General features: G+C 43.3%; 1 pseudogene; it reads left to right on the top strand.

Annotated features, from left to right (window-relative positions):
* The first annotated feature begins 58478 nt into the window (after positions 1–58478).
* On the top strand, positions 58479–120543 carry LOC106561204 (semaphorin-3ab-like; annotated as a pseudogene).
* The last annotated feature ends 23636 nt before the right edge of the window (positions 120544–144179 follow it).

Below are 144179 nucleotides of genomic sequence, written 5' to 3'. Positions count from 1 at the left end.
ATCATGCGAAAAGCGACATTGTGGACAGGCCTAAAAAAAAACATTTTAAAACCATTTTCACAAAAAATTGCAGATTTCTATTTTGTCCCTAAAAACGATGATTCCGATCATGCCGAAAAAGCGACATTCTGGACAGGCCTAAAAAAAAATTAAAAACCATTTTCACAAAAAATTGCTGATTTTTTTTTTCATTTTCGTGACACAAAAACAGTGACCCCGGTCATGCCGAACTAGCGACATTCTGGACAGGCCAAATTTTTTTTTAAAACCATTTTCACAATTAATTGCAGATATTTTTTTTCATTTTCGTGACACAAAACAGTGACCCCGGTCATGCCGAACTAAGCGACATTCTGGACAGGCCTAAAAAACATTTTAAACCATTTTCACAAAAAATTGCAGATATTTTTTTTTCATTTTCGTGACACAAAAACAGTGACCCGGTCATGCCGAACTATCGACATTCTGGACAGGCCTAAAAAAACATTTTAAAACCATTTTCACAAAAAATTGCAGATTTCTATTTCGTCCCTAAAAACGATGACTCCGATCATGCCGAAAAAGCGACATTCTGGACAGGCCAAAAAAAAAAATGTAAAACCATTTTCACAAAAAATTGCAGATATTTTTTTTCATTTTCGTGACACAAAAACAGTGACCCCGGTCATGCCGAACTAGCGACATTCTGGACAGGCCTAAAAAAACATTTTAAACCATTTTCACAAAAAATTGCAGATATTTTTTTTTCATTTTCGTGACACAAAAACAGTGAACCGGTCATGCCGAACTATCGACATTCTGGACAGGCCTAAAAAAACATTTTAAAACCATTTTCACAAAAAATTGCAGATTTCTATTTTGTCCCTAAAAACGATGACTCCGATCATGCCGAAAAAGCGACATTGTGGACAGGCCTAAAAAAAAACATTTTAAAACCATTTTCACAAAAAATTGCAGATTTCTATTTTGTCCCTAAAAACGATGATTCCGATCATGCCGAAAAAGCGACATTCTGGACAGGCCTAAAAAAAAATTAAAAACCATTTTCACAAAAAATTGCTGATTTTTTTTTCATTTTCGTGACACAAAAACAGTGACCCCGGTCATGCCGAACTAGCGACATTCTGGACAGGCGAATTTTTTTTTTTAAAACCATTTTCACAATTAATTGCAGATATTTTCTTTTCATTTTCGTGACACAAAAACAGTGACCCCGGTCATGCCGAACTAGCGACATTCTGGACAGGCCTAAAAAACATTTTAAACCATTTTCACAAAAATTGCAGATATTTTTTTTTCATTTTCGTGACACAAAAACAGTGACCCGGTCATGCCCGAACTATCGACATTCTGGACAGGCCTAAAAAAAACATTTTAAAACCATTTTCACAAAAATTGCAGATTTCTATTTCGTCCCTAAAAACGATGACTCCGATCATGCCGAAAAAGCGACATTCTGGACAGGCCAAAAAAAAAATGTAAAACCATTTTCACAAAAAATTGCAGATATTTTTTTTCATTTTCGTGACACAAAAACAGTGACCCCGGTCATGCCGAACTAGCGACATTCTGGACAGGCCTAAAAAACATTTTAAACCATTTTCACAAAAAATTGCAGATATTTTTTTTCATTTTCGTGACACAAAACAGTGAACCGGTCATGCCGAACTATCGACATTCTGGACAGGCCTAAAAAAACATTTTAAAACCATTTTCACAAAAAATTGCAGATTTCTATTTTGTCCCTAAAAACGATGACTCCGATCATGCCGAAAAAGCGACATTGTGGACAGGCCTAAAAAACCCATTTTAAAACCATTTTCACAAAAATTGCAGATTTCTATTTTGTCCCTAAAAACGATGACCCCGGTCATGCCGAACTATCGACATTCTGGACAGGCCTAAAAAACATTTTAAAACCATTTTCACAAAAAATTGCAGATTTCTATTTTGTCCCTAAAAACGATGACTCCGATCATGCCGAAAAAGCGACATTCTGGACAGGCCTAAAAAAAATGTAAAACCATTTTCACAAAAAATTGCAGATATTTTTTTTCATTTTCGTGACACAAAAACAGTGACCCCGGTCATGCCAAACTAGCGACATTCTGGACAGGCCTAAAAAAACATTTTAAAACCATTTTCACAAAAAAAGCTCAGATTTTTTTTTTTTCATTTTTGACACAAAAACAGTGACCCCGGTCATGCCGAACTATCGACATTCTGGACAGGCCTAAAAAAAAACATTTTTAAACCATTTTCACAATTAATTGCAGATATTTTTTTTTCATTTTCGTGACACAAAAACAGTGACCCCGGTCATGCCGAACTAGCGACATTCTGGACAGGCCTAAAAAAACATTTTAAACCATTTTCACAAAAAATTGCAGATTTCTATTTTGTCCCTAAAAACGATGATTCCGATCATGCCGAAAAAGCGACATTCTGGACAGGCCTAAAAAAAAATTAAAAACCATTTTCACAAAAAATTGCAGATATTTTTTTTTCATTTTCGTGACACAAAAACAGTGACCCCGGTCATGCCGAACTAGCGACATTCTGGACAGGCCTAAAAAATACAATTAAAACCATTTCCACCAAAAATTGCAGATTTCTATTTTGTCACCAAAAACGATGACTCCGATCATGCCGACTAGCGACATTTTGGACAGGCCTAAAAAAAAACATTTTAGAACCATTTTCACAAAAAATTGCAGATTTTTTTTTCATTTTCGTGACACAAAAACAGTGACCCCGGTCATGCCGAACTAGCGACATTCTGGACAGGCCTAAAAAAAACAATTAAAACCATTTCCACAAAAAATTGCAGTTTCTATTTTTGTCACCAAAAACGATGACTCCGATCATGCCGAACTAGCGACATTTTGGACAGGCCTAAAAAAAAACATTTTAGAACCATTTTCACAAAAAAAGCTCAGATTTTTTTTTTTCATTTTATGACACAAAAACAGTGACCCAGGACATGCCGAACTATCGACATTCTGGACAGGCCTAAAAAAACATTTCAAAACCATTTTCACAAAAAATTGCAGATTTCTATATTGTCCCTAAAAACGATGACTCCGATCATGCCGAAAAAGTGACATTCTGGACAGGCCTAAAAAAAACATTTTAAAACCATTTTCACCAAAAATTGCAGATATTTTTTTTAATTTTCTTGACACAAAAACAGTGACCCCGGTCATGCCGAACTATCGACATTCTGGACAGGCCTAAAAAAACATTTCAAAACCATTTTCACAAAAAATTGCAGATTTCTATATTGTCCCTAAAAACGATGACTCCGATCATGCCGAAAAAGCGACATTCTGGACAGGCCTAAAAAAAAATGTAAAAACCATTTTCACAAAAAAATTGCAGATTTTTTTTTTCATTTTCGTGACACAAAAACAGTGACCCCGGTCATGCCGAACTAGCGACATTCTGGACAGGCCTAAAAAAAAAATTTAGAACCATTTTCACAAAAAATTGCAGATATTTTTTTTTCATTTTCGTGACACAAAAACAGTGACCCCGGTCATGCCGAACTATCGACATTCTGGACAAGCCTAAAAAAAATATTTTAAAACCATTTTCACAAAAAATTGCAGATTTCTATATTGTCCCTAAAAACGATGACTCCCATCATGCCGAAAAAGTGACATTTTGGACAGGCCTAAAAAAAACATTTTAAAACCATTTTCACAAAAAATTGCAGATATTTTTTTTCATTTTCGTGACACAAAAACAGTGACCCCGGTCATGCCGAACTAGCGACATTCTGGACAGGCCTAAAAAATAAAATTAAAACCATTTCCACAAAAATTGCAGATTTCTATTTTGTTACCAAAAACGATGACTCCGATCATGCCGGCTATCGACATTCTGGACAGGCCTAAAAAAAAGCATTTTAGAACCATTTTCAAAAAAAAGTTCAGAATTCTTTTTTTCATTTTTTGACACAAAAACAGTGACCCCGGTCATGCCGAACTATCGACATTCTGGACAGGCCTAAAAAAACATTTCAAAACCATTTTCACAAAAATTGCAGATTTCTATATTGTCCCTAAAAACGATGACTCCGATCATGCCGAAAAAGCGACATTCTGGACAGGCCTAAAAAAATGTAAAAACCATTTTCACAAAAAAATTGCAGATTTTTTTTTTCATTTTCGTGACACAAAAACAGTGACCCCGGTCATGCCGAACTAGCGACATTCTGGACAGGCCTAAAAAAAATTTAGAACCATTTTCACAAAAAATTGCAGATATTTTTTTTTCATTTTCGTGACACAAAAACAGTGACCCCGGTCATGCCGAACTATCGACATTCTGGACAAGCCTAAAAAAAATATTTTAAAACCATTTTCACAAAAAATTGCAGATTTCTATATTGTCCCTAAAAACGATGACTCCCATCATGCCGAAAAAGTGACATTTTGGACAGGCCTAAAAAAAACATTTTAAAACCATTTTCACAAAAAAATTGCAGATATTTTTTTTTCATTTTCGTGACACAAAAACAGTGACCCCGGTCATGCCGAACTAGCGACATTCTGGACAGGCCTAAAAAATAAAATTAAAACCATTTCCACAAAAAATTGCAGATTTCTATTTTTGTTACCAAAAACGATGACTCCGATCATGCCGGCTATCGACATTCTGGACAGGCCTAAAAAAAAAGCATTTTAGAACCATTTTCAAAAAAAAAGTTCAGAATTCTTTTTTTCATTTTTTGACACAAAAACAGTGACCCCGGTCATGCCGAACTATCGACATTCTGGACAGGCCTAAAAAAACATTTCAAAACCATTTTCACAAAAAATTGCAGATTTCTATATTGTCCCTAAAAACGATGACTCCGATCATGCCGAAAAAGCGACATTCTGGACAGGCCTAAAAAAAAATGTAAAAACCATTTTCACAAAAAAATTGCAGATTTTTTTTTTCATTTTCGTGACACAAAAACAGTGACCCCGGTCATGCCGAACTAAGCGACATTCTGGACAGGCCTAAAAAAAAATTTAGAACCATTTTCACAAAAAATTGCAGATATTTTTTTTCATTTTCGTGACACAAAAACAGTGACCCCGGTCATGCCGAACTAGCGACATTCTGGACAGGCCTAAAAAAACATTTTAAAACCATTTTCACAAAAAATTGCAGATTTCTATTTTGTCCCTAAAAACGATGACCCCGGTCATGCCGAACTATCGACATTCTGGACAGGCCTAAAAAAACAATGTAAAACCATTTTCACAAAAAATTGCAGATATTTTTTTCATTTTCGTGACACAAAAACAGTGACCCCGGGTCATGCCGAACTAGCGACATTCTGGACAGGCCTAAAAAATACAATTAAAACCATTTCCACCAAAAATTGCAGATTTCTATTTTTGTCACCAAAAACGATGACTCCGATCATGCCGACTAGCGACATTTTGGACAGGCCTAAAAAAAACCATTTTAGAACCATTTTCACAAAAAATTGCTGATTTTTTTTTTCATTTTCGTGACACAAAAACAGTGACCCCGGTCATGCCGAACTAGCGACATTCTGGACAGGCCTAAAAAAACAATTAAAACCATTTCCACAAAAAATTGCAGTTTCTATTTTTGTCACCAAAAACGATGACTCCGATCATGCAGAACTAGCGACATTTTGGACAGGCCTAAAAAAAAAACATTTTAGAACCATTTTCACAAAAAAGCTCAGATTTTTTTTTTTCATTTTATGACACAAAAACAGTGACCCCGGTCATGCCGAACTATCGACATTCTGGACAGGCCTAAAAAACATTTCAAAACCATTTTCACAAAAAATTGCAGATTTCTATATTGTCCCTAAAACGATGACTCCGATCATGCCGAAAAAGCGACATTCTGGACAGGCCTAAAAGAAATGTAAAACCATTTTCACAAAAAAATTGCAGATTTTTTTTTCATTTTCGTGACACAAAAACAGTGACCCCGGTCATGCCGAACTATCGACATTCTGGACAGGCCTAAAAAAAATATTTTAAAACCATTTTCACAAAAAATTGCAGATTTCTATATTGTCCCTAAAAACGATTACTCCCATCATGCCGAAAAAGTGACATTTTGGACAGGCCTAAAAAAAACATTTTAAAACCATTTTCACAAAAAATTGCAGATATTTTTTTTTCATTTTCGTGACACAAAAACAGTGACCCCGGTCATGCCGAACTAAGCGACATTCTGGACAGGCCTAAAAAATAAAATAAAAACCATTTCCACAAAAAATTGCAGATTTCTATTTTTGTCACCAAAAACGATGACTCCGATCATGCCGGCTATCGACATTCTGGACAGGCCTAAAAAAAAAGCATTTTAGAACCATTTTCAAAAAAAAAGTTCAGAATTCTTTTTTTCATTTTTTGACACAAAAACAGTGACCCCGGTCATGCCGAACTATCGACATTCTGGACAGGCCTAAAAAATAAAATTAAAACCATTTCCACCAAAAATTGCAGATTTCTATTTTTGTCACCAAAAACGATGACTCCGATCATGCCGGGTATCGACATTTTGGACAGGCCTAAAAAAAAACATTTTAGAACCATTTTCACAAAAAATTGCAGATTTTTTTTTTTCATTTTCGTGACACAAAAACAGTGACCCCGGTCATGCCGAACTAGCGACATTCTGGACAGGCCTAAAAAAAAACATTTTAAAACCATTTTCACAAAAAAAAATCTCCGATTTTTTTTTTTCTTCATTTTTTGACACAAAAACAGTGACCCCGGTCATGCCGAACTATCGACATTCTGGACAGGCCTAAAAAAACTTTTTAAAACCATTTTCACAAAAAATTGCAGATATTTTTTTTTCATTTTCGTGACACAAAAACAGTGACCCCGGTCATGCCGAACTATCGACATTCTGGACAGGCCTAAAAAAACATTTTAAAACCATTTTCACAAAAAATTGCAGATTTCTATTTTGTCCCTAAAAACGATGACCCCGGTCATGCCGAACTATCGACATTCTGGACAGGCCTAAAAAAACAATGTAAAACCATTTTCACAAAAAATTGCAGATATTTTTTTTTCATTTTCGTGACACAAAACAGTGACCCCGGTCATGCCGAACTAGCGACATTCTGGACAGGCCTAAAAAATAAAATTAAAACCATTTCCACAAAAAATTGCAGTTTCTATTTTTGTCACCAAAAACGATGACTCCGATCATGCCGAACTAGCGACATTTTGGACAGGCCTAAAAAAAAACATTTTAGAACCATTTTCACAAAAAAAGCTCAGATTTTTTTTTCTTCATTTTCTTGACACAAAAACAGTGACCCCGGTCATGCCGAACTATCGACATTCTGGACAGGCCTAAAAAAACATTTCAAAACCATTTTCACAAAAAATTGCAGATTTCTATATTGTCCCTAAAAACGATGACTCCGATCATGCCGAAAAAGTGACATTCTGGACAGGCCTAAAAAAAACATTTTAAAACCATTTTCACCAAAAATTGCAGATATTTTTTTTCATTTTCTTGACACAAAAACAGTGACCCCGGTCATGGCGAACTAGCGACATTCTGGACAGGCCTAAAAAATAAAATTAAAACCATTTCCACAAAAAATTGCAGTTTCTATTTTTGTCACCAAAAACGATGACTCCGATCATGCCGAACTAGCGACATTTTGGACAGGCCTAAAAAAAAACATTTTAGAACCATTTTCACAAAAAAAGCTCAGATTTTTTTTTTTCATTTTCTTGACACAAAAACAGTGACCCCGGTCATGGCGAACTAGCGACATTCTGGACAGGCCTAAAAAAAAATTTTTGAACCATTTTCACAAAAAATTGCAGATATTTTTTTTTCATTTTCGTGACACAAAAACAGTGACCCCGGTCATGCCGAACTATCGACATTCTGGACAGGCCTAAAAAAAATATTTTAAAACCATTTCCACAAAAAATTGCAGTTTCTATTTTTGTCACCAAAAACGATGACTCCGATCATGCCGAACTAGTGACATTTTGGACAGGCCTAAAAAAAAACATTTTAGAACCATTTTCACAAAAAAAGCTCAGATTTTTTTTTTTCATTTTATGACACAAAAACAGTGACCCAGGACATGCCGAACTATCGACATTCTGGACAGGCCTAAAAAAACATTTCAAAACCATTTTCACAAAAAATTGCAGATTTCTATATTGTCCCTAAAAACGATGACTCCGATCATGCCGAAAAAGTGACATTCTGGACAGGCCTAAAAAAAACATTTTAAAACCATTTTCACCAAAAATTGCAGATATTTTTTTTCATTTTCTTGACACAAAAACAGTGACCCCGGTCATGCCGAACTAGCGACATTCTGGACAGGCCAAAAAAATTTAGAACCATTTTCACAAAAAATTGCAGATATTTTTTTTTCATTTTCGTGACACAAAAACAGTGACCCCGGTCATGCCGAACTAGCGACATTCTGGACAGGCCTAAAAAAAACAATTAAAACCATTTCCACAAAAAATTGCAGTTTCTATTTTTGTCACCAAAAACGATGACTCCGATCATGCCGAACTAGCGACATTTTGGACAGGCCTAAAAAAACATTTTAGAACCATTTTCACAAAAAAGCTCAGATTTTTTTTTCATTTTATGACACAAAAACAGTGACCCAGGACATGCCGAACTATCGGACATTCTGGACAGGCCTAAAAAACATTTCAAAACCATTTTCACAAAAAATTGCAGATTTCTATATTGTCCCTAAAAACGATGACTCCGATCATGCCGAAAAAGTGACATTCTGGACAGGCCTAAAAAAAACATTTTAAAACCATTTTCACCAAAAATTGCAGATATTTTTTTTCATTTTCTTGACACAAAAACAGTGACCCCGGTCATGCCGAACTAGCGACATTCTGGACAGGCCTAAAAAAAAAATTTAGAACCATTTTCACAAAAAATTGCAGATATTTTTTTTTCATTTTCGTGACACAAAAACAGTGACCCCGGTCATGCCGAACTAGCGACATTCTGGACAGGCCTAAAAAATACAATTAAAACCATTTCCACCAAAAATTGCAGATTTCTATTTTTGTCACCAAAAACAATGACTCCGATCATGCCGAACTAGCGACATTTTGGACAGGCCTAAAAAAACCCATTTTAGAACCATTTTCACAAAAATAGCTCAGATTTTTTTTTCTTCATTTTTTGACACAAAAACAGTGCCGAACTATCGACATTCTGGACAGGCCTAAAAAACATTTTATAACCATTCTCACAAAAAAATGCAGATATTTTTTTTTCATTTTCACGACACAAAAACATTGACCCCGGCCGAACTAGCGACATTCTGGACAGGCCTAAAAAAACATTTAAAAACTATTTTCACAAAAAATTGCAGATTTCTATTTTTGTCACCAAAAACAATGACTCCAATCATGCCGAACTAGCGACATTTTGGACAGGCCTAAAAAAAACATTTTAGAACAATTTTCAACAATTTAGTGACCCCGGTCATGCCGAACTATCGACATTCTGGACAGGCCTAAAAAACATTTTATAACCATTCTCACAAAAAAATGCAGATATTTTTTTTTCATTTTCACGACACAAAAACAGTGACCCCGGGCGAACTAGAGACATTCTGGACAGGCCTAAAAAAACATTTTAAAACTATTTTCACAAAAAATAGCAGATTTCTATTTTTGTCACCAAAAACAATGACTCCGATCATGCCCGAACTAGCGACATTTTAGACAGGCCTAAAAAACATTTTAGAACAATTTTCACAAAATAGCTCAGATTTTTTTATTTTTATTTTTTTGACACAAAAACAGTGACCCCGGTCATGCCGAACTATCGACATTTTGGACAGGCCTAAAAAAACATTTTAGAACAATTTTCACAAAAATAGCTCAGATTTTTTTTTTCTTCATTTTTTGACACAAAAACAGTGACCCCGGTCATGCCGAACTATCGACATTCTGGACAGGCCTAAAAAACATTTTATAACCATTCTCACAAAAAATGCAGATATTTTTTTTCATTTTCACGACACAAAAACAGTGACCCCGGTCATGCCGAACTAGCGACATTTTGGACAGGCCTAAAAAAAACATTTTAGAACAATTTTCACTAAAATAGCTCAGATTTTTTTTCATTTTTTGACACAAAAACAGTGACCCCGGTCATGCCGAACTATCGACATTCTGGACAGGCCTAAAAAAACATTTTAAAACTATTTTCACAAAAAATAGCAGATTTCTATTTTGTCACCAAAAACAATGACTCCGATCATGCCGAACTAGCGACATTTTAGGAACGAGGTGGCAAAGGATATAGAGAAGAATGTAAGGGCATTTGGTTAAAAAAAGTGTTGTTAACTAGGCAAATCAATTAAGAACAAATTACAATGATGGCCTATAACAGTGGGTCAATTGCCTTGTTCAGGGGGTAGAACTGTTTTACCTTCTCAGCTCAGGTATTTGATCTAGCAGCCTTTCAGGTTACTGGCCCACACACTCCTAACCACTAGGCTACCTGCCGCCCTGGCGAGTAAGCACGAACCTTTGAATGCAGAATATTCACTACTAAATGAGACCACTTCCCTTGTCAGTCACTGGCAGTGATTTGTTCTGGGTTTTAGGGTTGGCAAATGGGACAGTTTGCAGTTGGACAGAGTGTACTGTAACTCTCAGTGTGCCTGGGGCTTGGCAAGAAAGCCCTGGCTAATGTAGCGTGAGTTACTGGAAGGCACAGAGGGGTAGGAGTTTCTGGGCATGAGCTTCTGCTTAAAAAGGACAGCTGGGCCCCTCTCCTGCATAAGGCCACAATACTGGTTCCCCTTAGCTCTTTCTCCTCTCCTCTCATCTCCTGTCATTTCTTCTCCTCTCCTCTCTTCCCAATCTGTTTTTCACAGTGCCTGAATTCTCTCCTCTCTTGTAGCTTCACCCGATCATGGGAGAAAGTGGCTGTGGTTTATCCTCTTTTTTATCCAGAAAGGGGAGTTGGTTCTGTGTTTATCTTCTCCCCTCAGGTAACAACTTTTCTCACTCGAAATCCAAGTCAAGCAGTTACTGATACTCCAGCTAAGGGGGCTACAGCATAAACATAACACCCCCTTCACTCTCTACAGTTACATTTGTTTTGTGACTTTTTTCTGTTTCGAGAGCTCTAACTCCTGCTGTACGGTAACATATCATATTCTTAGATGTGGGTCCCTCAACTAACCATAAACATAGAACACTACATAGTTTTAATAAATATTGAATTACAGTTAATACAATGTAATATGCTTATGAATATGTTTACCACTAATTAATAGACATACATATGCACTTAATTTGTTATCACATGACATGGCTCTTAGACAATGCTCTACAGAGCAAGCCTAACTAAAATAGTTACCTCAAACATAGCAACCCCACAATCAGTCTACTCTGTAATGCTGAAATCGCAATGGTCAAAAAAACGTTGTTATGTCTCCTTGGTTTTATAGCCTCACTTGGTAATTTTTTTATTTAACTAGGCAAGTCAGTTAGAACAAATTCTTATTTACATTGACAGCCTACCATGGAACAGTGGGTTAAGTGCCTTGTTCAGGGGCAGAACGACAGATTTTTTTTTTTACCTTGCATCACCTCAGGGATTCAATCCAGCAACTTCACGATTACTATTACGCTCTAACTACTAGGTTACCTACCATGTTACATAGATAGCAGTAAAAGTTTTCACCATTGAGGTTGTTAATACCTGTATATAACAACACACCTGTGTTAAGAGCAGGAAGAGAGAGTATCCTGTATTTATAGACGGTCTGTGTCCCACTGTTTTTAGGGTAAATTGACCAAAAACTTTGTAGTTTATGGTCTAGTAGTGCTGTGTACCCTCTGAACCTTGGGAAATGGACAGGGTATGGTGAGAAGAATGAAGAGAGTCTGAAACCTTGGGAATTGGATAGGGTATGGTGAGAAGAATGAAGAGAGTCTGAAACCTTCGGAAATGGATAGGGTATGGTGTGAAGAACGAAGAGAGTCTGGAAACCTTGGGAATTGGATAGGGTATGGTGAGAAGAATGAAGAGAGTCTGAAACCTTGGGAAATGGATAGGACTTAATTGTGAGAAGAACGAAGAGAGTCTGAAACCTTGGGAATTGGATAGGGTTATTGAGAAGAATGAAGAGAGTCTGAAACCTTGGGAAATGGACAGGGGCATGGTGAGAAGAACGAAAAGAGTCTGAAACCTTGTGAAATGGACAGGGGAATGGTGACAGAAAAAAGAATGAAGAGAGTCTGAAACCTTGAATATTTAAATAGTTAGTTTATCTGGTGCTTCTCTCTCTTCAATTCAGTTTTCAGTTGGCTTTCTCTCATTCAACTGACTTGGCTACCTCTTACACAATTCTAAATAGCCAACATACAACAACAAAAAGACATTTTGTAAAAAGGTATTAATTATCTTATCTCATAGATACATTTTCATCATGTAATTCTCAACATGTCCCTAGGAACAGAAAGTTACAATGTTCCCTTCGTTTACAGTGTGTGAACGCTCCTGTTGCCATGACAATGACAGGCTTGCTTGCTTGACTTCAGAGCTAACTTTATCCAAAATTATATGAAACTATAAAAACATCATCAAGAAATAAAAACAATTGTATAATTACTTCCGCTTTACTTAGTTTACATTCCTATGCGTTATAACTCGCTCGCCATTGGATGATAACAGTTAAAATATTTGTTTATCGGCTTATCTTCTCTTCGCAGTTTTCATTTGGCTTGGCTATTCTGTCCGTCCTGACCAGTAAAGGGGTTATTTGTTATTGTAGTTTGGTCAGGACGTGGCAGGGGGTGTTTGTTTTTGTGGTTCGGGGTTTGTTGCCGGGCACTTTAAAAGGTATGTTTGTTTTAGAGTGTTCCGGGGTGTTTGCAGTATATGTTCTAGGTTAGTGTTTTCTATGTTCAGTATGGTTTTCTACTATTATGTTTAAAGGGTTTGTTGATTGACCTTCAATTGGAGGCAGCTGTTCCTCGTTGCCTCTGATTGAAGGTCCTATGTATAGGGGGTGTTTGTGCTATGGGGTTTTGGGAAGTTGTCTCGTTTTGTGTCTGTGCACCTTGACAGGACTGTTTAGTGTCGATTCGTTTATTTTGTATCACGTGATTTGTTTGTTTTTCCTTCTTTTGATTTAATAAAGAAGATGAGTATACGTTCCGCTGCACCTTGGTCTAATCCTTTGCATACGCTGTTACAGAACTACCCACCACCAACGGACCAAGCAGCGGGGTAAGGAGCTGGAGGAGCTATCGGGAGTCGTGGACCTGGGAGGAGATCTTAGCCGAGAGGGACCATGGAGGAAGGCTGGGAGGATCGGGAGAGTTTTGCTGGGAACAGTTGGCATGGAAATCTGAGAGGCAGACCCCCATTTTTTGGGGCACACGAGTGTTGGCTGGGCCAGGAGTTGAGCCCTAAAGCTAACTCCCATGCTTACCAGACGGCGTGGTATCTGGTCAGGCCGTGCATATGGGGTGATGCGCACGCGTAATCGAGGCCAAGCATCCACGAGGCGGTTGCTCAGTGCCGCCAGTGTCCTGCATTTGCGGGGGTGGCGGGCACCCAGCCAGTAAGGGTGTGGTGCCAATCCTGTAGCTCAGTCCACCGCAGCCTTCACCATTGTGTATCCTGTTCCCGCTCTCCACACTAGCCCTGAGGTGCGTGTCTCCAGTCTGACATCTCCAAAGCCTGCCCACGCACCAGGCCTTTCAGTACGTCAGCCCAGTCAGGATGTCCTGTTCCCACTCCCTCGCGACTAGCCTTAAGTGCGTGTCTCCAGTCTGGTACCTCCACTACCAGCCCCACGCACAAGGCCTCCAGTCGTCCGCCCAGTCCAGCTCGTCCTACTCCCACTCTCCTCGCACCTTTAGCCCTGTGGTGCGTGTTGCGAGTCTGGCACGTCCTAAGCCAGCTCCCGCATCAGGTCTTCGTGCGCGACGTCCCGTCCGAGCTTCCGGCAACAGTGCCCCTCGTCCAGAGCGTCCTGGGCAACAGTAGGGGTGGTTGAACAGACTGTCCGATGACAGTGCCTCGTCTCCAGTGTCGGGCGACAGTGCCTCGTCCCAGAGTGGTCCGGCTGACAAAAAGTGCCTCATCCAGAGCTTCCGTGACAGTGCCCACGTGAGACGGCTCCCAGTCCGAGCCCAGAAGGTCAACCACAGTCCGAGCAGACGGCCCACAGTCTGGAATCGGCGCACGAGTCAGCCCACAATCCGGAATCGGCACAGCGAGAGTCACCCAGTCCGGAATCAGCGCAGCGAGAGTCGCCTACAGTCCGAGAATCGGGGCAGCGAGTCGCCCTGGGCATGTCGGAATCGGCGCAGCAAGAGTCGCGCCTACAGTCCGAATCGGCGCGTGCCAGAGTCGCCCTTCAGCCGAGAGGTCAGTGACGCTCAGACGCCCAAGGTCTCCAGCAACGCACATCAGCCCGAGGTCTTCACGCCATGCCCAGAGACCGCGGGAGGGGTAAAGTTTAATGAGTATTGATGGGGTGGATAGGAGTATTGGGGAGTCAGGCACGAGCCTGAGCCACCTCCATAGTTAGAGGTTGGGGAGGGGTGTGGCACAAGAACCGTCTAATGGTGGCCACCCTCCCTTCCTCCCCTTTAGTTGGGGATAATTGTTTGTTTGTGTTTAGAGTTATTGGTTAGGTTTTTGTTGTTTTGGGGTGCCTCTGGGGTCTGCACCTTTGGGGAAGTACTGTCACGTGTTGCCCTGACCAGTAAAGGGTTATTTGTTATTGTAGTTTGTCCAGGACGGCGTGGCAGGGGGTGTTTTTTTACTATGGTTCCGGGTTTTTGGGCTATGTACTTATGTAAGAGAGGGGTGTTTGTTTTGAGTGTTCCGGGTTTTTGGTCTGTGTTCTAGGTTAACGTATTTTCTATGTTCAGTCTAGTTTTCTAGTTCTATGTTTAGGGTTTGTTGATTGACCTTCAATTGGAGCGCAATTCCTCGTGCCTCTGATTGGAAGGTCCTATGTATGGGGTGTTTGTGCTATGGGGGTTTGTGGGAGTGTTCCTGTTTTTATGTCTGTGCAACCTGAGCAGGACTGTTTAGCTTGTTCGTTTTTTTGTATCCACGTGATTTGTTTGTTTTTCCTTCTTTTGATTTAATAAAGAAGATGAGTATACACTGTTCCGCTGCACCTTGGTCTAATCCTACGACACGTTACACATTCAACTGACTCAGGACTTTACAGGAAGGCTAGCGCAAGAGCCGCTTGTAGAGTGAGGGGCGCGTCAAAGCAACCACTAGAGTGAGCGGCTTCTCTGCGGCCAAAACGCTTAACACCCTTCTGACTATAAATACAAATTATTAGGCCACAGATTATCTACCACACTACCTATATGAACAGTTGAAGTCGGATTCACTTGCAAGAGGTTGGTTTGTTAAAACTCGTTTTCAAACCATCCCTCCACAAATTTCTGGTTAACAAACTAGAGTTTTGGCAAGTTGGTTAGACATTTACATTGTGCATGACACAAGTAATTTTCCAACAATTGTTTACAGACAGATTATTTTTCACTTATAATTCGCTGTAACACATTCCAGTGGGTGAAGTTTCACATACACTAAGTTGACTGTGCCTTTAAACATCTTGGAAAATTCCAAGAAATTAATGTCATCTTTAGAAGCTTCTGATAGGCTAATTGACATCAATTGTGTTGGAGGTTTATCTGTGGATGTATTTCAAGGCCTACCTTCAAACTCAGTGCCTCTTTGCTTGACAACATGGAAAATCAAAAGAAATCAGCCAAGACCTCAGAAAAAGAATTTAGACCTCCACAAGTCTGGTTCATCCTTGGGAGAGCAATTTCCAAATGCCTGAAGGTACCACGCTCATCTTTCCAAACAAGATACGCAAGTAAACACCATGGTCCACGCAGCCGTCATACCGCTCCAGGAAGGAGATGGGTTCTGTCTCCGAGAGACGAACGTACTAAGGTGCGATAAGTGCAAATCAATCCCAGAACAACAGCAAAGGACCTTGTGAAGATGTTGGAGGAAACAGGTACAAAAGTATCTATACCACAGTAAAACAAGTCCTATATGAACATAATGAAAGGCCAGTTAGATAGGGAAGAAACCACTGCTCCAAAACCGCCATAAAAAAAGCTAGACTACGGTTTTGCACTGCACATGGACAAAGATCCTACTTTTGTTGAAATGTCCTCGGTCTGATGAAACAAAAATAGAACTGTTTGGCCACAATACCATCGATTATATTTGGAGGAAAAAGGGAGGCTTGCAAGCGAAGAATACCATCCCAACCGTGAAGCACGGGGTGGCAGCATCATGTTGTGGGGGTGCTTTTGCTGCAGGAGGGCCTCGCGCACTTCACAAAATAGATGGCATCATGAGGGGAGGAAAATTATTTGGATATATTGAAGCAACACTCTCAAGACATCAGTCAGGAAGTTAAAGCTTGGTCGCAAGTTGGTCTTCCAAATGGACAATGACCCAAGCATAGTTCCAAAGTTGTGCCAAAATAGCTTAAGTACAACAGTCAAAAGGTATTGCAGTGGCCATCACAATGCCCTGACTTCAATCCCATAGACATTTTGTGGGCAGAACTGAAACGGCCTGTGGAGCAAGGAGGCCTACAAACCTGACTCCGTTATTCCAGCTCTGTCATGGGGAATGGGCCAAAATTCACCCAACTTACAGTGGGATGCTTGTGGAAGGCTACCTGAAAACGTTTACCAAGTTAAACAATTTAAAGGCAATGCTACAAAATACTAATTGAGTGTATGTAAACTTCTGACCACTCGAGAATGTGAGAAAGAAATAAAAGCTGAAATAAACCATTCTATCTACTATTATTCTGACATTTCACATTCTTAAAAGAAAGGGGTGATCTTAACTGACCTAAGACAGGAATTTTTATTAGGATTAAATGTCAGGAATGAGAAAACTGAGTTTAGATGTAATTAGCTAAGGTGTATGTAAACTTCCGGACTTCAACTTAATACAAAGTATGTGGACACCCCTTCAAATTAGTGGATTCTGCTATTTCAGCCACACCTGTTGCTGACAGGTCTATAAAAATCGAGCACACAGCCATGCAATTTCCATAGACAAACATTGGCAGTTTAATGGCCTTACTGAAGAGCTCCATGACTTTCAACGTGGCACTGTCATAGAGATGCCACCTTTTCAACAAGTCGGTGCATCAAATTTCTGGCCTGCTAGAGCTGCCACGCTCACTTGTAAGTACAGTTATTGTGAAGTGTAAATGCCTAGGAGCAACAATGGCTTAACCTCGGAGTGGTAGGCCACACAAGAAGTGTTAGGCCACACAAGCTCACAGAACGGGACAACCAAAAGTGCTGAAGCTCATAGTGCGTAAAAATCGCCTGTCCTCGGTTGCAACACTTACCACCGAGTTCCAAACTGCTCTCTGGAAGCAATGTCAGCACACAATAACTGTTCTTCGGGAGCTTGAAATGTGCTTCCATGGCCGATCAGCCGCAAACGATTCTGTGCTTCCAACTTTGAGGCAACAATATGGGGGAAGGCCCTTTCTGTTTCAGGAATCACCTGTGCACAAAGCAAGGTCCATACAGAAATCGTTTGTCGAGATCGGTGTGGAAGAACATGACTGGTCTACAGAGCCCTGACCTCAACCCCATCGAACACCTTTTGGGATGAATTGGAAAGCAGACTGTGGCCTAATCGCTCAACATCAGTGCCAGACCCCACATAACGCTCTTGTGGCTAAATGGAAGCAAGTCCCCGCAGCAATGTTCCAACATCTATTGGAAAGCCTTCCCAGAAGAGTGGATGCTGTTATAGCACAAAGGGGGGACAAACTCCATATTAATGCCCATGATTTTGGAATGAGATTTTTACAAGCCGGTGTCTACATACTTTTGTAGCCATGTAGTGTATTTAGGTACAATGGCAGTACCATGATAGTACTATCATAATTCAAAGCTAAAATCATGGTACATTTCCATGATTCAGACTATGCCATGGTATAGGTGAAAGTATGATAGGTAGTACCATGGTATAAACGAAGGTACCCCAGTAGTACCATTGTACATTTTTGTAACGGATATGAAACCAAGGTCATAATAAACTACTGGCTGGATAAATAAAGTTGAAACATTACTAGAATATGAGCATGTTTGTAAGCCAGCTAGTTGGCTAATTTAGCGCTGGCTAAATAGAAAAAGCTAGGCTACTTTAATACACCACTTTACAAGCTTGCCAGCCAACTCTTTCAAATAAACATTATTTTTGTATTATGGGATATGCCAAATATAGTTACAGACCCAGCCTGACATTGGCAATTAGATAATTGTTACTTTTATTTCAGTATTTCAGTGTGGAGTCAATTGAGGGGACAATTTTCATGAAGCCATTAGAAGACTGTTGCTGACTGAGAGGAGTTATGTATACATTATTTATAATAAATGATGTACAAAAAGTATTGGTGATTTAAAATCATAGTTAATCATTACATGATTTTGAACAAACTATTTATGTTCTGCTCAGTCTGGCAGAAACCCTGAACTATCAGAGGCAGAGGATCTCTCTTTCAGCTGCTGCTGACAATAACTACACAAGATGTTCTTCTACATCATCATAATGATGTGTCTGAATTGCAGTTTGTCTTAATTTTGCAGATTAACTCATGCTTATTTCTAAAGTCTTAACTCTGTTTTGTTCCTTTTTTCTTCCTACTCTGGAACCAGTCAGGCAACAACCCTTACTGTACTGGTGGTAGGTAGTCCATTGGCTATGGAGTTGTGACAGGAGTTGGACCTATGGCCGAAAAATTGCCGGTTTGAATCCTGGGCCGTGCGCTGGAAAGAAAATGGGTGTAATTGATTTGACAACTGGAGGGCTTCTGGCTTCACATCCTCAAAACATTCCCCTGCCGTTGGGCCCTTGAGCAAGGCCCTTAACCCCACAGCATGCTCTTCATTCAGGTGCACTGCACTGCAGCTGAACCTGTACCTCATCTCTCAACTGTCTTTGTAAGTCTGCTGTTTGGGGGTTGAGAATGGAGCAGAATACACATTTGTGTTGTTTGTAACTAATGGACAGAGTTGTATTGTATTAAAAATGTCAGCCAGAGTTGACATGGGCCTTCATTTAAACAAAGAGATGCCTCCCTGGCCTCCAGTGCACATTTCCAAACAATGTTTGCATATAATGACAAGAAATTATTAAAGCTATGCTGGTATTGCCTCTTGTCCATTATTTAATTGTTTATTCATTTATGTTCTTAGAAAAATAGTAGTAGCCATAATTCATAAATGGCACCATGCAGGATTCGTTATGCAACCATGTTGGTTCAGTGAAAATTCCGATCAAAGAACCCTATAAAAGGGTGCTATATAGAGCTTTTAGGGTTCAATATAGGAATCAAGTGATATATGAAGCAAGTGAACCCTTTTTGGTTCTATAAGGATGTTTCTTTTAAGAGTGTACAAAAAAAGTCCTTACAAAGGTAAATGTGGCTTGTAGTTAACCATGTTCCTCCCAGTGTAAGTGACCTGTTTCTCTGAGAGCCTGTTGGCCTGATGAAAGGCTATTCTCTGAGATCCAACATGTTGAGAGATGTTCAGCTGTAGACAGGGATAACTCAACACTCTCAGCACTAACACTAAGTAATGATCCTGTCCCCTGTCCTCTCTGTGAAATGGATGGGGTTGTGTCCTTCTCTCGCTCCACTCCTCCTCTATAGCTCTAGCTATAGGTGATTTAGGATGGGCAGCTATGACCAGGCTATAGGACCAAGCTCAGTGGAGATTGTCAGGTCTGTGTGTGTCAGTGTTTTGTTAGGAGGTGTATATCGGGAGTAAAACCCACTGATCCTTTATGTTTGACCTCAGTTTAGCATTACAGACAACTGGTAAAGTACAGAACCAATTGATTTTGTGTGTGTGTGTGTGTGTGTGTGTGTGTGTGTGTGTGTGTGTGTGTGTGTGTGTGTGTGTGTGTGTGTGTGTGTGTGTGTGTGTGTGTGTGTGTGTGTGTGTGTGTGTGTGTGTGTGTGTGTGTGTGTGTGTGTGCAGCTCAGGCACTGATAAAGGGTGTGTATTGTTTGGACTGGTCCTCTTATTCAGCTGCAGTGAAAGCCATAGAGATAACCATCAGGTTGATTGACCTACAATTCTAATTCTCTCCGTGGAGAGAGATTATTCATCTCTGACAGTAATTGTCCATGGCCCATGGCCCCTATTGCTTATGTTTGTAGAACATCATCCACACTTTCACCATTAGATCATTACTGCAGTGACATCAATACTGCCATCCAGTAATCATAGATCCAACACTACTGGATGTGTATAATGTTGTTGATCCCGCTCACAAGATGAGTAAACTTGCCAGATACCTCATAATTAATTTGTGTTAGCTTGCCAAGCTAATTTCTAGGCGTTAGATCAGCAGGCTACCAGAGTCTAATGGCACGAAGGAATAGGGGGAAGGAAGGACGCAATTGTTTTCAAACTGTTCAAATAAGACCTCACAAGTTTGCCTCCATGTTCCAAATGAATTCTAAAACAATTGGACATCAGGCTTAACTCTCTGTGACACATGGATCCCCCCTCTGCCCTGATCAAAGGGACGGCAGGGGTACTGTATTAACCCCCTATGGATGTTCAATGATTCACCCCCTGACCTCTGACCCCCTGCCTCTTGCCTGTCTCCTCTGGTCCTTCATGCTGATTGGATTGCAGATGATGTTGAATGTGTTGTTAATTTGTCTAATGGATGGTCGTCTCTCTCTCTCTCTCTCTCTCTCTCTCATAAACAGACATGTTCTTGTTCTGGAATAATTCAAGCCATGTAACACCACTCACTCTCTAAAATATGATGATTATTATTTCTACTGATTCTGTAGGAGTTGGCAGAACACTTCACTGAACATAGAACGATTTGACTGTTTTAAAAATAGTGTGTATCCTGAGGAATGTTGAAAGTGTTCTGTTTGAAGGAGGTGAAACAGTAGCGTCTGTGTTTCACTAACCACTCTGCTTTGGGCACTGCCCACAAAGAGGGAATGAGGAGTCCAGAGCCAGTGCCATTTTAGCTGTGGAGAAGTTATTGTTATGTCTACTGCAAGGAGGTGTACCATTACTAGCTAGGCTATGGGTTAGTCCCACTCTCCCTTTCTTTGTTCTTCTCCCCGACTCTCTCTTTCATCCTCAGACTTAGTGGAATCATTTAGGTGGTTTCAGCATGAAAGGAGAGAGAGATGGGGGGTACATGGTTTTGTTCAGTGAGTCTTGTTGAACCTTGAGCCAGTGCATGTGTGCATGTCTAGACCCTTGTCACTGTGGACTGACATAGGCCTGACGACTGAGTCAATAAACAAGACTAGTGATGGGTTTCAGACAGGGTTTTACTAATAACATCTACATGTATACATTTTTAAGAACACATTCTCTTTGGTATTTTTCTGGAAACTGAACTACAGGAACATACACACACAGACAAGCACAAGCATATACACACACACACACACACACACACACACACACACACACACACACACACACACACACACACACACACACACACACACACACACACACACACACACACACACACACACACACACACACACACACTGCTTTCATGGTAGTGAAAGTTGAGCAGTAACTGAAATCTCAGTTTGCTAACGTAGGTGTTTTATTCATAAGTGATTTAGGACTTCTAGTTCAGTAAATCTGTAAAACTGTTCCACTTTTACAAAGCTCATAAAAATATACATTACGTGTGACAGATGTCTGGGTTAATAATCACATACAGTTTCACATGCACAACGTCCAGGATGGAAATATGATCACCACTGATTGAGGGTGAGGTAGCAGAGGCAGTATTTCAGCTGTGAGTGACATCACGTTACTATTGTCTCGCTTGCAGAAGTATTTTGTCATTTAGCCAACTTCAGAAAAACAGCAAGGCAAAATGCTGTGAAAGTTTAGTGAAATACATATATATACAGCAATACATACAATATAAAAGATACACTATATATATGAAGTCTGTCTTTAGCGTCACAGGGGGGTGGGGGGGGTTGCAAGACTAGGTTTCTGTGTGTGTAGAACATAAAACAGTGGTGTGTGAATTCCCAGGCATGGCGAATACATTAGAGCACAGCTGCACTGCCCCTGGCTTCTCAGAATCAGAATCAGATTGTTCATGTACATATTAGACATTAGGGATAAACAATTAATCAAAGTACAGTAGATAAGCATCAAACATAGTTTTTACTGAACAAAAATGCTGACAGCTGTGCCATACAGGTTGCAAAATAGTTGGGAAGAGATTTTGAATGTATCGATTCCATGTTACATATGAACTGATACACAAAACAAGGCTTGATTCAACATTTTAAGTGTTTCAATTTAAATTGTTATATACAATTCTTGCCACCAACAGAATGTTACATATATATATATATATATATATATATATATATATATATATATATATGTAACATTCTTTACACAGTACCAGTCAAAAGTTATGACACACTTACTCATTCCAGGGTTTTTCTTTCTTTTTACTATTTTCTACATTGTAGAATAATAGCTGTCACGACTTCCTCCGAAGTCAGCCCCTCTCCTAGTTCGGGCGGCATTCGGCGGTCGACGTCACTGGCCTTCTAGCTAGTATGGGCTATGTGGGACGCTAGCGTCCCACCCGCAGTACAGCCAGTGAAATAGCGGGGCGGCAAATTCAAAACAACAAAAATCTCATAATTCAAATTTCTCAAACATACAAGTATTATACACCATTTTAAAGATAAGATTCTCCTTAATCTAACCCCAGTGTCCGATTTCAAAAAGGCTTTACGGCGAAAGCAAAACATTAGATTATGTCAGGACATCACATTGACAAGAAAAACCACATAGCCATTTTCCAAGCAAGGAGAGGCATCACAAAAACCAGAAATACAGCTAAAATTAAGCACTAAACTTTGATGATCTTCATCAGATGACACTCCCAGGACTTAACCTGTTGGGGCTAGGGGGCAGTATTTGCACGGCCGGATAAAAACGTACCCAATTTAATCTGGTTACTACTCCTGCCCAGTAACTAGAATATGCATATAATTATTGGCTTTGGATAGAAAACACCCTCAAGTTTCTAAAACTGTTTGAATGGTGTCTGTGAGTATAACAGAACTCATTTGGCAGGCCAAAACCTGAGAAGATTCCTTACAGGAAGTGGCCTGTCTGACAATTTCTTGCCCTCCTTGATCATCTCTAACAAATACAGGGGATCTCTGGCATGACGTGACACTTCCTACGGCTCCCATGGGCTCTCAGAAGGCGGGAAAAAGCTGAACGATGTAATTCCATCCCCAGGCTGAAACACATTAGCGCGTTTGGCAAGTGCTCTGTCAGAGGGCCATTAGACTGAGGCTCGTGCATGCTTTTACTTTCACTCTCTTTGTAATAAAAATGATTTCCCGGTCGGAATATTATCGCTTTTTTACGAGAAAAATGGCATAAAAATTGATTTTAAACAGCGGTTGACATGCCTCGAAGTACGGTAATGGAATATTTAGAATTTTTTTTGTCACGAAATGCGCCATGCTCGTGACCCTTATTTACCCTTTCGGATAGTGTCTTGAACGCACGAACAAAACGCCGCTATTTGGATATAACAATGGATTATTTGGGACCAAACCAACATTTGTTATTGAAGTAGAAGTCCTGGGAGTGCATTCTGACGAAGAACAGCAAAGGTAATAACATTTTTCTTATAGTAAATCTGATTTTGGTGAGAGCTAAACTTGCTGGGTGTCTAAATAGCTAGCCCTGTGATGCCGGGCTATCTACTTAGAATATTGCAAAATGTGCTTTCACCGAAAAGCTATTTTAAAATCGGACATATCGAGTGCATAGAGGAGTTCTGTATCTATAATTCTTAAAATAATTGTTATGTTTTTTGTGAACGTTTATCGTGAGTAATTTAGTAAATTCACCGGCAGTGTTCGGTCGGAATGCTAGTCACATGCTAGTCACATGCTAATGTAAAAAGCTGGTTTTTGATATAAATATGAACTTGATTGAACAAAACATGCATGTATTGTATAACATAATGTCCTAGGGTTGTCATCTGATGAAGATCATCAAAGGTTAGTGCTGCATTTAGCTGTGGTTTGGGTTTATGTGACATTATATGCTAGTTTGAAAAATGGGTGTCTGATTATTTCTGGCTTGGTACTCTGCTGACATAATCTAATGTTTTGCTTTCGTTGTAAAGCCTTTTTGAAATCGGACTGCTACTTCAATAACAAATGTTGGTTTGGTTCAAAATAATCCATAGTTATATCCAAATAGCGGCATTTTGTTTGTGCGTTCAAGACACTATCCGAAGTGTAAATAAGGGTCACGAGCACGACGCATTTCGTGACACAAAATTTCTAAATATTCCATTACCGTACTTCGAAGCATGTCAACCGCTGTTTAAAATACATTTTTATGCCATTTTTCTCGTAAAAAAGCGATAATATTCCGACCGGGAAAGCGTGTATACGTACAAAGAGAGAGAAAATAAAAGCATGGGATCCCCTCGTGCACGAGCCTGAGTCTCATAGTACTGTGACCGGCCACTATCCAAACGCGCTACTGTTTTTCAATCAGGGCCTGCAGAGCCACGATTCAGCTTTTTGTCGCCTTCTGAGAGCCCATGGGAGCCGTAGGAAGTGTCACGTAACAGCAGAGATCGCCTGTATTGGATAGAGATAATCAAGAAGGCCAAGAAATGGTCAGACAGGGTACTTCCTGTACAGAATCTTCTCAGGTTTTGGCCTGCCAAATGAGTTCTGTTATACTCACAGACACCATTCAAACAGTTTTAGAAACTTTGGAGTGTTTTCTATCCAAAGCTAATAATTATGCATATTCTAGTTTCTGGGCAGGAGTAATAATCAGATTAAATCGGGTACGTTTTTTATCCGGCCGTGAAAATACTGCCCCTAGCCATAACAGGTTAATGTTACAAAATACATGTATGTTTTGTTCAATAAAGTTCATATTTATATCCATAAACCCCTTTTTACATTGGCGTGTGATGTTCAGAAAATGTATTCCCACCAAACCTCCGGTGAATGAGCACATCAATTTACAAAAATACTCATCATAAACGTTGATAAACTTTACAACAGTTGTTGAAAGAATTATAGATATACTACTCCTTTATGCAACCGCTGTGTCAGATTTTAAAATAGCTTTTTGGTGAAAGCACATTTTTCAATATTCTGAGTACAGAGCACAGCCATCAAAGCAAGCTATACAGTTACCCGCCAAGTTCTGGAGTCAACTAAACTCAGAATTAATATTATAAATCTTCCCTTACCTTTGCTGATCTTCATCAGAATGCACTCCCAGGACTCCCACTTCCACAAGAAATGTTTGTTTTGTTCGAAATACTCCATATTTATGTCCAAATACCTCCTTTTGTTCGCGCATTCAGGTCACTAATCCAAAGGCATAACGCGAGAGCGCAGAACCAGAGACGAAAAGTCAAATAGTTCCATTACCGTTCATAGAAACATGTCAAACGATGTTTACAATCAATCCTTAGGGTCTTTTTTAACATAAAACGTTGCTTATATTCCAACCGGACAATAGCGTATTCATTACAGAAGAAAAAGAAGGAGCTGCGCGCCAAATGTGCCAGCACAATAAGCAACTCACTGCTCCCAGGCAGTCCACTGATTGACTGAGATCCTATTCTCTGCCCAGTAACAGTAGATGGATGAAACTAGTTTCTATAGGCTGTTGACAGCCAATGGAGGCCTTAGGAAATGCAAAATGACCCCACAGACACTGTAGTTTGAACAGGGATTAGATAGAAGAACTACAAGTCACTTCCTTGTTGGATTTATTTCTCCGGTTTTTGCCTGCCATATGAGTTCTGTTTTACTCACAGACATCATTCAAACAGTTTTAGAAACTTCAGAGTGTTTTCTATCCAAATCTACTAATAATATGCATATCCTACCTTCTGGGCCCGAGAAGCAGGCAGTTTAATTTGTGCATGTATTCATCTGAATTTCTGAATACTGCCCCCTGTCACCAAGAAGCTAGCCATTGCCGATCCACCTTTCATTTTCCATTGGTTTTGTCTTGTCTTCCCTCACACCTGGTTTCAATTCCATCAATTACGTGTTGTGTATTTAACCTCTTGGGGCTAGGTGGGATGCTAGCGTCACACCCGTGGTGCACTCCATCAACAGCAGGTGCATTTCAAGAGCGGCAAATTTGAATCCAAATAAATGTCAAAATTCAAATTTTTCAAAAATACAACTATTTTACACCATTTGAAAGATAAACATCTCCTTAATCTAACCACGTTTTACGATTTCAAAAAGGTTTTACGGCGAAAGCATAAATTTAGAGTATGTTAGGACAGTACATTTACAAGAGTTGTGTGTAATGTTTTGTCAAGTCAAAGACAGGGTCACCAAAACCATAAAACCAGCTAAAATGATGCACTAACCTTTTACAATCTCCATCAGATGACACTCCTAGGACATTATGTTAGACAATGCATGCATTTTTAGTTCTATCAAGTTCATATTTATATCCAAAAACAGCGTTTTACTATGGCATTGATGTTGAGGAAATCGTTTCCTCCAATAACCGGCAGTCAAGTCAGCGTCACAAATTAAATAATTAAAATTAGAAAACATTGGTAAAATATTATATTGTCATTTAAAGAATTATAGATTTACATCTCTTGAACTCAATCAACTTGCCAGATTTAAAAATAACCTTACTGGGAAATCACACTTTGCAATAATCTGAGCACTGCGCCCAGAAAAATACGCGTTGCGATACAGACTAGACGTCATGTTGGGGAGATCTAAAATCGAAAATACTATGTAAATAATCCATTACCTTTGATTCTCTTCATCAGATGTCACTTCCAGGTATCACAGGTCCATAACGAATGTAGTTTTGTTCAAAAAAGCTCATCATTTATGTCCAAAAATCTCCGTCTCGTTAGCACATGATGTAAGCCAGCCGGACTTCGTCATGAACGAGGGGAAAAAATATATTTCCGTTCGTTCAAACATGTCAAACGTTGTATAGCATAAATCATTAGGGCCTTTTTTAACCAGAACATGAATAATATTCAAGGTGGACGAATGCATACTCTTTTATAACGTATTGGAACGAGGGTACCCAACATGAACTCGCGCGCCAGGTGTCTAATGGGACATCATCGTTCCATGGCTCTTGTTCGGTCAGATCTCCCTCCAGAAGACTCAAAACACTTTGTAAAGGCTGGTGACATCTAGTGGAAGCAATAGGAAGTGCCAAAATATTCCTAAGCCCCTGTGTTTTTCAATGGGATAGGTTTAAAGTCAATACAACACATCAGGTATCCACTTCCTGTCAGAAAATGTCTCAGGGTTTTGCCTGCCAAATGAGTTCTGTTATACTCACAGACACCATTCAAACAGTTTTAGAAACTTTAGAGTGTTTTCTATCCATATATAATAAGTATATGCATATTCTAGTTACTGGGTAGGATTAGTAACCAGATTAAATCGGGTAAATTTTTTTTATCCAGACGTGCAAATGCTGCCCCCTAGACCCAACAGGTTAATCCTCTGTTACCCCATGTCCTTGTCCGGAATTGTTGATTGTAAGAGTTTGTGCACGTTATGTCTGGCGTGCGAAGGGTTTCGTCCCATTGTATTTATTTATTGTTTTTGTTCACAGTGATTTTTATTATTAAACTGCACCGTTGTAACACAGTCATTCCTCTCCTGCGCCTGACTTCTCTGCCACCAGTACGCATGCATTACAATACCGAAGACATCAAAACTATGAAATAACACATATGGAATCATGTAGTAACCAAAAAAGCGTTAAACAAATCAAAATATATTTTATACTTCAGATTCTTCACAGGAGCCACCCTTTGCCCTGATGACAGCTTTGTACACCTGGAATGCTTTTCCAAAATGAGTAGGTGTGTCCAAACTTTGACTGGTACTGTATATATGGGGCATACAACAATCTCAGCTCTGCAGATTTTGCTGCGAAATGTCAGAATCATTAGATAATTTATTCTGGTAGCTTTTTTCCTCGTCACAGGTTCAAGAATGGCTGAAAAATCACAACATTCATTTAAAATTAAATCTACAAATAGCAATGTTGGGCGATTTGGAAAGCCATAATCAATCAATCAACAATATCAATCATTAAAATGTATTTATAAAGCCCTTTTTACCTCAGTCGGTGGCACAAAGTGCTATACAGAAACCTAGCCTAAAACCCCAAACAGCAAGCAATGCAGACGTAGAAACTCTTAGGACATTTTTTTCCATCTTTAACTCACAATCTGTGGATACTATGCGATTAGAAAGGTTCAAATTCTTGTAAGACATCACAGTTGAAAAATATATGGCACAATCAATAGAGGGTGGTCTACAGATATAGGTGGGATGGGCTGAAAGTGGCTGAGGGGTGGGATTAAAAAGTTCATGATTGGTAATAGATTATTCATGAAAACACTACTGTATATACTGTAGGTGTGTTGACTGTGATAAAGGCACTGGATTATGAGCTGTCTTGTTTGCTAAATGAACACACAAAGTAGGCAGTAGCATGGTGCATATAGCCATAGAAGCACAGTGACATATGCCTCAATGCGGTCATATTTGTGGCTTATTGGGGCTGTGGCTTTCAGTTAGTTATTTTTGGGCACCCATCCCATGAGAGTGAATGTCATTCCAGTTAATCTGAATGTCATTCCAGTGTGCTGCTTGCTATGAATTCTATCTGATGGTGTTTGCATGCTTAGGTAAAAAGGCAATTAACCTTTTCACACATACCAACAAATGGGTGTGATCATTCGATACGATCAAACTGGTTTGATTAGAACGCTTATTTAGAATGTCCAGTTTTGATTGACGCAACAGTTAGCAATTGAGCTAGCCACATTGTTTTATTTTACAGAAACATTTTTCACGATCATATTCCTTACAAAGTTATGTCCTGAATGTGAAGAGTTTATTTTTGGACGCAATGTTCAGACATTCACAGAAGTAGCGACAGCATACACAATCATCCAAATCGGAAAAAGTAGGCTACATTAGTCCTAGCGGTCATATTTAGAGAACTCTCGGCTGACAGAAACCACAATATGAATTAGCTAATATAATTTACTATTTATAATTCAATGTTGAGCTCAACATTGATCGAAATAATTGAGTAAAACACTTTTCTAGAAATCAAAGTAATCCAAAGATGGGTAGTTTGTGCACGTCGCCATGTTTGATTTTTCGTGTCAACCAAAGATAATAAGAGGAGACAAGATGAGTTTGGTCTGTTTGCAGTATGTATGTTGAAGGGGGTGTGTCATCTACGGTCGTCAACGATAATTTACTTCCCTTCATTCACTTCCGGAAGTTTACTCGAAAGATAAGTGAACAATTCCTTCACCTCATTATAACATTTTTGGTCTGACAGACATTTACGTGACACACATAGCGTGCATTGTATAATGTCAACAAACATGGCGCCACACATAGCCGGCAAGAACACTACCGTTCAAAAGTTTGGGGTCACTTAGAAATGTCCTTATTTTGTTTTACTCAAATTAATCAGAAATACAGTGTAGACATTGTCAATGTAGTAAATTACTATTGTAGCTGGAAACGGCTGATTTTTCATGGAATATCTACATAGGCGTACAGAGGCCCATTATCAGCAACCATCACTCCTGTGTTCCAATAGCATGTTGTGTTAGCTAATCCAAGTTTATAATTTTAAAACGTTAATTGATCATTACAAACACATTTGAAATTATGTTAGCACAGCTGAAAACTCTTGTCCTGATTAAAGAAGCAATAAAACTAGCCTTCTTTAGACTAGTTGAGTATCTGGAGCATCAGCTTCATTAAATAGTACCCGCAAAACATCAGTCTCAACAGTGAAGAAGCGACTCCGGGATGCTGGCCTTCTAGGCAGAGTTCTTCTGTCCAGTGTCTGTGTTCTTTGCCCATCTTAATCTTTTCTTTTTATTGGCCAGTCTGAGATATGGCGTTTTCTTTGCAACTCTGCCAAGAAGGCCAGGATCCCGGAGTCGCCTCTTCACTGTTGACATCGAGACTGGTGTTTTGCGGGTACTATTTAATGAAGCTGCCAGTTGAGGACTTGTGAGGCGTCTCTTTCTCAAACTAGACACTCTAATGTACTTGCCCTCATGCTCAGTTGTGCACCGGGGCATCCCACTCCCTCTTTCTATTCTGGTTAGAGCCAGTTTGCGCTGTTCTGTGAAGGGAGTAGTACACAGCGTTTTAAGAGATCTTCAGTTTCTTGGCAATTTGTCACATGAAATAGCCTTCATTTCTCAGAACAAGAATAGACTGATGAGTTTCAGAAGAAAGTACTTGTTTCTAGCCCTTTTGAGGTTTAAAAAAATAAATAATAATCACCTTTCTTTAACTAGGTAGGCCAGTTGAGAACAAGTTCTCATTTACAACTGCGACCTGGCCAAGATAAAGCAAAGCAGTGCGACAAAAACAACAACACAGAGTTACACATGGGATAAACAAATGTACAGTCAATAACACAATAAAAACATCTATGTACAGTGTGTGCAGATGTAGTAAGATTAGGGAGGTAGGCAATAAATAGGCCATAGTGGCAAAATAATTACAATTTAGCATTAACACTGGAGTGATAGATGTGCAGATGATGATGTGCAAGTAGAGATACTGGGGTGCAAAAGAGCAACAAAAAAATAACAATATGGGGATGAGGTAGTTGGGTTGGCTATTTACAGATGACTGTGTACAGGTGCTGTGATCAGTAAGCTGCTCTGACAGCTGATGCTTAAAGTTAGTGAGGGAGATATAATTCTCCAGCTTCAGTGATTTTTGCAATTCGTTCCAGTCATTGGCAGCAGAGAACTGGAAGGAAAGGCTTTGGGGATGACCAGTGAAATATACCTGCTGGAGCGCGTGCTATGGGTGGGTGTTGCTATGGTGACCAGTGAGCTGAGATAAGGCAGGGCTTTACCTCGCAAAGAATTATAGATGACCTGGAGCCAGTGTCTTTGGCGATGAATATGTATCGAGGGCCAGCCAACGAGAGCATACAGGTCGCAGTGGTGGGAAGCATATGGGGCTTTGGTGACAAAATGGATGGCACTGTGATAAACTACATCCAATTTGCTGAGTAGAGTGTTGGAGGCTATTTTGTAAATGACATCGCCGAAGTCAAGGATTGGTAGAATAGTCAGTTTTACGAGGGTATGTTTGGCAGCATGAGTGAAGGAGGCTTTGTTGTGAAATAGGAAGCTGATTCCAGATTTCATTTTGAGTTGGAGATGCTTAATGTGAGTCTGGAAGGAGAGTTTACAGTCTTACCAGACACCTAGGTATTTGTAGTTGTCCACATATTCTAAGTCAGAACCGTCCAGAGTAGTGATGCTAGTTGGGCGGGCGGGTGCGGACAGCAATCGGTTGAAGAACATGCATTTAGTTTTACTAACATTTAAGAGCAGTTGGAGGCCAGGGAAGGTGTGTTGTATGGCATTGAAGCTAATTTGGAGGTTTGTTAACACAGTGTGCAAAGAAGGGCCAGATGTATACAGAATGGTGTCGTCTGCGTAGAGGTGGATCAGAGAATCACCAGCAGCAAGAGCGACATCATTGATATATACAAAGAAAAGAGTCGGCCCGAGAATTGAACCCTGTGGCAGCCCCATAGAGACTGGGGGATAACCGTGGCAGCTTTCAAATCTTTAGGGATCTCAGACGATACGAAAGAGAGTTAGAACAGGCTAGTAATAGGGGTTGCAACAATTGCAGCGGATAATTTTAGAAAGAGAGTGTCCAGATTGTCTAGCCCAGCTGATTTGATTTTCCAGCTCTTTCAAAACATCAGCTATCTGGATTTGGGTGAAGGAGAAGCGGGGGGGCTTTGGCAAGTTGCTGTGGGGGGTGCAGAGCTGTTGGCCTGGGTAGGGGTAGCCAGGTGGAAAGCATGGCCAGCCGTAGAAAAATGCTTATTGAAATTCTCGATTAACCTAGATTTATCGGTGGTGACAGTGTTTACTAGCCTCAGTGCCGTGGCCAGCTGGGAGGAGGTGCTCTTATTCTCTATGGACTTTACAGTATCCCAAAACTTTTTGGAATTAGTGCTACAGGATGCAAATTCAGTTTAAAAAAGCTAGCCTTTGCTTTCCTAACTGCCTGTGTATATTGGCTCCTGACTTCCCTGAAAAGTTGCATATCGCGGGGGCTATTCGATGCTAAGTCTGGAGTGAAGCAAGGGCTATATCTGTTCTTAGTTCAACATTTTTTGAATGGGGCATTTAAGATGTTGATGAAAGCACTTTTAAAGAGCAACCAGGCATCCTCTACTGACGGGATGAGGTCAATATCCTTCCAGGATACCCGGGCCAGGTCGATTAGAAAGGCCTGCTCGCTGAAGTGTTTTAGTGAGCGTTTGACAGTGATGAGGGGTGGTCATTTGACCACGGACCCATTACGGACGCAGGCAAAGAGGCAGTGATCGCTGAGATCCTGGTTGAAGACAGGAGAGGTGTATTTAGAGGGCAAGTTAGTCAGGATGATATCTATTAGTGTCCCCAGTTTAAAGATAATTTGTGTAAGATTGAGGGCATCTATCTTAGATTGTAGGATGGCCGGGGTGTTAATAAGCATATCTCAGTTTAGGTCACCTAACAGTACGAACTCTGAAGATAGATGGGGGCAATCAATTCACATATGGTGTCCAGGGCACAGCTGGGGGCTGATGGGGGTCTATAACAAGCGACAACAGTGAGAGACTTATTTCTGGATAGGTGGATTTTTAAAAGTAGAAGCTCGAACTGTTTGGGCACAGACCTGGATAGTATGACAGATCTCTGCATGTAGATTGCAACTTCGCTACCTTTGGCAGTTCTATATTGACAGAAAATGTTGTAGTTAGGATGGAAATTTCAGAATTTTTGGTGGCCATCCAAAGCCAGGATTCAGACACGGCTAGGACATCAGGGTTAGCGGAGTGTGCTAAAGCAGTGAAAGAAACAAACTTAGGGTGGAGGCTTCTGATATTAACATGCATGAAACCAAGGCTTTTACGGTTACAGAAGTCAACAAACGATAGCGCCTGGGGAATAGGTGGCTACAGGGACTGGGTTAACCACTACAGCACCGGAGGAGCAGAGGAGGAGTAGGATAAGGGTACGGCTAAAGGTTATAAGAACTGGTTGTCAAGTGCGTTGGTAACAGAGAATAAAAGGAGCAGATTTCTGGGCCTGGTAGAATAGATTCAGGGCATAATGTACAGACAAGGGTATGGTAGGATGTGAGTACAGTGGGGGTAAACCTTGGCATTGAGTGATGATGAGAGAAGTTGCATCCCTGGAGGCACCAGTTAAGCCAGGTGAGGTCTCCGCTTGTGTGGGGGTGAGACAAAAGAGCTATCTAAGGCATGTTGAGTGGGACTGGGGGCTTTACAGTGAAATAAAACAATAAGAACTAACAGAAACAGCAGTAGACAACGCATATTGACATTAGAGAGAGGCATAAAGCAATCACAGGTGATGATCGGGAGATCTAAGACAACAACGGGTAAATGGCGATGAATGGGAAGAGAGGGTCTGTTAGGTACACACAGGACCTGAGTTCAAGGCTGGGGCCGACAGATAAACAAAATGAGGTTCCGTGTTAGTGAACAGTCCAGCAGGCATCAGCTGTGTAGCCGAGTGATCATAGGGTCCAATGAGCAAAAATAGGTGAGTCAGGGAGCCGTTCGGTAGTCGCTACTCTGCTAGGCGAGCGGGAGACACAGCGTTCAGAAAGCTAGTGGGCCGGGGCTAGCAGATGGGTCTTCGGCGTCATTGCAACGGAAAAGCCTGTTAAATCCACATCGGACCATTACCTTGGCAGACCAGTCGTGATTGATCGGCGGGGCTCATTGTCGACAATAAAGGGTCCATGCCAATTGGCAAAAGAGGTATTGTAGCCCAAGAGTTAGCTGGTATACTTTGTTGGCTAGCCGGGAGATGGGCCTAGCTCTAGGCTAGCTCAAGGTCAACTGGTGTTTGCTTCGGGACAGAGGCATTAGCCAACAATAGCCACTTGGTTGCAGCTAGCTAGCTAGTTGTGATGATCCAGTGTAATGGTCCAGAGCTTGCGGCAGGAATCCGGTGATGTGGCAGAGAAAAGCAGTCCGATATGCTCTGGGTTGATATCACGCTGTGCAGACTGGCAGGTATTGACTTAGCTAAAGCTGGCTTGTGTCCGGGCTAAAGGTGAAGACTGCTAGCAGTGGCTAACAATTTGCTAGTAGCTAGTTAGCTGGCTAGCTGCTGATGGAGGTTAGAGTTATAAAGTATAAAAATAGCAGATCCGTACCACATTGGGTGAGGCGGGTTGCAGGAAAGTATATATAGTTCGTAAATGGAAAGTGAGATTAAAATATATACTACGGGAAAAAAACTGAAGAAACAGACTATTTACTACAGACTATTTACTACACGGGACAAGACAAACACACGTCCGACTGTTACGCAATCTTGGTTGTGTAGCCTGTGATCGAACCCACAAATGCTGATGCTCCAGATACTCAACTAGTCTAAAGAAGGCTAGTTTTATTGCTTCTTTAATCAGGACAACAGTTTTCAGCTGTGCTAACATAATTGCAAAAGGGTTTTCTAATGATCAATTAGCCTTTTAAAATGATAAACTTGGATTCGCTAACACAACATGCTATTGGAACACAGTAGTGATGGTTGCTGACAATGGGCCTCTGTATGCCTATGTAGATATTCCATGACAAATCTGCCGTTTCCAGCTACAATAGTCTTTTACACCATCAACAATGTCTACACTGTATTTCAGATTAATTTGATATTATTTTAATGGACAAAAAATGTGCTTTTCTTTAAAAAACAAGGACATTCCTAAGTGACCCCAAACTTTTGAACAGTGGTGGAGCTTAGCATTAGCTCATTAGAATCAGTAAAACAAAATACCCCCAAAATATTTTACACACATCATAGGTGTCAATTACAATAAATGCAATATTCTGAATGCATTATTTGTCACCATTACTTGAAAACATAAAAACTGTAAATACATTATGCTCCATACATACTGTACATACAGTTGAAGTCTGAAGTTTACATACACTTAGGTTGGAGTCATTAAAACTTGTTTTTCAACCACTCCACAAATATCTTATTAACAAACTATAGTTTTGGCAAGTTGGTTAGGACATATACTTTGTGCATGACACAAGTCATTTTTCCAACAATTATTTACAGACAGATTATTTCACTTAATCCTTACGACGCCCGTTACACATTCAACTGACTCAAGGACTAGGAAGGCTAGCGCAAGAGCCGCTGTAGAGTGAGGGCGCGTCAAGCAACCACTAGAGTGAGCGGCTCTCTCTGCGGGCCAAAACAAGCTTAACACCCCTTGACTATAAATACTGTAAATTATTAGGCCAAAGATTAGCCTACCACATACACTATATACAGTTGAAGTCGGAAGTTTACATACACTTAGGTTGGAGTCATTAAAACTCGTTTTTCAACCACTCCACAAATTTCTGGTTAACAAACTAGAGTTTTGGCAAGTTGGTTAGGACATTTACATTGTGCATGACACAAGTAATTTTTCCAACAATTGTTTACAGACAGATTATTTCACTTATAATTCACTGTATCACAATTCCAGTGGGTCAGAAGTTTACATACACTAAGTTGACTGTGCCTTTAAACAGCTTGGAAAATTCCAGAAAATTTTGTCATGGCTTTGAAACATCTGATAGACTAATTGACATCCTTTGAGTCAACTGGAGGTGTACCTATGGATGTATTTCAAGGCCTACCTTCAAACGCAGTGCCTCTTCACTTGACATCATGGGAAAATCAAAAGAAATTAGCCAAGACCTCAGAAAAACAATTGTAGACCTCCACAAGTCTAGTTCATCCTTGGGAGCATATTCCAAATGGCTGAAGGTACCACGTTCATCTGTAAAAACAATAGTACGCAAGTTTAAATACCATGGGACCACACAACTGTCATTCCGCTCAGGAAGGAGATGTGTTCTGTCTCCTAGAGATTAATGTACTTTGGTGCAAAACGTGCAAATTAATCCCAGAACAACAGCAAAGGACATTATGAAGATGCTGGAGGAAACAAGTGCAAAAGTATCTATAACCACAGTAAAACGAGTCCTATATCGACATAACCTGAAAGGCTGCTCAACAAGGAAGAAGCCACTGCTCCAAAACCACCATAAAAAAGCCAGACTACGGTTTGCCAGACTACTTTCACATGGGGACAAAGATCGTACTTTTTGCAGAAATATCCTCTGGTCTGATGAAACAAAAATAGAACTGTTTAGCCATAATTACCATCATTATGTTTGGAGGAAAAAGGGGGTGGTTTGCAAGCCGAAGAACACCATCCCAACCGTGAAGCACAGGGGTGGCAACATCATGTTGTGGGGGTGCTTTGCTGCAGGAGGGACTGATGCACTTCACAAAATAGATGGCATCATGAGGCAGTAAAAGTATGTGGATATATTGAAGCAACATCTCAAGACATCAATCAGGAAGTTAAAGCTTGGTCGCAAATGGGTCTTCCAAATGGACAGCATACTTCCAAAGTTGTGGCAAAATGGCTTAAGGACAACAAAGTCAAGATATTGCAGTGGCCATCACGAAGCCCTGACCTCAAACCTATAGATAATAAGTGGGCAGAACTGAAAAAGCGTGTGCGAGCAAGGAGGCCTACAAACCTGACTCAGTTACACCAGCTCTGTCAGGAGGAATGGGCCAAAATTCACCCAACTTATTGTGGGATGCTTTTGGAAGGCTACCCGAAATGTTTGACCCAAATTAAACAATTTAAAGGCAATGCTACCAAATACTAATTGAGTGTATGTAAACTTCTGACCCACTGGGAATGTGATGAAAGAAATAAAAGCTGAAATAAATCATTCTCTCTACTATTATTCTGACATTTAACATTCTTAAAATAAAGTGGTGATCCTAACTGACCTAAGACAGGGAATTTTTTACAGAATTAAATGTCAGGAATTGTGAAAAACTGAGTTTAAATGTATTTGGCTAAGGTGTATGTAGATTTCTGACTTCAACTGTACATACATAAATGCATACTGTATGCTACAGTAGAAATGACAACACAATATACAGAAAATATGGCAATCACCTTGACTGGAACGCACACATGTCCAAAGATATTATTTGTAAGGAAAACAACAACGCAATAATGCGAGCACCAGCCAGAAAATGTGCCAGTTCGTGGAAAACTGAGCAAATCATACTTGATGTGCGATAAAAATGGTGACGACCTCTCCTCGAAGAGGGAAGTTTTGTCCGGCTTCATGGGCTACTTCTATGTCAATTCAAACTGTTGTTAGAAAAATAGCCTGTAGATAATAAGCAGGCAGCGTGTGTTAACTGTCCTATCGCGTAACAATCCCATTTTGGAACAGGGAGTGTCTTCTGACATCACGTGCATAAAACAACTCACGCTGGGGGCGACCATTAGTGATATTTGGAACTCACATGTGAAAAGGTTAACTTGCTTCCCCACTCTCAGCGTACATCGTTACAGAATAACGCCTCACCAAAGGGAAGCATCAGGGAGTGGTTTTTTTCTTTGTGTTGGAGGTGACGTCGGGTCTAGGTTCCACTGCCGGTGGCTCTTCAGGCTTTCATGCCTCAGCCGGTACATCAGGGTGTCAAGACTCGGTTGGCGGGTCGGCGTCTGTTGCCGAGTCTACTGAGGATGCCTCAGCTAACTCGTCAGGCTTCTATGCCTTAGCTAGCTCGTCAGGTTTTCAAGACTCGGTAGACTCGGGAAGCTCCCATGCCACAGCTGACTCTTCAGGCTCCAGCGCTTCAAGCTGCTCATCAGGTTCCTGTGCCTTGAAGGAGGTGACCGATACACTCCTGATCCCCTGGAATGTCTGTCTGGTCGGCGTCCTGCGGCTGGAGCCACGCGTCGGAGCAGGGATGCTGTTTCGTATGCTCCTTCTTCGGGCGCTCTAGGTCGCCAAGCTCCCACGCCCCACCCGGCTCGACAGGTTCCCACGCTTCGGCAGAGGTGTCCGGTCCGCTCCTGATCCCCGGGATCGTCCCTGTTGTTGGCGTCCTGCGTCTGGAGTCAGAGAGGGGGTACTGTCACGTATACTCCCTCTCTGGCCTCTAGGTAACTAGACTGCTGATTATGACGCACACCTGTCACCATCGTCACGCACACCAGTGTTTATTGACACTCACCTGGACTCACCTCCTTGATTACTTGCCCTATTTATGTCACTCCCTTTGGTTCCTTCCACAGGCGTTATTGTTTGCTGTATCTGTTTCATGTCGGTGCGCTGTTCATGTTTCTTGTTTTGTTAGTTTATTTATTAAATGTATTCGCTCCCTCAACTTGCTTCCCGACTCTCACTGTACATCGTTACACCTGGCGAATAATGCAGTCAGGCAAATACAAAAATTTGCTGTCCGCACACATTATAAGGAACATCTCTAAATTCAGAGCTACACTTTTGGTGGGAAGCACACGAGACAATGACACTGTATGCGCCGTTCCACAAGGGTGACTTCCAATTGCCTATAGCAGGGGCTCTGCAACCTTTTTCATATGAGTGACAATTTCCAATTGATCCAAGAATTTTTCGGCCTATGTGCCTGTTATGATTTTGATATAAGCATTGTAGGCTCCTTAACTGTGCCCAGAAAATGTTTAAATGCCCACAAGCTGAATAGCCTAATGCTAGCAGGCTATTAGACAGAGGCCAGTCCATTCAGCCACACCACAGGGAGCTTCACTGTGTACCGAGGCGCTATCCATTAAGCGGTGCTGAATCACGGGTGAGGCCTTAATGTGTAGATTGTTCTTCTTTCCTTGGTCGAGTTTGTTTGTCTTGATGTGTTCTTGTTGATTGTAAGCCTAAGTAAATCCTTTGATGTATGCCTTTTATTTCAATGCATGTGTAGGATTTATCTGGCATAGTTTGCATTCGCAGTCAGCTGTTTTATGCTCTGGTTGCACTGTATGCACTGTTCCACAAGTAGGCTAAATAAGTCAACGTAGCCTATGTATGACGAAGGTGAGTAGTACATTGTACACACCATTCCAAAGATCGTTAAACCTAATATAAACCTAATATTGAGGTGATGATGTCTGGGGGACATTTTTGTTTGTTGGTTCTGTTCTACAAATAGCATTTTAGAGTTTTAAAATACACAAAATGAGCTTCTCCTGGTGGGGGTATTTCTACACACCCCACTTTACCATACCCTAGGTTTAGCTGAACTGACGACTTCCCCCCGTCGGTGAAAGAAATGTAGCACCCCCACCCTCTAACTACTTCCCGCGGCTATGGTCATGCACCATAAGACAGCATCTCTGTCCAAGTAACTTATTGAACTGTACAGCTATATATTCTTTTTTTTTTCATCCACCAGAGGACCAAATTATCTTTGAATTACATGTTTTGTTTTTACATATACAGTACATTTTTGTTTTTACATATACAGTACATTTTACACACATTTTACATACATGGTACTTTAATACACAGCATTCACAGACATGTTTTTTAAAAATACACATTACATTTTGGATAGATAGTACTCAGACATCATCGGTATACATTATACACTGAGTGTACAAAACATTATGAACTTTCCATGACATAGACTGAGCAGGTGAATCCAGGTGAAAGCTATGATCCCTTATTGATGTCACTTGTTAAATCCACTTCAGTCAGTGTAGATAAAGGGGAGGAGACAGGTTAAAGAAGGATTCTTAATCCTGGAGACAATTGAGACATGGATTGTGTATGTGTGACATTCAGAGGCAAGACAAAAGATTTAAGTGCCTTTGAACGGGGTATGGTAGTAGGTGCCAGACGCACCAGTTTGTGTCCAGAACTGCAACACTGCTGGGTTTTTCACACTCAACAGTTTCCCATGTGTATCAAGAATAGTCCACCATCCAAAGGACATCCAGCCAACTTGACACAACTGTGGGAACAATTGGAATCAACATGGGCCAGCATCCCTGTGGAACGCTTTTGACACCTTGTAGAGTCCATGTCACGTCCTGACCAGTGAAAAAGGTAATTTGCCATGGTGGAGTGGTCAGGGCGTGGCAGGGGGGTTGTTTTGTGTGTTTTGGGTTTTGTTTGTTTCTGGGGGAATGTGTTTGCATTTTCTATGCTTCGTTTTCCAGGTTTGGCCGAGTATGGTTTCCAATCAGAGGCAGGCGTCTTTCGTCGTCTCTGTTTGGAAGCCATACTTAGGGGGCCTGTTTTCCTTTGGGTTTTGTGGGTGGTTGTTTTCCGTATATTCTGTGTACCTTACGGAACTGGTTGTCGTTTGGTTATTTTGTTTAAGTGTTCTCTCAAAATAAGTGAAGATGAGCACTATACATGCTGCGCCTTGGTCTAATCCTTTCTACGCCTGTGACAGTCCATGCCCTGATAGCAAGGGCATAGCAAGATAAATAAAATACAAAGGAATGAAGCTATAAGTAGGTATGTACATGTCGACAGTGGTAAAGGGGGCACCAGGATAGATAATAATTCGAGTAAAAAACTAGGTAGCTGCAACATATAAGATGAGTCTATACAGTACCTTCAGAAAGTATTCACACTCCTTGACTTTTTCCACATTTTGTTGTGTTACAGCCTGAATTTAAAATGGATTAAATGGAGATTGTGTGTCACATTACCCCATAAGGTCAAAGTGTTTTTTACAAATTAATAAAAAATGATAAGCTGGCTTGACAAAAAAATGTGGCACAGAAATCTACTGCCTGTCCTGAATACAAAGCGTTATGTTTGGGGAAAATCCAAAACAACACATCACTGAGTACCACTCCTCATATTTTCAAGAATGGTGGTGGCTGCATCATTACATTACATCATTTACATTTTTACATTGAAGTAATTTAGCAGACGCTCTTATCCAGAGCAACTTACAGTAGTAAGTGCATACCTTTTCATACTGTTATGTGTATGCTTGTCATTGGCAAAGACTAGGGATTTTTTTAGGATACAAAGAAACATAATAGAACTAAGCACAGGCAATGTCCTAGACGAAACCTGGTTCAGTCTGCTTCCCAACAGACACTGGAGATAAATTCACCTTTCAGCAGGACAATAACTGAAAACACAAGGCCAAATATACACTGGAGTTCCTTACCAAGACAACGTTAATGTTCGTGAGTGGCCTAGTTACAGTTTTGACTTAAATCGTCTTGAAAATCTATGGCATGACTTGAAAATAGCTGTCGAGCAACAGCCAACTTGACAGAGCTTGAATATAATTGTTTAAAATAATGTGCAAATATTTTATTTCATTTTCAAAACATAAAAATAAATGTCTAAAAACATGTTTTAACTTTGTCATTATGGGGTATTGTGTGTAGATTGGTGAGAAAGAAGTATTTTGATTTTGAATTCGGGCTGTAACATAACAAAATGTGGAATACATCAAGGTGTATGAATACTTTCTGAAGGCACTGTACATGTGTGAGAGTGTCAGTGCAAAATAGAGTCAATGCAGGTAATCTAGGTAGCCATTTGATGAACTATTATGCAGTCTTATGGCTTGGAGATAGAAGCTGTCTCGGAGCCTGTTGGTCGGAGACCCGATGCTCGGTACCGCTTGCTGACTGTAGCAGAGAACAACACTTTTCAACACTGTATTTGTAACGGAAGATTTAACAGAACCCTGAGCTCAACCCACAGCAGTAGAGCCAAGGCAACTTGGCGCGACGGTGGTAAAAGGTAAATGTCCCTATCCCAGTTCGTGTCATCTCTGTGTGGATAGACATGCCGGTGCAACTCAGGTAGACTCACAGTGAAATATTCATGACGGATAATAAATTAATGTGGAGGTTGAACAGGCTGAGAACAGTGAAGCAAGGCCCTTAGAGCTCTGCTGATCCTGCCAGTTAACCAAAGGAATTCCTAAAGACTACTCCCTGATGACAGGTAGGCTCACTGTATTTACTATACTTAACTCGAGTATACTGGGTCATAGATCACCTTCACAATGTGCAACTATTAGTAAACAGTACTGTGCACTAGTTTACTAGTCCTGCAGAGGGATTTAGTGGTAGGAATGCTAAACGTTTGTCAAAATGACTGGCAGCAGGTAATGTACACTCGAACAACGCTAATTTAGCTTAAACATCTGTAACCGGTTCTTAAACAGTGTTTATGTGCTTTTTACGCTCCACTACATCCCTGGCTGCATGGACATATAGGGTGGATAGGGTGGGGCTGCATGGATGTTGAGGACAGAACACTGTCCCCAGTCATTTATTCATAGCTCTGTGGTTTTTCACTCTGTTTTCTGATACATTTTTCATTAAGAAACAGTAAATTACCAACAACGTGTGGTTTATTGTTTTATAAATACTGCATGGACTACTCTGTCTATTTAACCATACTCTGTCTCTGTAACTACAAAGTGTTTACTAAAACATCGTTCTGTCCTCATACTGTTGTGGCATATTTTCCTAGCACATCTCACCCATGAGGGTTTTAACTGTCTGGCATGTCTAAGGGACACATTTCATTTTAACTTTAGTCCTCAGAATTAGGCAATGAAGGGCCCTGCCTCAGTGTTTCCATTGTGGTGGACTGTTGCTGAGTATAAAATATTTCCATAGACTAACCCATGGTAGAATAGGTTCCCTCACTCTAGCCAGTCCTGGTAGCTCCTTCAGTGATGAAAGACAGACCCTTCTCTCTCCCAGGTCAGAGCCCTAGCTGCCTAAACAGCTGGCTTCCATCACTGGGGGGAAACGTTTGTGTGTGTATGTGTGTGTTTGTGTGTGTCCATTCTGACCAGGATGCCAATGCATCTGTCTCATCGTCACAGGCAACTCAATATCCGTGGCAATGGGAGAGACTGTGTATCTATGTCATAGGTCTCTTCTCAGGTGTATGGCACACACACACACACACACACACACACACACACACACACACACACACACACACACACACACACACACACACACACACACACACACACACACACACACACACACAGACACACACCTCTTCTGTCATTCAGAGATATTTTTATTCATTCATGGGTCATTAATTCTGCTATAAGCCTGACAGAAACAGAAGACTAGATCTAGAACCCACTAGATGCATTACAGTTTTTTACAATCACTTTGGCACTAATTTCAGAACCTTCATGTCATTTTTCACAACTCTAGACACAAAACTCACAACCGATGATCAAAATGCACTATACTCAAAACTCGAACACTTTTTTCCAATTGCTTGGATACAATACACATAAAGATAAGATAATTTGTTCAATGAACTCAAATCATCTGTTCAAAATGACACAACTTAACATCAAAGTTTTACCATTTCAAAATGCAATTCACACATTACATCTGAGATGACTGTCAATTAATTTCATTACAATTATCTAACTATCAATTGATACAACTGCTCAAAATGATAAGTAACTGTTGCATTACTCTTAATGCATAGTTTTATGGAAACTGACAAACAATATTCCATGTTTAGATAATGAAAGTTTCAGGATAACGAGATCCATTGACACCAATTACCATGGAACAAATTGGACTACATTATCTATGGATGTAATATTCCATCATCATTCTTTATCAGAAACTGTTTCTATGGTCCCACGTACCACTTTTCCAGACCATGTTTTCAGATTTGACATTACTGTACACTCACCAGCCACTTTATTAGGTACACCTATCTAGTACTGGGTAGGACCCCCTTTTGCCTCCACAACAGCCTGAATTATTCACGGTGTTGTACGTTAAGAGATGCCCTTCTGCACACCACCATTTTAAACGGCTGTGATTTGAGTATTTGTGGCCTTTCTGTTAGCTTGAATAAGTCTGGACGTTCTCTTCCGACCTCTCTCATTAACAAGGTGTTTTTGCCCACAGAACTGCCGCTCACTAAATGTGTTTTGATAATTTCACCATTCTCTGTAAACTCTAGAGACTGTAGTGCGTAAAAAATCCCAGGAGGGCAGCTGTTTCTGAGATGCTGAAACCACCATGTGTGGCACCAACAATCCTACCATGGTCAAAGTTGCTTAGATTACGCATATTGCCCGTTCTAATGTTTGGTCGAACAACAACTAAAGCTCTCTACTCTATATGCTCTATATATTTAGTTGCAGGCAGCCACTTGAACCGCTGTTCAAAGAAGCAGGATATTTGCATTAACATGCAGGTGAACCTAATAAAGTGGCCACCGGGGGTGTCTGTATGCAGGCCCTTGTAATTGCTTTTCCAATACTGCCAACTCGTTACCGATGACTGATATCACATTGTGGTACGAGTATATAGTGAAATGAGTGGTATCCACCTACAACAACATAGCGATAACATGGAGCCGGCAGGTGATCCAGGTCACAATAGAGGTCAAGCAGTGGGAGGAGGAAGATGAGGAAGACGTGGTGGTCAAAGGAATGGCAGGGGACAAGCACTCCTTCTGAGAGGTCGTCGTGGGCCTCGTTTGAGAGATGTGGGGGAACGTGGTAGAGGACAAGGCCACGGACCAGCAGCACCAGCAAAGAGTGTCCAATGAAATCTGAGCAATAGTTGTACACCATGTCGTAAATCATGGCATGACAATGACTGAGGCAGCTACAATGATTCAACCAAACATCAGAAGATCAACCATGGCCTCAATCATCAGAACTTTCCGCAATGAGAACCGGTAAGTCTTCAGCATGCACTAAACATTAGGCTACTCTCAATTGCCAAATGACTGTATACTGCATTTACATTTACATTTAAGTCATTTAGCAGATGCTCTTATCCAGAGCGACTTACAAATTGGTGGATTCACCTTATGATATCCAGTGGAACAACCACTTACAATAGTGCATCTAAATCTTTTAGGGGGGGGTTAGAAGGATTACTATCCTATCCTAGGTATTCCTTAAAGAGGTGGGGTTTCAGGTGTCTCCGGAAGGTGGTGATTGACTCCGCTGTCCTGGCGTCGTGAGGGAGCTTGTTCCACCATTGGGGTGCCAGAGCAGCGAACAGTTTTGACTGGGCTGAGCGGGAACTGTGCTTCCTCAGAGGTAGGGAGGCGAGCAGGCCAGAGGTGGATGAACGCAGTGCCCTTGTTTGGGTGTAGGGCCTGATCAGAGCCTGAAGGTACGGAGGTGCCGTTCCCCTCACAGCTCCGTAGGCAAGCACCATGGTCTTGTAGCGGATGCAAGCTTCAACAGGAAGCCAGTGGAGAGGCTTCAACAGGAAGCCAATCCAAGCGTGGGCCGCGCCGGAGATGCCCAACTCGGAGAGAGTGGAGAGGAGGATCTGATGGTTCACCGTATCAAAGGCAGCAGATAGGTCTAGGAGGATGAGAGCAGAGGAGAGAGAGTTAGCTTTAGCAGTGCGGAGAGCCTTCGTGACACAGAGAAGAGCAGTCTCAGTTGAATGACCAGTCTTGAAACCTGACTGATTTGGATCAAGAAGGTCATTCTGAGAGAGATAGCAGGAGAGCTGGCCAAGGACGGCACGCTCAAGAGTTTTGGAGAGAAAAGAAAGAAGGGATACTGGTCTGTAGTTGTTGACTTCGGAGGGATCGAGTGTAGTTTTTTTCAGAAGGGGTACAACTCTCGCTCTCTTGAAGACGGAAGGGACGTAGCCAGCGGTCAAGGATGAGTTGATGAGCGAGGTGAGGTAAGGGAGAAGGTCTCCGGAAATGGTCTGGAGAAGAGAGGAGGGGATAGGGTCAAGCGGGCAGGTTATTGGGCGGCCGGCCGTCACAAGACGCGGGATTTCATCTGGAGAGAGAGGGGAGAAAGAGGTCAAAGCACAGGGTAGGGCAGTGTGAGCAGGACCAGCGGTGTCGTTTGACTTAGCAAACGAGGATCGGATGTCGTCAACCTTCTTTTCAAAATGGTTGACGAAGTCATCCACAGAGAGGGAGGAGGGGGGGAGGGGGAGGAGGATTCAGCAGGGAGGAGAAGGTGGCAAAGAGCTTCCTAGGGTTAGAGGCAGATGCTTGGAATTTAGAGTGGTAGAAAGTGGCTTTAGCAGCAGAGACAGAAGAGGAAAATGTAGAGAGGAGGGAGTGAAAGGACGCCAGGTCCACAGGGAGGCGAGTTTTCCTCCATTTCCGCTCGGCTGCCCGGAGCCCTGTTCTGCATGCCAATGTGCACCACTGAGTAGGTGATTTGACTAAATGTGTTCTTACTGTAATTTTCCCAACAGAATTGAGACTGGCCAAATAGGGGAGGCAGAGTCAAAATTCTGACTGACCAACAAGAGCGGGCTGTGGTCAATTTGGTTCTGGCCAGAAATGATATTCACCATACAGAAATTCGGCAGCACATCTTGGACAATGATGACATGTTCAACAATGTGGAAGCCATAATTTTGCCAACTATTGCACGCATGCTGAAAAGGCACCAGGTGTCTCAAAAACAGCTACACCGTGTGCCTTTAGAAAGAAATGCAGACAGAGTGAAGCAACTGAGGACTGAGTATGTTCAGGTATGTTCAGTTTCAAGATGCCTGTTGTGAAAAATTCCCCCAAAATTCGACATCATTGTAATCAGTAATTTTCTTTCCAAAATGCATTTTTAGAGGGTAATGGAGCTGGATGCTGATGAAAACCATCACAAATTCCTCTTTTTGGATGAGGCAGGCTTCAACCTGGCCAAGACAAGGAGGAGAGGTCGGAATTTCATTGGCCAGCGGGCAACCATCCAAGTACCTGGACAACGTGGGGCCATCATCACCATGTGTGCGGCTATATTGGAAGATGGTGTAGTGGGACGCAGACCTTGTATTAGATCATATAATGCTTCTCTCCTTGTAACATTCCTTGATGAGCTAAATCAGGTCTGTAGAGCTGATGGTGTGACCTATGTCATTGTGTGGGATAATGTCAGGTTCCACCATGCTCAAATGGTGCAAGCAGGGTTTCAGGCCCATCCCCAATTTACCACCCTGTACTGACCCCCATACTCTCCTTTCCTTGACCTGATTGAGGATTTTTTCTCCACATGGAGGTGGAAGGTATATGATAGGCGGCCTCACGAACAAGCCACCCTTCTCCAGGCTATGGATGACGCATGCAATGACATCACGCCAGACCAGTGTCAGGCCTGGATTCGCCATGCCCGAAGATTCTTCCTAAGATATTTAGCTAATTAAAACATCCATTGTGATGTGGCTGCGAACCTGTGGCCAAATCCACAAGACAGGGTTGATGGAAATATAGAAGTACAGTAATCAATCCTTTGTTTAGCTTTTTACAGTAAGCCAGGTGAGGAACACTGCAGTTCACCTTTAACTGTTTTTTCTTTTTTTGTAGCTAATTATTTTTGCTTTGATTCAAAGAAACCTATGTTGTGATTTTATTGTATTTCATCAATAAATGTCATATTTTGTTCAATGATTCCACTGTGTCTGTAGTATTCCCTCTACTAGTCCTTTTACAGTGATGTATTTACGTGTAGTAGCATAATGGAACATTTATCACATATTTTGTACTACAATATTTAATGATTGTACGAACAACTACACAGTGAAACTATTGGTATCTTGTGTGTGGCTGATCTTAATGAATGTTCCTATGGTATTTCATGATAAATGAGTTATTTGAACCAATGATTCTGCAAGTGCAAGGTTTCTTTAAAGATATGAATGCACAATGCAATGTTTTGAACATTGGACAGCCTTTGTTACAAGTGATGACCGTTGTGAGTTTTGTGTCTAGAGTTTTGAAAAATGACCACAAGGTTCTGAAATTAGTGCCCAAGTGATTGTAAAAAACTGTAACATCAGCCCAGCAACTGCATCATAATGGGCCGTAACATTAAGACCAGTCATCTCTGGGTTCATTTCTTCAGCATTGGACCTGTTACAGTAAATATTCAGATGTTGAATGCGTATTGTAGGGGGTAGGTGGGTAAATGGAAAAGTATTGACTGTGTAGACAGTCTTCTATTGACGGGGGTCAGTACGTGGTTAGGGAGATGTCTGATCATCAGGGGTCGGCAACAGACGCAAGCCAAAACCGTCCCGCAAGGAATTCTGGAATTCTGCAAAACAAATTGTTAATATAGTAAATATTACCCCAAGTATTCCCACAAATAGAAAGAGTTGACATATGTGATCGTGTGTCAATGTAATCAAGGTATGAAATGATTGTTATTTTCAAATATAATCTCTTTTTGGACTTAGTTGTACAAATTATTGTAATTATCCTCCCCCCTGTCCATTCACTCCAACAAAAATTGTCCCACGGCTGAATCTAGTTGCCTACCCCTGCTGTACATGCATGCTTGTGGTTCAGTTGCTGATTTCAGACTATGTGGTTAATTTACTTAGCCAAATCCTCTCATTTAGGGGATTATGCTCCCACCCCTGTGGAGTGGAAAGGAGAGAGAATCGATGGGAGGGGAGAGAGAGTGGAGGGGAGTGGAGTGAAGAGAAGAGACTGAAAGAGAGGGGAGAAAGGTTGAGAGTGAGTTAAGGGTGCAGGGCCGTTTTGAGACAGCGGTGGTAGTAGGGCTGGTCTGGAAGGGGGTCTTGAGCAGGATTAGGTTGGAGACATATGAGAGTTGGGGGGGGGGGTGCAGCGATGGGGGTGGTATTGTTTGAGAGGGGCTGAGTGAGTTCTGATGGGGGATCCTGAATCCCAATGGGTATTAACAGAACCCTTCCACTAACCCCCAATTCATAACATACCACAACCACTCTACTGCCTGATAAACTCAACCCCTTCCCCCTCTCACCCCAGAAACATCTGAGTTTAATGCTCTTCAGTCCTTTGAGGTGAGACCACTTGAGGTCCTCTCAGTTGAGTTTAGACTCTGCCTCCTTGAAACACAGACACTCTCTTTGAGCTCTGAATTTCCATGGACCTACTGGATACTGTCTGAATAATAAAGGACATATCTGTTAAACTAGACTAATGTAATTTTGTGTGTTTCTGAACTGTAACTGAGCTGAAAGGAGAGGCAGAGGAGACCAATATTTAGAGGTTTACAAGGTTGTAAAGATGAAATCAGACACTGTGACCGAGAAAAGGAGAGTGAGAAGGAGAGAGAGGAGAGAGTGAGAGTTTGTGTCAGGTTCAGGAGATTTGATAGCACAAGAGAGAGGAGTGAAGAAAGGAGGAGAGGAAAGGAGAGAGAGGAAAAGAGAGGGGTAATGGAAGAGGATAGAGATAGGAAGAAAAGTGTGGGGTGATAGGGGGGATGAGTGGAGCGAGGTGGAAAGAAGAGAGGAGGAAAAGAGGAGTTAAGACATGAGGACGAGAGGTGGAGAAAGGGACTGAAATAAGTACAGATGGTTGGAGAAGTGGAGGAGAACAGTTGAAGGGGTGACAAGAGGAGGAGAGGGAGCAGTGGAGGACTCTTGAGTTGTCCTGAATACATTCCCTAAAAGGAATGGAAGGATTCTCACCACTCTCTGTCTAGGAGTCTGAACACAGGAGGTTGGTTCCACTCTTCTAACAAACTGATAACCTTCCATGAGATTGAATTATAATTCAATCCCAGTTGTCAACAGATGGGAAAGAAGACAAAGTGTGTTTTATCAATCTCAAGTGGGCCATTCACCAGTCATCCATCTCAACAATAGTTCTGTCTGGGCTCAGCGTAGCAGATAGGGTTACATCCTCAGAATAATGAACTAGTGTCGCAACGCTGCCAGTCCCCAGTTTCAGATAAAAGCTCCTGTCTGTTCCACCTCTTAATCCAGCCTGTTTAGGAAGTACTATGTGTGACACTCGTTCTGTGTGTGCGTGGTGTGTGTGTGTGTGTGTGTGTGTGTGTGTGTGTGTGTGTGTGTGTGTGTGTGTGTGTGTGTGTGTGTGTGTGTGTGTGTGTGTGTGTGTGTGTGTGGCGTGTGTGGGCGTGTGTGGGCGTGTGTGTGTGTGTGTGTGGCTACATTACCATAACCATGAGTCCATCCGTTTCAGTAGGGGATTAGTTCTGCTGTTCTCTGTGTGTCTGAAGGGTCTTTATACACTCTGCTACGGCCTATTAGTGGTCCCTGCCATCAGCTGTAAGCCTAGACCAGATACATAGACCTAGAATAACTAGAACACACATCCCCATTCAAAGTTAGGTTCTGTGGTGGGAAGAGCACTGATGACCAGATGTGCCATTTGAAATGTTGAATGACTTAAATTCTGAATTCGGTACACAACATAACACAGTGTCTTACTCGGTGTTAAAAACATTCAACAATGACACATTTTATTCTGCTCATTCTGATATTGGGTGTGAAATGATGTGGATTTCAGGGTTATGTCGGTTCTATCTGTCCTGAGTCTATGGCCAGAGCATCCTCACTATAACTCATTATCATTCACTATGGTAGGGAGACAGCTTGCTAACTGTCAGACGTTTGTTAAGGAGTAACGTCCCACTTTACCCGCTTTAAGAAGAAAGACAACCGTCCTCTTGTTTAGTCTATGATTGATGACTCTCTGGTTATGGCTTTGTGTGTTGATTGATGGTGTTTATTTACATTTTCCAGTTTTAACCTTGTTTGTGAAAACTGGGCGATATCTGTTGATTGTGGAAATATCAAAACAGTATGTGATAGTAAAGGAAAACGGTTCGCTTTTATCTTTTAATTGCGAAAATATCTAATTGATTGTATCTGGTAGTTTGTGTATGAAATAGGTATATCTCATGTACAGTGGGGGAAAAAAGTATTTGATCCCCTGCTGATTTTGTACGTTTGCCCACTGACAAAGAAAGGATTAGTCTATCATTTTAATGGTAGGTTTATTTGAACAGTGAGAGACAGAATAACAACAAAAATCCAGAAAAACGCATGTAAAAAATGTTATAAATTGATTTGCATTTTAATGAGGGAAATAAGTATTTGACCCCCTCTCAATCAGAAAGATTTATGGCTCCCAGGTGTCTTTTATACAGGTAACGAACTGAGATTAGGAGCACACTCTTAAAGGGAGTGCTCCTAACCGCAGCTTGTTACCTGTAAAAAGACACCTGTCCACAGAAGCAATCAATCAATCAGATTCCAAACTCTCCACCATGGCCAAGACCAAAGAGCTCTCTAATGATGTCAGGGACAAGATTGTAGACCTACACAAGGCTGGAATGGGCTACAAGACCATCGCCAAGCAGCTTGGTGGGAAGGTGACAACATTTGGTGCGATTATTCGCAAATGGAAGAAACACAAAAGAACTGTCAATATCCCTCGGCCTGGGACTCCATGTAAGATCTCACCTTGTGGGGTTGCAATGACCATGAGAACGGTGAGGAATCATCCCAGAACTACATGGGAGGATCTTGTCAATGATCTCAAGGCAGCTGGGACCATAGTCACCAAGAAAACAATTGGTAACACACTACGCCGTGAAGGACTGAAATCCTGCAGCGCCCGCAAGATCCCCCTGCTCAAGACTACATATACAGGCCCGTCTGAAGTCTGCCAATGAACATCTGAATGACTCAGAGGACAACTGGTGAAAGTGTTGTGGTCAGATGAGACCAAAATTGAGCTTTTTGACATCAACTCAACTCGCCGTGTTTGGAGGAGGAGGAATGCTGCCTATGACCCCAAGAACACCATCTCCACCGTCAAACATGGAGGTGGAAACATTATGCTTTGGGGGTGTTTTTCTGCTAAGGGGACAGGACAACTTCACCGCATCAAAGGGACGATGGACGGGGCCATGTACCGTCAAATCTTGGGTGAGAACCTCCTTCCCTCAGCCAGGGCATTGAAAATGGGTCGTGGTTGGGTATTCCAGCATGACAATGACCCAAAACACATGGCCAAGGCAACAAAGGAGTGGCTCAAGAAGAAGCACATTAAGGTCCTGGAGTGGCCTAGCCAGTCTCCAGACCTTAATCCCATAGAAAATCTGTGGAGGGAGCTGAAGGTTTGAGTTGCCAAATGTCAGCTTCGAAACCTTAATGACTTGGAGAAGATCTGCAAAGAGGAGTGGGACAAAATCCCTCCTGAGATGTCTGCAAACCTGGTGGCCAACTACAAGAAACGTCTGACCTCTGTGTTTGCCAACAAGGGTTTTGCCACCAAGTACTAAGTCATGTTTTGCAGAGGGGTCAAATACTTATTTCCCTCATTACAATGCAAATCAATTTATAATATTTTTGACATGCGTTTTTCTGTCTCTCACTGTTCAAATAAACCTACCATTAAAATTATAGACTGATCCTTTCTTTGTCAGTGGGAAAACGTACAAAATCAGCAGGGGATCAAATACTTTTTCCCCCACTGTAACTGTTAAAACAGTGTACATGGACCAAACAGTGCTTCTGTCCTGTCCTGAATTCAAAGTATCATGTGATCATCTCACTGAGCTCATATAACAACAACAGTTTTCCAGTTCGCTTCTTGGAACTTCCTTGTGTGACTCTATGAGTGTGGGAATACTATATATATCAGACAGAGAGAGATATGGAGAGCATGGTGTATGTCTCTATGGGATCAGCCGCCAAGTGTCTGAGTACTCTACCTTGTGGGAACTTCCCCAGAAATCCATGTCCTACGTACTGTATATACCTAGGATGTTTTGTATTGTGATAGAGCCAGTCACTCACTCAGCATGGCGTAGGTCTGTCTGTAGGATGAACCATGTTGAATCCCTTTCATCATGTTGTTTAGACCTTGGATGTTTGAGAACCTGATGAGCACATAGAAAAAATATCAAGGGCACAGTTGAGGAGTGGGACATTGTGCATTTATGACCTCAGAAACCAGGAGAGGACAATCCTTCAACACCGCACAGTTTTCTCAGAAATACACAGGGTGTACGTTGTGCCATAACACCGTGAGCTGACCGCTTTGGGCACCGATAAGATTGGGTAACTTCGTCGCCACTGAGTCTTACTTAAAGATAGGTTGTTAGATATCCATGTCCCCTTGAATGGCTGAGGGTCCAGCTACACAGTGCAGCTTTTGTATTTGCAAGAGCAACTGAGAAATCTACCAAGAAGTGATGTAATATCAGTAGACTTTCTGGTACTTCAAAGCAGTCAACAATACACATAATAATTTCCTAGTAAACTTACTTAAAGGTCTTTAACCCTCAAACTACTGACTGGGGTCATTTTGATCGTGGCTCAAAGGTGGTTTATTCAAATCTTAAATTTTTTCATTACTTTGTCAATCAACTTGCTCTTAACAATTTTGTGTTTCTGTATCAATATGGAATTTTTAAGTTTGGGTTCATTTTGACAGCAGCCAAAAACACCTACTTCCAACCAGTGGCGATTTTAGTCCCTGTCAAAAGTTTGGATACACTTACTCATTCAAGGGTTTTATTTTATTTACACTATTTTCTACATTGTAGAATAACAGTTAAGACATCAAAACTATGAAATAACACTTATGGAGTCATGTAGTAACCAAAAAAGTGTTAACCTCTCTGGGCTAGGCGGGACGAAATCGTCCCACCTACGCAACAGCCAGTGTAATCCCGTGGCGCGATTTTCAAATAACTTAGAAATGCTATTACTTCAATTTCTCAAACATATGACTATTTTACACCATTTTAAAGACAAGACTCTCGTTAATCTAACCACACTGTCCGATTTCAAAAAGGCTTTACAACGAAAACAAAACATTAGATTATGTCAGCAGAGTACCCAGCCAGAAATAATCAGACACCCATTTTTCAAGCTAGCATATAATGTCACTAAAACCCAGAAGACAGCTAAATGCAGCACTAACCTTTGATGATCTTCATCAGATGACACACCTAGGACATTATGTTATACAATACATGCATGTTTTGTTCAATCAAGTTCATATTTATATCAAAAACCAGCTTTTTACATTAGCATGTGACGTTCAGACGTTCAGAACTAGCATACCTAGCAAACCTCCGGTGAATTTACTAAATTACTCACGATAAACGTTCACAAAAAACATAACAATTATTTTAAGAATTATAGATACAGAACTCCTTTGTGCAATCGAGGTGTCCGATTTTAAAATAGCTTTTCGGTGAAAGCACATTTTGCAATATTCTGAGTACATAGCCCAGCCATCACGGCTAGCTATTTAGACACCCACCAAGTTTAGCCCTGACCAAACTCCGATTTACTATTACAAAAGTTTGATTACCTTTGATGTTCTTCGTCAGAATGCACTCCCAGGACTGCTACTTCAATAACAAATGTTGTTTTGGTCCAAAATAATCCATAGTTATATCCAAACAGCGGCGTTTTGTTCGTGCGTTCACACTAGTGTAAATAAGGGTCACGAGCATGGCGCAATTCGTGACAAAAAATGTCTAAATATTCCATTACCGTACTTCGAAGCATGTCAACCGCTGTTTAACAAAATAATAATACTCTCTTAAAAAAAAACGATCAGGATCTCCCTTCAAAACTCTGTAGGTGTGTCTTTGTTCTCTCCTTATCATCTCCTTTAGTCATTTTTCTTCACCACACCGATGTCTCTCCTCTCTCTTTTTCTCCCAGCCCTCCTGTTAACCAGGTCAACTCTCCCAGCTTAACAAGCTACCTTAATGGTCAAAACTTAACAAGATACATGGGAAACTTAAACTTAACAGTAAACCAACCTATTCACTTGTACATTAAAAAACATTGCTTCAAAATTAATGTATTAACGACATTACAAATCAGGAGCAATTCAACCACCTTTTAAATCTAATACCAATTAATTATAACAAATAAACTCTATACTTGGTTTTAACAAGGGTATTACAGTAAAATATGTTGGTAGTTTGAGGGTTAATTTAAGTAACAGGGTAATTTAGAGTTCAATTATACATTTAGGAAATATATTATTTTTCTAGAACATACTGTCGTGGAAATACTACACAGGGACACTCAAAGTCAATATTAAATTAATCATTGTTATTTATCAGTGCGCTGGAGAGGTTCCAACAAACTTGATGCACTTGATGAACGTCTGTCAGGAGCTCTGCCGGGGCAGTCTCGTTATATCTCTTATATACAGACAAGTTATATTTGCATTATTTAGCTTATTCAATTATAATTAATTCATCATTAACATTTTCTTCGTTCATGTGACTGACCAATACTGGGTCATGCATGTGACAGACCAATACCTCACAAGGCTTCTTCACTCTAAGCTGAGATCTTGAAACTGAGATATCTTTGGTTCTCAAAACAAGGGTCTTGGCGTACTGCCAAATTTCAGATACTGATAGTGAGGGTTCGTTCAATCAGTCACTTACATGAACAAAGAAAACTGTTATTAGAAAAGCACAAACATAGGACACAGAAATGTATAAATAGAAAAGCACCAACATAACACTTTCCATCACAAAACATACAGTATCTATAACTTTAGGCCAGTCTAGGTTCTAGGTACTTACAAATACAAAAACTTCACAGCATTGGAATACAGTGCTAAGTAACTTTACACCATCTCAACACAACTCTACAATTACATGACAGTACCTTTATAAAAGCTTTTTCATATTTAACCATAATGTTTTAACTAACTGTCACTGATGAAAGCTTACTGTAAGCATTGGCAGCAGACTATAGCAAGCCTTACCAAGTGATCTCAGTACGATTAATAGTAATTATGATGTCTGTCTGTAGAAAGAGGTTATCTCACAGAGAAGGAGAGAGAGAAACAGATGTAAAACAGTGGCGGGAGGTGAAGTTTAAGATGAGGGAGAAAAATCATGGCCTTCTTTAAATTACAGCATATTGGATGACTGTCATTCATACATGTATCCCATTACCCAGCTGAATGTAACATCGATAGGTTTAGGCTACTACATGATACTCTAATTATCCCTGTACCCATCATGAGATTGGTACAAACTAGCCTATAAATGTAAGTATACAAGTAGGTACACAGGTCGAGAGAACAATTTTAGTAAGCAAGGTGACAGACAGTGACACATTCAATACCGCGTTGCACACTCTTGCCTGCATCTAGCTAATCTAGAGTTTAATCATTAGTTCAGCAGTTGCAAAACGAGAGTTTCTATTGGACAAATTCAGGACTGTTTAACCCCGTTTCATTCTATTTGCTTCCTTTTAAGAAACATTTTCAACAGAATCGCAGGAATGAATAGACCAATAGTCACACGCAATCACAGATCATTTTCATAGCAGCCAGAACATTGTATAATTCCTTCTCGCATCTACGCGCTCTCCTCCTTTCACCTTTTCCCTTTGCTTATGGACTTCAGTGCACAACACATGAGCTGTCTGTGATCAGGCGAAAAAAACTTTCTAAGCCAAACCTTCATATCATAACCACTAACCGCTACACAAAGCCTACATTGTTGTCATCATGTTAGCTAACAACGTTAGTAACGCCGAAACCCGCTACAAGCAGTTTGGCAGTTACACTGGTGGGCCCCGGTGGCAATAAATTAATAAAACCAAAAGCTTACCTTGACTTGGGAGAGATCCAGTGTTGGATAGCCATAGTCAGCTAGCTAGCATAGCATTCTTCTCTGTTTGAGCTGTTTAAATAGGCTAAGCTAACTAACTGAAAAAAATACAACTAAATATAGCTCGCTCTCTCTCTCTTTCTTTTCCTTAATTTTTAACAAAATTAATTTGTTCAAAACTGTTCTACTATTGTCTTTCTCTCTCTTTGAGTCAGCTACTCACCAAGTTTTATGCACTGCAGTGCTAGCTAGCTGTAGCTTATGCTTTCAGTACTAGATTCATTATCTGATCCTTTGATTGGGTGGACAACATGTCAGTATATGCTGCAAGAGCTCTGATAGGTTGGAGGACATCCTCCAGAAGTTATAATTACTGTGTAAGTCTATGGAAGGGGGTGAGAACCATGAGCCTCCTGGGTGTTGTATTGAAGTCAATGTACCCAGAGGAGGATGGAAACTAGCTGTACACCAGCTACACCATGGTGTTACACTACAGAGTGCTGTTGAGGCTACTGTAGACTTTCATTGCAAAACAGTGTGTTTTAATCAATTATTTGGTGACATGTGAATGTATTTATTAAAGTTGTATCTAAAAGGGATAACCTTTTTAATGTTTCACTTTTTTAAAAAAATTCACTGAGAATGATGGTCCTCCCCTTCCTCCTCTGAGGAGCCTCCACTGATGTATAACTACTGTAGAAAGAAATGTGAAAGAGGTGGGATAGAGAGGTTGAAGAGAAAATAGTGAAAACTGCTGATGGAGGGAATGGAGGAGGGGTGAAGGAAAACAGGGTGGAAGGAGGGAGGAAGAGATAGAGAGAGGGATGACTGTTGATGGGTTTGGATATAGAAAGGGAAGTAGAGGTGTGAGACAGGTCAGAACAGATGTGGACACAGCAGACATGTCAGGACCAGCTGGAATCTTGCCGTTAGAGTGGTTATTGGTTTCACAGAGCCAAATTAAGCTCAATGGAGAGCTCCAAGGTCAGTACATTGGTAACAGAGTGTAAAGCCTGTTGGATGTTATCTATTCACTGTACTGCTGTGTAACTTCAATAAAAAACTCTTCTCAACAAAAGCAGGAAATGTAAATAAAGATACATCTATATGTTTAATGGCCTAATACTAATCTGAAACATGTTATAAATGATCAATGTTTGACAAAAGCCAGATATGGCCTGAGCTTTACTGTAATGGTAGTGTTTTCACAGGACAGTAATCTAAAACTTAGTCCGTTCTCAGAGCTACTAGTCTGTAGCCCTCTGCAACTACGGTAGCAAGCTGTTATTACAATACCATTAGCTATCCCTCTCTCTTTCTCTCCTGCTGTCTCTCTCTCTCCCACACTCCTCCCTCTCTCTATCTCTATTTGTTCTTTCTCAGTCTCTACCCCCTCTCCTCTCCTCCGCTCTCTCTCTAACCCCTCTCCTCCTCTCTGTCTAACCCCCACTCTTCACTCTCTATCGCTCTCCCTCTCTCTGTTTCAAGGACAGTGAAGTCCTTGGGCCTGTTTTGCGAGGCTGACCAGTAAATTGTGTGTTTGGCTGAGACGCAGTAACAGTGGGGTGTACAGCCAGCCAGGCCTGTAGAGGCTGTATGGGACTATTATTATGGAGCATTTAGACTGTTGAGTGACTTGGATCGAACCTGTCTAATACCCATTAGAGCAATTACCTAATGTCCTGGCAGTGGCACTGATAGAGTCCTGCTGTCAAAGATGCAGTATATCAGTATAAGGTAAACTGGACATTGGGAGAAGGACAATAGAGGAGGTCCAGGGTAGAGGAATAGAGAAATCTGAGGTAGAACAGTAGAGCTCAGTGTAGAAAAAAACAGTCACAACCTCTCTGTTACAGGATTCACTTACAGTACAACATTCACTTACCGCACTTATCTCTACTACTCTCTCTGCCCTCCTTCTCTATCTCTCTCTCTCTCTCCCCCTCCTCCTCACTTTTTCAGTCTTGCAGCTCTCTCGCTCTCTCACACGTCCCTGTGCTCTTTCTCTTACCCGTCTCCCCTCCCTCCACCCCCCTCTCTCTGGCTGTGCTGGCTCCCTCAGCTGTTCTCAGTTGCTCTGTGTGCAGTGTGTAGTGTGGACAGGGCTAGGCTGAGCTGGGCTATGTTGAGGACATAGAGTGTCTCAGTGAAGTCTGTTTCCCAAGCTAACTGGATTAGGAGCTGGAACATACTGGACCTGTTTGTCTTTACTAACTAAAGACAGAGTTTTAATTGAGGGCATGCTGGAAGAGAGAAAATAGAGAAACAAATAGAGTCAACACTAGAGAATTGCTGGAGCAGAGACCCACGTAAAGACTGATCTCTAGCCCAGCTCCCCTCACTCTCCCCAGGATCGGTATGGTGGGACTCCCCTTGCCTCTGACCTCCAACACTGAGGTGATTTGAGTCTGCTGTGTGGGTCCGGTTCAGCTCTGTTCAGTTCCACTTAGTTCGGTTTGGCTCGGTTCCGTTTGGCTTGCTTAGATTGGCTGTCTATAACACTGACCCATACCCCTGCTCCATTTTCAGGTTCTCTGTCTCTGGAACCCCTGACCCATAACCCCTGAACGTAGGACAGGTTCTGGTCCAGTTTTGCAAAATTACTGGACTGAACAGACTTCTGTTTGACAGTATTTCAATAGTTTTTTATTTTCTGGAAATTCTACCCCTGATCTGGGACTGATCCTGGTTCTGCTGACATCTATTCTGTGTTCCAGAGGACTGGTTCTTCAGGGACCTGTCTGGCCTCTCTCTCCCCAGGATCATGGCCTCTTTCTGGGGCATGGTGGTGTTGCTGTGTGGGATGGTGGTTATTTCTGGAGCACAGAAGACGAAGAGCAATATGCCCCGGCTAAAACTCTCTTATAAAGGTGAGTGTTATTCATTTACCTTGACACATACTGTACCATATTTCTTCCCTCTTTCTACTATTACTCTAAAGCTATTCTAAAAGCAGAATCATCTATGCTTACTCTGTTCTTACCAGCTGCTCTATGTTCATACATGTCTGTATGTATATCTAGCAGGGATAGAGGTTTCTGCTGGTGCCTGTGTCTGTTTGTGTTGAGAAAGAACTGATTCACTTAACTACTAAAGATTGACTGTGATACGGCATTTCTGCTGAAGTGTGTGTCAACATAAAGTGCAACCCATATTTCCATGATGTTGTTTGGTTGCTTTTAAAAGGTTTTATGAATTTGGCTTTATACAGCACATTTTCAGCATTAATTGCATTTTTTTACTGAGAATGGAAGATATGTGTCTGCCATATGCATGGGATTGAAAAGGAAACCACATTGATAGCCTATGTACTCTGCATCTGAGATATGTTTGATGTGCATAGGTACACACTTTCTTCCTCAGAATTCCATGTGCCATATGGCTGATCAAAGACATGCTTACTGAACGTAGTAGGATCTGTTACAAAATATAATTACTGACCATGTAGTCCTTCAGATCAGAGTAGATATGTATCAGAGTGGATATGTACGAATCTGTTAGATCACACTGGATGGAATCTGTTAGATATTTACTGAACATACAGTCTCTATGAATAGAGTGTCTCTGTAGGCTACTTATTGTGACCAGCTCTGTGAGATACAGAGATCTGTTCTGATATCCATCTCTAGAAAACTATACACTGGAATTGATTATACTATTTCCACTGTGTTGTCATGGGTCAGGTGGAAACGAAAGTTCTCTAATTTCCTAGAAAATTCTAGAATGCATTATCAGATCATCCAGATATTTTTTTTATTTAAACTTTATTTTATCAGAGAGTCATACTGAGACCAAGGTCTCTTTTACAGATGAGGCCTGAATTATATAAATTACAGAAAATACTAAACGCAAGCAGAAAGAAAAACACAATCATAAAAAAAAAAACACATTCATCGGTAATAAGGTCCTCAATCATGTTTCTGAATTGCCCTAGAGCCGCTAGTAGGCACCAACAGATCTGCCACGCTGATCCTCAACAGGGGTGTGTGCTTAGTCCCCTCCTGTACTCCCTGTTTACCCACGACTGAGTGACCAAGCATGACTCCAACACCATCATTAAGTTTGCTGACGACACAACAGTGGTAGGCCTGATCACCAACAACGATGAAACAGCCTATAGGGAGTTGGTCAGAGACCTGGTAGTGTAGTGCCAGGACAACAACCTCTCATTCAATGTGAGCAAGACAAAGGAGATGATTGTGGACTATAGGAAAAGGAGGGCCGAACAGGCCCCTATTAACATCGACTGGGCTGAAGTGGAGAAGGTTGAGAGTTTCAAGTTCCTTGGTGTCCACATCACGAACAAGCTATCATGGTCCAAACACACCAAGACAGTTGTGAAGAGGGCACGACAACACCTTATCCCCTCAGGAGACTGAAAATATTTGGCATAGGTCCCCAGATCCTCAAAAGATGTAATTGCAGTGTGCTATGATAAACTGCATCTAATGAAGTGGCAGCTGAGTTCGTATAGATGATGTCGAAATAGTCTAGGACCAATAGGAACGTCAACTTAATAATCTGCATTCTACTATTTAGCGAGAGGCAGGACCTATTTCTATAGAAGAAGCTCATTTTTATTCTCAGCTTGTTAACTAACTCATTAATATGCTTTTTAAAAGACAGCTTTTCATCTATCCAGATGCCCAGATATTTGTAAGCAGGGACACGATCTACATGGACACCATCCAAAGTACATATGCTTAAATCATCAGACTTATTTTTATGCTCTCTAGAGAACAACATATACTTAGTTCTACCTGAATTTAGTACTAATTCCAAGTCAATAAAGTTTTGCAGTATTACAATGAAGGCAGACTGTAGTTCAGATAGAGCCTGGTCAACAGTGGGGGCAGTAGCATACACAACAGTATCATTGTCATACAAGAGGAGGTTTTTTTACAGACAAGATGATATTGTTAATGTAAACAGTAAAAAGTACAGTACCCAGAATTGACCCCTGCGGGACACCTTTAGAAATATCCAGGAAACCTGATTTAACATAATTTATAACTAGGGATGCAGTAGCGATATTGCTATGACCTGGTCTAAAACCAGACTGATGTACATTTAGAATACATTTCAAAGACAAGAAAGATCTTAGCTGAGATTTAAATAACGGACTCTAATATTTTAGCTAGGCAAGATAGTTTAGAAATAGGCCAATGATTATTTAGGTCACAAGGGTTACCACCTTTGTGAAAGGGGAATACATTGGCCGCCTTCCAAACCTTGGGGATAGTACCAGATATTATTGTCAGGATAAAAATATGGGTTAATGATTGAGCAATCAGGGGAGCAGAGAGCTGCAGCAAGAATGGATCGAGCACATCAGCCCCAGTGGATTTTTTAGATCAATCTTAATCAAGGCATCTAGCACCACAGATAGTAAATTGTTCAAATTAAAATAAAGATTCACTAGAAGTTGATGGGTTAACCATTGAGCCAGCTAGAGGCTAGCGTAGAGAAGAGCTGACCAGGGTCAACTACACCACCGTTTCTCTCAAGTAAAAAGCCTGCAGAGATAACATGATGATTAAAAGCGTCACTTATCCCATTCTTCTCAGTTATGATGCCAGTCAGACAGAACCTGCTTGGGAAGAAGAGGAATTTGTACTCTTCAGTGCATTTACTGTTTCCAAAATACAGAAGGATCCCCAGCAGAGTCAGGGATAGAGCTTAACAAGTAGCTTGATTTAGCTTTCCTAATCAAGATATCTGTTTCTCGTCTGAAAGATTGCTAGTCCACTACAGAGTCAGTTTCCTTGCTTTGGCCTAGGCCTGATTTCTCATCTGAATGAGCTCAGATAACTCAGAAGAAAAGCAAGGATTCAATCTGTCATTGGAATCTCAAAGTATCTTTGACTCAGCAATGTGTATGAGTGTACAATATTCTCTGCTGTCTACTGTTTTCAGTTTGTTAATGAAGAGACATGCCAGAGTGACTTGCCAGTGCTTAAGTGAAGCATCGTTAATCTGTCTATCCTTCTCTCCCCCTCATATTCCTGGTTGCCGTTTTTCCGCTCTGTCGTTCCCTGCATGGTAATTACGTTGAGGATGAATGGTGTGAGTCTGTCTCAACAGATGGCTCTCTCAAACCGAGACATTTCTTTCTCAGCACCACCACAATCATAATTATACACGCGCATACTCACACACTCACACACACACACACACACACACACACACACACACACACACACACACACACACACACACACACACACACACACACACACACACACACACACACACACACACACACACACACACACACACGCACACACACACTCTCACACACATTGGCCATCAGTAGATAATGATACCTGTGTGTGTGTATCAGTCATCTCTATATCACACCCTCTGTGATTTCTCTATTAGACCACAGCACTACACATACATAGCACAGCTGAACTACTGTACTTGGATGGAAAAACACACAAAGAGCAAACCTGCACAAAGAACAGGGTTGAGAGACAGTCTCTGTTAATGATATGGACCCATTCATTCTGAGTTTTCAATTATGAATATAGGCTTACATACCGCTGTGGATAAAAGGTAAATTCATGTTTGGCATTGTTAAACATTTGTGGAGTGAGGTGTGTGTGTGTCTGTGTCTGTGACTTCTGAGAGTGGGGTTGGTTGTTACCAGACTGTGTTACCACAGTCTGTTCTCTGTGACCGACAAGTGTAGGGACCCTGATCCCTACAGGTGGCACTCAGCACACACACACACACACACACACACACACACACACACACACACACACACACACACACACACACACACACACACACACACACACACACACACACACACACACACACACACAAAACATACACGCATGCAAACAAACACACGCATACACAAACATTAGCACAGCAGGGCAGAAACATGGGGGGGATCCACTGTTAACCCCCCAACCACCTCCTTCACATCCTAACCCCAACTGCAGAGGGCAGTAGGACAGGGCGGCAGGGAAGCCGACGGGGGGCATGGTGGGATGTTAACAATAGCCTGCTTACCTAAACATTATCCCTCCAGGTCCAACTGTAACAACAGCATGACTATAGGACTACAGGACAAAAGGGGAGTAGAGAAACAGGATAGAGAAAGATGTGATGCTGGTCATCTGAGGTGTGGTTTTAATGGGTTTTGTACGCTGCCAGAGACATAGGAACTTAAACTTAGCTGTACAGTATGTCATACATGTGTCATAGCCAGGACAAGTGTGTGTGTGTGTGTGTGGGGGGTATTGTTAAGTGTCTGGGAACTAGAGGAAGAGAAAACGAAAGAGTTTGAAGGAGAAGAAATGAGAGGGAAGGAGAGTGAAAGAAAGGGTACTTTAGTTTAATGGCCGGTGAGGGGACTTCCAGGAGCTCTGTCTCTGTCAGACCTGTCCACCCCTTTGATACCCGCATCCAAGAGAAACACCTCCCCCCCCACACACACACGCACACAAACACACACACGCACACACACACACACACACAAACACACACACACACACACACACACACACACACACACACACACACACACACACACACACACACACACACACACACACACACACACACACACACACACACACACACACACACACACACACACACACACGTACACTCACGTAACGTAAACACTCACGCACACGCATACTCACACAACACATATACTCTCATACAGCAGACACCAGCCAAGGTCCAACCCCACAAAAACAAAAGCCGATGTTTAAAACAATAAACCACTAAACAACACCAGCCAAGGTCTAACCCCACAAAAACAAAAGACCCTGAATTGCAAAAAAAAAAAAATCTCTCCCTCTTTCTCTCTATCCATCTCTCTCTCTTCCTGAGGTCATGCAAATCTTATTGTAGTAATGTTATCCTCTGGGTTTGTCTGGGTGTGAATAGACTTTTAATTAGGGCATGGAATGAGGAAGGTTCTTTTAAAATGTTTAGTCCATAAGTATGTAGAGAATCTAGAGACCAGGGTTGGGTTTCTCTCTGTGTGTGTGAGACAGAGAGGTTCTCCATAGGTCAGTATCACACAAACACTGGAGCGGGTTGGAACTGTATTACATGGGCATGCCTCTCTACACATCTCCAGTTGTGTTAATGGGAACTTCTCTCATCACCTTCATAGTTTTGTATTTTTATATTTTTTTATTTACCTATTCAGACAATTATGTAGTTATTTGTCTAAGCTTTACCCATCAGTATCTCACAGAGACAGATGACATGCTGAAATATGTCTGCATGTGATGTTGTGGACAGTGACTAATGTGATGGTATTGCAGTATCTAGAACACTTCATTGGTCATTGACTATACTCCCCCCTCCCAAAAAACAGCAAGACAACCTGAAGGGTATACTATGAAGGAAACAAGATCTACTCAGGGTTTTCTGAAACCAGACAGCATCAGTTAGCTACACATTCGAGCTCAGGCTTTATGACAACTTGATGACAACATATGACATGATCAGTCCAATCAAAGCTACTGTAGATATAACGTAATTGTGGGCAATGACCTTGAGCCTTCTTGGAAGGGCACTTCCAATCTAAGTCTATGGCAGAACCCAAAGGGCTCACATTCTTGATGTCTACCCTTACTAAAGGTGTGTGACGTAGTGTCCCCATGAGTGACAGAACACTGAGCCAATCATGGTACAATGCTGAGCCAATCATGGTGCAATGCTCCTATTTTCTGCTGGTCTGCTCCACCACAACAGAAAGCACTGAGCTAGGCTGAAACACCTGCATTTTGAAGCTGTCTGTTTGTATGCGGCTTTATTAACTCAATGAGATATATATATATATATATTTTACATATATATATATATATATATATATATATATATATTTTACATTGTTTGAAACTGATATGTGACACATATTAATGCAAAAATAACTTGCATAATATATATATATATACACTGCTGTTCAAAAGTTTGTGGTCACTTAGACATTTCCTTGTTTTTGAAAGAAAAGCAATTTTTTTGGTCCATTAAAATAACATCAAATTGATCAGAAATACAGTGTAGACATTGTTAATGTTGTAAATGACTATTGTAGCATACAGAGGACCATTATCAGCAACCATCACTCCTGTGTTCCAATGGCACGTTGTGTTAGCTAATCCAAGTTTATCATTTTAAAAGGCTAATCGATCATTAAAAAACCCTTTTGCAATTATGTTAGCACAGCTGAATGGGAGGCCCCAGTGCACAACTGAGCAAGAGGACAAGTACAGTAGAATGTCTAGTTTGAGAAACAGATCCCTCACAAGTCCTCAACTGGCAGCTTCATTAAATAGTACCCGCAAAACACCAGTCTCAGCGTCAACAGTGAAGAGGCGACTCCTGGATGCTGGCCTTCTAGGCAGAGTTGCAAAGAAAAAGCCATATCTCAGACTGGCCAATAAAAAGAAAAGATTAAGATGGGCAAAAGAACAGACACTAGACAGAGGAAGATTGGAAAAAAGTGTTATGGACAGATGAATCTAACTTTGAGATGTTTGGATCACAAAGAAGAACATTAGTGAGACGCAGACAAAATGAAAAGATGCTGGAGGAGTGCTAGACGCCACCTGTCAAGCATGGTGGAGGCAATGTGATGGTCTGGGCATGCTTTTGGTGGTGGTAAAGTAGGAGATTTGTACAGGGTAAAAGGGATCTTGAAGAAGGAAGGCTATCACTCCATTTTGCAACACCATGCCATACCCTGTGGACGGCGCTAACTTGGAAACAATTTCCTCCTACAACAGGACAATGACCCAAAGCATAGCTCCAAACTATGCAATAACTATTTAGGGAAGAAGCAGTCAGCTGGTTTTCTGTCTATAATGGAGTGGCCAGCACAGTCACCAGATCTCAACCCTATTGAGCTGTTGTGGGAGCAGCTTGACCGTATGGTACGTACTTAAGAAGTGCCCATCAAGCCAATCCAACTCATGGAAGGTGCTTCAGGAAGCATGGGGTGAAATCTCTTCAGATTACCTCAACAAATTGACAACTAGAATGCCAAAGGTCTGCAAGGCTGTAATTGCTGCAAATGGAGGATTCTTTGACAAAAACAAAGTTTGAAGGACTCAATTATTATTTCAATTAAAAATCATTATTTATAACCTTGTCAACGTCTTGACTATATTTCCTTGTCACAGATCCCCCCGGTACTGCTGCTCATTCTGTTCACCAATTCCGGAGGTCCACGTCACCGGCCTTCTAGGCTACACTGAACTGTCATTACGCACACCTGGTTCCAGTTCCTCACTGATTGTGTTTGTTTAAATGTGCCCTTTGGTTCCCCATTGGGCTGTCGATTATTGTTCCCATGTCCATTGGTCGTTGTTCCCATGTCCTATGCGTTGGCTCAGCCTGTGCTGCATATTTTGTGCATTGTATATTACGGGTCTCGTCCCGTGTCGTTCTATGAGGTTTACCCTCACTCCTTTGTTTGGGTACATCCCAGTGTTTTGTATGTGTAAGGGCTGTCGTGAGAGAGAGACCAAGGTGCAGCGGAGTTAGTGTTCATCATAAAAGGTTTTAATGATCAACGAACACTATACAAAAGAAACCAAAAACGACTAGCAACAGTTCTGTTAGGAACACACTAAACAGAAAACAATTACCCACAAAACCCAAAGGAAAAACATGCTCCTTATGTGTGACTCCCAATCAGCAACAACGAGCTTCAGCTGTGCCTGATTGGGAGCCACACACGGCCCAAAACAAAGAAATACAAAAACATAGAGAAAGGAACATAGAATGCCCACCCAATGTAACACCCTGGCCTAACCAAAATAAAGAACAAAAAACCCCTCTCTATGGCCAGGGCGTTACAGTATGTTTGTTTTGGGTGTATTAAAAACCCAGATGTATTCCTGCGCCGGTCTCCAAATCCTTTACACCAGCGTGACATTCCTATTCAATTTTCAACTCTTTTCATGTATGTTTTCATGGAAAACAAGGACATTTCTAAGTGGCCCCAATCTTTTGAATGTGTGTGTTGCAAATATTTTGGGGCTCAAAACAGGTTCTACCCTGAATGACGGGTCACCACTGGTAATGTGATTACTGTTTTAAAATTGTTATGTTTTTACAAGAAGCAGGTTAGTTCTAAAGGATTAGTTGACATAAAAATGTACCTGGCTAAAAGGTGAGCCACATTTGTAGTACCGGTTATCCCGCGTTGAACTCAGGAGTTGACCAAGGTTACCTCGGTAACGCCTCAAAACTGATACATAGAGTAGGGCTCTGGAATCTGTATGTTGAAATGATCAGGATATGCTTTATCTGTTGTCACCGAGCGGACTGTCAGCCATGCGGATATAAACTGATCTATAGGAACAACGCCTTGAGATATAGAACTCCATACACTACTGGCTCATGTTTTGTTTAGATGTGTTTCTGATATTTTCTATGGCAGCACTAAATAACACTCCCTATGGCCTCCAGCCCAGAAAGAGCGAGTGTGAAAGAGAACGAATGTAGGGTAAAATAGTTTATCAGTCTCACATAAGACTGATTTTTCGCCTCCATTTGCCCTTGCCCTTGCTCTCTCCTTTCCTCTCTCACTCCCTCCACCTAAGATCCATTGTAATAAAAATACAGCTGTAACCTAACAGGGTGAAAGAGGGAGGAAGGTTGAGTAACCCATATGCAGATAGGGGTGAATAGTAGGGCTAGGAGTCTCTAACATGGCTGATTTCCCTTATTTGATTATTAAAAATAGTGATAAGATTTTGTGTGTCAATGTATCCATTTATTTGTATAATCTGACAATATTATGGTGAATGGATGGTTTCCATGGACGCTAGTCCCACACAAACACACACTCACCTGAGCTGTGTGTGGTGTTGAGTAGAGCTGTGTTCGAATACCCATACTAACATACTGTATACTTAATGAGTATATGCTATATTCTATTAGTTCATTTTAGTGTTCTGTAACCGAACAGTATTGTCACGATTATCGTCGTGTTGAGGAAAGGAGGACCAAAATGCAGCGGGATTGTGGACACTCATGTTTATTACTGATAAAACATGTAAGGTATCCACTTGAAACGAAACAAAACAATAAACACAACGGCAACAGTGTGGCAGGCTCAAACAAACACAGTGCACACAAACAATCTCCCACAAAAGACACATACAAACACACCTAATATATGGGACTCTCAATCAAAGGCAAATGGACAACACCTGCCTTCAATTGAGAGTCCCAACCCCAATTGACCACACATAGACATACAACAGCTAGATCAATCATAGACATACATAACAAGGAACAGTGCCCAAAAACCCTGGAATACACAAATCAAATCCCCTACAACAAACACACCACCCCGAATCACATAAAACGAATACCCTCTGCCACGTCCTGACCAAACTACAATAACAATTAACCATTATACTGGCCAGGACGTGACAAGTATCCCTTTCAGTTGAGCATACTAATGCTTCGCCTGTCTACCAGAAGTTGATGCTGTTGCTAGCTTGTTAGCATGACAACTCTTGCTAGCTTGTTAGCATGACAAATTAGTAGCTAGACATTTTACAACTTTGGGTGTGTTATTAAATTCAATCTGGAGTGCGCTCAGAGTGCGCCCTGGTCGTTTGTAAATTCAGAGCGTTGTCAGATTGTCCGTTTGTAAAATCATAGTGTTTCGCTCTCGGCGGTTTCAGAGCACACACTGCCAGGCAGTATCACTGGATGTTTTGGCCGAGGAGTAGTGTTGATCCAAGCGTTCCGACTTCACAACAGCAGTCAAGCACCCAAGCTAACTGGCTAACATTGGCTAGCTACTTCCAGACACAAATGAGAGAACACCTCAATCTGACCATTTTACTTGCCCTAGCAGAGCTGGTTAGGCTGTTTTCAAGTTATCCAGAGCGTTAGTGACTGTGCTGCTGGCAACAATTGAAGTACGCTTTAATGCCAACATTTACTGACACTGGTGTTGAGTGTTCATAAATTCATCAGTTATTCTGAGCTCTGGTACACTCAGACAAGTGTGCTCTGAAATCGGAGTAGATAGCCAGAGCGAATTTATGAATGCACCCGAATGTGCATTGAGAATGCACAACAACTATACTACTTAGCTAAACTAAGAATGACAGGAAAAATCAAGTCAATAAACATTGGGTAGTTAGTATGTAGTTAATATACTGGCAAGTTCGATGTATTAGTAGCCAATTAATGCTAGGTAGCTAGCTAACATACCGGTACATACTGCTGTAACGACATGTTATGTGGTTCGTAAGGATAGCGTAGCTAAGAAATTGTCAGCCAACAGGTAACTTATTTGAAAAGTCATTACTTCATTACATTATCTAAACATTTGTCATTATTAAAGCAATTGATTTGTATGCGCTCTTGTTGGACTTTGGCTGCATATTTTCCTCGATTTTATTCAAATCTAAAGAGGTTGTGAAGCCACCGCGATTTTCTGAAGGATTGCATTATGGGCCCTAAAAGCACAGAAATAGTGTCTAATGCTTGAATACTTCGTATATTGGGGAATGTAGTAAACATCTGGGAACTTTTGGCATACTAACTGTGACCAATAAGCATGATATATATACTCATTTTAGGTCACAAATAGTACAGTTAGTATGAGTATTAGAACACAGCTATGGTGATTTCCAGACTGGCTTTCTACATGTCTGACATATAACTGTTTATACGACAACCAGCCTGGGCTCTAGGTAATTTAACTGTTTCCTTTTCACATGGTGGATAGCATATACAGTAGGATTACAGTAACACACACTTGTCTCGTTGTTTGTTCAGGTGACTGCGTGTGTGTGCGCCTGAGGGAATAGTGCTGGGCTGTGTGTGTGGGAGGGTGTGTGGGAGCTCTGGTGTTTGTGTTTGTGAGAATTGAGGGCACTTGAGGGAATCTGTTTCTAAGCAGGAGGTCTCTCTCTCTCTTTTTCTTTCTCCCCCTCCCTCCCTCTCTTACTCTGTCAATCATCTTTTCTTTCATTCACACATTTTCCCTTCCAATGCCTTTTTTTGTAATGCACATCCATCTCTCCCTTCTCTTATTTTCCCCACTTCTCTCCCTTTTCCCTCCCTTGTCTCACTTCCCTTCTCCCTCTCCCCTCCCTCTCAGGGCTTCTGACATAAAAACACACTTCAGAGAGTGGCGCATTTTCCCTGATGAAAAAATGATGTACACAGTTATGTTTTCCAAGAAAGAAAGATAATAAACTCAGCAAAAAAAGAAGCGTCCCTTTTTCAGGACCCTGTCTTTCAAATATAATTTGTAAAAATCCAATTAACTTCACAGATCTTCATTGTGAAGGGGTTAAACACTGTTTCCCATGCTTGTTCAATGAACAATAAACAATTAATGAACATGCACCTGTGGAACTGTCGTTAAGACACAAACAGCTTACAGGCGGTAGGCAATTAAGGTCACAGTTATGAAAACTTAGGACACTAAAGAGGCCTTTCTACTGACTCTGGAAAAACACCAAAAGAAAGATGTCCAGGGTCCCTGCTCATCTGCGTCAATGTGCCTTAAGCATGCTGCAAGGAGGCATGAGGACTGCAGATGTGGCCAGGGCAATAAATTGCAATGTCTGTACTGTAAGACACCTAAGACAGCGCTACAGGGAGACATGACGGACAGCTGATCATCCTTGCGGTGGCAGACCACGTGTAACAACACCTGCACAGGATCTGCACATCCAAACATCACAGCTGCGGGACAGGTACAGAATGGCAACAACAACTGCCCGAGTTACACCAGGAACACACAATCCCTCCATCAGTGCTCAGACTGTCCGGAATAGGCTGATAGAGGCTGGACTGAGGGCTTGTAGGCCTGTTATAAGGCAGGTCCTCACCAGACATCACCGGCAACAACGTTGCCTATGGGCACAAACCTACAGTCGCTGGACCAGACAGGACTGGCAAAAGTGCACTTCACTAACGAAGTCGTGGTTTTGTCTCACCAGGGGTGATGGTCGGATTCGCGTTTATCGTCAAAGGAATGAATGTTACACCGAGGACCGTACTCTGGAGCGGGATCAATTTGGAGGTGGAGGGTCCGTCATTGTCTGGGGAGGTGTGTCACAGCATCATCGGACTGAGCTTGTTGTCATTGCAGGCAATCTCAACGCTTTGCGTTACAGGGAAGACATCCTCCTCCCTCATGTGGTAACCTTCCTGCTGGCTCATCCTGACATCACCCTCCAGCATGACAATAACACCAGCCATACTGCTCATTCTGTGCATGATTTCCTGCAAGACAGGAATGTCAGTGTTCTGCCATGGCCAGCGAAGAGCCCGGATCTCAATCCCATTGAGCACGTCTGGGACCTGTTGGATTGGAGGGTGAGGGCTAGGGCCATTCCCCCCAGAAATGTCCGGGAACTTGCTGGTGCCTTGGTGGAAGAGTGGGGTAACATCTCACAGCAAGAACTGGCAAATCTTGTTCAGTCCATGAGGAGGAGATGCAATGCAGTACTTAATGCAGCTGGTGTCCACACCAGATACTGACTGTTACTTTTGATTTTGACCCCCCCACAAACACATTGTTCAGGGACACATTATTCCATTTCTATTAGTCACATGTCTGTCGAACTTGTTCAGTTTATGTCTCAGGTATTGAATCTTATGTTCATACAAATGTTTACATGTGAAGTTTACTGAAAATGAACTCAGTTGACAGGTGAGAGGACGTTTATTTTTTGCTGAGTTTACATACTACGTACAGTTGAAGTCAGAAGTTTACATACACTTAGGTTGGAGTCATTAAAACTCATTTTTCAACCACTCCACAAATGTCTTGTTAACAAACTAGAGTTTTGGCAAGTCGGTTAGGACATCTACTTTGTGCATGACACAAGTCATTTTTCCAACAATTGTTCACAGACAGATTATTTCACTTATAATTCACTGTATCACAATTCCAGTGGGTCAGAAGTTTACATACACTAAGTTGACTGTGCCTTTAAACAGCTTGGAAAATTCCAGAAAAGGATATCATGGTTTTAGAAGATTCTGATAGGCTACTTGTGATCATTTGAGTCAATTGGAGGTGTACCTGTGGATGTATTTCAAGGCCTACCTTCGTACTCAGTGGCTCTTTGCTTGACATCATGGGAAAATCAAAAGAAATCAGCCAAGACCTCAGAATTTTTTTTGTAGTCCTCCACAAGTCTGGTTCATCCTTGGGAGCAATTTCCAAATACCTGAAGGTACCAATTTCATCTATACAAACAATAGTACGCAAGTATATACACCATGGGACCACGCAGCCATCATACCGCTTAGAGAGGAGACGCATTCCATCTCCTAGAGATGAATGTACTTGGGTGAGAAAAGTGCAAATCAATCCCAGAACAACAGCAAAGGACCTTGTGAAGATACTGGAGGAAACAGGTACAAAAGTATCTATATCCACAGTAAAACGAGTCCTATATCAACATAACCTGAAAGGCCGCTCAGCAAGGAAGAAGCCACTGCTCCAAAACCGCTATAAAAAAGCCAGACTACGGTTTGCAACTGCACATGGGGACAAAGATCGTACTTTTGGAGAAATGTCCTCTTGTCTGATTAAACAAAAATACAACTGTTTGGCCATATTGACCATCGTTATGTTTGGAGGAAGAAGAGGGAGGCTTGCAAGCTGAAGAACACCATCCCAACCGTGAAGCCTGGGGGTGGCAGCATCATGTTGTGGGGGTGCTTTGCTGCAGGAGGGACTGGTGCATTTCACAAAATAAATGGCATCATGAGGATGGAAAATGATGTGGATATTTTGAAGCAACATCTCAAGACATCAATCAGGAAGTTAAAGCTTGGTCACAAATGGGTATTCCAAATGGACAATGACCCCAAGCATACTTCCAAAGTTGTGGCAAAATGGCTTAAGGACAACAAAGTCAAGGTATTGGAGTGGCCTTCACAAAGCTCTGACCTCAATCCTATAGAAAATGTGTGGGCAGAACTGAAACAGCGTGTGCGAGCAAGGAGGCCTACAAACCTGACTCAGTTACACCAGCTCTGTCAGGAGGAATGGGCCAAAATTCACCCAACTTTTTTTTGTGGGAAGCTAGTGGAAGGCTACCCGAAATGTTTGACCCAAGTTAAATAATTTAAAGGCAATGCTACCAAATACTAATTGAGTGTATGTAAACTTCTGACCCACTGGGAATGTGATGAAAGAAATAAAAGCTAAAATACAGTTTTTTACAATCCCTTTTGCACTAATTATTTCAAAACTCTAGACACAAAACTCAAAATGGTCATCACTTGTAACACAGGCTGTCCAATGTTCAAAACATTGCATTGTGCATTCATATCTTTAAAGAAACATTGTTTCAAATAACTAATTTATCATGAAATACCATAGAATCATTCATTTAGATCACCCACACACAAGATACCGATAGTTTCACTGTGTAGTTGTTCGTACAATCTTTAAATATTGTAGTACAAAATATGTGATAAATGTTTCATTATGCTACTACACGTAAATACATCACTGTAAAAGGAGTAGTAGAGGGAATACTACAGACACACTGGACTCATTGAAGAAAATATGAAATTTATTGATGAAATACAATAAAATCACAACATAGGTTTCTTTGAATCAAAGCAAAAATAAGTAGCAACAAAAAAAGAAAAAAATTACAGTAAAATTTCAACTGCAGTGTTCCTCACCTGGCTTACTGTAAAAAGGAAAACAAAGGATTGATTACTGTACTTCTATATTTCCCTCAACCCTGTCTTGTGGATTTGGCCATAGGTTCTCATCCACATCACAATGGATGTTTTCATTAGCTAAACATCTTGGGAAGAATCTTCGGGCATGGCGAATCCAGGCCTGACACTGATGTCATTGCATGCGTCATCCATAGCCTGGAGAAGGGGCGGCTTGTTCGTGAGGGCGCCTATCATATACCTTCCACCTCCATGTGGAGAAAAATTCCTCACTCGGGTTAAGGAAAGGAGGTTGTGGGGTTAAGTACAGGGTGGTAAATTGTGGTTAGGCTTGAAACCATGCTTGCACCATTTGAACATGGTGGAACCTGACATTATCCAACACAATGACATAGGTCATGCCATCCGCTCTACAGACCTGATTTAGCTCATCAAGGAAGGTTTCATTCGAACAGCGAATCATGTAGCTGCCTGCAACTCAATATATAGAGTATATAGAGTAGAGAGCTTTAGATGTTGTTCGACCAAACATTAGAACAGGCAAGATGAGTAATCTAAGCATGGTAGGATTGTTGATGCCACACATGGTGATTCCAGCATCTCAGAAACAGCTGCCCTCCTGGGATTTTTTACGCAAAAACACCTTGTTAATGAGAGAGTCGGAAGAGAACGTCCAGACTTATTCAAGCTAACAGAAAGGCCACAAATGCTCAAATAACAGCTGTTTAAAACAGTGGTATGCAGAATGGCATCTCTTAACGTACAACACCATGAATAATTCAGACTGTTATGGAGGCAAAAGGGGTTCCTACCCAGTACTAGATAGGTGTACCTAATAAAGTGGCTGGTGAGTGTACAGTAATGTCAAATCTGAAAACATGGTCTGGAAAAGTGGTACGTGGGACCATAGAAACAGTTTCTGATAAAGAATGATGATGGAATATTACATCCATAGATAATGTAGTCCAATTTGTTCCACGGTAATTGGTGTCAATGGATCTCGTTATCCTGAAACTTTCATTATCTAAACATGGAATATTGTTTGTCAGTTTCCATAAAACTATGGATTAAGAGTAATGCAACAGTTACCTATCATTTTGAGCAGTTGTATCAATTGCTATTTAGATCATTGTAATGAAATGAATAGACAGTCATCTCAGACGTAATGTGTGAATTGCATTTTGAAATGGTAATACTTTGATGTTACAGTTTTTCTCGATTGTTTACACACATTTTCTGAAAGCATGCCTCATATTCTCAGAACTCTACACACAAATCAAAAAACACACACACACAATGGGCAAAACCCCTCAATTCTCCAGCAAAATGAAACTTTACATTCAAAACAATGTTATTTCTTATCTAAATGGTATTTTGTTTTCAAATGACACACACAAACCATCATATGAATAGACATTTATAAGAACCAGTTGAACACTGATGTGCTCAATGTAAAAACACTATGATGAATGGAAAACACTTCTTCTCCATTCATCATAATGACTTAGGCCTTTTTTGGTTCAGTGTTGCCATTACTACAGACAGTACCTACATAAGTGTGTTGTAAAATATTTGAGAATATTGTTTTTGTCCTCAGAACACACAAATACACGGTAACAAATAGATTTTATTTTTCCCACAAAAACAATGTACACAGTGTACATCCCATTCCAAACCAACACAAAGTTGCACATACAGTGGTCTACATACAAAACAGAAGAATTTACAGTAAAAATAAAAAATTAAAAAATAAAAAACTATGCTGCATCCTCTCTTCTGTTGCGGTCTGGCCACAGCACCTCATCCACATCACAAGCAATGTTTTCCCTGGCCAAGCAGCGGGGAAATATCGCCTAGCATGGCGATTCCAGCCATGTAAAGCATCAGCTGCTATATCTCCACATGCGTCTTCCATAGCTTGGAGAAGAGGTATACGCGTTTGTGGATTTCGGTCATACACTTTCCATCTCCAGGCAGAAAAAAAATCCTCAATAGGATTGAGGAATGGAGAATATGGAGGGAGATAAACAACTAAAAAGCGTGGGTGGGCAGTGAACCAGTTACGAACCAGAGCAGCCCTGTGGAAACTTACCTTGTCCCAAATGACAACGTACCTGAGCTGCTCTGGGCCATCTACCTGATCTGGTGGAATGAGTGTGTTGTGTAGGGTGTCCAGGAATGTGATCAGATGGGCGGTGTTGTAGGGGCCAAGGGTAGCATGGTGATGGATGACGCCGTGGTGGGTAATCGCTGCACACATTGTGATGTTCCCTCCGCGCTGGCCAGGGACTTGAACAATGGCACGCTGGCCGATGATATTCCTTCCCCTCTTTCGTCTTTTTGTGAGGTTGAATCCAACCTCATCAATGAAGATGAACTGGTGCTCCACTGCAGCCACATCTAACTCAAGGAGTCTCTGAAACACACATGACAATATCAGAAATAGACATGGAGTGGTCACTATTGTGAAGCACAATCATTATGATTACAATACTGAAATATGTATAATTTATACAGTGTTGAGAGTATGCATCAATTGTGGGATTGTATAGGACTCACTTGCACATAGTTATATTGCAATTCTTTGACTCTTTCTGAATTGCGTTCAAATGGCACCCTGTAGACCTGCTTCATCATGAGATTATTTTTGCGCAAGACACGGTCCAGTGTTGATAAGCTTACCCTATCAATATTTTGAAATATCTCATTGTTTTCTATTATTTTTCTTTGTATTTGCCGTAATGTTATGGCGTTATTTTCTAGGACCAAGTTCATGATTTCAGTTTCCTGTTCAGGAGACAGAACACGTTCCCGACCACCTTGTGTTGGTAATCTTTCAGTTCTGCCAAACAAATAGGAAAATACTGTAAATACAAAGTAGGAATACATTTCCCAAATACTTGAAACATACTTTATTTTTGCAGTCCTACAGAACAATCCGCACGCAATACTGTACTACTGTACTCATTGAGTACTGTATTGAGAGTAGATTTCTTACATATTCTCATTGCGGAATGTCCGGATGATGGATGCTACAGTGTACCTGCTCAAATTTGGCTGTACTCTTTGCCCAGCCTCCCTCATTGTTAGACCATGGTTGACCACATGATCAACCAAAGTGGCTCGGATCTCATCAGAGATTACGGTCCTTGGCCTTCCTCGTCCTCGTCCTCGTCCTTGTCCTCCCCCCTCTTACTCTCACTCCTCTGGCTCTGCCTCTGTTTCCAATGTTGGCATCCATTGCTCCAAAACAGAAGAGCTCAGCTGTTGACCTTTTATGCTAAAGCTCTGATTGCTAATTGTAAAACTGTGTGACGGGTGTTTGCCCATGTGATGAGTCAGAGATTTTCTGCATGAAAATTGTGCCAAATGCAAAGAATTGTGTGTAGTGTTTTGAAAAAAAGTGTGTTTTAGAACTGCAATTTGAGTGTAAAGCAGGAATTGTGCTTGTAGTTTAGCAGAATTGGTTCAGGGGGTTGGTGCATGAGTTACATGTTGTGGTCATTGTGTCTCAAGTACCAGTATTTCTGTGTAAACAATTGAGAAAAACTGTAAGTTGTGTCATTTTGAACAGGTGATTTGAGTTCAATGAACAAATGATCTTATCTTTATGTGTATTGTATCCAAGCAATTGGAAAAAGTGTTAAGAGTTTTGAAAAATGTGCATTTTGATCATTGGTTGTGAGTTTTGTGTCTAGAGTTTTGAAAAATAACATCAAGATTCCGAAATTAGCGCCAAAGTGATTGTAAAAAACTGTAAATCATTCTCTCTATTCTTATTCTGACATTTCACATTCTTAAAATAAAGTGGTGATCTTAACTGACCTAAAACAGTGAATTTCTACTAGGATTAAATGTCAGGAATTGTGAAAAACTGAGTTTAAATGTATTTGGCTAAGGTGTATGTAAACTTCTGACTTCAACTGTACATCATGTGGCATTCAGGACCCAGTCACTAATGAAAGTTTCAATTTATTACAAAGCATTATCTGTTTGTGTTTGTGTGTGTGCGTGTGCGTGTGTTCGTTTGAGCGTGAAGGTGTGTTTATGTGTGTGTGTGTGTGTGCGTGCGTGCGTGTGCGTGTGTGTGTGTGCGGCTAAGGATATAGTGCTGGGCTGTGTGTGGAAGAGGGTGTGTGGGAGAGGGTGTGTGGGAGCTCTGGTGTGTTTGTGACAGAGCAGAATTGAGGGCACTTGAGGGAATCTGTTTCTAACTACAAGCAGGAGGTCTCTCTTTCCCTCTTTTTGTTTCTTTCTCCCCCTCCCTCCCTCTCTTACTCTGTCACTCATCTTTTTCTTTCATTCGTAGATTTCCCCTTCCATTGCTTTTTTTTGTAATGCACGTCCATCTCTCTTTTCTTTTCTTTTCCCCACTTCTCTCCCATTTTCCTCCCTTGTCTCCCTTCCCTTCTCCTCCCTCTCCCCTCCCTCTCAGGGCTTCTGACATAAAAACACACTTCAGAGAGTGGGGCATTTTCCATGATGAAACATTAATGATGTACACAGTTATTTTTTTCCAAGAAAGAAAGAAAGAAAGATAATACATACTACATACATCATGTGGCAATCAGGACCCAGTCAGTAATGAAAGTTTCCCTTTATTACAAAGCATTACGAAACGGGTTGTTTGGATTCTGTTTGTGTTTGTGTATGTGTGTGTGCGTTTGTTTGTGCGTGCATGTGTGTTTATATGTTTGCGTGTGTGTGTGTTTGTGTGTGCGCATGCATGTGTGTGTGTGTGTGTGTGTGTGTGTGTGTGTGTGTGCGGCTGAGGGGAATAGTGCTGGGCTGTGTGTGGAAGAGGGTGTGTGGGAGAGGGTGTGTGGGAGCGGTGGTGTGTTTGTGACAGAGCAGAATTGAGGGCACTTGAGGGAATCTGTTTCTAACTACAAGCAGCAAGTCTCTCTCTCCCTCTCTCTTTCTTTCTCCCCCTCCCTCCCTAGCTTACTCTGTCACTCCCATCTTTCTCTTCCGTTCACACATTTTCCCTTCCATTGCCTTTTTTTGTACTGCATGTCCATTTCCCTTCTTCTCCCACTTTTTCCTCCCGTCTCCCTTCTCTTCTCCTCCCTGCTAAAGATGAATGATGTACACAGTTATTTATTCCAAGAAAGAAAGAAAGATAGATAGATAATCCATACATCATGTGGCAATCAGGACCCAGTCACTAATGAAAGTTTCCATTTATTACAAAGCATTATAAAACGGGATGTTTGGATTCTGGATGATGATTGGTTGAAAGCAGGGAGTTATAGCACCACAATCCCCGCATGCCACGGGTAATGCCTGTTAACAGTTCCATTAGATTTATCAATGTGGATCAACTGTCCCACAGCCCAGACAATCAATTTATAAAATTCATTCATGATATATATTATAATGGATATAAATGACAGGTAACGTTAGCCTAGTGTCACACTTGTTGTCGGTGAATGAGGACCAAAATGCGGCAGGTACGTGAATGCTCATCTTGATTTTTAATTAATCTCAACAAAGAACATACAAAACACAAAAAACGAACACTCGACAAATAAACAGTCTGGTAAGGCACAAGGCTATACACAGAATAATCACCCACAAATCACACATACAAACACACCCTAATATATGGGACTCTCAATCAAAGGCAGATAGACAACACCTGCCTTCAACTGAGAGTCCCAACCCCAATCAACCAAACATAGAAACACACAACCTAGACTAACCATAGAATTACTAAACATAAACCAAAACCCGGAATTACTAAATCAAACACCCTTTACACAAAACACACCACCCCGAACCACATAAAACAAATACCCCCTGCCACGCCCTGACCAAACTACAAAACAATTAACCTTATATACTGGCCAGGACGTGACAGTACTCCCTTAAAGGTGCTACCCCAGAAGCACCTTAACAAAAAATAACCCCAAGCAACACCAAAAAACCTCCCCTTTTTCTAAAGGGAGGGAAGGGAGGGTGGCTGCCGTCAACGACGGCACTGTGCTACACCCCCCTCCCCAACCCACCTATTTCTGGAGGTGGCTCTGGCTCCCGGCCGTTCCAGGCTGTCGGGCCACTCTGGCATCGCCGAGGGGCAGTCGGACCAGTCTGGCATCGCCGGGGGGCAGTCGGGGCAGTCTGGCAATTCGGGAGAGTCTGGGCAGTCTGGCAATTCGGGACAGTCTTGGCAGTCTGGCAATTCGGGACAGTCTGGGCAGTCTGGCAATTCGGGACAGTCTGGGCAGTCTGGCAATTCGGGACAGTCTGGGCAGTCTGGCAATTCGGGACAGTCTGGGCAGTCTGGCAATTCGGGACAGTCTGGGCAGTCTGGCAATTCGGGACAGTCTGGGCAGTCTGGCAATTCGGGGCAGTTCAGGGCAGTCTGGCCACTCCGGCAGTTCAGGGCAGTCTGGCCACTCCGGCAGTTCAGGGCAGTCTGGCCACTCCGGCAGTTCAGGGCAGTCTGGCCACTCCGGCAGTTCAGCGCAGTCTGGCCACTCCGGCAGTTCAGCGCAGTCACTCCGGCAGTTCAGCGCAGTCTGGCCACTCCGGCGTTCAGCGCAGTCTGGCCACTCCGGCAGTTCAGCGCAGTCTGGCCACTCCGGCAGTTCAGCGCAGTCTGGCCACTCCGCAGTTCAGCGCAGTCTGGCCACTCCGGCAGTTCAGCGCAGTCTGACCTCTCTGGCGACTGTTGACTGGCGGGCAGCTCTGACGACTGTTGACTGGCGGGCAGCTCTGACGACTGTTGACTGGCGGGCAGCTCTGACGACTGTTGACTGGCGGGCAGCTCTGACGACTGTTGACTGGCGGGCAGCTCTGACGACTGTTGACTGGCGGGCAGCTCTGACGATGACTGTTGACTGGCGGGCAGCTCTGACGATGACTGTTGACTGGCGGGCAGCTCTGACGATGACTGTTGACTGGCGGGCAGCTCTGACGATGACTGTTGACTGGCGGGCAGCTCTGACGATGACTGTTGACTGGCGGGCAGCTCTGACGATGACTGTTGACTGGCGGGCAGCTCTGACGATGACTGTTGACTGGCGGGCAGCTCTGACGATGACTGTTGACTGGCGGGCAGCTCTGATGATGACTGTTGACTGGCGGGCAGCTCTGATGATGACTGTTGACTGGCGGGCAGCTCTGATGAAGACTGTTGACTGGCGAGGGCTGGGTTGACGCACTTGTAGCCTGGTGCGTGGTGCTGGTACTGGGCTTACCAGATTATGTACACGCACCTCCAGGCTAGTGCGGGAGCGGGAACAGGACGAGTCGGACTGGGTTGACACACTTCCGGGTCCGCACGAGAGACAGGAGCTGGAAACCCAGGGCTATGGAGGCGCACAGCCGGTCTAGATCTTACCTCCTGCACAACCCGCCTTGGCTGGATGGAACTAGTAGCCCTGTACGAGCGGGGTGCTCGTACAGGGCAGACTGGGCTGTGCAGGGGCCTGATGGTAGCCGTGCGTAGAGCGGGAGTTGGGTAGCCTGGTCCTCGGAGGCGTACCGGCGACCAGGATGCGCTGCGCAGGCATCCTCCTACCAGGCTGGATGCCCGCTCTAGCACGGCACCTGCGAGGGGCTGGAATAACGCGCACCGGACTGTGCGTGCGTATGGGTGAGATAGTGCGCTCCTCAGCGAAACATAGCGCTCTCCAACCCATACGCTCCTCCATATAACCACGAGTAGCTGGCTTCCGGCTCTTCTTACGCCTAGCCAAACTACCCGTGTGCCCCCCCAAAAATTTTCTTGGGGGGTGCCTCTCGTGCTTCTCCTTCAGCGCGTACTTGGCCTCGTACCACCGCCTCTCTGCCTTGGCTGCCTCAATTTCCCCCCTGCGGGCGTCGATAATCCCCAGCCTGATGCCAGGGTCCGGCCCCGTCCAGAACTTCCTCCCCAAGTCCACTTCTCCCGCCAGTCCAACTCGAACTCCGTCTGCTCCTTCCTCTGCTGCTTGGTCCTTTGGTGGTGGGTGATTCTGTCACACTTGTTGTCGGTGAATGAGGACCAAAATGCGGCAGGTACGTGAATGCTTATCTTGATTTTTAATTAATCTCAACAAAGAACATACAAAACACAAAAAAACGAACACTCGACAAATAAACAGTCTGGTAAGGCACAAGGCTATACACAGAATAATCACCCACAAATCACACATACAAACACACCCTAATATATGGGACTCTCAATCAAAGGCAGATAGACAACACCTGCCTTCAACTGAGAGTCCCAACCCCAATCAACCAAACATAGAAACACACAACCTAGACTAACCATAGAATTACTAAACATAAACCAAAACCCGGAATTACTAAATCAAACACCCTTTACACAAAACACACCACCCCGAACCACATAAAACAAATACCCCCTGCCACGCCCTGACCAAACTACAAAACAATTAACCTTATATACTGGCCAGGACGTGACAGTACCCCCCTTAAAGTTGCTACCCCAGAAGCACCTTAACAAAAAATAACCCCAAGCAACACCAAAAAAACTCCCCTTTTCTAAAGGGAGGGAAGGGAGGGTGGCTGCCGTCAACGACGGCACTGTGCTACACCCCCTCCCCAACCCACCTATTTCTGGAGGTGGCTCTGGCTCCGGCCGTTCCAGGCTGTCGGGCCCACTCTGGCATCGCCGAGGGGCAGTCGGACCAGTCTGGCATCGCCGGGGGCAGTCGGGGCAGTCTGGCAATTCGGGAGAGTCTGGGCAGTCTGGCAATTCGGGACAGTCTGGGCAGTCTGGCAATTCGGGACAGTCTGGGCAGTCTGGCAATTCGGGACAGTCTGGGCAGTCTGGCAATTCGGGACAGTCTGGGCAGTCTGGCAATTCGGGACAGTCTGGGCAGTCTGGCAATTCGGGACAGTCTGGGCAGTCTGGCAATTCGGGACAGTCTGGGCAGTCTGGCAATTCGGGGCAGTTCAGGGCAGTCTGGCCACTCCGGCAGTTCAGGGCAGTCTGGCCACTCCGGCAGTTCAGGGCAGTCTGGCCACTCCGGCAGTTCAGGGCAGTCTGGCCACTCCGGCAGTTCAGGGCAGTCTGGCCACTCCGGCAGTTTAGCGCAGTCTGGCCACTCCGGCAGTTCAGCGCAGTCTGGCCACTCCGGCAGTTCAGCGCAGTCTGGCCACTCCGGCAGTTCAGCCCAGTCTGGCCACTCCGGCAGTTCAGCGCAGTCTGGCCACTCCGGCAGTTCAGCGCAGTCTGACCTCTCTGGCGACTGTTGACTGGCGGGCAGCTCTGACGACTGTTGACTGGCGGGCAGCTCTGACGACTGTTGACTGGCGGGCAGCTCTGACGACTGTTGACTGGCGGGCAGCTCTGACGACTGTTGACTGGCGGGCAGCTCTGACGACTGTTGACTGGCGGGCAGCTCTGACGATGACTGTTGACTGGCGGGCAGCTCTGACGATGACTGTTGACTGGCGGGCAGCTCTGACGATGACTGTTGACTGGCGGGCAGCTCTGACGGTGACTGTTGACTGGCGGGCAGCTCTGACGATGACTGTTGACTGGCGGGCAGCTCTGACGATGACTGTTGACTGGCGGGCAGCTCTGACGATGACTGTTGACTGGCGGGCAGCTCTGACGATGACTGTTGACTGGCGGGCAGCTCTGACGATGACTGTTGACTGGCGGGCAGCTCTGATGATGACTGTTGACTGGCGGGCAGCTCTGATGAAGACTGTTGACTGGCGAGGCTGGGTTGACGCACTTGTAGCCTGGTGCGTGGTGCTGGTACTGGGCTTACCAGATTATGTACACGCACCTCCAGGCTAGTGCGGGGAGCGGGAACAGGACGAGTCGGACTGGGTTGACGCACTTCCGGGTCCGCACGAGAGACAGGAGCTGGAAACCCAGGGCTATGGAGGCGCACAGCCGGTCTAGATCTTACCTCCTGCACAACCCGCCTTGGCTGGATGGAACTAGTAGCCCTGTACGAGCGGGGTGCTCGTACAGGGCAGACTGGGCTGTGCAGGGGCCTGATGGTAGCCGTGCGTAGAGCGGGAGTTGGGTAGCCTGGTCCTCGGAGGCGTGCCGGCGACCAGGATGCGCTGCGCAGGCATCCTCCTACCAGGCTGGATGCCCGCTCTAGCACGGCACCCTGCGAGGGGCTGGAATAACGCGCACCGGACTGTGCGTGCGTATGGGTGAGATAGTGCGCTCCTCAGCGAAACATAGCGCTCTCCAACCCATCGCTCCTCCATATAACCACGAGTAGCTGGCTTCCGGCTCTTCTTACGCCTAGCCAAACTACCCGTGTGCCCCCCCAAAAATTTTCTTGGGGGTGCCTCTCGTGCTTCTCCTTCAGCGCGTACTTGGCCTCGTACCACCGCCTCTCTGCCTTGGCTGCCTCAATTTCCCCCTGCGGGCGTCGATAATCCCCAGCCTGATGCCAGGGTCCGGCCCCGTCCAGAACTTCCTCCCAAGTCCACTTCTCCCGCCAGTCCAACTCGAACTCCGTCTGCTCCTTCCTCTGCTGCTTGGTCCTTTGGTGGTGGGTGATTCTGTCACACTTGTTGTCGGTGAATGAGGACCAAAATGCGGCAGGTACGTGAATGCTCATCTTGATTTTTAATTAATCTCAACAAAGAACATACAAAACACAAAAAAAACGAACACTCGACAAATAAACAGTCTGGTAAGGCACAAGGCTATACACAGAATAATCACCCACAAATCACACATACAAACACACCCTAATATATGGGACTCTCAATCAAAGGCAGATAGACAACACCTGCCTTCAACTGAGAGTCCCAACCCCAATCAACCAAACATAGAAACACACAACCTAGACTAACCATAGAATTACTAAACATAAACCAAAACCCGGAATTACTAAATCAAACACCCTTTACACAAAACACACCACCCCGAACCACATAAAACAAATACCCCCTGCCACGCCCTGACCAAACTACAAAACAATTAACCTTATATACTGGCCAGGACGTGACAGCACCCCCCCCTTAAAGTTTACCCCAGAAGCACCTTAACAAAACCCTTTAAGCAACACCAAAAAAAACTCCCCTTTTCTAAAGGGAGGGAAGGAGGTGTGCCGCCAACGACGGCACTGGCTACACCCCCTCCCCAACCCACTATTTCTGGAGGTGGCTCTTGGCTCCGCCGTTCCAGGCTGTCGGGCCACTCCTGGCATCGCAGGGCAGTCGGACCAGTCTGCATCGCCGGGGGCAGTCGGGGCAGTCTGGCAATCGGGAGAGTCTGGGCAGTCTGGCATTCGGGACAGTCTGGGCAGTCGGCAACCGTCGGGACAGTCTGGGCAGTCTGGCAATTCGGACAGTCTGGGCAGTCTGGCAATTCGGGACAGTCTGGGCAGTCTGGCAATTCGGGACAGTCTGGGCAGTCTGGCAATCGGGACAGTCTGGGCAGTCTGGCAATCGGGACAGTCTGGGCAGTCTGGCATCGGGACAGTCTGGGCAGTCTGGCAATCCGGGGCAGTTCAGGGCGTCTGGCCACTCCGCAGTTCAGGGCAGTCTGGCCACTCCGGCAGTTCAGGGCAGTCTGGCCACTCCGGCAGTTCAGGGCAGTCTGGCCACCCGGCAGTTCAGGGCAGTCTGGCCACTCCGGCAGTTTAAGCGCAGTCTGGCCACTCCGGCAGTTCAGCGCAGTCTGGCCACTCCGGCAGTTCAGCGCAGTCTGGCCACTCCGGCAGTTCAGCCCAGTCTGGCACTCCGGCAGTTCAGCGCAGTCTGGCCACTCCGGCAGTTCAGCGCCAGTCTGACCTCTCTGGCGACTGTTGACTGGCGGGCAGCTCTGACGACTGTTGACTCGGCGGGCAGCTCTGACGACTGTTGACTGGCGGGCAGCTCTGACGACTGTTGACTGGCGGGCAGCTCTGACGACTGTTGACTGGCGGGCAGCTCTGACGATGACTGTTGACTGGCGGCGCTCTGCGACGATGACTGTTGACTGGCGGGCGCTCTGACGATGACTGTTGACTGGCGGGCAGCTCTGGCGAGCACGTTGACTGGCGGGCAGCTCTGACGATGACTGTTGACTGGCGGGCAGCTCTGACGATGACTGTTGACTGGCGGGCAGCTCTGACGATGACTGTTGACTGGCGGGCAGCTCTGATGATGACTGTTGACTGGCGGGCAGCTCTGATGAAGACTGTTGACTGGCGAGGCTGGGTTGACGCTCGTAGCCTGGTGCGTGGTGCTGGTACTGGGCTTACCAGATTATGTACACGCACCTCCAGGCTAGTGCGGGAGCGGGAACAGGACGAGTCGGACTGGGTTGACGCACTTCCGGGTCCGCACGAGAGACAGGAGCTGGAAACCCAGGGGCTATGGAGGCGCACAGCCGGTCTAGATCTTACCTCCTGCACAACCCGCCTTGGCTGGATGGAACTAGTAGCCCTGTACGAGCGGGGTGCTCGTACAGGGCAGACTGGGCTGTTTGCAGGGGCCTGATGGTGCCCGTGCGTGAGCGGGAGTTGGGTAGCCTGGTCCTCGGAGGCGTGCCGGCGAAATGGTGCGCAGGCATCCTCCACCAGGCTGATGCCCGCTCTAGACGGCACCTGCGAGGGGCTGAATAACGCGCACCGGACTGTGCGTGCGTATGGGTGAGATAGTGCGCTCCTCAGCGAAACATAGCGCTCTCCAACCCATACGCTCCTCCATCTAACCACAGTAGCTGGCTTCCGGCTCTTCTTACGCCTAGCCAAACTACTGTGTGCCCCCCCAAAAATTTTCTTGGGGGGTGCCTCTGTCTTCTCCTTCAGCGCGTACTTGGCCCTCGTACCACCGCCTCTGCCTTGGCTGCCTCAATTTCCCCCTCGCGGGCGTCGATAATCCCCAGCCTGATGCCAGGGTCCGGCCCCGTCCAGAACTTCCTCCCAAGTCCACTTCTCCCGCCAGTCCAACTCGAACTCCGTCTGCTCCTTCCTCTGCTGCTTGGTCCTTTGGTGGTGGGTGATTCTGTCACACTTGTTGTCGGTGAATGAGGACCAAAATGCGGCAGGTACGTGAATGCTCATCTTGATTTTAATTAATCTCAACAAAGAACATACAAAACACAAAAAAACGAACACTCGACAAATAAACAGTCTGGTAAGGCACAAGGCTATACACAGAATAATCACCCACAAATCACACATACAAACACACCTAATATATGGGACTCTCAATCAAAGGCAGATAGACAACACCTGCCTTCAACTGAGAGTCCCAACCCCAATCAACCAAACATAGAAACACACAACCTAGACTAACCATAGAATTACTAAACATAAACCAAAACCCGAATTACTAAATCAAACACCCTTTACACAAAACACACCACCCCGAACCATAAAACAAATACCCCCTGCCACGCCTGACCAAACTACAAAACAATTAACCTTATATACTGGCCAGGACGTGACACCTAGCTTACCCTCAATAGCTATCAAATAAAATAAAATACTTACTTACAAGCCCTAAACCAACAATGTTGTTTTAAGAAAAATAATAGTTAATAAAAAAAATGTAAAATCAAAGAGAAACATTCAAATTAAAATAACGAGACTATATACGGGTACCGGTACCGAGTCAATGTACGGGGTACAAATTAATCAAGGTTATTGTGGTAATATGTACATGTAGGTAAGGGTAAAGTGACTATGCACAGATAAAAAACAGATTAGCTGTTTGATTAGATGTTCAGCAGTCTTATGGCTTGGGGGTAAAAACTATTAAGAAGCCTTTTGGACTTAGACAATGCGCTCCAGTACCGCTTGCTGTGCCGTAGCAGAGAGAACAGTCAATGAATAGGGTGGCTGGAGTCTTTGGCCATTTCTAGGGCCTTCCTCTGACACTGCCTGGTATAGAGGTCCTGGATGGCAGGAAGCTTGGCCCCAGTGATGTACTGGGCAGTACGCACTACCCTCTGTAGCGCCTTGCGGTCAGAAGCCGTGAAGTTGCCATACCAGGTGTTGATTCAACCAGCCATCATGCTTTTGATGGTGAAGCTGTAGAAGTCTTTGAGGATCTTAGAACACATGCCAAGTCTTTTCAGTCTCCTGAGGGGAAATAGGCGTTGTTGTGCCCTCTTCACGACTGTCTGGGTGTGTTTGGACCATGATAGTTTGTTGGTGATGTGGACACCAAGGAACTTGAAGCTCTCAATGTAATCCACTACAGCCTCGTCAATGAGAATGGGGTGTGCTCGGCCCTCCTTTTCCTGTAGTCCACAATCTTCTCCTTTGTCTTGATCACGTTGAGGGAGAGGTTGTTGTCCTGGCACCACACTGTCAGGTCTCTGACCTCCTCCCCTATAGGCTGTCTCATAGTTGTCGGTGATCAGGCCTAACACCGTTGTGTCGTCGGCAAACTTAATGATGGTGTTGGAGTCGTGCTTGGCCCACGCAGTCATGGGTGAACAGGGAGCAAAGCAGGGGGACTAAGCATGCACCCCTGAGGGCCCCGTGTTAAGGATCTGCGTGGCAGATGCGTTGTTACCTACCCTTACCACCTGGGGCGGCCCGGTCAGGAAGTCCAGGATCCAGTTGCAGAGGGAGGCGTTTAGTTCCAGGATCCTTAGCTTAGTGAGGAGCTTTCAGGACACTATGGTGTTGAACCCTGAGCTATAGTCAATGAACAGCATTCTCACGTAGGTGTTCCTTTTGTCCAGGTGGGAAAGAGCAGTGTGGAGGGCAATAGAATTTGCGTCATCTGTCGATCTGTTGGGGCGCTATGCAAATGTGGGTAAGTCTAGGGTTTCTGGGATAATTGTGTTGATGTGAGCCATGACCAGCCTTTCAAAGCACTTCATCGCTACAGACGTGAGTGCTACGGATCGGTAGTCATTTAGACAGGTTACCTTGGTGTTCTTGGGCACAGGGACTATGGTGGTCTGCTTGAAACATGTAGGTATTGCAGACTTGGTCAGGGACAGTTTGAAAATGTCAGTGAAGACACTTAGATGGTAGTTGGTCAGGGCCAGTGGTGTAAAGTACTTTAGTAGAAATACTTTAAAGTACTACTGAAGTAGTGTAATGGGTATCTGTACTTTGCTATTTATATTTTTGACTACTTTTACTTTTACTTCACTACATTCCTAAAGAAAATATAGTATTTTTACTCAATACATTTTCCCTGACAACCCAAAAGTACTTGTTACATTTTGAGTGCTGAGCAGTACAGGAAAATTGTTACATTTATGAAGAGAACAAGTGGTCGTCCCTACTGCCTATGATCTGGCGGACTCACTAAACACAAAATCCATATTTTGTAAGTAATGTTGAAGTGTGTCCCTGGCTATCCATACATTTTATATACAATTATTTATAATTGTACTTTTTACGTTTGATTATTAAGTATATTTACAACCAAATACGTTTAGACTTTTTCGCAAGTAGTATTTTACTGGGTGACTCACTTTTCCTTAAATAACTTTCTGGGTGAGCATTTTCTTGTTTGGTTATGGCCTTATACAGCTCGTTGAGTGCGGTCTTAGTGCCAGCATCAGTTTGTGGTGGTAAAAGACAGCTAAGAAAAATATAGATGGAAACTCTTTGTAAATAATGTTGTCTACAGCTTGTCATGAGATACTCTACCTCAAGCAAGCAAAACCTGGAGACTTCCTCAATACTAGATGCATGGAAAACCCAACTATATATTATCCATGTTGTCGTTCAGCCACGACTAGGTGAAATGTCCCATTGGTAGGATAGTCATGAACTGAGCTCATCCAGTTTATTCTCCAATGATTGCACGTTGGCCAATAGGACGGATGGTAGAGGCGGGTTACACACTTGCCAAACAATTCTCACAAGGCACCCGGACATGCATCCCCTGTATCGGCGTCTCTTCTTCATGCGAATGACGGTGTCACGTCCTGACCATAGTAAGTTGTTATTTTCTATGGTAGAGTAGGTCAGGGCATGACAGGGGGTGTTTGTCTGTTTTTGTATTTCTGTGTTCAGTTTCTAGTTTTGTATTTCTATGTTGGTGTTGTTTGGGTTGATCTCCAATTGGAGGCAGCTGATCCTCGTTAACTCTAATTGGAGGTCATATTTATGTTGATGTTTGTCCCACCTGTGTTTGTGGGTGATTATCTTTTGAGTAGTGTGTTTTCCTCTCTGCGTCACGGTTTGTTGTTTTTTGTGTTTCAAGCATTTAGTGTATTGATTGCATTTAGTTTCACGGAATAAATAAATATGTGGAACAACGAACACGCTGCATTTTGGTCTGATCCTTCAGACAGCCGTGATAGACGGGAACTTGGGCCTGTTCTAGGAGCAGCAGTAAATCCTTCAGCGTCCGACTCGTTAAAGAAAAATCTTCGTCCAGTTCGCGGTGAGTAATCACTGTTCTGATACCCAGAAGCTCTTTTCAGTCATAAGAGACGGTGGCAGAAAGATCATATACAAAATAAAGTATTCAGACTCCTTGACTTTTTCCACATTTTGTTACGTTACAGCCGTATTCTAAAATTGATTAAATAAAATAAAAAATCCTCAGCAATCTGAACACAATAATGACAAAGCAAAAACTGTCTTTCAGAAATGTCTGCACATTTATAAAACATTAATAAAATAAGTACCTTATTTACATAAGTATTCAGACCCTTTGCAATGAGACTCGAAATTGAGCTCAGGTGCATCTTGTTTCCATTGATCATCCTTGAGATGTTTCTACAACTTTATTGGAGTCCACCTGTGGTAAATTAAATTGATTAGACATGATTTGGAAAGGCACACACCAGGTACCAAAACATTTCTGCAGCATTCAAGGTCCCCAGGAACACAGTGGCCTCCATAATTCTTTATTAATTTTTTCTCCCCAGTTTCGTGATCTCCAATTGGTAGTTACAGTCTTGTCCCTTCGATGCAACTCCCCTACACGACCCTGCCAAGCCGCACTGCTTCTTGACACACTCCTCGCGTAACCCGAAGCCAGCCGCACCAATGTGTCGGAGGAAACACCGTCCAGCTGGCGACCGAAGTCAGCTTGCAGGCCTCCATCATTCTTAAATGGAAGAAGTTTTGAACCACCAAGACTCTTCCTAGAGCTGGCGTGCACGGCCAAACTTAGCAACCAGGGGGAGAAGGGCCTTGGTCAGGGATGTGACCAAGAACCGATGGTCACTCTGACAGAGCTCTAGAGTTCCTCTGTGGAGATGGGGAGAACCTTCCAGAAGGACAATCATCTATGCAGCACTCCACCAATCAGGCCTTTATGGTAGAGTGGCCAGACGGAAGCCACTACTCAGTAAAAGGCACATGACAGCACGCTTGGAGTTTAAATATCAAATTTCGAGGTGGTTCCAAACGTCAAATTTCAAGTTTAGTCATTAACTCCATATTTTTAAGGTTAGGGATAAGTTCAGGCATCAACTCCAAATTCATAAGGTTAAGGTAAGAGTTAAGGCTTGGGATATGCGTAAAACAAAAATAACTTTCTATTGCTGGATTCAAACTTGCAACCTTTGGAATCAGATGCTTACGCCCATCTGCCATTGCCGTCCACAACATCCTAGCAAAACCAAAACCTACTTGAAGGTAATAGCGAACACTGTTGCCCCTAGTGGAGAGTTTTCACATCTTCTCCGACAGCCTCAGACAGGATGGATGTCAAATACTGAACTTTATCACGGGTGACCTTGCTGGTACATAAACCCAGGATTTCTAATGCTATGTATTGGACCAGTGAGTGGTTTCGAGCGATATTGGCACATCCCAGAAGAAGCAGTCCTCCGTAGGAATGAATAGAATTCTACAGTATTTCAATTAAATGTTTCAAGGACAAGATTACAGTAACATTAGAACATTTTAATAAATTATTCTTTAAGGAAAATGTGGGGAGTGCCAAGATGGAGGTGCGGTGGCTTCAAAAGAGCAGCCCTGGTCTGCCATCTAGTGTATATATAAATAATTGGTCATAACATGAGAATAAAATCCTTTCCTGCTGTCAAATGACCAAAGCACCCTCTAGTGACCTCATGGGTGGAATGTTTTAAATATTTTTTAATTAATAAACATTTCAACTCTATGTCTGGCATGGTACAGGTGTCATCTTTTTTTAAATACTTTTTTTAAGACTACCAAGCAACACTCAGTGTGATCCTGATTTTGCCCACTGCGGTAATACGACCAGCCTGTTTGGTTAGCTCAGAAATAACAAATTATTTTTGCCCAGACTCTATCGTCTGGTGGAAGGATGAAATAAAATGAATGTACTAGGTAAAATAACGTTTTTAAGTAAAACATGTCGTTAATCTTTTTCAAACATGTTGGCAACTGTTTTATAAAAGCAATAAGCTCCTCGAACCTGTGAATTATCGTTTTATAAAATAAATAAGGCCCTAGACCTGGGAATTACCCTTGCCTTCGCCTCGGACCTAAGAACAGCCCTTGGTCGGGAGTTATCACATGACAATCCCTGGGTTCTCATGCCTTATTACTGAACTTAAATATACCTTTAGCTAACAGCCAACTGCACACTAACAGGCTGACCACACCACTTACGTTTAGCGTGCGGCGTTGCAAAATAAATGTACACATACATGTTATTCAATCATTGCATCCACACCGCTCATGCGCGTCAATGAGCAACTATGTAGCCAGGCGCTAAAATAGAGCTTGGTTGTATTTGTGGTGCGTGATACATTGCAAATCCCGCCTCTCCCTTCTCATCATTGGTTTTTAGGAGCATATACTCACGTGTGTGATTGAAAGATGAACTGAGGTCCACACTCCAGTCCAGTTGGTGGTGGTAATGCACCTTAAAGTTGGTTGCCAACCGCCATATAAAGTCCAAAAAACAAGAAGAAGCCTGAAGGAGGAGAGATTACTAGAATCAATCTCGGTTTACCCTTTTATCTGTGGATTAATTGTCGGAGTAGAGGACCTTGTGCATTTCAGGTAAAATTTAAACCCAATGTTTATATCCCAGGAAAATTAGCTGGCAACAACGAGATAGCTAGCTAAATTGCCATAAATGTTTAATGCTTTTTCGACCTGTCCCCAAATTAATATAGTTAGATCAGAGTTCGTTTTGATATTTCACCTTGCGTGTCCTGATCTCGTCTGGTGTGGGTGGACAAAATCAACATGCACACGATGGCGCACATGCACGCACTGTGTAGTCAGCATGTAAGGTGTTGATTTATCATAAGGCACTTTGAAACCTACCACCAGCTAATGTTTTGATTTATCACACATAGTAATACATCTACTATCAATCCCACATTGAGCTGCAGATTAGTTGTAGAGGCCTTGGTTTCAGATTGGTTGTACTGTGGTTGTACAACATGCTGATTTAGGCATACACCAGCCCTGGTATCAGGCTGTATTAGCTAGCTATGTTTGCTCTGACTCAGTAAGATACACAAACTAACAGTGTAATTATAGAGAGCTTGTGGATTTCTATTAAGAAGCCAAGTGGAAGCAACATCATTGTCATCAACATATTGCTGAATCTTGACCATGACAATGGAGACTGAAGAGTGAACAGTCTGCAAATTATCTCGTGGTTGAGCAACAACAACTGTGCTCCTGAAGTGACAGAGGGCAGAGATTGTTGAGAGAAATGGAGAGATACGACTCAGGCAGCAGAGTAAACGATAAAAAGGGGAGTGACATCACATTTAACAAACCAAACATTTAAACACTGTTATAGAAGGAAAAGTAAAAAACCAAAACCAGTCCATGCATCAATACCGGTATATAGTAAAATATTGTATACTGCCCAGCCCCAAAGTCTACTGAGCTATATATCTACGCCCACATAGTCTACTGAGCTATACCTCTACCACCTCATAGTCTAGTGAGCTATATCTCTACCCCCTCATAGTCTAGTGAGCTGTATCTCTACCCCCTCATAGTCTAGTGAGCTGTATCTCTACCCCCACATAGTCTAGTGAGCTATATCTCTACCCCACATAGTCTACTGAGCTATACCTCTACCCCCTCATAGTCTAGTGAGCTGTATCTCTACCCCCACATAGTCTAGTGAGCTATAGCTCTACCCCACATAGTCTAGTGAGCTATATCTCTACCCCCCACATAGTCTAGTGAGCTATATCTCTACCCCCACATAGAGTATAGTGAGCTATATCTCTACCCCCACATAGAGTTTAGTGAGCTATATCTCTACCCCCACATAGTCTACTGAGCTATATCTCTACCCCCACATAGTCTAGTGAGCTATATCTCTACCCCCACAGAGAGTATAGTGAGCTGTATCTCTACCCCCACATAGTCTAGTGAGCTATATCTCTACCCCCACATAGAGTATAGTGAGCTGTATCTCTACCCCCACATAGTCTAGTGAGCTGTATCTCTACCCACACATAGTCTAGTGAGCTATATCTCCACCCCACATAGAGTATAGTGAGCTGTATCTCTACCCCTACATAGAGTCTAGTGAGCTGTATCTCTACCCCCCACATAGAGTCTAGTGAGCTGTATCTCTACCCCCACATAGAGTCTAGTGAGCTGTATCTCTACCCCCACATAGAGTCTAGTGAGCTGTATCTCTACCCCCACATAGAGTCTAGTGAGCTGTATCTCTACCCCCACATAGTCTAGTGAGCTGTATCTCTACCCCCACATAGAGTCTAGTGAGCTGTATCTCTACCCCCACATAGAGTCTAGTGAGCTGTATCTCTACCCCCACATAGAGTCTAGTGAGCTGTATCTCTACCCCCACATAGTCTAGTGAGCTGTATCTCTACCCCCACATAGAGTCTAGTGAGCTGTATCTCTACCCCACACATAGAGTCTAGTGAGCTGTATCTCTACCCCACACATAGAGTCTAGTGAGCTGTATCTCTACCCCCACATAGAGTCTAGTGAGCTGTATCTCTACCCCCCACATAGAGTCTAGTGAGCTGTATCTCTACCCCCACATAGTGTTATTACACTCATGGCCACACTGAACATTACTAATATCACCCCAGAGAACACTCGCACATGTTGGCTGTCAGTATTTCAGGAAAAACACTTTTTGACAAAAACATTTAAGGGAAAAATAGTCTTGCTCAGGAGTCCAACAATCTGGAGCCCTGTCCTCCCATCTAATGTCTTTGTCATCCCTCCTGATAGACGAGACCAATGTTTATACATAGTGGCTACGTTTTTCTAGTTCATCTGTGTGAATGTTTTTCTAGGACTCGAGTAAACAGATATTCCATCCAGCTTTCCAGCTATAAGTGTGGAGGGGAGTGTGTCAATACTGCCTCTGTCCAACCACATTGGTCTGTGGGGAGAGACAGAGACAGAGAGGGAGACAGAGAGAGACAGAGAGGGAGACCGAGAGACAGAGGAGGAAAAATACAACGGAAGAGTGTAGGGACTGAGGCGCCCAGAATTACAGAGTGTTACAGACACTCATTTCAACAGTTCCTTAGAGACTACTTCATTACTGGCTCTCCCTCACACACTCTCTCCCTGTCCCGCCCTCTCTCACACACTCTCCCTGTCCCTCCCTCCCTCCCTCCCTCCACCTGACTGTCGCTTATTCACAAGTTTCACAATACATTTCCCATAATTATGCATAATTACTTTCCCTTTTCTCTTTCCCTCTCTCTCTCTCACACACACACACACACACACACACACACACACACACACACACACACACACACACACACACACACACACACACACACACACACACACACACACACACACACACACACACACACACACACACACACACGGTCAGCTGGTGGGGGCGATGGGTGTGGTTGGGTTTATTGGGTGAGGAGAGAGTGTGAGAAGGAATGGTGTGTGTGTGTGTGTGTGTGTGTGTGTGTGTGTGTGTGTGTGTGTGTGTGTGTGTGTGTGTGTGTGTGTGTGTGTGTGTGTGTGTGTGTGTGTGTGTGTTTAGAGATGATGTGTTAGAGAGGTTTAGGTTTGAGAGAAACAATTTTGGTACCAGGTAATGGTGACAGTATAATCTCAAAAGGCGGTTTACTTTCAGTAAACTTTTGGGTTACTTTCCCCTTAAAAGTCATTAGAAGATGACAAAAAGGATCCATTAAATGCATTTGGTGTATCATCATAGTGGTCTCTGACTTGTGGTCAGACTCACTCAGGTGGAACAAACGTCATCTTTTTCAATGCTGAAATGAATGTAATTGAGCAAGGTGTCGTAATGTATTTTTTTCCACAAACATCCTTTATTTAAAAGTAATCCAAGAAGTAATCATCTAGTTTTTCAAAAGTATCTGTAATCTGATTAAAATATGTTTGCTGGTAATGTAACCGATTACAGTTACCATTTTTTGTAATCAGTTTACATGTAATCGATAACTCCCACCCCTGGCAGTCAAAATAACACCCCTCAGACAAAAATGTGGGAAATATTGCATTGCATAATACTGGGCTGTTAGTTGACAATGACCAAATGGTTGTTGTAGTGGTTTGAAGTTCTTCACCAGAGCCTACAGGAAAACAGACATCCAGACAGTCATTATTGTGCTATTTTTACTCCAGTGTCATATTCATATTCCCCACAGTTTTCCATTGTGAGATATATAGTCTAGCTCTGTTTGCCTAACCTGTTCAAGCACCCAGGCATTACACAGCAAAAACACTGGGCTGGCTATTTATTGTGGTTTGCAGTAATTAACCAGTGTCTACACTGAGACTGGCTGGTCATAATAGTGTATGGAGAATAGTCTCTGTTTTCCACTGTGAGTTGGCTCTGTGATCTAGTTCTGCTTGACTGGCCCAGTCAAGGTCAGTTCCCCCAGCCAGACCATTTGGTCGTTGGCTCTTCAGCATAGGCACTGCCCGAGTGGCCACACAGTCTAAGCACGGTTGGCAGTGCTGATTCATAGAAAACATTTTGTTGGATGCAAGCTAGTGTGGGGAAGAGGGTGTGAGGGAGAATGTGTGATGGGCAAGAGAGAACACAATCAACAGAGAGATATGAAATCTGAGCCAAAGCTCTCTCTCGCTCTCTCGCTCTCTCGCTCCCTTGCTCTCTCGCTCTCTCGCTCTCTCGCTCTCTCGCTCTCTCTCTGGTAGCTCCCTAGGCTTTTGGAGTTGAGATCTAGACCCACTGAGCACAGACGTCAATTCAACATCTTTTCCACGTTGGTTCAATGTAATTTAATTGAAGTGACGTGGAAACAACATTGATTCAACCAGTGGGGACCCTGCTGCATGTCTGGGATGGGATGTTTCCTCTCTGTCATGGTGAATATACTGAGGAGACACATCATGATGTCTGCTATAAGATGCTATTAGATGCTGTGTATGCTAAGACTTCACTGTCTCCCTTATTCACTCTCTCTTTTTTTCTCTTAAGTCTAATGTATTTATTTCCCAGGGTATATCAGAAACCGTAGGAATTACTGCGGTCTTTTATTGTAAATGTTCAATGCTCTCTCTCCCTCTGTTCTCTTTATAGAGATGTTGGAGTCCAATAACTTGGTGACATTTGAGGGCCTGGCCAATAGCTCAGCTTACCACACGTTCCTATTGGATGAGGAGAAGGGTCGTCTGGTGGTGGGAGCCAAGGACCACATATTCTCCTTCAACCTGCTCAACATCAGCAGAGACCTGGCACAGGTACTGAACGCCTTATAATACATCATAACCTGGTCAATTCAGCAGTAATTTGGCACAGGTACTGTACTGAACATATAATACACATATAACCTATTTATGATGCATTTTAATAACCTAGTTAACATCAGCAGATCCCTGGCACCAGTACTGTACACCTTATAATACATTAATAACTATCTATGATACATTACAACCAAGTCAACATCAGCAACGTCCTTGCAACGGTAACAGTTACATTTGGTCAATATCAACACACTTTTACATACAATACAGTATGAACAAATATGAAAATGTATAAACTCACTACTGTAAGTCGCTCTGTATAATAGCGTCTGCTAAATTACTAAAATGTTAAATGGCGCTGACGGACAGGGCTGCCGTTTTTCTAGCTCTTAGGAAACTTTGCAGTATTTTTTTTATGTGGTATTTCTTACATTATTAGCCCAGGAAATGTTTTGTGTTTTTACATACAGCCGGGAATAAATTTTGGAAATCAGAGTGGCGGTAACTCACCAGCATTATGACCAGGAATTTGACTTTCCCGAATCGGAACCTTTGTTCGTACCCTTCAGAGCAATTGAACTGATTCCAGAGGCAGTTCCAAAACACCGCAGGTGGAAAAAAGGTACTCGGAGTGGACTTTTAGTCCGACTCAGGAGGCGCGCGCACACCACCCACCGCTTCCGATTATGTTACTTGCTATTGTTCAGTCTCTGGATAACAAAGTTGATGAGCTCAGGGCGAGGATTACCTTCCAGAGAGACATCAGGGATTGTAACATACTCTGTTTCTCGGAAGCATGGCTCTCTCAGGATATACTGTCTGGGTCCGTTCAGCCAGTTGGGTTCTCAGTTCATTGCGCATACAGGAATTACTACTTATGGTGTGATTGTGATAACATACAGGAACTCAAGTCCTTTTGTTCACCCAACCTAGAACACCTCACAATCAAATGCCGGCTATATTACCTCCCTAGAGAATTATCTTCGGTTATAGTCACAGCCGTGTATATTCCCCCTCAAGCCGATACCACGACGGCCCTCAAAGAACTTCACAAAACTTTATGCATACTGGAAACCACATATCCAGAGGCTGCATTTATTGTAGCTGTGGATTTTAACAAAGCAAATTTGAGGAAAACGTTACCGAGGTTCTTTCAACACATTGACTGTAGTACTCTCGCTGCTAAAACACTCGACCACTGCTACTTTGCTTACCTCCCCAATAGATCCACAGATGATGCAATCACCATTGCACTGCACACCGCCCTATCCCATCGGGACAAGAGGAATACCTATGTAAGAATGCTGTTCATTCACTATAGCTCAGCATTCAACAACATACCCTCCAAGACCAGTACCCTCCAAGCTCATCATTAAGCTCGAGGCCCTGGGTCTGAACCCCGCCCTGTGCAACTGGGTCCTGGACTTCCTGACAGGCTGCCCCCAGGTGAAAAAGGTAGGAAACAACACCGCCACTTCGCTGATCCTCAACACTGGTGCCCCACAAGGATGCATGTTCAGCCCCCTCCTGTACTCCCTGTTCACCCATGACTGCGTGGCCACGCACGCCTCCAACTCAATCATCAAGTTTGCAGACGACACAACAGTAGCAGGCCTGACTACCAACAATGACAAGACAGCCTACAGGGAGGAAGTGAGGGCCCTGGGAATGTGGTGCCAGGAAAATAACCTCCCACCCAACGTCAACAAACCTAAGGAGCTGATCGTGGACTACAGGAAACAGCAGAAGGAGCGCCCCCCTATCCACATCGACGGGACCGCAGTGGAGAAGGTGGAAAGCTTCAAGTTCCTCGGCGTACACATCATTGACAAACCAAAATGGTCCACCAACACAGACAATGTGATGTAGAAGGTGCAACAGAGCCTCAGCAGGCTGAAGAAATGTGGCTTCTTACCTAAAAGCCTCACAAACCTTTACAGATGCACAATTGAGAGCTTTCTGTCGGGCTGTATCACAGCCTAGTACGGCAACTGCACCGCCCATGGCACCCAATGTCACAGGAAGGCCAAAGATCATAAAGGACAACAACCACTCAAGCCACTGACTGTTCACCCTGCTATCATCCGGACAGCGAGGTCAGTACAGGTGCATCAAAGCTGGGACTGAAATACAGTCTCCATCTCAAGGCCATCAGACTGTTAAATGGCCATCACTAACACATTAGAGGCTGCTGCCCTATATACATAAACTTGAAATCACTGGCCACTTTAATAATGGAACACTAGTCACTTTAATAATGTTTACATATTTTGCATTACTCATCTCATATGTATACACTGTATTCTATTCTACTGTATCTTAGTCTATGCCGCTCTGACATTGCTCGTCCATATATTTATATATTCTGAATTCCATTCCTTTACTTTAGATTGTGTGTTTTGTTAGATATTACTTGTTAGATATTGCTGCACTGTTGGAGCTAGAAACACAAGCATTTTGCTACTCCCGCATTAACATCTACTAAACACGTGTATGTGACAAATACACTTTGATTTGATGTCAAATGTAAACACTCTCATACATACAAGTCTGTTTGCAGTCTGTCTGTCTGCATATCTTCCCCAACCCCTGTCAGTCTAAGCCAGTCTCAGCCAGGTATCCAGAGACTCTCTTTCTATAGAGAAATGACTTATGAATAATTCAGACCTAAGCTGTCGCACAGGATCTCACGCTGCGCCAGGCATGTTAGCCGCTCCCTGCACACCTGGATGAATAATAGAGTAAACGGAAACAAAGTGGAGAACAAATCTCATTGTGACTCCTCTACCCCTACCACACACATATACACACGTGAACGTACATACTGTAGGTGCACGCAGACACACACACATATATCAACGCAATCTAAAAAATATGCCCCACCTCCTCCAAAAGTACATTTTTAGCGACGCTGCTGGCAGAAGCACCTCAGCTAATGTAAGGAATGTTAGCTGACCAGCTGCTTGGTCAAGATGTTAGGGTTAGAGACTGGTTAAAGTTAGTGTCTGATTTAATGTATCCATGTGTATTGTGTAGTGAAGTATCCTTATCTTTCTGTGTCTGTGTAGATCCCGTGGCCTGCATCCACCTCCAGAAGAGATGAGTGTAAATGGGCAGGGAAGGACCTCATGGTGAGTAGCTACCTCATCTTATACATCACACATCTCTCGCTCACATAGTAATGCCTTTTACACTATCTCTCCCTCTTGGAGTACTGCCTTTTACACTGTCTCTCCCTCCCGGAGTACTGCCTTTTACACTGTCTCTCCCTCCCGGAGTACTGCCTTTCACACTGTCTCTCCCTCCCGGAGTACAGCCTTTTACACTGTCTCTCCCTCCCGGAGTACTGCCTTTTACACTATCTCTCCCTCTTGGAGTACTGCCTTTTACACTGTCTCTCCCTCCCGGAGTACTGCCTTTTACACTGTCTCTCCCTCCCGGAGTACTGCCTTTCACACTGTCTCTCCCTCCCGGAGTACTGCCTTTTACACTGTCTCTCCCTCCCGGAGTACTGCCTTTCACACTGTCTCTCCCTCCCGGAGTACTGCCTTTTACACTATCTCTCCCTCTTGGAGTACTGCCTTTTACACTGACTCTCCCTCCAGGAGTACTGCCTTTACACTATCTCTCCCTCCCGGAGTACTGCCTTTACACTAGCTCTCCCTCCCGGAGTACTGCCTTTTACATTACAGTGTTGGTATAGTCTGTGTGTTGTCACATGGACAGAAATCTTTGAATCTGATCATAATCCGCTGGCCAAGTTAGAGACATCACATGACCTTAGTCATCTAGAGTCCAACCATAGAGAAGTTGAGCTAGCCGCTTCGATCCAGGGTTAACAGTGGACAGCCAATGGGCTTACAGTCACTACTTTCAACACAGGAGCAGTATCCTAACAGCTATGGCTTTGTCGAGACATGTGTATTTGTTAGTTGCAAATGCTGCACGGTTTCTGTCCACACAGTCATATGACATATCACAAGTTCATTTAGGTGTGTGTTTTCCTTAGTCTATGAAGAGTCATGTCGATACCAGTGGCACTTCAATACTGTGTGTCTTGCTTGCATGACTAGCTCAGCCATGTACTGTATATTTGTCCTGTATATCTGTCTCAATACAAGCAGTACACTGTGTAAACACCCAAAGAGACACAGTTGCATCTCTCTCCTTCTGACTTTCCTCTCAGATACAGCCTGGGGCCATGTACTGCCTGCAATATAAGATCTTAGCACCGCTGTATCTGCCTCACTGAGATCACAGGCACAGGGTCAGCTTCTGCTGAGTTTCTATAGGGCTGATTTTGAAGGGCCATTGGGTCTTTTGTGTGTATGTGCATGTGTTTTCTGTAAACATTCTGGCAGAGATGAGCGGGGAGCCCTGAAGGAAGGTCTTTGTGTTTGAAGGGCATAGGAGACAAGGAGGAGAGGAAGAAAGACCACAGATGCTCTTTGATAAACTGCAACAAAGACACTTGTGAACATGCCATGGGGAAGACAGTGAAGGAGAGAGAGAAAATTGCTAATTTACTGTACATCTATGAAGAAGGGAGGGTGATACACAGGGCCAGGAAAAATAATGTTGTGCCTAAAAGTTAGATTACGGGTCTTTACATCCAAGCTTCACTAACTTCCATCATACAAACTCTGCTGGTTCAGTGCATGGTTTGGCCAATGGGTTCACACTGTTCACCCTGATCTCACAAGAAACTTTAACACCATCTAAATCACACCAGCATGAGAAACATTAACCTTATTGATCATCAACCAGGTAAACCACCCTGAAATGACAGACAGCTCTTCAGATGACAACAAAGGCATATACAATCAACAGAGCTGCTTTCTGTTGGTGACCTACTAAAGGCAGAGAAACTTAGTCATGCATTATTTGTGGTTCTTTTTTCTCTTTTTCCGTCAGTGTGATGACATTCATTTTCATATGAGATCAGGCCTGCTGCCTGCTCAGGCAAGTGCTGACAGATCATAGGGGGAAACTGTCTTCGCAGCATGGAGACATGCGCACACACACACACACACACACACACACACACACACACACACACACACACACACACACACACACACACACACACACACACACACACACACACACACACACACACACACACACACACACACACACACACACACACACTACACAGTAAGCTCAGACGAGGTTACAGTATGTGATACTCATAACATTTTGTTGTTGTGGGACGTTTGTTGGTTGGTTGCAACGCAGTTATGCATTGAAAGTCTTACTGTTGATGTCCATCATAAAAATCCTGGCTGTTTTAATACTCAGATGTCTCTGAGCCTTTCTGATCAGGAGTCTGGATTGGAGAGATCATGAGTACACGTGGGGAGAGGCAAAGGGAGAGAGAGGAGAAGGATGGAGTGAATAAAAGATAACTGAGAATTACAGATTACTGGTCTCAATCTGAACAGCGAGTTGTTGAGTTATTACACAGCACAACAGTCTGGATTATCTCTAAAACACCACAACCGTGACTCACTCAGCAGGCCTGGCCATGATGTCATTTGTACAGTAAAATCAATCAGGGCTGTTCCTTTTCCTAACACTGTTATTCATATGTTGATCAGGTAAACGCTAAATATTCCTGGAAAATTACCTATATATTCTACAGACAGGACAAGCCTTTAATTCTGATTACAGATGCCCTTAATTCCCTCAATTTAAATGTTTGTTTTTCTGCATAGCTCTATGTGATGTTGTGTTACGTTCAGAGAGGGTTAACCCTTTTCTCTGTCCAGTGGATCAGCTCTATAGGAGGGCCTGCTTCTGATGAACAAACTAGGTTTTGACCCAAATGGGCAAACTGGGTTTTGACCCAAATGGGCAAACTGGGTTTTGACCCTAATGGGCAAACTGGGTTTTGACCCAAGTGGGCAGGACTGGGTTTTGACCCAAATGGAAAGGACTGGGTTTTGACCCAACAGCTTTAGACAGCTTTATCCTCTATTTTAGTTGTTTACAGAAACTGTTTATCTCCTGGCAAACCCATGCCATATAAAATATCTCTCTTTCTCTATCTCCAGAGGGAATGCGCTAACTTCATCAAGGTGTTGCAGCCGTTTAACCAGACCCATCTGTATGTATGTGGAACCGGAGCCTTCCACCCTGTCTGCGCCTACTTGGAGGTGGGGAAGAAACTAGAGGTATACCAACCGGTAATACCCTATTCAGCCATCTGTCAGCTTACTGCAGTTATAGCTCTAGTATTCTACTATTTACTGACCAATATGAACCGTGGTAGAAGAAAAGGGAAAGGGGAATGGGGATACCTAGTCAGTTGTACAACTGAATGCATTCAACTGAAATGTGTCTTCCGCATAGGGCATGTCATGGTTCTGACTAATTCAAGTCTTGTATGAGCTACAGCTAGACTATAGTATTAAGAAAAACTCTTCACTGAAATGTGAGACTATGGTTTTGGGTTTCGATTTAAAATCATAAACCGTGGAGTGTGAGGTAATCTCTCGTAACGATTTGTTCATGGCCTTAGGAAAAATGTTTTTATTCATTCAGTAAATAAGGTGGAAAATTAAACAGAGTTTCATTGTTTAGAGGTTTCCCAATTCGCTGTGTGTGTGTGTGTGCGTGTGTGCGTGCGTGCGTGCGTGCGTGTTCTATGTCTCCTCTCAATGTTAGTGAGTCAGGCTTATAAATGTGTTTCCTATTCATTAGACTGCAGTCATTTTCAGAGAATTAGAGAGGGAGAATAGCTCTGAGTATAGCAGTCTCCTCTCTTTACTGCCCTGGCTGGGGCCCCTGGTTAAAGTGACTCTAGGAGAAAGTAAAACATCTAATTCTGAAAAAAGAGAGATTTTTTTTCAAGGACGCCAACATCATGCGTTGATATCAATAGGAAAATGCAATAAACTCTGAATTCTAAATGCTCTTTCTTTTGACCTATTTTTCATGTAACAGGACAGTGTGTTCAGGCTGGAGCCCCTGATAGAGAACGGTCGAGGGAAGAGCCCTTATGACCCCAAGCTGCTCACAGCGTCCATGCTCATCGGTGAGTGACCCAAACAAACAAGCACACCCAACTTTTTTTTTAAGGCACTAATTTCACCCAGAACTATTCACCACATAAAGAGGGAGTTGTACCTCTTCACTCATCTCCACTCATTCATTAAGCATATTTACAGCTGAGAGGAAGTGGGTGAATGACAGGGCTGGCTATATATAGTGTTCATCATTAGGAGTGCTCTACAGTGGACACCCACTAATTTCCAAGCCTATGTGTAGTGGATGCATGTGTGTCAGCTTCATTTCTTCACCATGTTCATCACCAGAACCAGTCATACTTTATGACATCACATCACTCCAACCAATAGATGGTCATTTTCCATCACCCTTTATCTCCTCCTGTCTCTCCTCTTACCCCATCTCCTTGCTTCTCTTTCTCACATCTCCACTTTCTCACCCTGTATCCCTCCCTCTCTTTCTCTCCCCTTTGTCTTTTCACCTTTATCCCTCCTCTCTCTCACCCTGTCTCCTTCCTTCTCTTTCTCTCCACTTCCTCCTGTCTCCCAACTCCTCTCTCTCCTCGATATCCTCCCATCCATGTTACATTTTACATTTTAGTCATTTAGCAGACGCTCTTATCCAGAGCGACTTACAGTAGTGAATGCATACATTTCATACATTTGTATTTTTTTTTATTCCTACTGGCCCCCCGTGGGAATTGAACCCACGACCCTGGCGTCGCAAACACCATGCTCTACCAACTGAGCCAAAGAGAGGAGCCCCTTCTCCTCTCTTTTTCTTAATCCCCCCTCCCTCCTTTAATGCTCTCTTAATGCAACCACCTGGCCCTCTGAGTCTCTTCCTGTTAAATCTGACTTTCACACTTATTTGTTCTGGTTCATTATCTGGTAGATGAAGGTGTTCCTTGTGAGAACATATTCTACCTGTACTGTTAAGCCTGCAGGCACCATACTGTACCTGATAGACTAATACAGACACTTGACACCTGTACACGAAAGGTCATGAGACGCACACACACACAGGTTACACAAACACTCACATGCGCACACACAAAAACATATATTGCAGCATGCACACACACGTTCACACATACACCTGATATTGTCCTCCTCCCCTGTCCTCCAGATGGCGAGCTGTATTCTGGGACGTCAGCGGACTTCATGGGGCGGGATTTTGCCATCTTCCGTACGTTGGGACAGCATCACCCCATCAGAACTGAGCAACACGACTCCCGCTGGCTGAATGGTGAGATGGAAATAAAGAGCATTCTCAGTTCTCAGTTCAGTGAACTATGCTTGCATGATGAAAAACCTTGCTTGAGTACTGAAGACTTGTGTTAGCTCCCCAAGTTGATGCCCAGGCTATAGCTCAGCAAGCTAACAGTCTGTTGGCATGCAGACCAGTCTGATTTAATGCATTTCGTCTCAAATTGAGACAGAAAGTGTTTCCAAAGACAGAAACTAAAAAGACAGAGACAGAAACTGAGACATCAAGTTTTTCACATAGTAAGAGAACAAAGGAGACATACAGAGAAGACAGAGAAGCGTGAGAGGGAGGACAAAAGAAGGAGGGAAAGGGAATAACAAGAATAGGCAGCATTAAGTTTAAATCCTCCATGATTGACATGGCTGTAGTGGGGGAGTGGTAGCAGACACAGTGGCTCGATTGCAACGAACAGGCAGAACTTAACACGCTCCTGAGGTTACCGCTGGATTTCTTAAAACACTATGAATGGGAAATTACATGCACCTGTGGCCTAAATTAAGCTGCATTGCAACGAAAAACCCACAAGGATAGACCAACAGATCAATTGATCTCTCGTTGTTAGCATGTCAAGAATTTATGCCAATAACTGTATGCGGACAGCTGGTCTGGATTCTTCACTCTTGCCCCCAATGAAATATCGACTCACTCTGTGTGCAATATATCACGACTCAGGATATGACGCAGATGCAGACACAGGAGGCGGATAGTTCGATACTATTTATTATACAAAGGGGCATGCAAAGGCCAGGTCGAGGGCAGACAGAGGTTCTTAATCCAAAGCACGGTCAAACAGGGACAGAACGGCAGGCAGGCTCAGGGTCAAGACAGGCAGATAGGTCAGATTTGGGAAGACTAGAAAAACAAACTTGAGAGCAGGAGAAACGGGAAACACGCTGGTAAGACCTGACAAGACAAGACGAACTGGCACAGACAAACAGAAAATGCAGGTATCAGTACACAGGAGATAATGGGGGAAAATGGGAGACACCTGGTGGGGGGTGGAGACAAGCACAAGACAGGTGAAACAGATCAGGGTGTAGCAGTACCCCCCCTCCCTCCTCATCCCGGGCGCAACCTGGAGTCCTAACTGGGCACATAGCTTGTTGACCGGGGTGCCGGAACTCAGTGATGAGGGCTGGGTCCAGGATGTTCCTAGAGGTAACCCTGCACCTCTCCTCCGAGCCATAACCCTCCCAGTCAACCAGGTACTGGAATCCCCTGCTCGAGGGGATCCCCTGCCCAGCACCATGAGCTGGGCAGTCTCCTTGGCTGAGGGCAACTTGGGAAGGGGAATAAAATGGCCAGCTTTGGAAAACCTATCCACCGCCATTAGGATGGCGGTATTCCCATCTGACGGCGGGAGACCAGTGATGAAGTCCAAGGAAATATAAGACCAGGGGCAATGAGGAACCGGGAGTGGTTGAAGGAGGCCCTCCAGAGCTTGCTGCGGAGTCTTATTGTCAGAACACGCAGTGTAGCCGGCGACGAACTCTGAGACGTCAGAAACCATGGTGGGCCACCAAAAACGTTGTCGGATGAAAGCCAAAGTCCGACGAGAGCCAGGATGGCAGGTGAGTCTGGAGGAATGGGCCCGTTCCAGGACCGGAGAATGGACAGAGTCTGGGACAAACATCCAGTTAGCATGTAGGAGAGTGAATAATAGCCTTGAGCCTGCCTTGAGTTGAGGCACAAGGCGGTTCAGACATATTCCAGATTCTTATGGTCAGTCCGACAGTAAGAATGGATGCCCCCTCTAACCAGTGCCTCCACTCCTCCAACACCATCTTAACTGTGAGTAGCTCTCAATTTTTCACATCATAGTTCCTCTCAGCTGGGTTAAGACGATGGGAAAGGAAGGCACAGGGATGCAGCTTTTAGTCCTGGGCAGAACACTGGGACAGGACAGCCCCTACTCCGACGTCAGAGGCATCGACCTCCACCACAAACTGATGGGACGGGTCCGGATGGATTAAGATGGGAGCTGTAGTGAATCGATGCTTGAGATCTGAGAATGCCCGGTCTGCTGTTGGAGACGATATGAAAGGAACCTTGGGAGAGGTGAGTGCTGAGGAAGGAGGAAGCCAAGGTGCTGTAATGCCGGATGAAGCGGCGGTAGAAATGTGCAGATCCCAGAAAATGTTGCAGCTGCGCTCTGGATGTGGGTTGAGGCCAATCCACCACCGCTCTCACCTTGTCAGAATCCATCTGAATATTTCCTGCACCGATGACGTATCCTAGGAAAGAGATGGTGGAGCCGATGGAATTCACGTCTCTGCTTTAACAAACAGCTAGTTCTCCAGGAGATGCTGGAGGACCTGTTGGACGTGGGGGACGTGCACTTAAGCTGACTGGGAAAAAATGAGGAGGTCGTCGAGGTAGACAAACACGAACTGGTTCAACATGTCGCGGAGCACATCATTGACAAGGGCCTGGAACACTGCGGGAGCGCTGGACAGTCCGAATGGCATCACTAGGTACTCATAGAGCCCGCTATCCATGTTAAAGGCTGTCTTCCATTTGTCTCCTTCCTGTATCCGAACAAAATAGTAGGTGTTCCGAAGGTCCAACTTCGAGAAGATGGTAGCCCCCTGGAGAGGTACGAAAACTGAGGAGATGAGTGGTAACGGTTTTTAACCATGATATCATTAAGGCCCCGGTAGTCAATACACGGAAGCAGGGTTTTGACCTTTTTCTCCACAAAGAAGAACCCTGCGCCAGCAGGGGAGACAGATGGATGAATACTCCCTGCCGCAAGAGAGTCCCCAATGTACTTCTCCATAGTCTTGGTCTCCGGACCCGACAGGGAATAAATTCGGCCCCCGAGGTGTTGTAGTACCCAGGAGGAGGTCGATGGCGCAGTCGTAGATTCGATACGGAGGAAGAGATGCGGTGCTTACCTTGTTGAAAACCTCCTGGAGGTCCTGGTACTCCGCAGGAACAGCGGAGAGATCCGAGACTTTTCCCAAGCCCACAAAAAGACGTTCCCGGGGCAGGCTGTGCTAACTTCAGACAATGTGCATGACAGAACGGACTCCAACACATGATAGATCTAGTAGCCCAGTCGATCAGAGGATTGTGCCTCTGGAGCCATGGAAACCCCAAAACCATTGGTACATAAGGGGATTCAATGAGTAGGAACTGCATAGACTCACTGGGATTACCTGACACTCGCAGGTTGATAGGAACCGTATTGTGGGTAACTCTGCCAATAAAGTGCCCATCCAGCACAGTGACATCCATGGGAATGGAAAGGGGTTGTGTGGAGATACCCAGCTCCAACACTAGCGTAGTGTCCATAAAACTCTTGTCGGCCCGAGTCAATGAGCAGCCAGAGAGATTTGGACCGGTCACCCCACAGCAGGATGGCATGAAGAGGGGTACGAGTAAGGGGAGATTGGAAACTCCCCGTACGGCTCACCAGCATATTCATACTACTGATGAGCCTGGTCTTTTAATGGACAGGTTGATATGTAATGTCCTGTTGTACCACAATACAGACAGCTCTTGCTGCTCAGTCTGTGCAAGCATTCAACAGGAGACAATCTAGCCCTCCCCAGTTGCATAGGCTCCAGAGGAGATAAGTCTGTGATTCTCGAGGGAATTCGGGTGACATCGGATTCTCTCAGCCCTGTAGACTTCGGGAACTTCCGGGATTTCTCGGAGGCGAGGTGGGAATCGTGGATGAGCGAGTGTGGCCAGGAATAGCGCTCCTCCTCTCCCTCCTACTTTCCCCGTAGCCGCCCATCGATCCGTATGGTCAAAGCTATGAGAGAGTCGAGATCCATGGGCAGCTCCCAGGCTGCGAGCTCATCAGATATCACCTCCGATAATCCATGAAGGAACGTGTCGAACAGGGATTCAGGGTTCCAGGCACTCTCGGCAGCAAAAGTGCCAAAATACACTGCATAGTCTGCCACAGTACAGGAGTCTTGATGCAGTTGAAGAAGCTTCCCAGCAGCCTCTCTTCCGGACAACGGAGAATCAAACACCTTTCTTACCTCCGCCACAAACTCCAGACTGAGGCAAACGGCGGATTGTTGCTTCCACACCGCTGTAGCCCAGGCAAGTGCTCTCCCGGACATGAGAGTTATCAGGTACACTATCTTCAAGCAATCCGAGGGAAATGAAGAAGGCTGCAGCTCGAAGATGAGGGAGCACTGGGAGAGAAACGCCTGGCAGGTTCCTAGATCTCCAGCATAGTGCTTCGGAGGAGGTAAGTGGGGTTCACAGAAAGCCGGGGTAGGCTGGGGAGAAATGTCACTGGTTACTGAGATTCTAGAAGGTTACCATAGTGGCTTTCTGCCTGGTAGTTAATCCGCGGAATAGCTCCAGTAATGCATTGAAAGCATGGTCAGGGTGTTCTGCCATGGTCTGGAGTCTTTCCATAAGTCTTTGAAGGAACTCCTCGTTGCTTCCAATGGTGGCTGCTTGGGAGGAGACAGCGTTGCGGAGCTGGTCCGAGTCTGCTGGGTCAGTCATGGCCAGTTCGTACTATCACGGCTCAGGATATGAACCAGATGTAGACACAGGAGACGGATAGTTCCATATTATACAAAGGGGCAGGCAAAGTGAAGGTCGAGGGCAGGCAGAGGTTCGTAATCTAAGGCAGGGTCAAACAAGGACAGAACAGCAGGCAGGCTCAGTGTCAGGACAGGCAGATAGATCAGATCCGCAAAGACTAGAAAAACAAAGTTGAGAGCAGGAAAAATGATAAAACACGCTGGTAAGACCTGACAAGGCAAAACGAACTGGCACAGACAAACAGAAAATGCAAGTATAAATACACAGGAGATAATGGGGACAAATGGGAGACACCTGCTGGTGGGTGGAGACAAGACAGGTGAAACAGATCAGGGTGTGACACCATAATAGTGTTAAACATTATTTTTTAATGACTACCTCATCTCTGTACCCCACACATACAATTTTCTGTAAGGTCCCTCAGTTGAGCAGTGAATTTCAAACACAGATTCAACCACAAAGACTAGGGAGGTTTTCCAATGCCTCTCAAAGAAGGGCACCTATTGGTAGATGAACAAAAAGACATTGAATATCAAATCAAATCAGTCAATCAAATTTATTTTTATATAGCCCTTCGTACATCAGCTGATATCTCAAAGTGCTGTACAGAAACCCAGCCTAAAACCCCAAACAGCAAGCAAAGCATGTGAAAGAAGCACGGTGGCTAGGAAAAACTCCCTAGGAAAAACTCCCTAGAAAGGCCAAAAACCTAGGAAGAAACCTAGAGAGGAACCAGGCTATGAGGGGTGGCCAGTCCTCTTCTGGCTGTGCAGGGTGGATATTATAACAGAACATGGTCAAGATGTTAAAATGTTAAAATGTTCATAAATGACCAGCATGGTCAAATAATAATAATCATAGTAGTTGTCGAGGGTGCAACAAGCACGTCCGGTGAACAGGTCAGGGTTCCATAGCCGCAGGCAGAACAGTTGAAACTGGAGCAGCAGCACGGCCAGGTGGACTGGGGACAGCAAGGAGTCATCATACCAGGTAGTCCTGAGGCATGGTCCTAGGGCTCAGGTCCTCCGAGAGAAAGACAGAAAGAGAGAAAGAGAGAATTAGAGAGAGCATATTTAAATTCACACAGGACACCGGATAAGACAAGAGAAATACCCCAGATGTAACAGACTGACCCTAGCCCCCCGACACATAAACTACTGCAGCATAAATACTGGAGGCTGAGACAGGAGGGATCAGAAGACACTGTGGCCCCATCCGATGATACCCCGGACAGGGCCAAACAGGCAGGATATAACCCCACCCACTTTGCCAAAGCACAGCCCCCACACCACTAGAGGGATGTCTCCAACCACCAACTTACCGTCCTAAGACAAGGCCGAGTATAGCCCACAACGATCTCCGCCATGGCACAACCCAAGGGGGGCGCCAACCCAGACAGGAAGACCACGTCAGTGACTCAACCCACTCAAGTGACGCACCCCTCCCATGGACGGCATGGAAGAACACCAGTAAGCCAGTGACTCAGCCCCTGTAAAAGGGTTAGAGGCAGAGAATCCCAGTGGAAAGAGGGGAACCGGCAAGGCAGAGACAGCAAGGGCGGTTCGTTGCTCCAGCCTTTCCGTTCACCTTCGCACTCCTGGGCCAGACTATACTTAATCATAGGACCTACTGAAGAGATAAGTCTTCAGTAAAGACTTAAAGGTTGAGACTGAGTCTGCGTCTCTCACATTGGTAGGCAGACCATTCCATAAAAATGGAGCTCTATAGGAGAAAGCCCTACCTCCAGCCGTTTGCTTAGAAATTCTAGGGACAATTAGGAGGCCTGCGTCTTGTGACCGTAGCGTACGTGTAGGTATGTACGGCAGGACCAAATCGGAAAGATAGGTAGGAGCAAGCCCATGTAATGCTTTGTAGGTTAGCAGTAAAACCTTGAAATCAGCCCTTGCCTTAACAGGAAGCCAGTGTAGGGAGGCTAGCACTGGAGTAATATGACCAAATTTTTTGGTTCTAGTCAGGATTCTAGCAGCCGTATTTAGCACTAACTGAAGTTTATTTAGTGCTTTATCCGGGTAGCCGGAAAGTAGAGCATTGCAGTAGTCCAGCCTAGAAGTAACAAAAGCATGGATTAATTTTTCTGCGTCATTTTTGAGCATGGTGAAGTTACAACAAAGATACAGGCGTCCTTCCTAATTCAGTTGCCAGAGAGGAAGGAAACTGTTCAATGATTTCACCATGAGGCCAATGGTGACTTTAAAACAGTTACTGTTTAATGGCTGTAATAGGAGAAAACTGCAGATGGATCAACAACATTGTAGTTACTCCACAATACTAACCTAAATGATTAAAGTGAAAAGAAGGAAGCCTGTACAGAATAAAACTATTCCAAAACATGCATCCTGTTTGCAATAAGGCACTAAACTCCAAAAAACATGGAAAATACATGTACTTTACGTCCTGAATACAAAGCGTTATGTTTGGGGCAAGTCCAACACATCGTATTACTGAGTACCACTCTTCATATTTTCAAGCATGGTGGTGGCTGCACCATGTTATGGGTATGCTTGTCATCAGCAACGACTAAGGAGTGTTTTAGGATAAAAGGAATAGAGCTAAGCACAGGAAAAATCCTAGAGGAAAACCTGTTTCAGTCTGCTTTTCAACTGACACTTAGAGACAAATTCACCTTCAGAATTGGAAACTAATAAAATAATAAGAATTGACTACACTATCAACAGTAGTATTCCATTCATACAACATGTCGGATAAATTGCCAGAATAGATTTTCTGTGTCAAATAGATAAATCGCTCTTAGTCTGCTCATAAAGTAGGACTAAGTTGTTCCGATGATACTGTAACACCATCCAGAGGGCAAAATGGTCTTGAAAAATATTGGCTGCAATCAAGACTAAAAGATAACCTTGACATCCACGTCAGGGAACGGTAAATTGCTGCCAAATTTTGGTTGCAATTGAGATCAGCTGTGCGGGTGATGTTAGCATGTATTGATGGTTTAATAACAATAAATCAGCTGATGATAATCTGGTGACTTTTGATGGTTGCAATTGGCCCACTATGTTTAGCGATTTACTGGGGAAGAAGTTTCTGATTCCCATTTCATAATTTCTTAAATATTATATATTTATGTGTAGATCCCAGGTTTGTGAGTGTCCATCTGATCCCAGAGAGTGACAACCCCGAGGATGACAAGATCTACCTGTTCTTCAGAGAGAACGCTATGGATGGGGAACACGCAGGGAAGGCTACACACGCACGAATCGGACAGCTCTGCAAGGTACTGTACACATTCAGAACACAAACACATTCAGACACCTCAGACTAAAACAGCTCCCTCTATCTCAAACAGAGTTGATGAATGAAAGGGATTTCCAAAATGGATGCTTTCCTAACCAGTTGTCTCTCTCCTCTCAGGTTATATTTAGGTTTGTTGTGCTTGGTGTGGTTCTCTTACTGAGGAAAACCTGAGAGAGAGAGGTGGTTTAAAAAATGACACTGGAGCCAGAGAGAGAGAGTAAATAACAATGGTGGTACTGTTACAAAAGGATTCTTCAGCTGTCCCTGTAGGAGAACCCTTATTGGTTCCAGGTGCAACCCTTTTGTGTTCCATGTAGAACCCTCTGTATAAAGGGTTCTACATGGAACCAAAAAGTGTTCTACCTAGATCCAAAAATGGTTATTCAAAGGGTTCTCCTATGGGGACAGCCAATGTCTTCTAGATTGCACCTTTTTTTCTGAGTGTAGGATGATGGCTGGTATTGGCAGAGACTGGTGTCTCCTCTGTCACCCTTTAGCCTGCCCAACACACACAATTACACACACAGACACGGACACACACGCACCCTTCCAGCCTGATCTCTCAGTATGTGAGGTATCTGCTTTTCTCTACACAACACAATACATTCATTATTCATAATGCCATATACATTTAGGCGGAGCATATTTGGGGCGTCAGTCTTAATAGACCGTCAAAAATCACTGGGAGCCTGTATTCTGTCGATGTGTGCAGAAAAACAAAGTCACTTTTGTTTTGATAACATATTATGAGAATTTGTAAGACAGCTGCATTAAGCCATTGTTGTCTTTTCAGGTGTCAGTCATAGTTAATATAACAAAATGCAGTTACTGTATTGCAGTATTGTTTTGTGGGGGATGTAGTAAATGTTTGGACTCTGGTGTGTTTCCTCTATCAGAATGACTTTGGAGGCCACAGGAGTTTGGTGAATAAGTGGACTACTTTCCTGAAGGCCAGACTGGTGTGTTCTGTACCTGGACTCAATGGCATAGACACACACTTTGGACGAACTACGTGAGTGTTTACATCAGCCTTTGTGTTGCATGTTATGCGTGTCTGTGTGGCTGGAAAAGGGGGCTGTAGTGTGTGAGAGTGTGTTTTGGGCAAACAAATATCACATGTATACCAGTCTACTGTATTCGGTTTATTCCCGACACTAACTCTTCTTTTGGTTGTTTTTGTTCTCAGAGGATGTGTTTCTGATGAGCGCTAAGGATCCTAAGAACCCCACCATCTATGCAGTGTTCACTACATCCAGGTACTTACTTCGGTCAGCCACCTGTCTGTCTACACTCCCATTGGAGAAGTATGGATCCTGCAGAAGATTTTTGTAGTAGATGTGTATCTCTAATTGATTAACTTCTCTCTCTCTCTCTCTCTCTCTCTCTCTCTCTCTCTCTCTCTCTCTCTCTCTCCCTCAGTAACATCTTCAAGGGCTCAGCAGTGTGTTTGTACAGCATGGCAGACATCAGAAGGGTGTTTCTAGGTCCCTATGCCCACAGGGACGGCCCTAACTATCAGTGGGTTCCCCTCCCCTGGACGGGTACCATACCCACGACCTGGCACGGTGAGGGCATGACGGGGTCTTTGGGTGGAGGAGGGAGGGACACACTTTACATAAAGGGGCTATACATAAGACATCCATACCACCTTTATAACATTTTGTATTGTAAACTAGTGGAAGACATGAAGGTAAGGATCCACATAGTAATGGATGTTTTTTAATCCACAGTGCCCCAGCAAGACATTCGGAGGATTTGATTCAACAAAGGACTTGCCTGATGATGTCATAACATTTGCGAGAGGACACCCAGCGATGTTTAACCCCATCTATCCCATCAACAACCGACCAATCATAGTCAAGACCGACACGGACTACCAGTTCACACAGATAGTGGTGGACAAAGTGGAGGCTGAGGACGGACAGTATGACGTCATGTTCATAGGCACAGGTACACACACACACACACACACACACATGCACATATGTGCACACACACACTAAGAATGTGTGTATGTTGCTTCTGCATTGTAGATATGGGTAAAGTGCTGAAAGTGGTGTCAATCCCCAGAGGGTCCTGGCATGACCTGGAAGAGGTTCTACTGGAGGAGATGACTGTGTTCAGGGTAGGTCACTCCTACTGCTATCAGATCATGTTTATGTTAAAGTCCTACAGCTAAAACAACATCACAATTATTACTTTATCAAAATATGGGTTTGTAACATTTGGGACATTTCTCATGTATTTTGTCCTAGGAGCCAACTGCTATTACAGCAATGGAACTCTCCACGAAGCAGGTAACCAATGCTGATCATATTCCTCATGACGTGAAGAGAACAGGAAAAGTAATGGGTGTACTAGGCAGTCCTACATTATAGAATCATGGCCTTAGTGAAGCTAGAGACACCTAACACAGCCCATGTCATACAGATCCACCCTCTAAACAGAGATACATCATATTTCTGACAGGCAGAGTCAGCTACATTCATATGTAATGAAGTAGTGGTGCTTCTAGGTGAGTGTATCGCACTAGTAGTCAGCTTTCATCAACACAAACAAGTGTTTTACACCCCAACTTGCTGTACACACTGAGCTGCAGAAGAGAGGGACACTACTATAGAAGAATTTAACTCAATTGTATCTATGCTATTTATACAATGGAATTGTGTTCTTAGTACAGACTTGATGTGACCTGTCAACATCATGGGTAACACCTAGCCTGAGGACTGTATAAGGACAAAATCAACACTTGTTAGAAGACGTTAAAATTATGCTGACTGTCTAAGACGGATGTCTACTGTTAGGATGTCAACCAACAGATCTCTTGTGATAATACCAGGGGAGGAAGACAATGGTAGAAGTACTGTGCTGTAGAATCCTTCACCTGTAATAATATGATGAGGCCTTCTTTTACTGTACTGTACCAGGCACTGAGAACCTTTCTAAACCATTTACATTTGCATAATGCCAAAAAATATGGTATCAGGTATTTAGAATGTTTCCTGTTCTGTTTCTACAGCAACAGTTGTACCTAGGCTCAGAGCTGGGCATATCCCAGATGCCTTTGCATCGCTGTGAGGTGTACGGGAAGGCGTGTGCTGAGTGCTGTCTAGCTAGAGACCCTTACTGTGCCTGGGATGGGACCGAGTGCTCACGATACTTTCCCATGGCCAAGAGGTACACACACACACACGCACACACACACACACACACACACACACTCATCGCATAGTGAATATTCAAGCACTATTTATCCCATTCAAAGACTGTAAAGAATGAGTACATTGTGTACAGAAAATGAGATCTGTTAGCCCTGAAGATAGCCAGGTCACATTTCTCCCTAAGACACAGAAACGTACCCTGAGCTGTGTTTACTGGCAATGAGAACTAATGTTAGTCATATCTGCAGGCAGACTGTTTGGGTGAATGCAGGGTGAAATAAAGTGTTCGAGGTTCTAGCTGTTCATGGAGGGGCGGTGTGTGTGTGTGTGTGTGTGTGTGTGTGTGTGTGTGTGTGTGTGTGTGTGTGTGTGTGTGTGTGTGTGTGTGTGTGTGTGCACTGTAGCCTCCCACCCACGCATAAAGTCTCCGTTGGGTTATTGATTTGAGCTTTAGCCTGAAGGTCTCATATTTCTACATATTTTACACTCTGAATACTCTGATACTCTCAGAGAGAACAGACCTGTGGGGAAGGGAATATATGTGAGAGAAGACACTTGTTCTTTCTCAATGAATAAATCTCTGTTCTATTTCTCACTCTGGATATTCCATTGTTTATTCAGTCATTGTTTACAATACATGTGTGTGTTTCGAATCCATCCCCTCTGTATCCTTGGCTGAGAGTAACTGTGTTAGTCAGGCTGTGTAAAATAGCTATGAGGGACTGATTGATTGGATTCCTCAGCCACCCTGTAATTAGAACTAAGCCGGTCTACAGTGGTATGAAGCTCACTGGTGTTAGCTAATCTGCCTGGCTGGCTCACAACCACAAGTACAGCACATCCAAAACCACACACACGCACGTGCATACTCGCAAACTGACTGTTGACGTGTGTTTTTACAGGAGGACAAGGAGACAGGACATCAGGAATGGAGACCCTTTAACCCAGTGTTCAGACCTGCAGCCTCATGGTATGTATTCACAAATAAACCTCCTCATGGAAGATTCCTCTCTTCCCTTCACATTATAATGGTGCTGAGTTCACGTTGTGTTCACAGTATGATCTCTGTGTGTGTCCCTGTAGATAACCTGAATGGGCAGCCCACGGTGCTGGATAAGACAGTGTATGCTGTGGAGAACAGCAGTACGTTCCTGGAGTGTAGCCCCAAGTCCCAGAGAGCACTCACCTACTGGCAGTACAAACAAGTCAACGGCGACAGGAGACAAGACGTATGAAACCACCGTACACTAGTCCTTACACATAACACAGCATTTCAATCATGATGTCCATCAAATGACTGGTACACTGTTCAGTACATTATATACTGCTCAAAAAAATAAAGGGAACACTTAAACAACACATCCTAGATCTGAATGAAATAAATAATCTTATTAAATACTTTTTTCTTTACATAGTTGAATGTGCTGACAACAAAATCACACAGAAATAATCAATGGAAATTCAATTTATCAACCCATGGAGGTCTGGATTTGGAGTCACACTCAAAATTAAAGTGGAAAACCACACTACAGGCTGATCCAACTTTGATGTAATGTCCTTAAAACAAGTCAAAATGAGGCTCAGTAGTGTGTGGCCTCCACCTGCCTGTATGACCTCCCTACAACGCCTGGGTATGCTCCTGATGAGGTGGCGGATGGTCTCCTGAGGGATCTCCTCCCAGACCTGGACTAAAGCATCCGCCAACTCCTGGACAGACTGTGGTGCAACGTGGCGTTGGTGGATGGAGCGCGACATGATGTCCCAGATGTGCTCAATTGGATTCAGGTCTGGGGAACGGGCGGGCCAGTCCATAGCATCAATACCTTCCTCTTGCAGGAACTGCTGACACACTCCAGCCACATGAGGTCTAGCATTGTCTTGCATTAGGAGGAACCCAGGGCCAACCGCACCAGCATATGGTCTCACAAGGGGTCTGAGGATCTCATCTCGGTAACCAATGGCAGTCAGGCTACCTCTGGTGAGCACATGGAGGGCTGTGCGGCCCCCCAAAGAAATGCCACCCCACACCATGACTGACCCACCGTCAAACCGGTCATGCTGGAGGATGTTGCAGGCAGCAGAACGTTCTCCACGGCGTCTCCAGACTCTCACGTCTGTCACGTGCTCAGTGTGAACCTGCTTTCATCTGTGAAGAGCACAGGGCGCCAGTGGCGAATTTGCCAATCTTGGTGTTCTCTGGCAAAATGCCAAACATCCTGCACGGTGTTGGGCTGTAAGCACAACCCCCACCTGTGGACGTCGGGCCCTCATACCACCCTCATGGAGTCTGTTTCTGACCGTTTGAGCAGACACATGCACATTTGTGGCCTGCTGGAGGTCATTTTGCAGGGCTCTGGCAGTGCTTCTCCTGCTCCTCCTTGCACAAAGGCGGAGGTAGCGGTCCTGCTGCTGGGTTGTTGCCCTCCTACGGCCTCCTCCACGTCTCCTGATGTACTGGCCTGTCTCCTGGTAGCACCTCCATGCTCTGGACACTACGCTGACAGACACAGCAAACCTTCTTGCCACAGCTCGCATTGATGTGCCATCCTGGGTGAGCTGCACTACCTGAGCCACTTGTGTGGGTTGTAGACTCCGTCTCATGCTCCCACTAGAGTGAAAGCACCGCCAGCATTCAAAAGTGACCAAAACATCAGCCAGGAAGCATAGGAACTGAAAAGTGGTCTGTGGTCCCCACCTGCAGAACCACTCCTTTATTGGGGGTGTCTTGCTAATTGCCTATAATTTCCACCTGTTGTCTATTCCATTTGCACAACAGCATGTGAAATTTATTGTCAATCAGTGTTGCTTCCTAAGTGGACAGTTTGATTTCACAGAAGTGTGATTGACTTGGAGTTACATTGTGTTGTTTAAGTGTTCCCTTTATTTTTTGAGCAGTGTATAAATGACTGCATACTGTATTACAAATACTAGGTACTGTGTCTGAGCTGCATATCTACAAAGAATATTGAACATATGGATCTCAAATGTGGTGTTGTTTATCTTAGTATGTAAGATACAATTAAGTCAAGTGAAGCAAACTTTGTTCTATTACTCCTCTGTGCAGATCAAAGCAGAGGATCGTTTTGTCCGTACGGAGCAGGGCCTACTGATCCGCACATTGAACAAAAAGGATTCTGGGACGTATGTGTGCCAGGCTGTAGAACACGGCTTCATGCAGACGCTCCTAAAGGTCACCCTGGAAGTCATCGACACCGAACGCCTTGACGATCTCATTCACCGTGATGACGAAACCACCACACACACCGCTGCCACACACACCACCCCCTGGGACACGCCCCCAGCCCGGGAATCGCCCAATCAGAAGCTATGGTACCGTGACTTCCTGTCGTTAGTGAACCACCCGACCCTGAACAGCGTGGATGAGTTCTGTGAGCAGGTGTGGAAGAGGGAAAAGAAGCAGAGGAGGCAGAAAGCACACCTATCCCAACAGGTCCAGCTACACCAGCAGCAGCAGGGCCTCGTGCACGCTCACACCCACGTGAACGCCCATGGGCTTGCGGCCAAGTGGAAACACCTGCAGGAGAGGCAGAAGGGTCGCAACCGTCGGACCCACGAACTGGAGAGAGCCCCCCGCAGCGTCTGACCTCGCACCGTCTAAATCCCCTGACCCCCCTGACCCCAACCCCTAATCCATGTACACTGTCCTCATCCTCAGATCCCCCCTGAACCTCCTCCCCTGCCTCATCTCTCCTTACAGAGATAAAGACTCGTTCCACACTGACTTTGTACAGAGAATCTCAACTGGAAAAAAAGGCAATATCTAGCCCTGGTCTGTGCGGGTAGGCTGCGTGGCCACCCATGTTTACAGTGACACGGCACAGAGACAAAGGATGTTACAGGACACAAGATGATACAGTACTATTCTATAGTCTCAGCTGGCCTCTGTAGCCCCAGCACCATGGAGGGACAGTGTTAGCCAACATGTGGACTGGACTCCACGTACTGCAGAATAACTTATTGAAAACATGGCTCTGTCTCCACTGTAGTGTAGCCTTGTTTGTTAGTCATGTCTCGTTATTGTTGTCCACCCAGATATAGTAGGTAGCTTCTCCTAACAACCACTATCTTGGAACAAGGGATGATAGTGTTCGATGAAATGACGGAGCAGGGATGGACCTCGTGTGTATCACAAGGACATAACTACATACAGGTCATGTAAAGCACAACAGTTTGATGTTGATTGGATTCTATGAGAAATGAAGAGTCCTAAGGAGAGAGGAGGATGACTGAGCACTGCAAGATACTTCAGAGTAGCCATGGATTTATAACTAATTATGTAATTCTAATTTAAATCAGACATGTAAATATGCTTTGACACATCCTCGTACTAAAGGGAAGGGTTTGCGGTTATCTTGTTACATGATGTTGTTTCCCCATAAACAAATGTATTTAACAGAAAGTGATTTAGTTTTTCCGAAAGCAGTAGGTAAATAAAGTATCCAACATGATTCTGAAAGTTACTGTTTTAAGTGTATAGATAAACTCTTCCAAGACACAAATGTTTTAATGTTTTATTTAAACGTGTTTCTTTTTGATTTGCTCAGAGCCCTGTATAAGTATTTGTTTCATAGTTGAAGTTGACTTTATTTTCTTTATTTTATGTTTCAGTCCAACCACTGCATCCCATTTTAACTAAAACTTTAACATGTCTCTGCATCGACTATGTCACGTTGTTTGATTGAATCAATTTGCATACAAAACTTGTTTTCACCACATACAGTGCCTTCAGTATTCATGCTCCTTGACATACTCCACATTTTGTTGTGTTATAGCCTTAATTCAAAATGGATTAAATAAATATTTTTCCACCCCTACACACAATACCCCATAATGACGAAGTGAAAACATGTTTTTTTAATTTCTTGTGATTTTATTGAAAATTAAATACATAAATATCTAATTTACATAAGTATTCACACCCATGAATCAATACATATTAGAATTACCTTTATCAGCGATTACCGCAATAAGTCTTTCTGGGTAGGTTTCTAAGAGCTTTGAACACCTGGATTGTACAATATTTGCACATTATTATTTTTTAATTCTTCAAACTCTGTCAAGTTGGTTGTTGATCATTGCTAGACAGCCATTGTCAAGAACAGACTCAATTCGTTGGGGCATGGACTCTACAAGGTGTCAAAAGCGTTCCACAGGGATGCGGGCCCATGTTGACTCCAATGCTTCCCATGGTTGTGTCAAGTTGGCTGGATGTCCGTTGGTTGGTGGATCATTCTTGATACACACGGGAAACTGTTGAGCGTGAAAAACCCAGCAGCCTTGCAGTTCTTTACACAAACCTATGCGCCTAGCACCTACTCCCATACCCTGTTGAAAGACACTTACATTTTTTATCTTGCCCATTCACCCTCTGAATGGCACACCTATAAAACCCATGACTCAATTGTCTCAAGGCATAAACATCCTTCTTTAACCTGTCTCTTCTCCTTCATCTATGCTGATTGAAGTGAGTTTAACAAGTGACATCAATAAGAGATCATAGCTTTCACCTGGATTCACCTGGTCAGTCTATGGAAAGAGCAGGTGTTCTTAATATTTTGACAATCAGTGTATGTGTGTTTTAGGTTATTGTCCTACTGAAAGGTGAATTTGTCTCCTAGTGTCTGTTGGAAAGCGGACTGAATCAGGTTTTCGTCTACGATTTTGCCTGTGCCTAGCTCTATTCCTTTTCTTTATTCCTAAAAAAAACGACCTAGTCTTTGCCGATGACAAGCATACACATAAATTGATGCAGCCAACACCATGCTGAAAATATCAAGAGTGGTACTCAGTGATGTGTTGTTGGATTTGCCACAAACATAATGCCTTGTATTCCGGAAATAAAGTTAATTTCTTTGCCACATTTTTGCAGTTTTACTTTAGTGCCTTATTTCAAACAGGATGCATGTTTAGGAATATTTTATTCTGTACAGGTTTCCTTCTTTTCTGTTTAAAAGTCACAATTAGCCTCATGGTTAAATCCTTGAGCAGTTTCCTTCCTCTCTGGCAACTGAGTTAGGAAGGACTCCTGTATCTTCGTAGTGGCTGGGTGTATTGATACACCATCCAAAGTGTAATTAATAACTTCACCATGCTCAAAGGGACATTCAATGTCTATTTTTTTATCCTTCTACCAATAGAAAACCTCGCTGGTCTTTGTGGTTGAATCTGTGTTTGAAATTCACTGCTCGACTGAGGGACCTTACAATTATCTGTATGTGTGGGGTACAGAGATGAGGTAGTCATTCAAAAATCATTTGTAAAAATTTCTAAAAACATAATTCCACTTTTACATTATGTGGTACTGTGTGTAGTCCACTGACACACAATCTAAATGTACTCTATTTTAAATTCAGGATGTAACACAACAAAATGTGGAAAAAGTCAAAGGGTGTGAATACTTTCTGAAGGTACTGTTCATATATATTGATGTACAGTATATGTACACTGTGAAAAATTATATGATATAAGTTTATCTATTTGAGAAAACATTGTGTAACATGTCATTATATGCCTGTAACTGTTACTTTATGATAACACCGACATGTAAATGTACATGCTGGCAAACAGGACCAACTAACAGTGCAAATACTTTCCACTCTTAAAAAAACACCACTGGTGTTGAATGGAACATGCAGGGTTCTATTACAATATTTAGCATACCACTACTGTACCATCTGTCTATGTCTGTTTGCCCATGTCAGCCTGCAAATGTACTTTCAAGCATATCTTACTCTTCCAGCAATACACACATGTATTTTGTTATTGTCCAGGAGTATATCTGTTCTTCTGTGTATCTTTCCTTGAATCACTACATTACTCTGAGAGTATGTACATCAGGAGATGTTTTTTTTCTGACATGTGTTTCTTATGTACGTCAGGAGATGTTTCCTTTTGAAATACCTCAACACAGAGAGACATACAGAGACAGACAGAGAACCTGGAATGTACACACCTGTGAACACAACATAAACATTTAAGAGTAAATCCCATGGTCCAACAGTATGACACTGTATACTAATTGCATGTGAATGCCATTCTAGTGTACTTTTGTTTCTATAATGATGCATTGTTTAATGTTGTTTGTGATGGTCTGCTCTTAGCTTAGAGGCAACACACATTTACCTGTTACTGAGGTGTAAAGACACACAGAACGAGTTACTGGAAGTACGGCATAAATTAAGTACTCTGGTGTATTCCACTGGCACTCAGAGATACTCTTGTTTATCTGGGCTGGAAATCACTTTGGATGCAAACATCTATACAGATCACACATAGTTACAGTACATATAAAGTTACAGTAAATATAAAGTATATTACAATGTAATTCTTATCAAACACAACAATGCAACATGGATCAGTGCACATGGTCAGGTAACAAGATTATACATGATCTCCCCATTATCTGTATCAGTGTGGATGTAGAGATCCAGGGGGAACAGCCTAAACAGGGTTTGAACCAGTGACATACTGCCCACAGAGTCCAGACCTCTTACAACAGGTGGTAGTGGGCTCGCATAGTGAAGCAGTACAGTAGGTCTGTCTCTGTATGGGGATCAGTTCTTAAAGTGCCATACCAGGTCCTATTTTAGAGCCGGTATTCTACAGTATAAAAGGTGCTGATTCTCTGTACCATTCATCTCCGTCCCACTTCAACCATTGGCAGGGCTGCTGAGTGTAAATGAGGGAGTAAACTGCTGCTGCTGCTGTAAAGACTGTGTTTGGTATGATGATGATGATGATGATGTATTCTACTGTTCTAATAAAAACATCTTCCTAAAGCCTGTTCTTATTGTCATGTGTTATTTGTGATATCTGAGATTGTTACTCTACACTGCCACAATGTTACTATGTCATATGACTGAAGCCCATGGTGGACTTGGGCACATTAATCTATATAAAATACCAACTCCAAGAGATGAGAGATCTGGTTGTCAAGGGTGATACAATAGTTGTAATACAATTGCAGTATTGTAAATTGTAAATAAACCGTATTTATAGAGTTATACATTTAATTCAAACACAATGATCTTCCATGCGCTAAAACTATGGTGCCAAAATATAGTTGTTTTTATACATTTAGTTAAGAGCACACAGCCCATTAACCATCAGGATTAGATAAGTATTATAAATTACAAGCACTGAAAAGTATAATTGATGCTTGATGATTAATCATCTCGTCCTATGCTGAAATTCAACAAACAGAAATCTCCGCAGGTTGATGATATGGTTGTTTGACATAGCTGACATGCCTTTGCGTTGGAACAACACTGTCTGTCTTGTGGTACGTGACTGCCCCCCTCTGGCAGAGCAGACCTTTGTCATCATGGATCAGTCACATCATCAGTCTGATTGGATAGACCTGTCCTCCCATCCCTCACCTCCAGGGGACGCCACAAGACTCACAAAGAACTGATAAGAGGGACAGAATGAGAGACAGACACAGGGAGAAATACACTTCCCCTTTACTGTTGACTAAGAAGTAACTTCAGTAAGAAATCACAAAAACAATTACCAATTGGCAATATGAATAAGAGTAGAAATGTAAAATAATCATGTCACATTGGCATTCACATTCAACACTCCTCTCTCTCTTTTATGGTGCCTGAGGGATGGAGGGATCAGTCTCTCTCTCTTATTGCCTGGTTTAGTGGAGGTGAAGTGGTGCAGAGATACAGTCGTTTTCACATTCTGCCATGGGGAGACGCTGGGTTAGCTCTCACTGGGAGAATAGCGCTTTACTGAAGAGAATAAACACACACACACACACACACACACACACACACACACACACACACACACACACACACACACACACACAACAAAGCATCCACTCACGCACACACGCACACTTGACACGCGCACACACACACACACACACACACACACACACACACACACACACACACACACACACACACACACACACACACACACACACACACACACACGCACACACACGGAGGGATGGGAACCACTGGTGGTTCTCAGCTGGTTAGTTTTGGGTCGCGGCTTGTGACATGGGTGATGTTTATACAGTGGGTCAATGGAAAATTCCAAAAGCAAAAAGAGAAGATTCCATTCTCTGTGATATATACTCCCATGTGTGTTTATTGACAACCTATTGACCCAGAGGTCTTTATCTATGTTCATATAGCCATTGGTGGGTACTACACATGCAGATGCCAGTTACAGTTGACTTCAGATTCCATGCATAGACCATATGAATAGTGACAAGGGTCACTTGAAAGCAAAGTTAAGTAAAGTTAGAGGGGCCTACTGCCCACTCTCACACCCTCCCCTTAAACTTCAACATGTCTGCCGTTTACACCTGGAGAATGACCCCTCAGAACATTTAGCACATTACAACAACTACAATGTCATTATTTCAAATAGACCTTGCATGTGGCAATGGTACTTTTTTCTTTCTTTCTTTCTTTCTTTCTTTCTTTCTTTCTTTCTTTCTTTCTTTCTTTCTTTCTTTCTTTCTCTTTCTGTCATTCATCAAAGGCTTGTAGGGTTGTGTCGCTGCCATGTCTCATTGAGTCAATACTGACACAGTTGAAGTGATTTACTGAAAAATCGAATTCTGCAGACTTGTGGATTGACTTGATCATGAGTAATGCCTCGGAGCAATCCTCATGCTCTCTAAATAGTCTGGGTGTGTACTCTGTTATTTTGAACCCCCTGAGTTGGCAGTATGCTCAATGTGTCAGAACATTACTCGTAGAGGAGAGGAACCTGTTTGAGTGTTAGCACTAACAGTGACGTTGTGTTTTAACCTTGGCAGTAGCAGTGTATAAGTGTGTTTTAGCATTGGCAGTAAACCTCTAGGGCTGGAATATGGTTTGGTCTGGGTTCCCACTTCCAAATGATCTGCTTTACTTCACTGTCATTCTATGCTACCAACCAGATGGGTAAGAGAATGAGAGAGACAAACACAGCATATTTGCGGGTGTTAAAATCTTGGTGTTGAGGTAAAAGTGTTCTGAATGTTATATCTGAGTGTTGATTCTAGTGGGTTAACACCAGTGGGATTGAAATTGATGCCACCTGTAGGGAATAAATGAAGTGTTATTTGAATCACAGTGGAATCAACATCCGTTAACTCTCTCAGAGACTCTCTCATTATCATATTTCCCAGCATGCTTTGTTATAGGTTGCTTTTTAGAATAGTTTGTTTTAATATCTATGTTTCTGCATACACATTCATTAATTGATCTTATACTACATGAAGATAAATAACATCACTTTTTTCTAAACTAATCCAATCTGTAAGTGGTTGAATTTATTTAACTCGTTAATGAGATGGTTTATTTAGTCTCCTTTTTTAATCTTCCCTACATTGGCAGTCATTCAAACTGCAGATTGCAGGTGATCTATGCATAGCCACTTCACCCCTACCTACATGTACAGAATACCTCAACTAACCTGTACCCCCGCACAATGATTCGGTACCGGTACCCCATGTATATAGCCTCGTTATTGTTATTTTATTGTGTTAATTTTTATTATTTTTTACTTTAGTTTATTTGGTCAATATTTTCTTAACTCTTCTTGAACTGTACTGTCGGTTAAGAGCTTCTAAGTAAGCATTTCACGGTAAGGTCTACACTTGTCGTATTCGGCGCATGTGACAAATACAATTTTATTTTATTTTATTTGATCAAAAGTTCCAATACGCTTAATGCATTCTAGCACCTCCCACATTCCATTCCTCTTCATATGGGTTTCATTTCCGTTTGACTTCGGTTTGACTTCCAGCCCATCGCAATGTTGCGCTAACTCAGGGAGGGAAGAGATGTCGCTAAATATGGATCAAATTTGTTGAAATTACCAAATGACATTTGCATAATTTGTAAGCTACAGCAAGACATTGATGAGAAAATTTGAGGAAAATCTTTTCACGAGCGTTTCCACAGCATTACCGCTGCAAAACTGACACTAGCTAGCTAGCTTCTTTTTCATTGAAATAACATGGCTGTTAGCTAGCTAGCATAAGAGATGTCTGGCTAGCCTGTAACTTATGGTTGTTATTAAGTTGTGTAACAGAGCAAAAGGTCTACGTACTTGTCATTTGTGACTCACCATCTGGATTCGGTCTTACGTAGTAAAATTTGAAATTGTGTTTTTTACATTGGATAAAAGTAGAGCTACAAAATGGTATATCATACACTGCATTTGAGGAACAATGGGAAAGTAATTCTACTTTGAAAGTTGATCAACTTGTAAACACACTTTTGAGAAAATAGCCTTTGAATGTTTTGGTATCTAGTGAAGAGGTCTTCTTGGCTGCACCGTTCAGCATCGTTCACACCCTCTTAAGCTTTAGCCCCACCCATCTCGTTTCGCTCTCGGAGCGCACACTTGACACTCTGGCTGATGATTCGTTATCTCTAGATAACATGAAAACAGCCTAACCAGCTCTGCTGGCAACAATTTAATGATGCTTTTTTGCAGACGTTTACTGACACCGGCCATATCAACGGGTGTTGAATTTGGCTGGCCAGCTAATGTTAGCTAGTTAAACAACAATGAACAGTGCCAACAATGCCACAGTGCTGGGAGCTAACCAACCAGGTTCAGTGTTAGCTAGCTAACATTAGGCTCTAACTACAAAAGCAAACAGCTCTGGGAAATGAATAAAAATGCCAGCTAGGGAGCCAGCCAGCTAACGTTAGCTAGCTAGCTAACAGTACACTTTAGCTTGAAATGAAACCACTTTCTGTCAAAATTCAAGGTGTAATATCTGAAAATGTAGCTAGCTAACACTAGACAATCATACCTGTATACGTCATCATGCATGGTGGACCCGTCTCCCTGTCAGGAATACCATACCACGGTTGCACTTAGTTTGAAGATGTAATCTGGAGACAGGTGTTTTCTCCATCTCTTTAGCTATCATACTCTAATTCCACTGATTTCAAAACTTGATCCTACAGAAAGTGGAGAGCAACACTTATGCAGCTCCACTACACAATACATTTTTTTTTAAATCCGGATTACCAACACAGACTGATGACTAACATTAGTTTAAATTGGCTCAATTAGGAAGATGGTGTTGTTCAGAATGACATGTTCATGACTGTTGATATTCACAGGACTCTCCAAATGCTGTGTTGAACAAACACCACAGATGAAGGAGGGGGAGGAAATTAGACAGTTTCTCTGTACCAAACCTTCACCAAGTCGTCCAATCTTTGCTTCACGAACAATTGTTGCATCTTCTAAAATAAATACAGGATACATTTTGTTAATTTTGTTTCTAACTTTTTTATAGATGTGAATAATTTAGGAGATCAGTAATATAATGTATTTTTTTTAAATGTTTATAAAATATATATTCAGTCACAGGTCACTTGGATTATTTTATGTTGCCTTTCAAAATGTTTGCAAAAATTACGTTTTGTTACTTTGTAAATGCTGAAACATTCTCATTAGTTTTGGCCTAGACTATGATCTGTAAATGTCTACTACTCATTTAAAAAAGTAGCACTGTTTCTATTAGTTGTTTGCTACTGTCTGGCAAAGTAGTGGACAATATGGAATACATCGGAGGAAGGGAGAATGAATGAGTAATCAGTTTATGGATGTATAAACAGAGAGCTGTAAAAGACATGGACAATGTCAGGGAATAATCAGGTAAATATAGAGCCTATCAATGACAAAAGAAACGATGCAGAGAAATAACATTACTTAGGATAACTTTAGATTTTCAAAACATTGGTTCAACTTGAGCAATGAGATGTCAGCTTGCTAGCCTGTTAGGGCTAGGGGGCAGTATTGACACGGCTGGATAAAAAACATACCCGATTTAATCTGGTTACCACTCCTACCCAGTAACTAGAATATGCATATACTTATTACATATGGATAGAAAACACCCTAAAGTTTCTAAAACTGTTTGAATGGTGTCTGTGAGTATAACAGAACTCAAATGGCAGGTCAAAACCTGAGAGATTCCTTTACAGGAAGTGGCCTGTCTGACCATTTCTTGAACTTCTTTTCCATCTCCATCTTTTACTAAGGATCTCTGCTCTAACGTGACACTTCCTACGTCGTCCATAGGCGCTCAGAGCCCGGGAAAAAACAGAATGTCGTCATCCCAGCCCCAGGCTGAAACACATTATCGCCTTTCTCAAGTGGCCGATCAAGGGACACTGGGCTTAGGCGCGTGACCCAACCGCCCCCGCCTTTGTGATTTTTTTCCTCTGTTTGCCGAAAAGGAGATTCCCTGTCGGAATATTATCGCTTTTCTATGAGAAAAATGGCGTAAAAATTGATTTTAAACAGCGGTTGACATGCTTCGAAGTACGGTAATGGAATATTTAGAATTTTTTTGTCACGAATTGCGCCATGCGCGCGACCCTTCTTTACCATTTCGGATAGTGTCTGGAACGCATGAACAAAACGCCGCTATTCGGATATAACGATGGATTATTTTGGACCAAACCAACATTTGTTATTGAAGTAGCAGTCCTGGGAGTGCATTCTGACGAAGACAACAAAAGGTAATCAAACTTTTATAATAGTAAATATGATTATGGTGAGTGCTAAACTTGCCGGGTGTCTAAATAGCTAGCCCGTGATGCCTGGGCTATGTACTTAGAATATTGCAAAATGTGCTTTCACCAAAAAGCTATTTTAAAATCGGACATATCGAGTGCATAGAGGAGGTCTGTATCTATAATTCTTAAAATAATTGTTATGCTTTTTGTGAACGTTTATCGTGAGTAATTTAGTAAAATGTTAGCGAATTCCCCGGAAGTTTGCGGGGGTATGCTAGTTCTGAACGTCACATGCTAATGTAAAAAGCTGGTTTTTGATATAAATATGAACTTGATTGAACAAAACATGCATGTATTGTATAACATAATGTCCTAGGGTTGTCATCTGATGAAGATCATCAAAGGTGAGTGCTGCATTTAGCTGTCTTCTGGGTTTTGGTGACATTATATGCTGGCTTGAAAAATGGGTGTCTGATTATTTCTGGCTTGGTACTCTGCTGACATAATCTAATGTTTTGCTTTCGTTGTAAAGCCTTTTTGAAATCGGACAGTGTGGTTAGATTAACGAGAGTCTTGTCTTTAAATAGCTGTAAAATAGTCATATGTTTGAGAAATTGAAGTAATAGGATTTTTAAGGTTTTGAAAATCGCGCCACAGGCTTCAAGTGGCTGTTACGTAGGTGGGACTAATTCGTCCCGCCTAGCCCATAGAGGCTAGATAGCAAAGCCAACCAAATATACACCTTACCGAACAATCATTTTGTAAAGTACATAGACCTATTGCTCTGAAAAGCATTGTTAGATCCAGTATGATATTAGCCAGAAGGCTCTGATGTAAGCTAGCTAACCAGTCAAGTCTATGGAAGAGGCTACCTAGCTAGCATCAGCTTTGCAGTGGTTATACTATGTTGAAATACTGGTTTTCAAATTTTCTCAAATTCTTCTCACAAGCGCATTGCTGTAGTTTTTAAATTCTGTGAATATCATTTAGTAATTTTAACGAATTTGATCCATAATTAACAAGATCTCCTCCATGTTCGCAATGACTGACAACGCTCTGGAAACGGCTCCCCCGATATGAAGAGGGCTTGGAACATTTGAGCGTGGAATGTGCATTGAGGGTATTGTTGGACATCATAACTTCAGCAGGATTCCAATACAAATTATAGAACACTTTGCAAGACATCATAAAGAGACTTGCAGATGTGGCCTGCAAACCAGGAGTTTCAGACTGCTGTGTTAGTGCAAACTTGGCTGTCGAAGTATGGTATTGTCAAAAAAATTATCTATTGTCATAAATAATTAAATTCTTATGATAAAGTATTAACTTAGTTGAACAAAGACTGTGCAGTTTGAGCTACAGTAGAAAAGACAAAGGAATCTGAGCTCCATCTTGTTTTTAACTTCTGTCTGTAAAACATTGTTTTGCTAAAGATAAACTGTGTCTTTGGTGGCTACCAACTAATGCTGAATCACAAGACAAATAAATATGTCAGATACAGAATAGAACAGAACCTTAAGCTGCAATAAAAATGTGTATTTTTGGGGACATGTACGCATGTCCCCAAAAATGTCTTCCATTTTGACAAACTTTTTCCCACTTGCCATAAACAGCACTTTTACTATAATTGGGAGTGAAAACCAGATTACTTTCAGAGCTCTACTCACACAATCAGAGCGGATGTTTTGACGATGTTTGGTATAATTGTTGGAGTCGTTTTCTGTGTCTGTCTGTCCACTAATTACTGATCAGAGCCACAGTTGCCAGACAAACACAGAGAAAAACAATACCTGGAGTTTTACAGACTTACAGAAAACACAACAGTCTCAGACTCATATGCATCCTACCAGACTCTACTATAAACTGGTCAGACACTGGCGCCTGTCTCAAACCTAGTTGAATACTTTATTCGGAACAACAATGAAGACTTGTGGGTATAAAGGATCCAATTATGTTAGAGGTCTCACGGATGCTTGGACCTGTTAGTCAGTGATGTGGGTCTTTCCCTGAATTCAATACTTTTTGGGTAGTGTAACTTCGTGGGGAAAAAACATTATATTTTAACATTCTGTATTGACGTGCACATGTTAAACTTAATAAAAACATGTTTTCCCATATCAAGAGGTTAAATTAAAAAAATGACTATTGTAAGTGCCTAATAAGTGCCAAATAAAGTAACAGGGTTGACCGTAACAACGTTGACCGTAACAGGGTTGACGATTTCATATTAAATCAGCCATAAATCCCCTTATGACAGAGGGAATGGTAGATTGCTGTGTGACACAGGGGAGGGGCAATTGCATGCAAGGTTAACAAAAAAATGTAATTGTTAAAACATTTCTAGCATGTCTATCTATGGGTCACAGGGTTGATGTGTTATGCTCGACCGACACAGTTTTCCACCACAAAACCAGCTCAAATAATAGTTTCACAATATTAAAACGACCTTAAAATGAATCACTAATCGCATGAAATAAATAATAATCTTTAGAAATGACTTTGTAAAAGCAACAAAATAACTAGGGTTTTACATTAATGATGAAAACTTGGAGAAATGTTGTAGTTAAGTGAGTTGTACTCTTCAGAGAAGTCACAGAGAGTGCACAGAAAGACATTTATTTATTCATATAAAACATAACATTGATTGAATTGTCCATGTGGTCTATATTAAAGGGCACTTAATTTAATATAACAAGCTTTTACAATCTAGTCTTGGTGCACAATTTCTACTTGAAATATCAAAGTGATGCAAAAGGGACTCATTTTGTGGAACGACCCATGTAGTGGTAAGAAAAAGAGGTCCATAAGAGTAATTGTAGACTACAATAACCTCAGCAGATACAACAGTTGTAAAAGTTATCTGTGATTAATCTCTATCCTGTGGTGTCTGGTCCTGGTGAGCCACAGTTTTAGCTGAGCCTGAGGATTCTGTACAGCTGATGATTATTCTGAGTTAAACTGAACCCTAACCCAACTCCTGCTCCTCCACACAGGAACCAGCTGACATGATCAAAGTGTTGATGGGGGAGCATGTGTGTGATTTGTAGCAGACAGATAGGCAGGAGCAGCCTGGTTACAATAGGACACAAATCAGTGAAGGGGCTATTATGCAACAAGTTCTCACAGTCTCACGTCAAAATGAGATGTTCATCCATGTTAAATTCGAATGGTTAAAGTAGGAGTTAAGGTTTGGGATAGGCTAATTCTGAAGTGTTTAAGGTTCAGTTTATGCATTAAGTCCACATTTCTTAAGGTTAGGGTTAAATTAAGGAATTAACTCTGAATTCGTAATGTTAGGCATTAACTCTTAATGGTTAAGGTAAGGGTTAAAAATACAATTTTTCTTGCTGCATTTGAACATGCCCATCCAACATTCCTGTCCACGATGTCTGAGGAAATACCAAAACCCACTTGAAAATCTATTTGTCAATATAATGCGTTGTCATCCCTACTGCCTCTGATCAAGCAGACTCACTAAACAAAAATACAGAGTTTGTAGATTATGTCGGAGTGTTGGCATATGCCTGTCGGTCCGTCTGGTTTGCTTAATATAAGGAATTTGGTGTATAGCATTTACTTTTACTTGAGTACTTTTTCCACCACTGAACAGTGCCTTGCAAACGTATTCATCCCCCTTGGCATTTTTAAATATTTTGTTGCATTAGAACCTGTAATTTAAATTGAATTTTATTTGGATTTCATGTAATTAACATACACAAAATAGTCCAAATTGGTGAAGTGAAATGAAAAAAATAACTTGTTTAAAAAATATCAAAAAAATTAAAAACGGAAAAGTGGTGCGTGAATATCTATTCATCCCCTTTGCTATGAAGCCCCTAAATAAGATCTGGTGCAACCAATTACCTTCAGAAGTCACATAATTATTTAAATTAAGTCCACCTGTGTGCAAGCTAAGTGTCACATGATCTGTCACATGATCTCAGTATATATACACCTGTTCTGAAAGGCCCCAGAGTCTGCAACACCACAAGGCAAGGGGAACCATGAAGACCAAGGAGCTCTCCAAACAGGTCAGGGACGAAGTTGTGGAGAAGTACAGATGGGTTATAAAAAAATATCCGAAACTTTGAACATCCCACGGAGCACCATTAAATCCATTATTAAAAAATGGAAAGAATATGGCACCACAACAAACCTGCCAAGAGAGGGCCTCCCACCAACACTCACGGACCAGGCAAGGAGGGCATTAATCAGAGAGGCAACAAAGAGACCAAAGATAACCCTGAAGGAGCTGCAAAGCTCCACAGCTGAGATTGGAGTATCTGTCCATAGGACCACTTTACGCTGTACACTCCACAGAGCTGGGCTTTACGGAAGAGTGGCCAGAAAAAAAGCCATTGCTTAAAGAAACAAATAAGCAAACATGTTTGGTGTTCACCAAAAAGGCATGTGGGAGACTCCCCAAACATATGGAAGAAGGTACTCTGGTCAGATGAGACAAAAAATGTGCTTTTTGGCCATCAAGGAAAACGCTATGTCTGGCGCAAACCCAACACCTCTCATCACCCTGAGAAAACTATCCCCACAGTGAAGCATGGTGGTGGCAGCATCATGCTGTGGGGATGTTTTTCATCGGCAGGGACTGGGAAACTGGTCAGAACTGAAGGAAGGATGGATGGTGCTAAATACAGGGAAATGTCTTATGGGAAACCTGTTTCAGTCTTCCAGAGATTTGAGACTGGGACGGAGGTTCACCTTCCAGCAGGACAATGACCCGAAGCATACTGCTAAAGTAACACTCGATGTCAGGTGCGTCGTAGAAAGTGGACCAAGGCGCAGCGGGTATCGTGCTCATCTTCTTTTATTTATATAGTGAACACTTAAACAAAATAAATCGCCATCAACCAACAGTTCCGTAAGGACACAAGGACTATACAAAAACAACTACGCACAAACACAAGACAAAATAAACCCACTTAAATATGACCTCCAATTAGAAGCAACGACAATCAGCTGCTTCTAATTGGAGGTCGTTCCCAAAACTAACATAGAAGTCGAAAAACTAGAAAACCCACATAGAAATAGAAAACATAGAACATACACCAAAAACCCCGAAACACACAAAACAAACACCCCCTGCCACGCCAACAAATAACCCCTTTTACTGGTCAGGACGTGACAGTATTCCCCCCCCCCCCAAAGGTGCAGACCCCGGTGCAGACCCCAAAATTAAAGGGAGGGAAGGGAGGGTGGCTACCGTCACCAACATCTACCGTGCTACACCCCCCTCCCCAATCCTCCAACTATGGAGGTGGCTCTGGCTCCGGCCTTAGTCCCCATTCAAACCTGTCCACCCCGCTGAAGGCTCAGGGCTGTAGCCCACCGCTGAAGGCTCTGGGCTGAGGAGCGACTCTGGGAGCGTCGGACTGGCGGGTGACTCTGGCTGCGCCCGGACTGGCGGGCGACTCTGGCAGCTCCGGACTGGAGGCGTCGCTGGAGGCCAAGTGCTCACAGCAGGCACTGGCTGTACCGGGTTATGGAGGCGCACTGGAGGGTGAGTGCGGGGAACAGGAACAGGGCGTATTAATGGCAGAGTGCTCACAGCAGGCACTGGCTGTACCGGGTTATGGAGGCGCACTGGAGGGTGAGTGTGGGGAGCAGGAACAGGACGTACTGGACTGGGCTCGCGCACTAGAGGCCTGATGCGTGGGGCTGGCTTTGGAGGCGCCAGACTGGTGACACGCACCTCAAGGCTAGTGTGAGGAGCAGGAACAGGGCGTACTGAACTGGGCAGGCGCACTAGAGGCCTGATGTGTGGGGCTGGCTTTGGAGGCGCCAAACTGGTGACACGCACCTCAAGGCTAGTGCGAGGAGCAGGTACAGGACGTACTGAACTGGGCAGGCGCACTAGAGGCCTGATGCATGGGGCTGGCTTTGGAGGCACCAGACTGGTGACACGCATCTCAAGGCTAGTGCGATGAGCAGGAACAGGGTAAACTGGACCCTGGAGATCCACTGGAGGTCTGGAGCATACAGCCTGCACAAACCTTCTTGGCTGAGTGCTAAACATCGCCTGGACATACTGAGGAGCTTTTACCGATCGCACTGGCCTTTGAATGCGTCTGGGCAATACAGTGCGCATTTCCGCATAGCTCGGTGCTTTCTTGATCCGTCGCTCCCCATAATAAGCACAGAGAGTTGGCTCAGGTCTCCATCCTGACTAGCTCCCTTAGTTTGTCCTCCCAGAATCGTCGTTCATCCTCCCACGTCCATCCTTTTTTTCGGTGCTCCAATCCCCACTGCTTGGTCCTGGTTTGGTGGGTAGTTCTGTCCATGTATTGTCAGTGAACCTTACAGGACTGTTTTTCGTTTGTTCGTCGTTTGTTTAGTATAAGTGTTTTTGGTTTGGTTTTCTTCAATAAAAGAAGATGAGCATACATATACCCGCTGCGTTTTGGTCCACTCACTACGACGCTTATGACAGAACTACCCAAAAAAAGAGGACCAAGCAGCGGAGGAAGGAGCAGCAGAGGAGCTATAAGGAGTCATGGACCTGGGAGGAGATCCTGGATGGGGCAGGACCATGGCACCAGGCTGGGGAGTACCAGCGCCCTAAGGAGGAGCTGGAAGCAGCCAAGGCGGAACGGCGCCATTACGAGGCGTTATACGCACCGAGTGGCAAGTGCGAGAGGCAGCCCCAAAACATCTTTTTTGGGGGGGCACACGAGTAGTGTGGCTAAGTCAGGCAATAGACCTGAGCCAACTCCCCATGCTTATTATTAGGAGCAACTGATCAAGAAGGCACCGAGCTATGCGGAAATGCGCACTGTATTGCCCAGACGCAGTCAAAGCCCGGTGCGGTCGATACCAGTTCCCTGCAAGTGCCATGCTAGTGTGGGCATCCAGCCAGGGAGAAGTGTGCCGGCGCAGCACATCTGGCCACCAGTGCGTCTCCAAGGCCCAGGCTACCCTGCACCTGCTCTACGCACGGCAGCCATCAGTCCTCAGCAAAGCCCAGTTCACCCTGTGCCAGCACTCCGCCCGTGCAGGGATACGCTGACAAGCCAGCCAGTAGGGGTTGTGCAAAGTGTGCGCTCCAGACCTCCAGTGCATTTTCAAGACCCGGTGTATCCTGTTCCTGCTCCTCACACTAGCCCTGTGGTGCATGTTATTGTTCTGGCACCTCCAAAGCCAGCACCATGCATCAGGCCTTTAGTGCACCTGCCCAGTCCAGTACGTCCTGTCCCTGCTCCTCGCACTAGCCCTGTGGTGCATGTTACTAGTCTGGCGCCTCCAAAGCCAGTCTCACGCACCAGGCCTTTAGTGTGCCTGCCCAGTCCAGTACGTCCTGTTCCTGCTCCTCGCACTAGCCCTGTGGTGCGTGTCACTAGTCTGGCGCCTCCAAAGCCAGTCCCACGCATCAGGCCTTCAGTGCGCAGTCACCGTCTAGAGCTTCCGGCGACAGTGCCCCGTCTAGAGCTTCCGGCGACAGTGCTCCGTCTAGAGTTTCCGGCGACAGTGCCCCGTCTAGAGCTTCCGGCGACAGTGCCCCGTCTAGAGCTTCCGGCGACAGTTCCCCGTCCAGTGCTTCCGGCAACGTCCCACAGTCCGGAACCGACAGAGACGGCCCACAGTCCGGAACCGACAGAGACGGCCCACAGTCCGGACCCAACAGAGACGGCCCACTGTCCGGCGCAGCCAGAGTCGCCCGCCAGTCCGGCGCAGCCAGAGTCGCCCGCCAGTCCGGCGCAGCCAGAGTCGCCCGCCAGTCCGGCGCAGCCAGAGTCGCCCGCCAGTCCGGCGCAGCCAGAGTCGCCCGCCAGTCCGGCGCAGCCAGAGTCGCCCGCCATTCCGGGCGCAGCCAAAGTCGCCCCTCAGCCCAGAGCCTTCAGCGGTGGGCTACAGCCCTGAGCCTTCAGCAGGGGTGGACAGGTTAGAGTGGGGATTAAGCCCGGAGCCAGAGCCACCTCCGTGGGGGGAGGTTTGGGAAGGGGGGGTGTAGCACGGAAGCCGTCGGTGACGGTAGCCACCCTCCCTTCCCTCCCTTTAGTTGGGGTTAATTTTGTGTTTTGTTTGAGGTGCATACGGGGTCTGCACCTTTGGGGGGTACTGTCACGTCCTGACCAGTAAAGGGGTTATTTGTTATTGTAGTTTGGTCAGGGCGTGGCAGGGGGTGTTTGTCTTATGTGTTTCGGGGTTTTTGGTTTATGTTCTATGTTAGTATATTTCTATGTTTGTTCTAGTGTGTCTATTTCTATGTTTACGTTTCTTGGGTTGACCTTCAATTGGAGGCAGCTGTTCCTCGTTGCCTCTAATTGAAGGTCCTATTTAGTAGGGGTGTTTTTCCATGGGATTTGTGGGTAGTTGTCTCCATGTACTGTCAGTGAACCTTACAGGACTGTTTTTCGTCGTTTGTTTAGTATAATTGTTTTTGTTTTTGTTTTCTTCAATAAAAGAAGATGAGCATACATATACCCGCTGCGTTTTGGTCCACTCACTACGACGCTTATGACACTCGAGTGGTTTAAGGGAAAACATTTAAATGTCTTGGAATGGCCTTGTCAAAGCCCAGACCTCAATCCAATTGAGAATCTGTGGTATGATTCAAGGATTGCTGTACACCAGCGGAACCCATCCAACTTGAAGGAGCTGGAGCAGTTTTGTCTTGAAGAATGGGCAAAATCCCAGTGGATAGATTTGCCAAGCATATAAAGACATGCCCCAAGAGACTTGCAGCTGTAATTGCTGCAAAAGGTGGCTCTACAAAGTATTGACTTTGAGGGGTTGGGGGGGGTGAATAGTTATGCACGCTCAAGTTTTCTTTTTTTTTGTCTTATTTCATGTTTGTTTCACAATAAAATATTTAGCATCTTCAAAGTGGTAGGCGTGTTGTGTAAATTAAATGATAGAAACCCCCAAAAATCCATTTTAATTCCAGGTTGTAAGGCAACAAAATAGGAAAAATGCCAATGGGGTGAATACTTTCGCAAGCCACTGTACTTAAGTACATTTAAAACCGGATACTTTTAGTCTTTTACTCAAGTAGTATTTTACTGGGTGACTTTCACTGTTACTTGAGTCATTATCTATTAAGATATCGTTTCTTTTACTCAAGTATGACGATTGAGTACTTTTTCCACCGCTGCTATTGTGTGTGTGTTTGCATGAGTTGTTCAGTCTCAGACAATCAGTGTGTCTCTGGTTTGGGGTGAGTCTTTTTGCCTCTATGTCACTTGAAAGGGACTGTGGCTACATGGAGACTGATAGAAAGTGGCAGGACCTTTCCCCTGTTTCCCCTGTTTCCCCTGTTTCCCCTGTAGCTCTGTTCATGGTGGTCTTGTCCTGGAGCAGGATGGCAGCTCTCTGATTCAATTAAAAACACCACCAATCTAGCACACACACACCCACACACACACACACACTCACACATACACACACAAAGCATTCCACAGTGGTCTTTGTAATTCACAACATCCCTCAGATACAGCTCTCTCTCAGATCCAGTTTCACATTCTTCTGTTCCATACCACTTTAATAATATGCTCTGCACTGAACGACAATGGCATGTCATTTGTCATAAACTGGTATAAATGAGTGGAGGGTTGAAAGTTGTTGTAATGACAGCCATTGACAGGTGTCATGCCAACCCTTATGATGGTCATTTGTCAGTATGTTAGCTCCACAAATCGAATCAGAATGGGAATATTCCATAAACAAGGTCAACTAAAGCAGAGGTCAGGAGAGAGAAAGACCTCAGGTCTCCCCAGTCATAAAGCCAACCGTGTCATAGTGCTTTTCAAATGTTTTTTCAATTCCGCTCCTCTGTTCTGTTCTCCTGAACCCAAACGTTACAACCATAAATACACATGTCACCAGGCCTAGCATGATGAATGACAATACACAGGAGGCTTGATAGGCACTTCACGTTGTCACACACACACAGATCAGTACATTTCAGAGTGCTCCGTATGATGGATGATAATATACAGCAGCTTTGACGATCACTTCCGCAGATCACTTGAGCGGTGTAACCCAGCCTTCCGCTGAACCATCTCTGACTAGGCCTGGGTTTCACATTACTGGCACTATACACAGGGAAACAGTCTGTCCAGGGAGCCCAAGCACAGTACGGGCTCTGAGCCAACATGGTGGCCACATAGCTTCCATAACTTCATGGAATGTCTGACCAGGTGAGCTGCTCAGAAATTATCTCTGGTGTCTGACAACGGGAGGGAAGAAGAGAGGGAAAGGGGAAAGAAGGGAAATGGGGTCGGGGGTTCAGGGAGCTATATAAGAAGTTGATGAGCTGTACCAATACAGGCAGAGGACAAGTGATATTTTTTACGTGTGTCTGCCGAGTGCATTCAATGTGCTGGGAGAGTGAGGGTGCAGGGCTGTACCAACTAAGGAACTAGACAGCCCAGATATATGTCATCTATGAGTGTTCAACAACATTCTGTTGGCCAACCATAACAGACCTGGATTCTCAGTCAGAGTGCTTCAGATCTACCTTTCCTCTCTCCCTCTCCTTCTGTCCTCTCTACCTCCATACATTTCTATCTCTCCCAGAGCTACTAAACTGATGGTATCAGAGTTTCACAACACGCCAAACACTGAATGGGCTCACGGACGGATGGACACAAACACACACACACAATACTGAGAAATCACACAGTACATGTGTGCCGAGCCATATGACGTGCACCTGTGTAAACGGGCCTAGTATCTGGTGGCTCTGTAGAACAGTGGGTCCTCTCTGCTTCTGAACACTGCTGGAGAAGAGTAGTAGCCATCCCTGATCCCGGCCTGACCTCTGAGCATGGGGTCTGGTATATACACACTACACGCTCTCTGCTGCTGCTGTGCACTGTGGCGTGTGTGTGTGTGTGTGTGTGTGTGTGTGTGTGTGTGTGTGTGCGCGTGCGTGCGTGTGTGTGTGCGCGCGTGCGTGCGTGCGTGTGGAGTGCATGTGTGCATGTTGCGTTCGTGCGTGCATGAGCCCATGCATACGACTCTGTGTGTATATGTGTGTGTGTGTGTTGGTGTGTGCAGGAAAAGTCGTTGGACAGAGGCGGATATTGACCCAACATTAACATGAGTGAAAATATTTGGACTGTGTGAGGAGACCTTGAGAGGAACTCCTGGATATGGCATAGTAAAACAAACCATCGACAACAACAGTCATTCACACTATCGCTCCCAGACGTTTTGGTAAAGCTTGCTACGTGTTTGTCTAAGAGGAAGCATAGTGAGGCTTCTTTGTTACAGGCCAGGTGGGTAACAGTGAAACGTTTGGTAATGAATATAAAACAGCCAGATATGTCAAGATCAGATGTTTTAAATGTTAACGGACCTCAGATAACCTATATGGAAATATGTCCAATCCCCGACTTTTGCCTGATTCTTGATTCCAAATTAATAAGGGGATGTTGGAATACAACAGTGAATACTGTACATTCACACAGACTCCTCTCCTCTCCTCTCCTCTCCTCTCCTCTCCTCTCCTCTCCTCTCCTCTCCTCTCCTTTCTCCCCTCTCCTCTCCAGAAACAGGGATAGTGAAAGAGAGAGGGGTGGAATGGGGTGAGAGGAAGAAAAGGAGATCATTCACAAGAGATAGATGGCAGACAGCTGGTTGACTAAGAGGGTGGAATAAAAGGGGTGTATACTATGAATGACAATGTTAAATCATATCTGAATGATCCCTACCATTACACTGAGAAAGACAGTAATAAGAAAGAGTGTAATAAGGACGGAGTGTAATAATGAGTGTAATACAAAGGAAGGAGTGTAATAAGGAAGGAGTGTAGTAATAAGGAGTGTAATACGAAGGAAAGAGTGTAATAAGGAAGGAGTGTAATAAGAAAGAAGGAGTGTAATAAGAAAGAAGGAGTGTAATAAGAAAGAAGGAGTGTAATAAGAAAGAAGGAGTGTAATAAGAAAGAAGGAGTGTAATAAGAAGGAGGGTAATAAGAAGGAAGGAGTCTAATAAGGAAGGAATGTAAGAAGGAAGGAGTGTAATAAGAAGGAGTGTAATAAGGAAGGAGTGTAATAAGAAGGAGTGTAATAAGGAGTGTAATAAGGAAGGACTGTAATAACAAGGAATGTAATAAGAAGGAGTGTAATAAGAAGGAGTGTAATAAGGAAGTCATGTAATAAGAAGGAAGGAGTGTAATAAGAAGGAAGGAGTGTAATAAGGACGGAGTGTAATAATGAAGGAGTGTAATAAGAAGGAGTGTAATAAGAAGGAGTGTAATAAGACGGAGTGTAAGAACGAAGGAGATGCACATCAGAGTGATTTCAAATGTGGAAAATAATCTGATAACTATTCCACTCACCTCCTCCTCAACAACAGATAATGATTTATAATTAAGGGTTGTTAACATAACTGTGTGTGTGTGTGTGTGTGTGTGTGTGTGTGTGTGTGTGTGTGTGTGTGTGTGTGTGTGTGTGTGTGTGTGTGTGTGTGTGTGTGTGCGTGTGCGCGTGTGTGTGTGTGAGTGAGTGAGTGTGCGTGCCTGTGTGCATGCGTGTGTAATGAGAGCTCTGTTGTGTTCAGCCAGTGAACAGGTGCAGAGTGGGAGTTAGAGTCATTCGACCTCTGGGAGGACAGCTGCTTCTCTATGGACCATGATCCTCTCTGCTCCTGACTTAAGCATCCTTTATAATCAAAGAATCCATGCCGATGGATACACACTATATGTCAACTGCGGGCTTACACTCTCTCTCTCTCCCCCCTTGTTTTCTCTCTCAACTTTGGAAGCAAGTGATCGGTCTCTTTTGAGATGCGGTTCTATTTCCTGCTTATCACACGTATCCTGCACATACTGTGTAATGGAATCAACAGACCAATGTGGGAAGGACTGCAATTAGAAGAGTTGTGTCAGTGGTTACACATGTATTTCAAACATCAGAGAAACATCCTATCACAACTGTAACTCTGCTAAGCCTGAACCGTATCAGATCTCCTGGTTGTATACCAATCACACAGCTAGAGAATAATAATACATATTAAGGCTGTCATGGTGATATTTTTATCACATACATACACACACCCAGACACACACAACACTTTCATCATACAGAATGCACAAAATTCAGTGAGCAAAAGAACTGTAACGTTTCAAATAGATCCATGTAATTGGAGGTAATCAGATTCACAGAAATGGTCTCCTTGAAGAAAATGGAAAGACAAAAAAGAAAACAAAGGACTCCAAAGAGGGGGACATTTGTTCACTGTTATAAACACAATAAGGAGTGTTGACCATATCTGTCACAGGCTACACACAAACACACAGCTTGGAGAAAGAACAGACAGTAACAGCAGGATCTTCTGGAGAAGAGAACACACTAATAACAGGGCTTCAGACAGATGAGAGAGAAGAGGGGGAGAAGGGAGACAGAGAGGAAGGGAATGAGAGAGATACAGTGGAGATAAAGGAGAGAAGGAAAGTGGAAAGTGACAAGTGAGAGTACAATTTTAAACAAAAAGCTAATAAAGAGTGAGAAATAAGGGTCAGAGGGGAAAGGAAAGAGAGAGAAGGAGATAAAAGAAGAGGGAGAAACTAAAGAGTCAGGATAAACTTTGGCTCTGGTCCATGTTAATGCTGCAGGAGAAGGGCGGTCGGGGGAAGAAGTGGAGGAGGACAGGGAGAGAGGGAGGAGAGGAGATGAGAGGTGGTGGGCTGTGCTGTGCGTTGCAGTGCTGTGTGGCGCGTGGAGAAGCAGTATTTCTTGGAGCAGAGCAGGGGAGAGGCTGACCCTGAGATACAGGGTCAGGCTGCA

The sequence above is a fragment of the Salmo salar genome, chromosome ssa17 (assembly GCF_905237065.1).
Source record: "Salmo salar chromosome ssa17, Ssal_v3.1, whole genome shotgun sequence".
NCBI classification, from domain to species: Eukaryota; Metazoa; Chordata; class Actinopteri; order Salmoniformes; family Salmonidae; genus Salmo; species Salmo salar.
This window is presented reverse-complemented; position numbering and strand designations above follow the sequence as displayed.